Consider the following 144,179-nt stretch of genomic DNA (forward strand, 5'->3'; position numbering starts at 1 on the left):
TAATAGTGGAAACTAGTGGATTTATGATTAATTATGTCCACAATGCTATCTTGTATGTCTTTATGTTTGTGATGGGTCATATGTTCAAAATTCCAATAGGACATACAAATGATAATCGACAAGTGGAGCAACATTGCCCTTGTTAAAAATGGACATAAAAATAGACTTTTGGAGGTCCAAAAGCTTCTTAGTGGGGAGGAATGATCCAGGTGGATCCAAAAGGAAAAAAATTCAATAGTCTGATAATCCCTCAAATTTTGTATCACTACAAAGAGCTTAGAGAATAGAACCTGATGCAACTTGAACAGGTGAAAAAGGAGCTCATATGAAAAAGTTACACTCAGTCAAAGTTTATGTCAACATGCAGAGTAGAGGGTTAGATAAAGGGTGAAATCAAGCTATCTCAAAAGTGGTCAACAATAGATTTTAAAATAAAGAGCCTGATGAGAGCTTTCCAATGATGTTCATTTCATAAAAAAAAAGATCAAATGTGAAAGTTATAATAGTTTGAAGTTCAGATAAAAGTGTGGATTTTGATGATGTTAGCATCACATCATAAAATCTATCCATACATACATGCATGCATCTATACATGCATGGATGCATGCATGCATACATATTCATCCATACATATATCTATGTATGCATCCATACATACATATATCTATGTATACATTGCATACATACATAGATATATCTTTGCATGCATGTATACATAGATATATACATGTATGTATGCATGCATGCATGTATACATAGATATATGTATGTAGCATGCATCCATGCATAGATATATCTATGCATGCATGCATGCAATGTATACATAGATATATGTATGTATGTATGCATACATGCATGCATCGATATATCTATACATGCATGCATGTATACATGTTTTTATGCATGCATAGATATATGTAAGGATATATATGCATGCATCCATTCATACATACATATATCTTGCATGAATGTATGCACATATGGATGCATAAATACATACATACATGTATACATAGATGTATGCATACATGTATCTATGTACATGCATGCATATGTATGTATGTACATATATATATATATATATATATATATATATATATATATATATATATACACAAGCATGCATGCATAGATATATCTATGCATCCATGCGATACATGTATGTATGAATGTATGCATCCATCCATAAATCCATCCATATATCTATGCATGCATGCATGCATCCATACATTTATCCATCCATATATCTATGCATGCATGCATGCATATATCTATGTGTACATGCATGCATGCATAGATATATCTATGCATGCATACATGGATGCATAGATATATGTATGTATCCATCATGCATGCATGCATGGATATATGTATGAATATATGTATGGGTGCATGCATGCATGTATACATAGATATATGTATAGATATATGTATGGATGCATACATCCATACATACATGTATCACATGCACGCATACATGCATCCATCCATACATGCATCCATAAATGCATGCATCTATGTATACATGCATACATACATAGATGCATGGATGTATGTATGCATGCATACATACAAGATATATACATGTATACATGTATTTATGTATGCATGCATCAATGCACATACATGCATTCATCCATCCATGCATACATGCATGCATATGCATGGATGCATACATACATGCATGCATATGCATCTATGTATGCATGTATGCATTGATGAATGCATACATGCCTGCATGGATAGACGCTTGCATACATACAAGATATATACATGTATAAATGTATGTATGCATCCATGCATACATACATGCATGCATGGATAGATACATATATGTATGGATGGATGCATGCATACATGTATACATACATAGATACATGTATGTATCGATGCATGCATATGCATGGATGCATACATAGATTCATTCATCTATGTATGTATGCATGTATGCATTGATGCATGCATGATGCATGGATAGATGCATGCATACATGCATATGCATACATACAAGATATATTGATGGGGACACAACCCAAGCACAAAATGGAAAGAACAGAAAAGGGGAAATTATATTAATTGAGAAAATAAGCTAGTTCAAATTGTATAGAGAAAATAAACTTCAAAACATGCCCTAATGGCTTACAATAGCATAAATCTGGAGATAATTTCTCCTTTCAGTACCTCCTCTCAAACTCCGCTCTGAACTGCCTTTTATAATGCCAAAAATATCCTTAAATAGACCCCAGAGGGTTAAGGACTAGGAATAAATTCTAGAAAGTGCTAGTAGGCATCCACCAACCAAACAGAAGGCTCCAAAAACTACATTAGAAGTTGACGCAAATCTAGAAGAATCCAGAAACGGTAACCAAACTTTTGGGAGGCATAACTTTTGAACCATAGATCCGATTAACAAACCATTTACATTTTCAAAAAGCTCTCAAAGTGCTCTATAGCCCAATGGACGAGCTATGCTCATATCCACTTTTTGGCCCTTTTTGAGGTCATTTAATGCCCCTAACCTAACTTTGAAGCATTCTTAGGAGGTCTCCAAAACTCAAAAAACTGCAATAACTCTCAAACCATGGGACCTTTTGACCTGATTCTTTTTCTAGAATGCTCTAAATTACAATTACATTCATCTATCCAATTTACACCTTCTAGTTTACCAAAATGGTGGCCCAATTATATAATCCTATTTTTTTGGCATTTACACGAACACTGATAGTGGAACTGTGAGAGTTGGAACCTTTATTTGATCCAAATGGGTATCCAGAAATGAAAACAAATGAAACAAAAACTAAGTCTAAGTACATTTTTTTGGGTGACACAAGATGCCCAAGGTAGATTGAAAAGTGACCCTGTCACTTTATGAATGGTAGAGGAAATCACAAATGGGAAACCTCAGCTGCTAAAATTCAAGTTGAGTTCTCAATTGGCTATCCTTTCCATTTGACCAAATACTCTTCATACTATCTATTTTTGGTACTCCTTTTAACACGATGATCTAGAATGTCTTCTATCTCCTCCATCTTAGAAGCAGGAATTGGACATGGCTCTAACACTGGCTTGTCATCTGCACCATCATCATGATACTCTGTTAAGTCTGCAATGTTGAAAATAGGAGAAATATGAATACCATCTAGTAGCTCCACCTCATATGCATTTCTTGAGTCATGTTTCTTCAGAATTTTGCAGGGGCCAAATTTCTTCATTTTCAGCTTGTTGTAAGTACCGGCTGGAAATCTTTCATTTCGTAAGTGCACCATAACTAGATCCCCTATTTGGAATTCCTTATGTCTTTTCCTTGGATCAGCCCTAGCTTATACTCTTGGTTCATCTTAGTAATGTGTGCTTGAACCTCCTCATGTAGACGCTTGATATATTTAGCAAATTCCTTAGCTTCAACACTTGTCCTCTCCCCTTGTTCTATCTTCCTCAATTCTAGTGCAGTCCTTGGGCTACTTCCATATACAATTTGGAATGGTGATTTTCTAGTACTTCTATTTACAGAGCTATTTTCAAGTCTGTTCTTAACTTCTTCCATAATGTCCTCCAGAAATACCCCATGAATTTAGTATCTTTATCAGAAACTATTCTCCTTGGAAGACCATGTAGTCTTATGACCTCTTTGAAAAACAAGTTTGCAATATGTATAGAATCATGAGTCTTGTGGCATAGAATGAAATGTGCCATTTTGGAGAACCTATCAACCACCACAAATATTGAGTCATTACCCCTTTGTGTCCTTGGCAATCAAAGAACTAAATCCATACTTATGTCCTCCCATGGCTTTGATGGAATAGGCAATGGCTGATACAGTCTAGTATTGTGGCTAAATCCTTTGGCAACTTGACATACCTAGCAACTCTATACAAACTTCTTCACATCTTGTAAAATTTGAGGACAAAAATAATGTTCTCTATGAATGGAAATGGTCTTATCTCAACTAAAATGTCCTGCCATCCCTCCACTATGTTTCTCCTTAATCAAATTTTCCCTCATGGAACTCCTTGGAATGCACAATTGACTACCCTTGAACAACATGCCATCCTGAATAAAATAGTCTAACCACTTAGTTCTATCTACATCAACAGGCTGTTTACAAGCTTTCTAGGCTTCAGCAAAATCAGGATCCTCAGGGTACAAATTCTTGAGTTCATCAAACCCAACTACTTCAACCTACATTACTATAAGCAACAACTGCCTCCTACTTAGTGCATCTGCAACCCTGTTAGATTTTCCACTTCTATGCTTCAACACAAATGTATAGCTCTGCAAGAACTCTACCCACTTCATATGCTTCTGATTCAATTTACCTTGGCTATTTAGGTACTGTAATGCTTGATGATCAGTATACAAAACAAATTCCTTTGGCAATAAATAATGTCTCCATTTCTTTAAGGCCTGAACTATTACATAGAACTCTTGATCATAAAAAAAATACTCCTTTGCATCATTCAATTTTTAACTAAAATATGCAATAGGCTTACCTTCTTGGCTTAATACATCCCCAATAGTGCTGCCACTAGCATCACAATCCACCTAGAACACTTTTCTAAAATTTGGAAGTGCCAACATAGGATGTTCTGTCACCTTCTTCTTCAGTAGTTCAAAACTTCTTGCAGCTGCTGCAATCCATTTGAACTATTTTCTATCCCCTCTTATTGTATCAGTTAGGGGTGCACATAAGCCACTAAAATTCCCATTAATCTTATTGCAAAAACTAACTGGACGATGAAATGATCTTACCTCAGTAGTAGACGTTGGAGTAGGCCATTCCAAGATGGCTTTTACCTTCTCTAGATCCATTTTGAGACCTTTAGATGATATAACAAACCCCAAATAGACTAACTCCCTTTCTGCAAAGATACTCTTCTTCAAATTAATTAATAGTTTCTCTTCCCTTAGCCTTTCAAGGACACTATGAATATGCAATAAATGTTCTTCCAAAGTCTTTCTGAAAATTAAAATATCATCCAAATAAACAATAACAAATTTTCCCAAGAACTTCTTAAGTACCTCATTCATGAGCCGTATGAAGGTGCTTGGGGTGTTCATCAATCCAAAGGGCATGACTAACCACTCATAAAGACCCTCCTTGGTCTTGAAGGTTGTTTTCCACTCATCTCCTTCTCAAATCCATATCTGATTATAGCCACTCTTGAGATCTATCTTTGTGAAGTACTGAGCTCCACTCAAGCAGTCCATAAGATCATCCATTCTTGGCAAAGGAAATCAATACTTGATGGTTATCCTATTTATAGCTTGAGAGTCTGTACACATCCTCCACTCTCCATCCTTCTTTGGTGTGAGTATTGTAGGTACTGCACATGGACTTAGGCTCTCTCGAATCAAGCCCTTCCTCAATAGCTCCTGAACCTATCTATTTAGCTCCTCTGTTTTAGTAGGAGTCATCCTGTGAGTAGCCTTGTTAGGCAAACTAGCTCATGGAATCAAATCTATCTAATGACTGATTTGCCTTACTAGTGGCAATCCTTTTGGAACATTATCAAAGATAATATCTCCAAACTCACCTAGTAAATCTGAAACTTCAAGTGGTATTTCACTACTACCTTCTTTATCTTTCCTAAGAATCAAAGCATAGCACATACGCTGATGTTTCAGGCCATCTAAAAACTTTCTTCCATCAACAAGACAAATCCTAGCACTGCTACATACCTTTTCACCTTCTTTTTTCATGGGCTTTAGTTTGTGGTGAACTCCATCCTTTGTTAGAGAGTATTTGTTTGCATGACCATCATGTATTGCATGCCTATCAAACTGCCATGGTCTACCTAACAATAGATGGAAAACATCCATTGGAATAACATTACAAAGAACTTCATCATGGTAACCCCCAATTTTGAATTTTACTAAACATTGTTCACTTACCAGGACCTTATGATCATCTTTCACCCAAGAAATCTAATAGGGCTAGGGATGTCTCTCCCTCTTGAGTTTCAGCTTAGTGACCATCTCCTCTAATACCTAGCTATCTATGCTACAACCATCAATGATCATGTCACAAAATTTATCCTCACACTTGCATCTGGTACGGAACAAGCTCCTCCATTGTCCTAGTTCAATCTCACCACTTAGTAGGACCCTTTCATTCACCAAGGTCTCTCCTCTTTCAGCATCCTCTAAATGTGATTATTGTGCATCATCATCCACATTAGCAACCCTAGCTTGACCCTCAGCTCTCCTATCTGTCCTTCCTTGTCATTGAGGGAATTCAAAGGCATGATGACCTTCTTCATTACAATGGAAAAAAGTACCACAAAAGCCTCCTCTTCCTTGTCCACATCCTCTACCTCTTCCTCTTTGATTTCCAAAGTCTTGATCATAGGAGTGGTTAAAACCTTCATTCTTCTAGTTTCTGCTAGTACCCACACCTTCATTTTTCTTTTGGGTTTCATTTTGGCCTCCAGATGACCTACCACTACCCCTTCCTCCTTGACCATGCCCCCTTTGTCTTCCTTCAAACCTTTTATTCGGCTTCTCTTCAACTCATAGGGAAAACTTGTATGCCTCTTCAACGCTGGTCATTCTTACCAGACTTAGTTCCTCCTGGATGCTAGGTCATAACCCACTGATATAATGAGCAAACTTCTCCTTATTTGCTTCTACATATCCTTCTCTAATTAAGAGTCATTAGAACTCCTCTGTATATTCTTGGACTGATCTTCCTACTTGCTTTAACCCATGCATCTTCTTAAAACAATCAAGCTCGTAGTCCACAGGAATGAAATGCTTCTTCAATTTATCCACCATGCGATCCCATCTTGTGATCTTCTCCTTTCCTCTTCTATTTCTTTCCAATTGGACCTCTTGCCACTAGATTTTGGCACGACCTTTCAGTTTGGCTTTTAGAAAATTAACCCTATCTGGGTCCCTGATATCCTCATACTCAAAGTATTCTTCCAGTTCATTGATCCAATCGATCAACTCATTTGGTCTCAAATTTCCTAAAAATACACCCACTTCAATTGTAGCTCTTTTCCCAAACTTAGTAATGGCCCTAAAAAGCCTTTCCTCTACCTGATTTAGAACTTCCCTATTGAAATCCCCTTCTGGTCCAATTTTGTCTTCTTCATTGTCATCCTCACTTTCATCACCTGCGGCCACATTTGTTCCTCTATGGAGCTCCTCCTGTAATTATTGTACTTGCCTTTGGAGGGCTCTAACCTCCTAATGATTAATAGCTTTGGCCCTTTTGCCATGCTCTTTTCATGAAGGCATCTTCTAACTTGAACCCACAACCACACAGTCTTGGTGCAAACTGCCTCACAATCAGCACTCTGTCTACACACTCAGGAAAACTTGCTCTGATACCACTTGATGGGGACACAACCTGAGCATAAAATGGACACAATAGAAAAGGGGAAATTATATTAATTTTTAAAATAAACTTGTACAAATAGTATAGAGAAAATAAACTTCAAAACATACCCTAAGATCTTACAATAGCATAAATCTGGAGATAATTTCTCCTTTCAGTACCTCCTCTCAAACTCCACTCTAAACTGCCTTTTACAATGCCAGAAATGTCCTTAAATAGACCTCGGAGGGTTAAGGACTAGGAATACATTATAGAATGTGCTAGTAAGCATCCACCAACCAAATAGAAGGCTCCAAAAATTGTGTTAGAAGTTGACACAAATCTAGAATAATCCAGAAATGCTAACTGAACTTTTGGGAGGCATAAATTTTGAACCGTAGCTTCGATTGACGAACCATTTACATTTTCGAAAAGCTCTCAAAGTGCTCTATAGCCCAATGGATGAGTTATGCTTGTCCCCCATTTTTTGGCACTTTTTGAGGTCATTTAATGCCCCTAACCTAACTTTGAAGCATTCTTAGGGGGTCTCCAAAACTCAAAAAACTGTAATAACTCTCAAACCATGGGGCCTTTTGACCTGATTCTTTTTTTGGAATGCTCTAAATTATAATTACATTCATCTAGCCAATTTACACCTTCTAGTTTACCAAAATGGAGGCCCAATTACATACTCTTATTTTTTTGGCATTTACACGAACACTGATAGTGGAACTGTGAGAGTTGGAACCTTTATTTGACCCAAATGGGTATCCAAAAATGAAAATACATGAAACAAAAACTAAGTCTAAGTACATTTGTTTGGGTGACACAGGATTGCCCTTATACCTCTAGATGTTCCTGCATTGTATATACATGTATGCATGTATGTATGTATGCATGCATGGATAGATACATGTATGTATGGATGGATGCATGCATACATGTATAAATACATAAATACATGAATGTATGGATGCATGCACTCATGCATCCATTTATGTATACATGCATCCATGCATAGATATATCTATGTATGTATGCAATGTATAAATAGATATATATATGTGTGAATGCATGCATGCATGTATACATAGATATATGTATGCATGGATGCATGTATACATAGATATATATATGGATGTATGCCTGCATGCATATCTATGTATGTATGCATCCATATATATATATATATATATATATATATATATATATATATATGCATGCATGCATATATATACATATATATATACATCTATAGATGTATGTATGCATCCATGCATACATGCATGGATACATACATACATGTATCTATGTCATACATAGATGCATGCATGTATGTATGGATTGATGCATACATACATACATCCATGTATACATATATATATCTTGTATGGATGCATATACATACATACAAGATATATACATGCATGCATGCATACATACATGATATATACGTGGATGGATGCATACAAGATATATACATGGATGCATGCATACATACATGATATATACATGAATGGATGCATACAAGATATATACATGTATATGTGGATGTATTAATGCATGCATCCATCCATCCATACATGCATACATCTATGTATGACATAGATAATGCATCCATCTATGTATGCATGTATAGATGCATACATGTATGTATGCATGGATGCATACATACATACATCCATGTATAAATGTATATATCTTGTATGTATGCATCCATGCAAATGCATGCATGTATGTATGGATGGATGAATACATACATACATCCATGTATACATTTATGTATCTTGTATGTATGCATATGAAAACATACAAGATACATACATGTATACATGGATGTATGTATGTATGCATCCATCCATACAAACTATATGCATGGATGCATACATACAAGATATATACATGTATACATGGATGTTTGTATGTATGCATCCATGTATACATGCATGCATGGATGCATACATACATACATCCATGTATACATGTATATATCTTTTATGCATGCATCCATGCATGCATAGATGCATGCATGTATGCATGGATGCATGCATACATACATCCATGTATACATGTATATATCTTGTATGTATGCATCCATGCATCCATGCATGTAAGCATGCATACATCCATTCATGCATCTATTATGAAATAGATACATGTATGTATGTATGTATGCATGGATTGTAATGTCCCGTCTGGAGATCCTTGGAAACAAGGATGAAATACAAGTCAAGATTTTTTTTTTTTACAAGTATGAATGCACATGACAACATCATACAGAGATCACAACGATCGCAATGGAAGACTTCACCACATTCTCGGTAACGAACAAATTTCAAGAAGGTGTGTGACACTCTTCTACTATCGTATGACATTTCTCAAGTTGGCGTGCGATACTTTACAGTGTCGTACGACATAGTTTGCATGGGCATGCGATACATTTTTATGTCGCATAATGCTGACAAAATGTCACCCATAGAAACACAAAAAAACTCCCAAACGAAAAAAGGACCCAAAAAAGATCAAAGAACCTCCACACCAGGGAGTACCAGATTCACAAAGGCTCGAGGAATGAACACTAGAGTGCAAGAGCAACACAGAAAGAAGAACACCTATCCATCTAAACTACATCATCAAAGAACACATTGAAATAAACATCATAGTGAACTAAGCAACCAAACTAAGTGCACGGTACCTCCCAATTGTCAATAGCATCATAAGACCATCGTGGGTCCTAGCTAACCCCCGTGCGTAACATCCCAAGCCACTGACCAGATCATTGATACTGTCATAATAGGGATGTTTCTACTAAAAACATGCAATAATATAAACATAAGAAAATCTAACATGCTAGTAGTAAAGCATAAGATAATCCTATAGTAGATAACATCACCTATCACATGCTAAATAGCAATAAGAAATAGATATGCTAATACAACAATTAACATCATCTAATCATATGCTAAACATCATAATAAGGGAATGCATCAAATAAAATAACATCATCTAAACATGATATACAAGCATCCCAATGAAAGCATAAATCACAAGAAAGCATACTCTGAAACCCAAAGTACCAAGTGAAAACATCCAGCAACGATCACACTAGGACAAAAGACTATCTCTGTACACCGGTCCCTAGCAGTGGTGAAGGTAGCTATGCCTCCCAACCACATGGAACCCGTAGGTCCACACCTGTCATGCTGATGGAGATAATGATCCAACCATAAACACACATAAAGCACAACATCTAAGGCTAACACTCACACCAGACAGTATGATGGCTGCAACCAAGAACTTAAGACAATGCAAGGAGTAAAGGTCCTGGTCAGACACTCAAAAGGCTACTAAGTAGGGGCTGACATCATGGAGAGTTGTTTGGCATCGACAAGCCCAAGCTCAGATCATGTGTGGAAACACTCGCAAGGTACTTCCCTCTCGAGGTACTCCCTTGGAACCATCAAACAAAGTTTTATTATCTTAATTTTTATTGCCAGTCAAACATTTTCTTTAATTATCACTTATTCAAGTTCCTCTCAGCCATACCTATGGCATCATGATCACTGGGCTATGAGATAGAAGCCCCGTCCATATGCTACCCTACCCTACCCATGCTCATCCAATGACAAGTGCCCATGGGCATGCATACTCCCATCCCAACTCCAATGATCATAACTTCTGGCAAATCCATGGAAGATCGGGCCTCGCAAGTCACCCAAAAAATGTACACGCATGTACTGGTGTGTGGCGTACCACCATCATGAAGATAATAACCCAAGGACAAGAATGAGAACACAATGCCAAAAAAACACCCAATCGAAAGCAACATAGGAAGGATGGATTCTACACAAATCCCAAAGCCAATAAAACTATACATCATTAAATCAATCAATCAACCTCAATCCAAGAGTATGGATTCTACATGAATCCCAATTATGCAACAAGACCAAACATCATGAACTCACTCAACCGGCCTCAATCTGAGAGTATGGATTCTACACAAATATTAGCGTTCACAAAACAAAATCAAAGGTCCAGAAGAAAACATAACAGGCAACAAATCACTCAACTGAACACAAAGTCGAGAGTATGGGTGTGACACGCATCGCAATGCAAAAAAAGGTGCAAAAGTGGTCTGGCTGATATCCAAATAGATCATCCAAGTCTACAACCCACATTGTGCCAAGAAAACCTGAGAAAACAGGGCTGCATGTGAATCGAGGTAAAAACTCCAAATTTTAGAAAAAATTCAAAATTACAACCCATTTGACCTTTGGGTTCAAAAACCCTAAAAATCCAAAAATAAATAGAATCGGATACCATATGCAAAAACAGCCAACATAATGGCGTAAAATCCCAAACCCTCATCCCAAAAAAATAGGGAAATGTTCATACCCACCCTATAGTGCCTCTCCCATTTGACTTTTGTAAGTCATCTTGATGAATGCAACCTTGCTGATCTTTTGGTTGTGATAGGATCATGATTGTGACCCTGAGTGGTCTTCACCATTGAGGTGTTTGGATTTTTGTTTCTTTATCAGTTGCTTTGATTATGCTTTTGATTGATCTCTGAGATTATGATGTGATTTTTGGTTCACTGAGGTTTGTGCCAGTGGTTACCAGGATCGATGTGGTATTATGAGGTTTCTTCATGATTAACCTGAGATGTGTGCAGAGATTGCACTATCTTCTTTTACCATGCTACACTGGACTAGGTTCCTATAGCAGTGGTTAGTCATGTTTATAACTGTGTTTTCTTATGTGTTTTAAATGCCTTTTTAATGCAGAGTAATCAATCATTATTAAATGCTTAAGTAATTAGAATGGATTGTTCTTATTGGATTATTTGGTTATGTGTTGTGAACATTTACTTTTTTTTATTTTGATCTGAGAGATATCTGTTCTTATGTGATGTTTTACATTTGAGATTACCTAAGGGTCAAATGTTACTCTTTGATTCTAGTATCATAGATATGAGACTACTATGATGTTTAGGTAATCATATTGCATGATGATGCCATTTTGAGATGACAATGTTTTTTATGATGATATCTGGTTAGCTGGTATTTGGACATACCTTTGATTATGTTATGTGATGGATTTAATGCTATGGTTATTTACTTCATTCCTGTGTTGTTATGCTTTATGCGAATGTGAGTGATGTAAATATATTATTTTAATATAATTAATTAAATAGTTAAATTAGGTGATTTAATGCATTTATTGCTTCGGCTATGTTATTGTATGCAATTGCACTTGATTGTGTTTTTTAGCGTGCTGGATTTATATCCCTGGTAGTGGCACATGGAGTTAGTGATTCAACCATTCATATTTTACCAATGTCATCCTTATATGGTCGACGTATCCTTTATTAAAATGTTTAAATTAAACCTTTCAGTGATTATTAAATCTGAACTCATTTGCATTATGTGATTAGACCAGTAAGCGTGTCTGTGCATTTAGAGGTTCGCATTGTTGCGAAAGTTATTAAGGAGATTTATGTGTTTTTGGGTTTTCAAGCTTTTAAATTGATTTATTTTAATTTTTGGCAACTTCGCCATACATGAATTCTTAATTATAGGAATAGCCTTTTTTTGTTTGGGTGGATTTAGGGTTTAACTAGATTGGCTGGTAAAATGCTCTAATTGATTATTCACTTGAAAAGTGAATAAGTATTCAAAGAGGACTTTAATTCCTCACTTCTCACTTTCAAATTGGAAAGTTGGAGAGTAAAACCCAAAATCCTCTTCATGAGGATTTACTGTTTTGTTCGTTGTGGGAGCTATAAGCTTGGGATCATCACAAGGTTGAGCTCATTGGATCCAGCTCAAGGAAACCTTGGATTGCTGCAATTTTCAGCCACTTCTGCACGCATTTTATTTTCTAGTTCAGTTTTTCATTTTGCCCTTTTGGCTGTGAGGTAGGGCTTTCCTATTTTTTTGTTTCTACTCTATTTTTTCTTCTGTGTAGAATCCATACTCTCGGATTGAGGCCGATTGAGTGATTTAATGATGTATGGTTTTATTGGCTTTGGGATTCGTGTAGAATCCATCCTTCCTGTGTTGCTTTCAGTTGGGTGTTTTCTTGGCATTGTGTTCTCATTCTTGTCCTTGGGTTATGATCTTCATGATGATGGTACACCACACACCAGTACATGCATGTACATTTGTTGGGTGACTGGAAAGGCCCGATATTCTGTGGATTTTCTGAAATTTATAATCATTGTGGTTAGGATGGGAGTATGCATGCCAATGGGCACTTTTTGTAGGATGAGCATGGGTAGGGTAGGGTAGCATATGGAGGGAGCTTCTATCTCACAGCTCGACAATCATGGCATCATGGGTTGGTAGAGGAATTTTTATATAAGTGATAATTAAATAAAATGTGTGAATGATAATAAAACTTAAGATAATAAAAAGGTTTGGGGTTCTAGAGCCTTTTCGTTGAGGGATGTTGAATCTGCACAAGTCCTCGCTTGGGTTTTTTGATGCCAAGTGACTCTCCATGATGTTAGTCCCTACTTAGTAGCCTTTTGAGTGTCTGACCAGGACCTGTACTCCTTGCATTGTCTTAGGTTCTTGGTTGCAACCATCATACTGTCTAGTGTGAGTGTTAGCCTTGGATGTTACTTTGTGTGTTTGTAGTTGGATCATTATCTCCATCAGCATAGTGGGTGTGGACCTATGGGTGCCATGTGGTTGGGAGGTGTAGCTACCTTCACCACTGCTAGGGATTTGTGTATAGAGATCATCTTTTGGCCTAGTGCAACCATTTCTAGATGTCTTCACTTGGTACTTTGAGTTTTAGAGTATACTTTTTTGAGATTTATGCTTTTATTGGGATGCTTGTATATCATGTTTAGATGATGTTACTTTATTTGGCGCATTCCCTTATTATGATGTTTATCATAAGATTAGATGATGTGATTTGCTTTAGTAGTATATCTATTGCTTACAGTTGTTTAGCATGTGATAGGTGATGTTATCTACTATAGGATTATCTGTTATTGTGCATGTTTTAGTAGTGACATCCCTATTACAATAGTACCGATGATCTGGTTAGTGGCTTGGGATGTTATGCGCAGAAGATGGCTAGGATCCACGATGGTCTTATGATGCTATTGACAGATGGGAGGATTCACGTACTTAGTTTGGTTGTTTTGTTCTTGAGATTTATTTTTGTACATTGCGATGTTTCTTCTATTCTCTCCGATGTTTATTTCAGTACATTCTTTGTTGTTATGGTTTAGATGGATAGATGTTCTCCTTTTTGTGTTGTTCTTGCACTCGAGTGTTCATTCCTCGAGCCTTTGTGGATTCGGTACTCCCTAGTGTGGAGGTTCTTTTCTCTTTTTTTGGTCGCTTTTTTCTTCTAGGAGTGTTTTCATGTTTCTATGGGCGACATTTGTTCAGCATGGTGTGACACTTTAAAAAGTATCGCATGCCCAAGCAAACTATGTCATATGACATTGTAAATTATCGTACGCCTTCTTGAGAAATGTTGTACGACACTGGAAGAGTGTCAAATGCCTTCTTGAGAAATTTTGTACGACACTGAAAAGTGTCGCATGCCTTCTTGAGAAATGTCGTACAACATTGGAAGAGTGTCGCACGCCTTAAGGAGAAGTGTCACCCTCCCTTAGTAAAAAGTGTTGCATGGTTTTTGTGAAAAACTTGCACGTGCCACCAGAAAGAACTTTTTTTTGTGATCCGATCTTTTTGTGAGTTGTTTTGGATACCTTTTTGGGCATTCTTTGACCCTATGTTGTTGCATTTTGTATTCTGGCAGTTTTCATTTTATGTAGTTTTTCATGTTCTGTTGTTGTCTCTTGGGGTTTAAAATATATCGTTTAAGTATAAGTTGATTTATTATACTTAAGATATATTTTAATATATGCGATGAATCTTTTGAGATAGGTTTCAGACCTCTTGGAGATAAGTTATGGATTCTAGGAAATTTCAGGGCTTCAGAAATCTAGACTTAGCCAATTTTTAGGGCTTCAAGATTTCAAGCTTAGCCAAATTTTTAGGTTTTTGCATTTTACTCTAGCTTGGTGTTTTGTTGATAAGTCGTTGTTTCTTGTGCCCTCATCATGTGCATTTTTTTTGTTGGCTTTGTTTGTGTTTGTCAGTTTGGTAGTGGCATTTGGAGATTCGTTGGTTGCTGGGATTGTGGTGAAGTCTTCCATTGCGATTGTTGTGATCCCTGTATGATGTTGTCATGTGCATTCATACTTGCAAAAAAAAAATTCTTGGCTTGTATTTCATCCTTGTTTCCAAGGATCTCCTGGCGGGGCATTACATGCCCAACCGGGTATAACTAGCATACAGAAATGGAGGGGAACAATAGTTCTCAGCCTCCAAACAAATGGCTACCAAAAACAAAAGAAGAAACAAAGCAGCAAGAAGAAAACAGGAAAGCCCTACCTCACAACCAAAAGGGAAAAATGAGAATCTAAACCATAAAATAAATATCTCACAGAAGTAGCTGAAAATTGCAACAATCCAAGGTTTTCCCAAGCTGGATCTAATGAGCCCAACCTCATGATGATCCCATGCCCATAGCTCCCACAACAAACAAAACAATAAATCCTCATGAAGAGGATTTTGGGTTTTACTCTCCAACTTTCCAATTTGAAAGTGAGAAGTGAGGAATTAAATTATTCTTTGGATACTTATTCACTTTTTGAGTGAATAATCGATTAGGGCAAATAACTAGCCGACCTAGTTAAACCCTAAATTGACCCAGACAAAAATAGGCTATTCCTATAAATAGGAATTCATCTATGGCAAAGCAGCCAAAAATTAAAACAAATCAATTAAAAAGCTTGAAAATCCAAAAACACAAAAATCTCCTTAAAAAATTTTGCGACAATGCAAACCTCTAAATGCACAAACACCCTTACTGGTCTAATCACATAATGCAAGTGAGTTTGGATTTAATAACTGCCAAAAGGTTTAATTTTTAATTTTTAATAAAGGATACGTTGACCATATAAGGATGACATTGGTAAAATATGAAAGGCTAAATCACTAACTCCATGTGCCACTGCCAACGATATAAATCTTGCACACTAAACAACACGATCAAGTGCAATTACATATAATAACATAGCCAAAGCAATAAATGCATTAAATCACCTAATTTTAACCATTTATTTAATTATATTAAAATAATCTATTTACATCACTCATGTTTGCATAAAGCATAACAACGCAAGAATGAAGTAAATAACCATAGCATTAAATCCATCACATAACATAATCAGAGGTATGTCCAAATACCAAATATCATCATAAAACACACTGTCATCTCAAAATGGCATCATCATGCAATACAATTCACTGAATAGCATAGTAGTATAACAAAATAATCCCACATGAACAATCCATTCAGTTACTTACACATTTAATAATGATTGATTACTCTGCATTAAAAAGGAACTTAAAACACATAAGCAAACACAATCATAAACATGACTAACCACTACTACAGGAACCTAGTCTAGTGTAGCACAGTAATAGAACATAGTGCAATCTCTACACACATCTCAGGGTAATCACAAAACAACCTCATGATACCACATCGATCCTAGTAACCACTAGCACAAACCTTAGTGAACCATAAATCAAATCATAATCTCAAATATCAGTCAAAAACATAATCAAAGCAACTGATAAAGAAACATAAATCCAAAAACCTCAATGGTGTAGACCACTTAGGGTCACAATCATGATCCCATCACAACAAAAGATCAGCAAGGTTGTATCCATCAGGATGACTTATAGAAGTCAAACGAGAGAGGCACTACATCATCTCCCCCAAAGACTAGGCTTACTCCTGAAAGCCTGCAATCCATGAATAGAAACCAAACACACAAGGAGCAAAAATCCAAAGTGAGCAATAGGAATGACTCAACAACTCTCTACAAGTCAAACCCAAATCACTCCAACATTCTCAAACCATCATGTTAACCCCCAAATAGGTTAACCACGAGAGAATGGGTTTCACACAGACACAAGGTCCTCCAACAAGGAGCCTTCTATGTGCTACGAAGAACCCATCTAGCCATAGAGTCAACAGTACAAGGTAAGGAAAAACCCTCTCTACCTTATCAACAAGTGCCCAACTACAACATGCACCAACTACCAGACCACAAAAAATGTCAAAACAAGACACACTTCCAACAAGAGTTGGAATCTCGGGGAAAAGCCATCCCAAAATTCCCAAGAATACTATCATGTCACACATGATCATTCTGGAATCCATGTAAACTTACCCTTAGAACAAAGAGGGTGAAATTTTACCAACAAAAGGACACACTCCAAAAGACTACTCACCACCAAGCGTAGGAGAACAAGACCTCACCAAGGCACAAAAGCTCAACTACCACTAGAAACTTGCGTAACATAACCCAACTAGACAAGATATCACCTTTCCACAAGGTTGCATAGACTTTCGTCAGTGGACACAATCATCAAATGTCTGCATACCAACTCACAAGATGGTAACATGTGTCCAACAATACCATGTCCCTCTAGCACCATGCTAGGAAAACTACATCCAATCTATTGCTAAACTCAATCTCTAGCCTCAATCTCTAATTCTACAGAGTATTAGGACTAAGAGGGAGTCTCTCTCTCAAACTCTACACTAACAAGTCCATGATGCATTAGGAAACTCACAATTTCACCAACCATCAACATACTCACCTGAAAACACTAACTGAGCCAGTGGCATAGCCACACTAGCCTACTCTCACAGGAGAGAAAAGGATATAGAGGTGCGCCCAAGACAACGTCCAAGAAGGAGAATCTAAACTCATCAAAGAACTGAGTCACTCCAAAAGGACAAAGAAACATCAACCTTGAGCAAGGAACACTCACAAATGACACTACACCTCACAAGGGCAGTTTAGTGCAATAGGAAACACAAAAACCCAAGCACGAACCCCAACAAGTACCTAGTAGATTATGAGGACAAGATAACTCTTCCATTATGAATAACATGAAGAGTTAAACTTCTCCAATGGCCATAAATATGATATATCACAATTGAATTGGCCTCTACTTGAGAAGGTACTCAGAACAATGATCAACAACTCCAGAAGCCATAGCTTCATGTCTAGACTCAGATTGGCTCTATCAGAAAAGTGCCAGAAAGACAATGTCAAAAACTACAACAAGATGGAGCTTCGAGAGTCCTAAGACTCAAGATCTGAATCACCACAAAAAACAAAACCACAAAGGCAAAACAACAATCTTGGCCACCAAGACAAGTGATGGACAAAATGTCCAAATCCACACAAGAGCACACATACCCAAAACAACATAAGACATGGAATGAAAGGTAGTTCACACATTGAAACCATCATTACTCTTCTTTTATAATTTCATTAATTAAACATAATATAAGCACTAATGCACAATGAAACTGAAAGATTTTCAAGCAAGGGTCCAAGAGTCACCATAAAACAAGCACATACCTTTCAATTTCTTTAAGAATGCACTACGTTTACTTATCTTTTAAACCATTCAATAACAATAACAACTTTAAATCTAACAAAGACACACTAGCATGTTCTCCATGATATTATCCCTTGAATGTACTACCAGAGGTTCGAGATGAACATGATAGAGTTACAACACAGAATTGGGAAGTAGTAAAACACATCCACACTAGGGAGTACGTCCACACCAAGGAGTACCGGATCCACAAAGGCTTGAGGAATGAACACTCAAGTGCAAGAACAACATAGAAAGAAGAACAACTATCCATCTAAACTATAGCATCAAAGAACACACTAAAATAAACATCACAGTGAACTGAACAACCGAACTAAGTGTGTGGTTCCTCCCAACCGTCAATAGCATCATAAGACCATCGTGGGTCCTAGGCATCCCCTACGCATAACATCCCAAGCCACCAACCAGATCATCGGTACTATCATAATAGGGACAACGCTACTAAAAACATGCAACAATATAAGCATAAGGAAATCTAACATGCTAGTAGTAAAGCATAAGATAATCCTATAGTAGATAACATCACCTATCACACGCTAAATAACAATAAGCAATAGATATGCTAATACAACAATTCACAACATCTAATCATATGCTAAACATCATAATAAGGGAATGCATCAAATAAAATATCATCATCTAAACATGATATACAAGCATCCCAATGAAAGCATAAATCACAAGAAAGCATACTCCGAAACCTAAAGTACCAAGTGAAAACATCTAGCAACAATTGCACTAGGACAAAAGACCGTCTCTATACATCGATCGCTAGCAGTGGTGAACTTAGCTATGCCTCCCAACCATGTGGCAACCATAGGTCCACACCCACCATGCTGATGGAGTTAATGATCCAACCACAAACACACATAATGTACAACATCCAAGGCTAACACTCATGCCAAACAGTGTGATGGCTGCAACCAAGAACCTAAAACAATGCAAGGAGTAAAGGTCTTGGTTAGACACTCAAAAGGCTACTAAGTAGGAGATGACATCATGGAGAGTTTCTTGGTATCAACAAGCCCAAGCTAGGATTACGTGTGGAAACATTTGCAAGGTACTTCCCTCTTGAGGTACTCCCTTAGAACCATCACATGAAGTTTTATTATCTTAAGTTTTATTTCTAGTCACACATTTTTTTAAATTATCACTTATTCAAGGTCCTCTCAGCCATAACCATGGTGTCATGATTTCCAGGCTATGAGATAGAAGCCCCCTCCATATGCTACCCTACCTTACCCATGCTCATTCTATGACAAGTTCCTGTGGGCATACATACTCCCATCCCAACCCCAAAGATCATAACTTCTGAAAAATCCACGAAAGATCAAGCCTTGCAAGTCACCCAACAAATGTATGCACATGTATTGGTGTGTGGTGTACCACCATCATGAAGATCATAACCCAAGGATAGGAATGAGAATACAATGCCAAGAAAACACCCAACCGAAAGCAACATAGGAAGGATGGATTCTACACAAATCCCAAAGCTAATAATACCATACATCATTAAATCACTCAATCGGCCTCAATCTGAGAGTATGGATTCTACACAAATCCCAATGATGCAACAAGACCAAACATCATGAACTCATTCAACTGGCCTCAATCCGAGAGTATGGATTCTACATGAATCCTAGCATTCACGAAACAAAAGCAAAGATCCAAAAGAAAACATAACAGGTAATGGAACACAAAGTCAGGAGTATAGCTGCGACATACATCCCAATGCAACAAAAGGTGCAAAAGTGGTCTAACTGATATCCAAATGGATCATCCAAGTCCACGACCCACATTGTGCAAAAAAAACTTGAGAAAATAGGGTAGCACATGAAACGAGGTAAAAACTCCAAATTTTAGAAAAATTTCAAAATTAAAACCCATTCAACCTTTGGGTTCAAAAACCCTAAAAATCCAAAAGTAAATGGAATCAGACACTGTATGCTAAAATGGCCAGCATAACGACATAAAATCCCAAACCCTTATCCCAAAAAATAGGGAAATGTTCACACCCACCCAACTGGGTAGAACTAGCATATAGAAATGGAAGGGAAAACTAGTTCTTAGCCTCCAAACAAATGGCTACTAAAAACAAAAACAGAAACAGAGCAGAAACAATAAAATAGGAAAGCCCTACCTCATAGCCAAAAGGGAAAAACGGGAATCTAAACCATAAAATAAATATCTCATAGAAGTAGCTAAAAATCGTGGCAATCCAAGATTTTCTCGAGTTGGATCTAACGAGCCCAACCTCGCGATGATCCCACGCCCGTAGCTCCCACAACGAACAAAACAATAAATCCTCATGAAGAGGATTTTGGGTTTTACTCTCCAACTTTCCAATTTGAAAGTGAGAAGTGCGGAATTAAATTCCTCTTTGGATACTTATTCACTTTTTGAGTGAATAATCGATTAGGGCAAATAACCAGCCAACCTAGTTAAACCTCGAATCGACCCAAACAAAAATAGGTTATTCCTATAAATAGGAATTCATCTATGGAAAAGCTGCCAAAAATTTAAAAAAATCAATTAAAATGCATGAAAATCCAAAAACACAAAAATCTCCTTAATAACTTTCGCGAAAATGTGAACCTCTAAATGCACAAACACGCTTACTGGTCTAATCACATAATGCAAATGAGTTTGGATTTAATAATCACTGAAAAGTTTAATTTAAACCTTTTAATAAAGGATATGTCGACCATATAAGGACAACATTGGTAAAATATGAAAGGCTGAATCACTAACTCCATGTGCCATTGCCAGGGATATAAATGCTGCACACTAAAGAAGATGATCAAGTGCAATTGCATATAATAACATAGCCGAAGCAATAAATGCATTAAATCACCTAATTCTAACCATTTATTTAATTATATTAAAATAATCTATTTACATCACGTTCGCATAAAGCATAACAACATAGGAATGAAGTAAATAAATATAACATTAAATCCATCACTTAACATAATAAGACGTATGTCCAAATACCAGATATCATCATAAAACACACTGTCATCTCAAAATGGCATCATCATGCAATATGATTAACTGAATAGCATAGTAATATAACATCTATGATACCAAAAAACTAGGAATACTATCTGACCCTCAGGTCATCTCAAATGTAACATACATGAGTAACAAATATCTCTCTAATCAGAAATATAACAAGGTAAATGTCTGTAGCACATAACCAAATAATACCACATGAACAATCCATTCAGTTACTTATGCATTTAATAATGATTGATTACTCTACATTAAAAAGGCACTTAAAACACATAAGAAAAAATAGTCATAAACATGACTAACCACTGCTACAGGAACCTAGTCTAGTGTAGCATGGTAATAGAACATAGTGCAATCTCTACACACATCTCAGGGTAATCACAGAACAACCTCATGATACCACATCAATCCTGGTAACCAATGGCACAAACCTTAGTGAACCATAAATCACATCATAATCTCAAAGATTAGTCAAAAGCATAATCAAAGCAACTGATAAAGAAACATAAATCCAAACACCTCAATGGTGTAGACCACTTAGGGTCACAATCATGATCCCATCACAACAAAAGATCAGCAAGGTTGCATCCATCAGGATGACTTATAGAAGTCAAATGGGAGAGGCACTACATTATCTCCCACAAAGACTAGGCTTACTCCTGGAAGCCTGCAATCCATGAATAGAAACCAAACACACCAAGAACAAAAATCCAAAGTGAGCAATAGGAATGACTCAAAAACTCTCTACAAGTCAAACCCAAATCACTCCAACATTCTCAAACCATCATGTTAACCCCCAAATAGGTTAACAATGAGAGAATGGGTGTCACACAGACACAAGGTCCTCCAACAAGGAGATTTCTATATGCTACGAAGAACCCATCTAGCCATAGAGTCAACAATACAAGTTAAGGAAAAACCCCCTCTACCTCGTCAACAGGTGCCCAACTACAACATGCACCAACTACCAGACCAAAAACAAGGTCAAAACAAGACACACTTCCAACAAGAGTTGAAATCTCGTGCAAAAGCCATCCCAAAATTCCCAAGAATACTATCATGTCACACATGATCATTTTCTAATCCACGTAAACTCACCCTTAGAACAAAGAGGATGAAATTTTACCAACAAAAGGACACACTCCAAAAGATTGCTCACCACCAAGCGTAGGAGCACAACACCTCACCAAGGCACAAAAGCTCAACTACCACTAGAAACTAGGGTAACATAACCCAACTAGACAAGATATCACCTTTCCACGAGGTTGCACAGACTTTCGTCAGTGGACACAATCATCAAATGTTTGCATACCAACTCATGAGATGGTAACATGCGTCCAACGATACCATGTCCCTCTAGCACCATGCTAGGAAAACTAAACCCAATCTACTGCTAAACTTAATCTCTAGCCTCAAGTCAACAGTTAATGAGAAAAATTGACTGAGACAATCCACCTGAAGATATAAGCTTAGGGAGAAGGATACTACAGAGAATTAGGACTAAGAGGGAGTCTCTCTCTCAACCTCTACACTAACAAGTCCATGATTCATTAGGAAACTCATAATGTCACCAACCATCAACATACTCACCTAAAAACACTAATTGAGCTAGTGGCATAGCCACACTAGCCTACTCTCACAAGAGAGAAAAGGATACAGAGGTGCGCCCAAGACAACATCCAAGAAGGAGAATCTAAACTCATCAAAGAACTGAGTCACTCCCAAAAGATAAGGCAACATCAACCCTGAGCAAGGAATGCTCACAAACCACACTACACCTCACAAGACCATTTCAGTGCAAAAAGAAACACAAAAACCCAAGCACAAACCCCAACAAGTACCTAGTAGATTATGAAGACAAGATAACTCTTCCATTATGAATAACATGAAGAGTTAAACTTCTCCAATGGCCATAAATATGATATATCATGATTGAATTGGCCTCTACTCGAGAAGGTACTCAGAACAACAACTAGCAACTCTAGAAGCCATAGCTTCATGTCTAGACTCAGATTGGCTCCATAAGAAAAGTGCCAGAAAGACAACGACAAAAAATACAACAAGATGGAGCTTCGAGGGTCGTAAGACCCAAGATCTGAGTCACCACTCAAAACAAAACCACAAAGGCAAAACAACAGTCTTGGCCACCAAGACAAGTGAAGAACAAAATGTCCAAATCCACACAAGAGCACACATGCCCAAAACAAAATAAGACATGGAATGAAAGGTAGTTCACATGTTGAAACCATAATTACTCTTCTTTCATAATTTCATTAATTAAACATAATATATGCACTAATGCACGATGAAACTAAAATATTTTCAAGCAATGGTCCAAGAGTCACCATAAAACAAGCACATACCTTTCAATTTCTTTAAGAATACACTACGTTTACTCATCTTTTAAACCATTCAATAACAATAACAAATTTAAATCTAACAAAGACACACTAGCATGTTCTCCATGATATTATCCCTTCAACGTACTACTAGAGGTTCGAGATGAACATGATAGAGTCACAACACACAACTAGGCAGTAGTAAAACACATCCAGAATAGTCATCATGAACAAAATCAAAAGCCCAAATGGGGAAAATTATCAATTCCAACAGTAAGTACCAAAAAGAGCTCATTTCAACAATAAGTCAAATGTGACAATTGTCACAAAGAGAGCGATAGATAAAATTTGATGATTGCTCCAAGAGAGGAAATTACTAAAAACCACTGCTTGCCCAACAACATGAGGAAAATACCTCCAGCCAAATAAAATAAGGCATCAAACAAATCACATTATAGGTGATGACTGAGTATAGTCACACAAGAGGGATAAGTCACCACACAATGCTAAGGAATACATCATCCTAGCAATGTTAGCTAACACACTCACACACATCAAGCAGTATACCATCGGTAACCTCATGCATATGCAGACAACAATAATTTCCATGCAATGCAACATTTAGATATCCATCAAATTAATATAGTTTTACATAAGTTTAAGAAGCAATCAAATTGGGGACTTAAGTCATTAACCCAAGGATATAATGCAAACCTACTCTTTGCAATGATTCAAAATAAACACTCATTTTCAATGAAAGGAACCATTTTATCACCCTAAAGATCAAACATAGAACCACAAATAAGATTCATCTATATACTTGCAATAAGGAGAAAAATAGGGAAACAATGTACCTTACTCTACAAGGAGAAACAAAAAGTAGCACTCAAAGCCAACACATGGACACCAATCAGTGGTTCCATCCAAAAAGGGTCACACAAGCAACCAACCAAACAAGGCACAACAATTCCGCTCACAAAATCAAGAAGACTCACTTCCTTCTCTACATACTACTCTAGTCACATCTACTGGACAAGAAAATCCATCACAAGTAGATACCAAAGGAACAAAGATCATGATTTCTCACCAAGACACTCGCACTCAACCAATGCAACAATAGCTACAAGGGCAACATACACATAGAGATCCTAATGTTTGAACATGGGCCCTGATACTAGATTTAATGCCTCACCTAGAGATCCTTGGAAACAAGGATGAAATACAAGCCAAAAAATTTTTTTTGACAAGTATGAATGCAGATGACAACATCATACAGGGATCACAACGATTACAACGGAAGACTTCACCACAATCTAGCAACCAACAAATCTCCAAACATAACTACAAAACTGACACACACAAAAAAAGCCAACAATGACAATGCACATGATGAGGGCTCAAGAAATGAACACTCATAAAAAAAACACCAAGTTAGGGTAAATGTAGAATCATGAAATTTGACTAAGCCTAAAATCTTGAAGCCCTAAAACATTGGCTAAGTCTGGATTTTTGAAGCTCTAAAATTTCCTAGAATCCATAACTTATCTCTGAGAGGTTTGAAACCTATCTCAAAAGATTCGTCACATATATTAAAATATATCTTAAGTATAAGAAAAATTCTTATATATATAAGTTAAGATATATTGATCATCTAAAATTCTTATACTTAAACGATATATTTTAAACCCCCAAGAGCCTAAAACAGAAACACAAAAAATTGATTGAAGATCAGGCCTCACAAGCCACCCAACAAATGTATGCGCACATATTGGTGTGTGGCATAACACCATCACGAAGATCATAACCCAAGGACAGGAATGAGAACACAATGCCAAGAAAACACCCAACTGAAAGCAACATAGAAAGGATGGATTCTACACGAATCCCAAAGCCAATAAAACCATACATCATTAAATCACTCAATCGACCTCAATCCAAGAGTATGCATTCTACATGAATCTCAATGATGCAACAAGATCAAACATCATGAACTCACTCAACCGGCCTCAATCCGAGAGTATGGATTCTACACAAATCTTAGCATTCACGAAACAAAAAAAAGGTCCAAAAGAAAACATAACAGGTAACAAATAACTCAACTGAACTAAAAGTCAAGAGTATAGGTGTAACAAGCATCCCAATGTAAAAAAAGGTGCAAAAGTGGTCTAATTGATATCCAAATGGATCATCCAAGTCCACAACCCACACTGTGCTAAGAAAACCAGAGAAAACAAGGTGGCATGCGAAACGAGGTAAAAATTGCAAATTTTAAAAAAATTTCAAAATTAAAACCCATTTTATCTTTGGGTTCAAAAACCCTAAAAATTCAAAAATAAATGGAATCGGACATCATATGCAAAAACGGCCAGCATAATGGCATAAAATCCCAAACCTACATCCCAAAAAATAGGGAAATGTTCATACCCGCCCAACTGGGTAGAACTAGCATACAAAAATGGAGGGGAACACCAGTTCTCAACCTCCAAAAAAATGGCTACCAAAAATAGAACCAGAAACAAAGCAGAAACTATAAAACAGGAAAGCCCTACCTCACAGCCAAAAGGGAAAAATAGGAATCTGAACCATAAAATAAATATCTCGCAGAAGTAGCTAAAAATCATGACAATCCAAGGTTTTCCCGAGCTGGATCCAACGAGCCCAACCTCACAACAATCCCACGCCCGTAGCTCCCACAACGAACAAAATAGTAAATCCTCATGAAGAGGATTTTGGGTTTTACTCTCCAACTTTCCAATTTGAAAGTGAGAAGTGAGGAATTAAATTCCTCTTTGGATACTTATTCACTTTTTGAGTGAATAATCGATTAGGGCAAATAACCAGCCAACCTAGTTAAACCCCGAATCGACCCAAATGAAAATAGGCTATTCCTATAAATAGGAATTCATCTATGGAAAAGTTGCCAGAAACTAAAACAAATCAATTAAAAAGCCCGAAAATCCAAAAACACAAAAATCTCCTTAATAACTTTTGCAACAATGCGAACCTCTAAATGCACAGACACACTTACTGGTCTAATCACATAATGCAAATGAGTTCAGATTTAATAATCATCGAAATGTTTAATTTAAACATCTTAACAAAGGATACGTTGACCATATAATGATGACATTGGTAAAATATGAAAGGCTGAATCACTAACTTCATGTGCCACTGCTAGGGATATAAATCATGCACACTAAACAACACGATTAAGTACAATTGCATATAAGTTATACTCAAAGAAATAAATGCATTAAATCACCTAAGTTTAACCATTTATTTAATTATATTAAAATAATCTATTTACATCACTCACGTTCACATAAAGCATAACAACACAAGAATGAAGTAAATAACCATAGCATTAAATCCATCACATAACATAATCAGAGGTATGTCCAAATACCAAATATCATCATAAAACACACTGTCATCTCAAAATGGCATCATCATGCAATATGATTAACTGAGTAGCATAGTAGTATAACATCTATGATACTAAAAAATGAGTTATACTATCTGACCCTCAGGTCATCTCAAATGTAACATACATGAGTAAAAAATATCTCTCTAATCAGAAATATAACAAGGTAAATGTCTGCAACACATAACCAAATAATTCTACATGAACAATCCATTCACTTAGTTATGCATTTAATAATGATTGATTACTTTGCATTAAAAAGGCACTTAAAACACATAAGAAAACATAGTCATAAAGATGACTAACCACTGCTATAGGAACCTAGCCGAGTGTAGCATGGTAATAGAACATAGTGCAATCTCTGCACACATCGCAGGGTAATCACAGAACAACCCAAGCATGAACCCCAACAAGTACCTAGTAGACTATTAAGACAAGATAACTCTTCCATTATGAATAACATGAAGAGTTAAACTTTTTCAATGGCCATAAATATGATATATCATGATTGAATTGGCCTCTACTTGAGAAGGTACTCAAAACAATGATCAGAAACTCTAGAAGCCATAGCTTCATGTTTGGACTCAGATTGGCTCCATCAAAAAAGTGCCAAAAAGACAACGACAAAAACTACAACAAGATGGAGCTTCGAGAGTCATAAGTCCCAAGATCTGAGTCACCACTCAAAACAAAACCACAAAGACAAAACAACAGTCTTTGCCACCAAGACAAGTGATGGACAAAACATCCAAATCCACACAAGAGCACACATGCCCAAAACAACATAAGACATGGAATGAAAGGTAGTTCACACATTTAAACCATCATTACTCTTCTTTCATAATTTCATTAATTAAACATAATATAAGCACTAATGCATGATGAAACTAAAAGATTTTCAAGCAAGGGTCCAGGAGTCACCATAAAACAAGCACATACCTTTCAATTTCTTTAAGAATACACTATGTTTACTCATCTTTTAAACCATTCAATAACAATAACAAATTTAAATCTAACAAAGAAACACTAGCATGTTCTCCATGATATTATCCCTTGAACGTACTACCAGAGGTTTGAGATGAACATGATAGAGTCACAACACACAACTGGGTAGCAGTAAAACACATCCAGAATAGTCATCATGAACAAAATCAAAAGCCCAAATGGGGGAAATTATCAATTCCAATAGTAAGTACCAAAAAGAGCTCATTTCAAAAATAATTCAAATGTGACAACTATCACAAAGAGAGTGATAGAAAAATTTGATGACTGCTCCAAGAGAGAAAAATACTGAAAACCACTACTAGCCCAATAACATGAGGAAAATACCTAGAGCCAAATAAAATAAGGCATCAAAAAAATCACATTATAGGTGATGACTGAGTACAGTCACACAAGAGGGATAAGTCACCGCACAATGCTAAGGAATACATCATCCTAGCAATGTTAGAGAACACACTCACACACATCAAGCAATATACCATCAGTAACCTCATGCATATGCAGACAACAATAATTTCCATGCAATGCAACATTTAGATATTCATCAAATTAATACAGTTTTACATAAGCTTAAGAAGCAATCAAATTGGGGACTTAAGTCATTAACCCAAGGATATAATGCAAACCTACTCTTTGCAATGATTCACAATAAACACTCATTTTCAATGAAAGGAAAGATTTTATCACCCTAAAGATCAAACATAGAATCACAAATAAGATTCATCTATATACTTGCAATAAGGAGAAAAATAGGGAAACAATGCACCTTACTCTACAAGGAGAAACAAAAAGTAGCACTCAAAGCCAACACATGGACACCAATCAGTGGTTCCATCCAAAAAGGTCACACAAGCAACCAACCAAACAAGGCACAATAATTCCGCTCACAAAATCAGGAAGACTCACTTCCTTCTCCACATATTGCTCTAGTCACATCTACTAGACAAGAAAATCCATCACAAGTAGATACCAAAGCAACAAATATCACAAGTTCTCACCAAGACACTTGCACTCAACCAACGCAGCAATAACTACAAGGGCAACATACACACAGAGATCCCAATGTTTGAACATGGGCTCTGATACCAGATGTAATGCCCCGCCTAGAGATCCTTGGAAACAAGGATGAAATAAAAGCCAAGATTTATTTTTTTTACAAGTATGAATGCGCATGAAAACATCATACAGAGATCACAATGATCGCAATGGAAGACTTCACCACAATCTCGGCAACCAACGAATCTCTAAACTCCACTACCAAACTAACACACACAAACAAAGCCAACAATGACAACGCACATGATGAGGGATCAAGAAATGACCACTCATCAACAAAACACCAAGTTAGGGTAAATGTAGAATCCTAAAATTTGACTAAGCCTAAAATCTTGAAGCCCTAAAAAATTGGCTAAGTCTGGATTTCTGAAGCCCTAAAATTTTCTCAAATCCATAACTTATCTCTGAGAGTTCTGAAACCTATCTCAAAAGATTCGTCACATAAACAATATATTTTAAACGCCCAAGAGACTAAAACAAAAACACAAAAAATGGATTCAAGAGAAACCAACAAAATTCAAAATGCAACAACATGGAGTCGAAGAATGCCCAAAAGTGTATCCAAAACAACTCCCAGAAAGTTCGGATCATGAAGAAAACTCCCCACTGATGGCAAGCATAGATTTTTTACAAAAATTGTGTGACACTTTTTACTAAGGGAGGGAAAAAATTCTCCTTAAGGCATGCAACACTCTTCTAGTGTCGTATGACATTTCTCAAGAAGGCATGTGACACTTTTCAGCATCGTATGACATTTATCAAGAAGGCGTGTGACACTCTTCTAGTGTCGTACGACATTTCTCAAGAAGGTGTGTGATACTTTACAGTGTCATATGACATAGTCTGCATGGGCGTGTGATACATTTTTATGTCACACAATGCTAACAAAATGTCGCCCATAGAAACACGAAAACACTCCCAAAAGAAAAAATGACCAAAAAAGAGCAAAGAACCTCCACACCAGGGAGTACCAGATCCACAAAGGCTTGAGGAATGAACACTCGAGTGCAAGAAAAACACAAAAAGAAGAACACTTATCCGTCTAAACTATAGTAGCAAAGAACACATTGAAATAGACATCACAGTGAACTGAACAACCAAAATAAGTGTGCAGTTCCTCCAAACCGTCAATAGCATCATAAGACCATCGTGGGTCCTAGCCATCCCCCATGCGTAACATCCCAAGCCATCGACCAGATCGTCAATACTGTTGTAATAGGGATGTCACTACTAAAAACATGCAACAATATAAGCATAAGAAAATCTAACATGCTAGTAGTAAAGAATAAGATAATCCTATAGTAGATAACATCACCTATCACATGCTAAATAGCAATAAGCAATAGATATGCTAATACAACAATTCATAGCATCTAATCATATGCTAAACATCATAATAAGGGAATACATCAAATAAAATAACATCATCTAAACATGATATACAAGCATCAAAATGAAAGCATAAATCACAAGAAAATTTACTCTAGAACCCGAAGTACCAAGTGAAAACATCCAGCAATGGTCGCACTAGGACAAAAGACCATCTCTATTAACCGGTCCCTAGTAGTGGTGAAGGTAGCTATGCTTCCCAACCATGTGGCACCCATAGGTCTATGCCCACCCTGCTGATGGAGATAATGATCTAACCACAAACACACATAAAGCACAACATCCAAGGCTAACACTTACGCTAGACAGTATGATGGCTGCAACCAAGAACCTAAGACAACGCAAGGAGTAAAGGTCTTGGTCAAACACTCAAAAGGCTACCAAGTAGGGGCTAACATCATTGAGAGTCGCTTGGCACCAAAATGCCCAAGCTCGGATCACATGTGGAAACACTCGCAAGGTACTTCCCTCTTGAGGTACTCCCTTGGAACCATCACATGAAGTTTTAATATCTTAAGTTTTATTACCAGTCACACATTTTCTTTAATTATCACTTATTCAAGCTCCTCTCAGCTATACCAGTGGTGTCATGATCGCTAGGATGCAAGATAAAAGCCCCCTCCATATGCTACCCTACCCTACCCATGCTCATCCTATGACAAGTGCTCCTCGGCATGCATACTCCCATTCCAACCCCAATGATCATAACTTTTGGAAAATCCACAGAAGATCAGGCCTCGCAAGTCACCCAACAAATGTACATGCACATACTGGTGTGTGGTGTACCACCATCACAAAGATCATAAACCAAGGATAAGAATGAGAACACAATGCTAAGAAAACACCCAACCAAAAGCAACATAGGAAGGATGTATTCTACATGAATCCCAAAGCCAATAAAACCATACATCATTAAATCACTCAATCGGCCTCAATATGAGAGTATGGATTCTACATGAATTCTAATGATGCAACAAGACCAAACATCATGAACTCACTCAACCAGCCTCAATCCAAGAGTATGGATTGTACACGAATCCTAGCATTCACAAAACAAAAGCAAAGGTTGAAAAGAAAACATAACAGGTAACAAATCACTCAACCGAACACAAAGTTAGGAGTACGGGTGCGACATGCATCCCAATGCAACAAGTGGTGCAAAAGTGGTCTGACTGATATCAAAATGGATCATCCAAGTCCATGACCCACATTGTGCCAATAAAACTCAAGAAAATAGGGTGGCATGTGAAACGAGGTAAAAATCCCAAATTTTAGAAAAATTTTAAATTTAAAACCCATTTGACCTTTGTGACGATCCCACACCCATAGCTCCCACAACAAACAAAATAGTAAATCCTCATGAAGAGGATTTTGAGTTTTACCAGCCAACCTAGTTAAACCCCGAATCGACCCAAACGAAAATAGGCTATTCCTATAAATAGGAATTCATCTATGAAAAACCTGCCAAAAATTAAAACAAATCAATTAAAAAGCCCAAAAATCAAAAAACACAAAAATCTCCTTTATAACTTTTGCGACAATGCGAACCTCTAAATGCATAGACACGCTTACTGGTCTAATCACATAATGCAAATGAGTTCGGATTTAATAATCACTAAAATTTTTAATTTAAACATTTTAATAAAAGATACATCGACCATATAAGGATGACATTGGTAAAATATGAAAGGCTGAATCACTAATTTCATGTGCCACTACCAGGGATATAAATCCTGGACACTAAAAAACACGATCAAGTGCACTTGCATATAATAACATAGCCGAAGCAATAAATACATTAAATCACCTAATTTTAACCATTTATTTGATTATATTAAAATAATCTATTTAAATCACTCACGTTCACATAAAGCATAACAATGCAAGAATGAAGTAAATAATCATAGCATTAAATCCATCACATAACATAATCAGAGGTATGTCCAAATACCAGATATCATCATAAAACACACTGTCATCTCAAAATGGCATCATCATGCAATATGATTAAATAAATAGCATAGTAGTATAACATCTATGATACTGAAAAACCAGGTATACTATCTGACCCTCAGGTCATCTCAAATGTAACATACATGAGTAAAAAATATCTCTCTAATCAGAAATATAACAAAGTAAATGTCTGCAACACATAACCAAATAATCCCATATGAACAATCCATTCAATTACTTACGCATTTAATAATGATTGATTACTCTGCATTAAAAAGGCACTTAAAACACATTACAAAAAATAGTCATAAACATGACTAACCACTGCTACAGGAAACTAGTCCAATGTAGCATGGTAATAGAACATAGTGCAATCTCTGCACACATCTTAGGGTAATCATGGAACAACCTCATGATACCACATCGATCCTAGTAACGATTAGCACAAACTTCAGTGAACCAAAAATCACATCATAATCTCAAAGATCAGTCAAAAGCATAATCAAAGCAACTGATAAAGAAACATAAATCCAAACACCTCAATGGTGAAGACCACTCAAGGTCACAATCATGATCCCATCACAACAAAAGATCAACAAGGTTCCATCCATCAGAATGACTTACAAAAGTCAAATGGGAGAGGCACTACATGCATGCATACATGTATGTATGCATGTATACATAGATTCATGCATACATACATGGATACATTTATGCATACATACATAGATACCTATATGCATCTATGCATGCATGAATGCATCCATGCATGTATGCAATCCATACATGCATGCAGATATGTATGCATGCATGCATGCATATGCATACATACAAGATATATACATGTATAGATGTATGTATGCATCCATACATACATACATAGATGCATACATATATTGATCTATGTATACATGCATACATACATAGATACATGTATGCATCAATGCATACATTGATGCATACATACATGCATGCATCTATTGATGCATACAAGCATAGATGCATGCATCCATGTATGCATCCATAGATGCATGCATATATGTATGCATGCATAAATGCATATGCATACATAGAAGATATATACATGTATAGATGTATGTATGTATGCATGCATACATACATGCATCTATGTATCCATGCATACATGCAGGCATGCATATATGTATGAAATAGATACATCTATGTATGTATGTATGCATACATAGATACATGCATCTATGGATATACATGCATGCATCTATATATGACATAGATACATCTATTTATGTATGGATGGATGGATACATACATACATACACTGCATACATCCATACATGTATACATACATGTATGTATGTATGGATGCATGCATACATACATGCATGCATCTATTGATGCATAAATGCATAGATTCATGCATGCATGTATGCATCCATACGTGGATGCATGTATGGATGCATGCATACATGCATATGCATACATACAAAATATATATGTATGTATGCATACATATATACATGCATCTATGTATGCATACATACATGCATGCATGCATTTATTTATCCATGCATTGCATACATCCATACATGCATACATAGATACATGTAATATGGATGGATGCATGCATGCATGCATACATAGATATATGTATGGATATATGTATGCATGCATGCAAAATATATATATATGTATAGATGTATGTATGCATGTATGCACACATATATAAATGCATCTATGTATGCATAGATACATGCATGCATGCATTTATTTATCCATGCATACATACATAGATACATGTATGTATGGAAAATGCATGCATGCATACATAGATTCATACATTGCATACATCCATACATGCATACATAGATGCATGCATGTATGGATGGATGCATGCATGCATGCATCTATCCACACATACATGTATCTATCCATACATGCATAGATGCATGCATGTATGCGTGGATGCATACATACATACATACATGTATAGATGTATATATCTTTTATATATGCATATGCATGTATGCATGCATGCATCTATGCATACATGCATCGATGCATGGATGCATGTATGCATTCATGCATATGCATGCATGTATGTATGCATCCATGCATACATGGATGCATTGTTGCATAGATGCATGGATGCATGCATAGATGTATACATGGATGCATGCATAAATGCACACATGTATGTATGCATTGCATCCATGCATTCATCTATGCATACATGCATGGATGGATGCATGGATGTATGGATGCATGCATGCATGCATACATACATATATACAGGTATATATCTTGTATGTATGCATGCATCCATCCATGCATACATGCATACATGTATGCATGCATGGATGCATTCATACATAAATGTATACATGTATAGATCTTGTATGTATGCATATGCATGTATGCATGCATACATACACGCATGCATCTATGCATGGATGCTACATCCATGCATGCATCTATGTATATATGGATACATACATGTATACATGTATGCATGTATATAGATGCATACATATATATGTATGTATGCATGCATGCATCCATACATACATATATCTATGTATACATTGCATACATACATAGATATGCATGCATGCATACATATATATATATATATACATGCATGCATGCATGGATATATCTATGTATGTATGCAATGTATACAGAAATATATGTATGTATGGAGGTATGCATGCATGTATGTATGGATGCATGTATGCATGCATGCATGCATCCATCCATACATACATGTATCTATGTATACATACATATATCTATGTATGTATGTATCTATATATATGCATGCATACATATATATGTATCGATGCATCCATACAAGCATGCATCTATGCATCCATAGATGCATACATCCAGGCATGCATCTATGTATACATGCATGGATACATACATACATACATACATGTATGCATCTATATATCTTGTATGTATGCATGCATACATACATGCATGCATAGATGCATACATCCATGCAAGCATCTATGTATCCATGCACACATACATGCATACATGTATGGATGTATGTATATACATATTGCATACATAGCTATATGTATGTATGGATGCATGCATGCATGAATGCATGTATCTATGTATGTATACATGTATGTATCCATCCATCAATACATACATGTATCTATGTATACATACATATTGCATATGCAAGTATGCATGCATGCATACATAGATATATGCATGCATGCATGCATCTATGAATTTATACATGTATGTATGTATACATGCATACATACATACATCCATGTATCTATGTATGCATGCATGCATGCATCCTGTATGTATACATGTATGAATGCATCCATCCATACATACATACATAGATATATCTATGCATGCATGCACGCGCACACACACACACACACACACACACACATATATATGCATGCATACATGTATATACATACATACAAGATACATGAATGTATGCATGCATGCATGCATATACATAGAGACATGCATAGATAAATACATGTATGTATGCATGCATGGATATACATGGATACATGTGTGTATAGATGGATGCATGTATATACATGTATACATGTATGGATGCATGCATGCATATACATGGATACATGTGTGTATGGATGGATGCATGTACATGCATACATACATAGATAGATACATGTATGTATGCAGGAGCATCGAAAGGTATCAGGGCAATCCTGTGTCACCCAAAAAAAAGTACTTAGACTTAGTTTTTGTTTCATTTGTTTTCATTTTTGGATACCCATTTTGTTCAAATAAAGGTTCTAACTCTCATAGATCTACTATTAGTGTTCTAGGTTAGAGTATTTGAGCACCATAAGATACGTGAAAATACTTTAAAAGTAGTAGTATGTAATTGAGCCATCATTTTGATGAATTAGGAGATGTAAATTGGTCAGATGATTATAATTGTATGAATCTATGTAATTGCATGCATCTATGTATACATGCATATATATATATATATATATATATATATATATATATATATATATATATATATATATATATATATATATATATATATATATATATATATATATATATATATATATATATATATATATATATATATATATATATATGCATGCATACATCTATACATACATACATAGATACATGTATGCATGCATATACATAGAGACATGCATAGATAAATACATGTATGTATGCATGCATGGATATACATGGATACATGTGTGTATAGATGGATGCATGTATATACATGTATACATGTATGGATGCATGCATGCATATACATGGATACATGTGTGTATGGATGGATGCATGTACATGCATACATACATAGATAGATACATGTATGTATGCAGGAGCATTGAAAGGTATCAGGGCAATCCTATGTCACCCAAAAAAAAGTACTTAGACTTAGTTTTTGTTTCATTTGTTTTCATTTTTGGATACCCATTTTGTTCAAATAAAGGTTCTAACTCTCATAGATCTACTATTAGTGTTCTAGGTTAGAGTATTTGAGCACCATAAGATACGTGAAAATACTTTAAAAGTAGTAGTATGTAATTGAGCCATCATTTTGATGAATTAGGAGATGTAAATTGGTCAGATGATTATAATTGTATGAATCTATGTAATTGCATGCATCTATGTATACATGCATATATATATATATATATATATATATATATATATATATATATATATATATATATGCATGCATACATCTATACATACATACATAGATACATGTATGTATGGATGTATGCATGCATGCATGCATGTATACATAGATATATATATGTACATACATACATATGCATGCATGTACATAGATACATGCATGCATACATACATGTATACATGTATGTATGCATCCATACGTGCATTCATTCATGCTAGATATATGTATGTATGGATGGATGCATGCATACATGTATACATACATAGATACATGTATGTATGGATGGATGGATGCATGCATGCATCCATAAATATATCTATGCATGCATACATACATACATTGCATACATACATGCATACATACATGCATTGCATACATACATAGATGGATATATGTATGTATACATAGAAACATGTATGTATAGATGGATGCATGCATACATGCATACATACATATAAGATAGATGTATGTATGTATGGATGCATCCTTACATGTATACATACATAGATATATGTATGTATACATAGATACATGTATGTATCAATGATTGCATGCATGCATGCATACATGTATGTATGTATCTATGCATCCATACGTGCATACATACATGCAAGATATATGTATGTATGGATGGATCCATGCATGCATGCATCCATAGATATATACATACATATATCTATCTATTCATGCATGCATATATACATAGGAATGCATGCATACATACATATATCTATGTATACATTGCATACATACATAGATATGTATGTATGCATACATATATATCTATGCATGCATGCATACATTATATATACATACATACATACATGTATGTATGTATGTATGCATGCATGTATCTATGTATACATGCATACATACATAGATACTTGGATGTATGTATGCATGCATGCATCTACGTATATCTGCATACATACATGTATAGATGTATGCATGCATGCATACATACATACATTGCATACATACATAGATATATCTATACATGTATGCATGTATACATAGATATATATGTACATGCATACATATGCATGCATGCATATGCACACATACAAGATACATGCATATACATAGATACATGTATGTATGGATGGATGCATGGATATACATAGATACATTTATTTATGTATGGATGGATGCATGTACATGCATACATACATAGATAGGTACATGTATGTATGCATGCATGCATATCCATAGATACATGTATGTATGGATGGATGCATATACATGGATACAGGTATGTATGCATACATGCATATACATGGATGCATGTACATGCATACATACATAGATAGATACATGTATGTATACATCCATATATTAATGTATGTATGAATGGATGCATGCATGCATATACATAGATACATGTATGTATGTATGGATGCATGCATATGGATATATGTATGTATGAATGGATGCATGCATACAAGCATGCATATACATAGATACATGTATGTATGGATGGATGCATGCATACATACATGCATCCATCTATGTATACATTCGTACACACATAGATACATGCATGTATGGAAGCATGCATGCATATACATGGATACATATATAGATAGATACATGTATGTATGCATGCATGCATATACATGGATACATGTATGTATGGATGGATGCATGTACATGCATACATACATTGATAGATCCATGTATGTATGCATGCATACATGCATGCACATACATAGATACATGTATGTATGGATGGATACATGTATGTATGGATGGATGCATGTATACATACATATACATGCATACATACATGCATGCATCTATGTATACATGCATACATACATAGATGCATGCATGTATGGATACATGTATGTATGCATGCATGCATATACATGGATACATGTATGTATGGATGGATGCATGTACATGCATACATACATGCATGCATCTATGTATACATCCGTACATACATAGATACATGCATGTATGGACACATGTATATATGCATGCATGCATATACATGGATACATGTATGTATGGATGGATGCATGTACATGCATACATACATATATAGATCCATGTATGTATGAATGGGTGCATGTATGCATGCATGCATATACATAGATACATATATGGATGGATGGATACATGTATGTATGGATGGATGCATGCATACATACCTATAAATACATATTTACATGCATGCATTTATGTATATATGCATACATACATAGATACATGCATGGATGGATGTATGCATGCATGCATACATCCATACATACATGTATCTGTGCATACATGCATGCATGCATATATATGTTTGCAATGTATGTATGTATGCATGCATGCATGCATAGATATATCTATGCATGGATGTGATGTATGTATGTATGTATACATCATACATAAATGCATGTATGTATGCAAGCATGAATGCATAAATGCATAGATATGTATGCATGCATGCATACATAAATGCATGTATGTGATGCAGAAGCATCTAGAGGTATAAGGGCAATCCTGTGTCAACAAGAAAAAAAGGTACTTAGTTTCTGTTTCATGTGTTTTCATTTCTGGATATTCATTTGGGTCAAATAAAGATTCTAACTCTCATAGTTTCACTATCAGTATTCTAGGATAGAGTATTCGAACACTTTGGGATACATGTAAATGTCAAAAAAATAGGAGTATGTAGTTGAGCCATCATTTTGATGAACTAGAAGGTGTAAATTGGCTAGATGATTGTCCTTGTAATTTATAGCATTCTAGAAAAAGAATCAGGTCAAAAGGCCCCACGGTTTGAAAGTTATTGCAATTTTTTAATTTGTGGCGACATCCTAAGAATGCATTGAAGTTAGGGTAGGGGCATTACATGACCTCAAAAAGTATCAAAAAATGGGCAATGAGTGAGGCTAGTCCATAGGGCTATAGAGCACTTTGAGAGCTTTTCGAAAATGTAAATGGTTCATCAATCAAAGCTACGGTTCAAAAGTTATGCCTCCCGAAAGTTTGGTTACTATTTTTGGATTCTTCTAGATTTGTGTCGACTTCTAACGCAACTTCTAGAGCCTTCTATTTGGTCAGTAGATGCCAACTAGTACTTTCTAAAATGTACTCATAATCCTTAACCCTCCAGGGTCTATTTCAGAATATTTCTGGCATTGTAAAAGGCAGTTCGGAGTGGAGTTTGAGAGGACGTACTAAAAGTAGAAATTATCTCCAGATTATTACTATTGTAAGCCCTTAGGGCATGTTTTGAAGTCTATTTTCTTTGTACTAAATGTAATAGCATATTTACTCAGTTAATACAATTTTTCATTTCCTCTTGTGTCCATTCTATGCTTGGGTTGTATCCCCATCAAATGGTATTAGAGCTGGTGTTCCTGAGCATGTAGACAGAGCACTGACTGTGAGGCAATTTGCAACAGGACTGTGTGGTTTTGAGTTTGAGTTAAGAAGATGCCTCCATGAAGATAGCATTGTGGAAGTGTCAGAGGTATTAATCTTGAGGAGGTTAGAGCCCTCCAAAGGCAGCTACAAGAATTGCAGAAGGAGCTCTATAGAGGAACAAATGTTGTAGCAGGCGACGAAAGTGAGGATGACAATGAAGAAGAAGAAATTGGACTAGAAGGGGAATTTGCTGGGGAAGTTTTGAATTAGGCAGAGGAAAGACTTTTTAGGGCCATTACTAAGTTTGGAAAAAGACCTATAATTGATGTGGGTGTATTTTCAGGAAATCTGAAACTAGATGAGTTGATCGACTGGATCAATGAACTTAAAGAGTACTTTGAGTATGAAGATATTAGGGATGTAGATAGGGTTAAGTTTGCAAAGGCCAAACTGAAAGGCCATGCAAAAATCTAGTAGCAAGAGCTTCAATTGGAAATAAATAGAAGAGGAAAGCAAAAGATCACAAGGTGGGATCGCATGGTGGACAAATTGAAGAAGCAATTAATTCCTATTGATTATGAGCTTGATTTGTTTAAAAAGATGCATGGGTTAAAGCAAGCCAAAAAATTAGTCCAAGAATATACAAAGGAGTTTTACCAACTTCTGACTAGAGCAGGGCATGCAAAAGCAAATAAGGAGAAGGTTGCTCGTTATATCAATGGGTTGCACCCTAGCATCCAAGAGGAATTAAGTCTGGTAAGAATGACCAGCATTGAAGAGGCATACCAGTTTGACCTATGAGTTGAAGAGAAGCTAAATAAGAGGTTTGGAGGGAGACAAAGAGGGCACGGTCAAGGAGGAAGGGGTAGTGGTAGGTCGTCTGGAGGCTAAAATAAAACCCAAAAGAAAAATGAAGATGTGGGTACTAGCAGGAACCAGATGAACGAGGGTTTCAACTACTCCCATGATCAAGACTTTGGAAATCAGAGAGGAAGAGGTAGAGGACGTGGACAAGGAAGAGGAGGCTTCCATGGTACCTATTTCCATTGCAATGAAGAAGGTCATTGTGCCTTTGAATGCCCTCAACAACAAGAAATGATAGATAGGAGAGTTGTGGGTCAAGCTGGGGTTGCTCATGTGGATAAGGATGCACAATCATCACATTTAGAGGATGCAGAAAGAGGAGAGACTCTAGTGAATGAAAGGGTCCTACTAAGTGGTGAGATTGAACTAGGACAAATGAGGAGTTTTTTCCATACTAGATGCAAGTGTGAGGATAAATGTTGTGATGTGATCATTGATGGTGGTAGCACTGATAACTTGGTATTAGAAGAGATGGTCTCTAAGCTAAAGCTTAAGAGGGAGAAACACCCCCATCCCTATCGGGTTGCTTGGGTGAAAGATGATCATAAGGTCTTGGTAAGTGAACAATGTTTAGTGAAATTCAAAATTGGGAGTTACCATGATGAAGTTCTCTGTGATGTTATTCCAATGGATGTTTTCCATCTATTGTTGGGTAGACTGTGGTAGTTTGATAGGCATGTATTACATGATGGTCATGCAAACACATACTTTCTAACAAAGGATGGACTTTTCCACAAACTAAAGCCCATGAAAAAGGAAGGCAAAAAGGTATGTAGCAGTGCTAAGATTTGTCTTGTTGATAGAAGGAAGTTTTTAGATGGCATGAAACATCAGCGTATGTGCAATGTTGTATTTGCTATTCTTTGATTCCTAGGAAAGATAAAGAAGGTAGTAGTGAAATACCACTTGAAGTTTCAGATTTACTATGTGAGTTTGGAGATATCATCTCTGATAATATTCATGAAGGATTGTCACTGATAAGGCAAATCAATCATTAGATAGATTTAATCCCAAGAGCTAGTTTTCCTAACAAGGCTGCTCACAGGATGACTCCTATTGAAACTGAGGAGCTAAATAGATAGGTTCAGGAGCTATTGAGAAAGGGTTTGATTTGGGAGAGCCTGAGTCCATGTGCAATACCTACAGTACTAGCACCAAAGAAGGATGGAGAGTGGAGAATGTGTACAGATTCTCGAGCTATAAACAGGATAACCATCAAGTATCAGTTTCCTTTCCTAAGAATGGATGATCTTATAGATTGTTTAAGTGGAGCTCAGTACTTCACAAAGATAGATCTCAAAAGTAGCTATCACCAGATATGGATTTGAGAAGGAGATGAGTGGAAAATAGCCTTCAAGAGCAAGGAAGGTATTTATGAGTGGTTAGTCATGCCCTTTGGATTGACAAACGCCTCGATTACTTTCATGCAGCTTATGAACGAGGTACTTAAGAAGTTCTTGTGAAAAAAATTTATTGTCTATTTGGATGATATTTTAATTTTTAGCAAGACTTTGGAAGAAAATTTATTGCATATTCGTAGTTTTCTTGAAAGGTTAAGGGAGGAGAAACTATTGATTAATCTGAAGAAGTGTATCTTTGCAAAAAGGGAGTTAGTCTACTTGGGGTTTGTGATATCACCTAAACATCTCAAAATGGATCTAGAGAAGGTAAAAGCCATCTTGGAATGGCCTACTCCAAGGTCTACTACTGAGGTAAGATCATTCCATGGTTTGGTTAGTTTTTATAGAAAGTTCATTAAGAATTTTAGTGGCATATGTGCACCCCTGACTGACACAATAAGAGGGGATAGAAAAGAGTTCAAATGGATTGTGGCAGCTACGAGAAGTTTTGAGTTGTTGAAGAAGAAGGTAACAGAACAACCTGTGTTGGCACTTCTGAATTTGAGAAAGGTGTTCCAAGTGGATTGTGATGCTAGTGGCAGCACTATTGGGGATGTATTAAGCCAAGAAGGTAAGCCTATTGCATATTTTAGTTAAAAATTGAATGATGCAAAGGAGTATTTTTTTTATGATCAAGAGTTCTATGTAATAGTTCAGGCCTTAAAGAAATGGAGGCATTATTTATTGCCAAAGGAATTTGTTTTGTATACTGATCATCAAGCATTATAGTACCTAAATAGCCAAGGTAAATTGAATCAAAGGCATATGAAGTGGGTAGAGTTCTTGCAGAGCTATACATTTGTGTTGAAGCATAGAAGCGAAAAATCTAATAGGGTTATAGATGCACTAAGTAGGAGATAAATGTTTCTTATAGTAATGTAGGTTGAAGTAGTTGGATTTGATGAACTCAAGAATTTTTAGCTTGTTTCTGTAGACAGAACTATAACTGGTTAGACTATCTAATTTAGGATCGTATGTTATTCAAGGGCAGTCAATTATGCATTCGAAGGAGTTCCATGAGGGAAAATTTAATTAAGGAGAAACATAGAGGAGGGATGGCAAGACATTTTGGTCAAGATAAGACCATTGGCATTCTCAAAGAACATTATTTTTGGCCTCAAATGTCATAGGATGTGAAGAAGTTTGTACAGACTTGTCAAATTTGTCAAGTTGCCAAGGGGTTTAGTCACAATACTAGACTATATGATCCATTGCCTGTTCCATCAAAGCCATGGGAGGACATAATTATGGATTTTGTTCTTGGATTGCCAAGGAGACAAAAGGGTAATGACTTAGTATTTGTGGTGGTTGATAGGTTCTCCAAAATGGCACATTTCATTCCATGCCACAAAACTCATGATGTTGTCCATATTGCAGACTTGTTTTTCAGAGAGGTGGTAAGACTACATGGTCTTCCAAGGAGTATAGTTTCTGACAGAGATACTAAATTTGTAGGGTATTTCTAGAGAACATTATGGAAAAAGTTGAGAATAGACTTGAAATTCAGTTCCACACATCACCCATAGACTAACGGCAAAACAAAAGTGGTAAACAGAAGTCTGGGCAATTTGCTGAGATGTTTAGTTTGGGAGAAGCCCAAGGGATGGGATTTGATTCTACCACAAGTCGAGTTTGCTTACAATAACTCTGTAAATAGGAGTACTAGAAAATCACCATTCCAAATTGTATATGGAAGTAGCCCAAGGACTGCACCAAAATTGAGAAATATAGAACAAGGGGAGAGGACAAGTGCTAAAGTTGAAGAATTTGTTGAACATATCAAGCGTCTACATGAGGAGGTCTAGGCACACATTGTCAAGATGAATCAAGAATATAAAGCTAGGGCTGATCAAAAGAGAAGAGATAAGGAATTCCAATTAGGGGATCTAGTCATGGTACACTTTAGAAAAGAAAGATTTCTAGCTAGTACTTACAACAAGCTGAAAATGAAGAAATTTGGCCCTTGCAAAATTTTGAAGAAACATGACTCAGGAAATGTATATGAGGTTGAGTTTCCAGATGGTATTCACATTTCTCCTATTTTCAACATTGCAGACTTAACAGAGTATCGTGCTACTAGTGCAGATGAGGAGCTGATGTTAGAGCCATGTCCAATTCTTGCTTCTAATAAGGAGGAGATAGAAGACATTCTAGATCATCATGTGGGTAGGAGTACTAAACATAGGTAGTATGAAGAGTATTTGCTTTGAAGAAAGGGTAGGGGCATTACATGATCTCGAAAAGGGCTAAAAAATGGAGAACAAGAAAATCTGGTCCATAGGGCTATAGAGCGCTTCAAGGGCTTTCCAAAAATATAAATGGTTCATCAATCGGAGCTACAGTTCAAAAGTTATGCCTCCCAAAAGTTCGGTTAACATTTTTGGATTCTTCTAGATTTGTGTCCACTTCTAGCGCAGCTTCTAGAGTCTTCTATTTAGTCGGTGGATGCCAACTAGCATTTTCTAGAATGTAATCCTAATCCTTAACCCTCTGAGGTCTATTTAAAAACATTTTTGGCATTGTAAAAGGCAGTTCGGAGTGAAGTTTGAGGAGAGGTACTAAAAGGAGAAATTATCTCCAGATTATTACTGTCATAAGCCCTTAGAGCATGTTTTGAAGTCTATTTTCCCTGTACTAAATGTAATAGCATATTTACATAGTTAATACAATTTTTCCTTTCCTATTGTGTCCATTCTATGCTTAAGTTGTGTCCCCATCAGTATGCATGGATGGATGCATGCATATGGATTGCATGCATGTATGGATGGATGCATGCATACATACATATAAATGCATACATACATGTATATATCTATGCATGGATGCAGTGTATGTATGTATGCATACATCATACATAGAAGCATGTATGCATGCATGCATAGATATATCTATGCATGGATGCAATGTATGTATGGATGCATACATCATACATAGATACATCCATACATACATCTATCTATGTATATATATGCAATGTATATATTTATGCATGCATGCATACATAAAAGCATGCATGCATAGATATATCTATGCATGGATGCAATGTATGTGTGTATGCATGCATGCATGTCTAGATATATCTATGCATGGATGCAATGTATGTATGTATGTATGCATGCATATACATAGATACATTTATGTATGGATGGATGCATGCATACATACATACATACATGCATAGATCTATGCATGGATGCAATGTATGTATGGATGCATACGTCATACATAGATACATGTATGTATGTATGCATGCATGCATGCATCTATGTATACATGCATACATACATAGATACATGGATGTATGCATGCAATCATACATACATTCCATACATACATAGATATATCTATGCATGCATGCATGTATACATAGATATATATGTATATATGTATGTATGTATGTATACATGCATTCATACATGCATATGCATACATACAAGATACATGTATACACATAAATACATGTATGTATGCAGGCATGCATATACATGGATACATGTATGTATGGATGGATGCATGTACATGAATACATGCATATACATAGATAGATGCATGTATGTATGAATGGATGCATGCACATATATATATATATATATATATATATATATATATATATATATATATATATATATATATATATATATATATATATATATATATATCTATGTATACATACATATTGCATATATAGATATATGTATGTATGTATGTATGCATGCATGTATCTATGTATGTATGCATACATATATATTTTTGTATCCATACATACATACATATATACATACATAAATACATACATACATACATACATATATATATATATATATATATATATATATATATATATATATATACATGCATGCATCCATACATACATGTATCTGTGTATGTATGCATGCATGTATCTATGTATGTATACATGTATGCATGCATCCATCCATACATACATATATATCTATGTATGTACCTATGTATGTATACATGTATGCATGCATGCATCCATACATACCTGTATCTATGTATACATACATATTGCATACATAGATATATGTATGTATCTATGCATGCATGCATCCATAGATGCATGCATGCATGTATCTATGTATACATACATGTATCTATGTATAGAGGCATCCATATATATATATTGCACACATTGATATATGATGGGGATAGAACCCAAGCACAAAATGGACACAATAGGAAAAGGGAAATTGTATTAACTGTGAAAATAAGCTAGTACATTTAGTACAGAGAAAATAGATTTCAAAACATGTCCTATGGAGTTACAATAGCATAAATTTGGAGATAATTTCTCCTTGTAGCACCTCCTCTCAAACTCCACTCCGAACTATCTTTTACAATGCCAGAAATGTCGATAAATAGACCTCGGAGGGTTAAAGACTAGGAATACATTCTAGAAAGTGCTAGTTGGCATCCACCGACCAAATAGAAGGCTCTAGAAGCTATGTTTGAAGTTGACACAAATTTAGAAGAATCTAGAAATGGAACCCGATCTTTTAGGAGGCATAACTTTTGAACTGTAGCTCTGATTGATAAACCGTTTACATTTCTGAAGAGCTCTTGAAGCACTCTATAGCCTTATGGACAAGCTTCGCTCATCCTCCACTTTTTGGCCCTTTTTGAGGTCATTTAATGCTCCTATCCTAACTTTGAAGCATTCTTAGGAGGTCTCCAAAACTTGAAAAATTGCGATAACTTTCAAACCGTGGGCCCTTTTGACCTAATTCTTTTTCTAGAATGCTTTAAATTACAATTACATTCATCTAGCAAATTTACACCTCCTATTTCACCAAAATGATATCTCAATTACATACTCCTATTTTTTTGGCATTTACACGTATCCCAAGGTGTTCAAATACTCTATCCTAGAAAATTGATAGTGGAACTGTGAGAGTTGGAACCTTTATTTAACCCAAATGGGTATCCAAAAATGAAAATACATGAAACAAAAACTAAGTCTACATACATATTTTTTTTGGGTGACACAGGATTGCCCTTATACCTCTGGATGCTCCTACATCAAATACCCACGATAGATTAAAAAGTGACCCTGTCACTTTAAAAATGGTAGAGGAAATCCCAAATGGGAAACCTCAGCTACTAAAATCCAAGTTGAGTCCTCTATCAATCGTCCTTTCCACTTGACCAAATACTCTTCATACTACCTATTTCTAGTACTCCTACCCACACGATGATCTAGAATTTCTTCTATCTCCTCCTTCTTGGAAGCAGGAATTGGACATGGCTCTAACACCAGCTCCTCATCTACACCATCATCATGATACTCTGTTAAGTCTGCAATGTTGAAAATAGAAGAAATGTGAATATCATCTAGCAGCTCCACCTCATATGCATTTCTTGAGTCATGTTTCCTCAGAATTTTGTAAGGACCAAATTTCTTCATTTTCAGCTTGTTGTAAGTACTAGCTAGAAATATTTCTTTTCGTAAGTGTACCATGACTAGATCCCCTACTTGGAATTCCTTATGTCTTGTCCTTTGATCGGTCCTAGTTTTATGCTCTTGATTCATCTTGGTAATGTGTGCTTGAACCTCCTCATGTAGATGCTTGATATGTTCAACAAATTCATCAGTTTCAGCACTTGTCCTCTCCCCTTGTTCTATCTTCCTCAATTCTAGTGCAGTCCTTGGGCTACTTCCATATACAATTTGGAATGGTGATTTTTCAGTACTCCTATTTACAGAGTTATTATAAGAAAACTCTACTTGTGGTAGAATCAAATATCATCCCTTGGGCTTATCCCCAACTAAACATCTCAACAAATTGCCCAGACTTCTGTTTACCACTTCTATTTGGCCGTCAGTTTGTAGGTGATGTGTGGAACTAAATTTCAAATCTGTTCTCAACTTCTTCCACAATGTTCTCCAGAAATACCCCACAAATTTAGTATCTCTGTCAGAAACTATACTCCTTGGGAGACCATGTAGTCTCACCACCTCTCTGAAAAACAAATCTATAATATGGATAGCATCATGAGTCTTGTTGCATAGAATGAAATGTCCCATGGCTTTGATGGAATAGGCAATGGCTGATATAGTCTAATATTGTGACTAAATCCCTTGGAAACTTGATAAACCTAGCAACTCTGTACAAACTTTTTCACATCCTGTGAAATCTAAGGCCAACAATAATGTTCTTTAAGAATGGAAATGGTTTTATCTCAACCAAAATGTCTTGCCATCCCTCCAGTGTGTTTCTCCTTAATCAGATTTTCCCTCATGGAACTCCTTGGAATGCATAATTGATTGCCCTTGAATAGTATACCATCCTAAATCAGATAGTCTAACCACTTAGTTTTGTCTATAGCAAAAGGCTCTTTATAAGCTTTCCATGCTTCAGCAAAATTAGGATCATCAGGGTACAAATTCTTGAGTTCATCAAACTCAACTACTTCAACCTGCATTACTGTAAGCAACAACTGTCTCTTGCTTAGTGCATCTGCAACCCTATTAGATTTTCCACTTCTATTCGTCAAAACAAATGTATAGCTCTGCAAGAACTCTACCCACTTCATATGCCTTTGATTCAATTTACCTTGGCTATTTAGGTAGTATAATGCCTGGTGCTTAGTATACAAAACAAATTTCTTTAGCAATAAATAATGCCTCCATTTTTTTAAGGCCTGAACTATTGCATAGAACTATCTTCTTAACTCAAACCCACAACCACATAGTCCTGGTGCAAACTACCTCACAGTCAGCGCTCTGTCTACACACTCAGGAAAACCAGCTTTAACACCACTTGATGGGGACACAAGCCAAGCATAGAATGGACACAAAAAGAAAAGAGAAATTGTATTAACTATGAAAATAAGCTATTACATTTAGTAAAGAGAAAATAGACTTCAAAACATGCCCTATGGGCTTACAATAGCATAAATTTGGAGATAATTTCTCCTTGTAGTAACTCCTCTCAAACTCCACTCTGAACTATCTTTTACAATGCTAAAAATGTCCTTAAATAGACCTCAGAGGGTTAAGGACTAGGAATACATTCTAGAAAGTCCTAGTTGGCATCCAATGACCAAATAGAAGGCTCTAGAAGCTACGTTAGAAGTCGACATAAATCTAGAAGAATCCAGAAATGGTAACCGATATTTCAGAAGTCATAACTTTTGAGCCGTAGCTTCGATTGACAAACCGTTTACATTTTTGGAAAGCTCTCAAAGCGCTCTATAGCCCTATGGACCATCTTTGCTCATCCCCAAATTTTTTGGCCCTTTTTGAGTTTATTTAATGCCCCTATCCTGACTTTGAAGCATTCTTAGGAGGTCTCAAAAATTCAAAAAACTGCGATAACTTTCAAACCGTGGGGCCTTTTGACATGATTCTTCTTTTGGAATGCTCTAAATTACAATTACATTTATCTAGCCAATTTACACCACTTAGTTTACCAAAATGATGGCTCAATTACATACTCTTATTTTTTTGACATTTACACATATCCCAAGGTGTTCAAATACTCTATCTTAGAACACTGATAGTGGAACTATGAGAGTTGGAACCTTTATTTGACCCAAATAGGTATCCAAAAAAGAAAACACATAAAATAGAAACTAAGTCTAAGTACATTTTTTTTGGGTGACACAGGATTGCCCTTATACCTCTGGATGCTCCTGCATCAATATACGTATGTATCTATGCATGCATACATACATGCATGCATGCATGTATCTATGTATACATACATTTATCTATGTATCTATGCATACATACATACATACATACATATATATATATATATATATATATCTATGTATGCATGCATGCATGCATACATATATATATACATACATGTATCTATGTATGTATGCATACATATATATGCATGCACACACACACACACACACACACACACACACACACACACACACACACAGATATATATATATGCATGCATGCATACATACATGTATCTATGTATGCATACATCGATATATATATGTATCTATGCATGCATGCATCTATGTATACATGCATACATACATAGATACATGTATATCTATGAATGCATGCAATGTATATATAGATACATTTATGTATGGATGTATGCATAGATACATCCATACATACATGCATGCATGCATACATCATACATACACGTATCTATGTATACATACATATTGCATACATAGATAATGTATGGATGCATGCATGCATACATACATGGATCTATGTCATACATAGATGCATGCATGTATGCATGGATGCATAAATACATACATACATGTATACATGTATATATCTTGTATGTCTTCATATGCATGTATGCATGCATCCATACATGAATGCATCTATGGATGCATACATACATGCATGAATCTATGTGTGCATGCATGCATAGATGCATGCATGTAGGGATAGATGCATGCATACATGCATACATCCATACATATATCTATGTATACATGCATGCATTGATAGATATATTTATGTATGTATGCAATGTATACATAGATATATGTATGTATGGATGCATATGCATGCATGGATGCATACATCCATGGATACATAGATATATATGCATACATACATGTATACATGCATGTATGTATATAGATGCATGCATGCATCCATACATATATATATCTATGTATACATTGCATACATACATAGATATGCATACATACATACATACATACATACATATATATATATATATATATCTATGAATGCATGCATGCAAGCATGCATACATAGATATATGTATGAATATATGTGTGCATGCATGCATACAGACATGTATCTATATATACATACATTTACCTATGTATGTATACATGTATATATCTTGTATGTATGCATGCATCTATACATGCATGGATGCATACATCTGTCCATGCATCTATGTATACAAGCATGCATACATCCATCCATACATACATGTGTCTATCCATGCATGCATGCATGTATGCATGGATGGATACATACATACATACATGTATACATGTATATATCTTGCATGCATCCATATGCATACATACATGCATACATGTATATATCTTGTATGTATACATGCATGCATACATCCATCCATACATACATGTGTCTATCCATGCATGCATAGATGCATGCATGTATTTATGCATGGATGGATACATACACACATACATGTAGACATGTATATATCGTGCATGCATCCATATGCATACATACATGCATACATGTATATATCTTGTATATATGCATATGCATGTATGCATGCATGGATGCATACATCCGTGCATGCATCTATGTATACATGCATGCATGGATGGATGCATGGATGCATCCATGCATGCAAGCATCTACGCATACATGCATTCATACATCCATCCATACATACATGTGTATATCCATGCATGCATAGATGCATGCATGGATTCATACATGTATACATGTATATATCATGTGTATATGCATATGCATGTATGCATGCATACATGTATATATCTTGTATGTATGCATCTTGTATGTATGCATGCATCTATGTATACACACATACATACATGTATAAATGTATGTATGTATGTATATATATCCATGCATCCATATATATGTATGGATGCATACATCCATACATGCATTCATACATACATATATCTATGTATACATTGAATACATACATAGATATGCATGCATGCATACATACCCATATATATCTATGTATACATGCATGGATAGATATATGTATGTATGGATGTATCCATGCATGAATCCATCCATACATACATGTATCTATGTATACATACATATGGATGTATGTATTCATGCACGTGTACATACATAGATACATGTATACATAGATAGATACATGTATGTATACATAGATACATGTCTATATGGATGGATGCATTCATACATGTATAAATACATATTGCATACATACATATATACATATATCTATGTATACATTGCATACATACATATATATATCTATGCATGCATGTATATATATATATATATATATATATATATATATATATATATATATATATATATATATATATATATATATATATATATATATGGATGCATGCATGCATGCATATCTATGAATGTATGCAATGTATATAGAGATATATGTATGTATGGATGCATACATACATACATACATGTATATATCTTGTATGTATGCATATGCATGTATGCTTGCATACATACATGGATGCATACATCCATGCATGCATCTATGTATACATGCATACATACATGTATACATGTATGTATGTATGTATATAGATGCATGAATACATATATATGTATGGATATAGATATAGACATATATATGTATGTATGCATGCATGCATCCATACATACATATATATGTCTGGTGTATGTAATGTTCCACTTGGAGATCCTTGGAAACAAGGATTCAAATCAAGTCAAGATATTTTTTTTTTAACAAGTATGAATGCACATGACAACATCATACAGAGATCACAAAGATCACAATAAAAGACTTCACCACAATTCCAACAACCAACGAATCTTTGAATGCCAGTACCAAATCAGATGAGGGCTCAAAGAATGACTACTCATCAACAAAACACTAAGCTGGGGTAAAATGCAAAATCTTGAAATTTTGCTAAGCCTGAAATCCTGATGCACTTAAAATTGGCTAAGTCTAGATTTCTAAAGCCCTGAAATTTCTTAGAATCCTTAACTTGTCTTTGAGAGGTCTGAAACCTATCTCAAAAGATCTGTTGCATATATTAAAATATATCTTAACTATAAGGAATTAAATATATGTCAACTTATACTTAAATGATATATTTTAAACCCCAAGAGACTAAAACACAAACACAAAAATTGGATTCAAGAGAAGTCAACAAAATTGAAAATGCAACAAAATAGGGTCGAGGAAAGCCCAAAAGGGTACCCAAAACAACTCTCAAAAAGTTCAAATCATGAAGAAAAATGCTTGTTGTTCGGCCGTGTAGATTTTTAGAAAATTGTGTGATACTATAATGCAGCATAGAAAAGTGTCGCATGACATTTCTCAAGAAGGAGTGCGACACTTTCAGGGACTGGGCGATACTTTTCTTTAAGGCATGTGACACTTCAATAGTGTCATACCACACTTCTCTAAGAGGCGTGTGATACTAAAAAAGTGTCACGTGACTCTTCTCTAAAAGGCATGCGATATGTCGCATGACATTTCTCAAAAAAGCGTGTGATACTTTACAGTGTCGTACGATACAGTTTGTATGGGCGTGTGATACTTTTTAAATGTTGCCCATAAAAAACAAAGACACTTCCAAAACTCAAAAAGGGGAAAAATAGACCAAAGAACCTCCACACCAGGCAGAACTGGATCCACATCTTGAGGCATGAACACTTGAGTGAAAGAACAACACAGAACGAAGAACATCTATCCATCTAAACTGCAACAACAAAGAACATACTAAAATAAACATCATAATGAACTGAACAAACAAACTAAGTACGTGGTTCCTCCCAACTGTCAATAGCATCATAAGACCATTGTGGGTCCTAGCCATCCTCCGTGCATAACATCCCAAGCTACTGACCAAATTGTCAGTACTATCGTAATAGAGACATCACTATTAAAACATGCACAATATCAGCATAAGAAAATCTAACATGCTAGTGAAAATGCATAAGATAATCCTACAGTAGATAACATTGCCTATCACATGCTAAACAACAGTAAGCAACAGATATACTACTAAATCAAATAACATCATCTAATCATATGCTAAACATCATAACATGGGAATGCATCAAATAAAATAACATCATCTAAACATGATATCCAAGCATTCCAATGAAAGCATACTCCAAAAGTCAAAGTACTAAGTGAAGACATCCAACAATGGTCACACTAGGACAAAAGATCATCTCTGTACACTGGTCTCTAGTAGTGGTGAAGGTAGCTATGCCTCCCAACCATGTGAAACCTTTAGGTCCACACCCATCATGCTGATGGAGATAATGATCCAACCACAAACACACAAAAGAACATCCATGGCTAACACTCATTCTAGACAGTATGATGGCTACAACCAAGAACCTAAGACAATGCAAGGAGTATAGGTCTTGGTCAAACACTCAAAAATCTACTAAGTAGGGGCTGACATCACGGAGAGTCGCTTGGCATCAAAATTCCCAAGCTTGGATCGTGCAGATTCAGCATCCCTCAATGGAATGGCTCGACACAACATTTTATTATCTTAAATTTTATTACCAGTCACACATTTTCTTTAATTATCACTTATTTAAAACTTCATATCCTCCACTAACCCTCGGGGTAGAATGATCACTAGGCTACAAGATAGAAGCCCCCTCCATATGTTACCCTACCCTACCCATGCTCATCCTATAACAAGTTCCTGTGGGCATGCATACTCCCATCCCAACCCCAACGATCAAAACTTTCAGAAAATACATAGATGGTCGAGACCTGCAAGTCCTCCAACAAATGTACACACACATACTCTTGTGTGGTGCACCACCATCATGAAGATCATAACAGAAGGACAAGATGAGAACACAATGCAAAAAAAAACCAAACCGAAAGCAACTCAAGAGGATGGATTTTGCACAAATCCCAAAGCCAATAAAACCATACATCATAAAATCACTCAACCGGCCTCAATGTGAGAGTATGGATTCTACTTGAATCCCAATGATGCAACAAGACCAATGATGTAGGAGCATCCAAAGGTATAAGGGAAATCCTATGTCACCCAAAAAGAAATGTACTTAGACTTAGTTTTTGTTTCATGTGTTTTCATTTCTGGATACCCATTTGGGTCAAATAAAGGTTCCAACTCTCACAGTTCCACTATTAGTGTTCTAGGATAAAGTATTTGAACACCTTGGGATATGTGTAAATGTCAAAAAAATAGGAGTATGTAATTGAGCCATCATTTTGGTGAAGTAGGAGGTGTAAATTGGCCAAATGAATGTAATTGCAATTTAGAGCATTCCAGAAAAAGAATCAGATCAAAAGACCCCATGGTTTGAAAGTTAGCACAATTTTTCAATTTTTTGAGACCTCTTAAGAATGCTTCAAAGTCAGGTTAGGGGCATTAAATGACCTCAAAAAGGGCTAAAAAATGGGGATGAGTGAAGCTATCCATGAGGATATAGAGTACTTCAAGAGCTTTCCATAAATGTAAACTGTTCGTTAATCAGATCTACGATTCAAAAGTTATGCCTCCCGAAAGTTCGGTTACCATTTTTGGATTCTTCTAGATTTGCACCAACTTTTAACATGGCTTCTAGAGCCTTCTACTTGATTGGTGGATGCCTGCTAGAACTTTCTAGAATTCATTCCTAGTCCTTAACCCTCTGAGGTCTATTTAAGGACATTTCTAGCATTGTAAAAGGTAGTTCGGAGTAGAGTTTGAGAGGACATACTGAAAGGAGAAATTATCTCCAGATTTATGCTATTGTAAGCCCATAGGACATTTTTTGAAGTATTTTTTCTTTGTACTGGATGTATTAGCTTATTTACAAAGTTAATAAAATTTCTCTTTCCTATTGTGTCCATTCTGTGCTTGGGTGGTGTCCCCATCAAGTGGTATCGGAGCTGGTTTTCCTGAGTGTGTAGAAAGAGCGCTGACTATGAGGTAGTTTGCACTAAGACTGTGTGGTTGTGGTTTTGAGTTAAGAAGATGCCTCCATGAAGAGAGCATGGTGGAAGGGCCAAAGTTGTTAGTCCTAAGGAGGTTAGATCCCTCCAAAGGTAGGTACAAGCATTGCAGGAGGAGCTCCATAGAGGAACAAATGTTGCCGCAGGTGACGATAGTGAGGATGACAATAAAGAAGAAGAAATTGGATCAAAAAGGGAATTTGATGGGGAAGTTCTAAAGTAGAGAGGAAAGGCTTTTTAGGGCCATGACTAAGTTTGGGAAAAGACCTACAATTGATGTGGGTGTATTTTCAGGAAATCTGAAACTATATGAGTTGATCGATTGGATCAATGAACTGGAAGAATACTTTGAGTATGAGGATATCAGGGACCGAGATAGGGTTAAGTTTGCAAAGGCCAAACTGAAAGGACATGCCAAAATCTAGTGGCAAGAGGTTCAATTGGAAAGAAATAGAAGAGGAAAGGAGAATATCACAAGGTGGGATCACCTGGTGGACAAATTGATGAAGCAGTTCATTACTATGGATTACGATCTTGATTTGTTTAGGAAGATGCATGGGCTAAAGCAAGTAGGAAGATTAGTCCAAGAATATACAGAGGAGTTTTATCGACTTTTGATTAGAGCAGAGCATGCAGAAACAAATAAGGAAAAGGTTGCTCATTATATTAGTGGGTTGCAACCTAGCATCTAGGAGGGAGTAAGTCTGGTAAGAATGACCAGCATTGAAGAGGCATACCAGTTTGCCCTACGAGTCGAAGAGAAGCTGAATAAAAGTTTTGAAGGGAGAGAAAGAGGGCATGATCAAGGAGGAATGGGAAGCAATAGGTCATCTGGAGGCCGAAATGAAATCCAAAAGAAAAATTAAGATGTGGGTACTAGCAGGAACCAGAGGAATGAGGGTTTCAACTGCTCCCATGATTAAGACTTTGGAAATCAAAGAGGAAGAGGTCGAGGACATGGACAAGGAAGAGGAGGCTTCTATGGTACCTGTTTCCATTACAATGAAGAATGTCATTGTGCCTTTGAATGCCCTCAATGACAAGGAAGGACAGATAAGAGAGCTGAGGGTCAAGCTAGGGTTGCTCATGTGGATGAGGATGCACAGTCATCACATTGATGGTGGTAGCACTAACAAATTGGTGTCAGAGGAGATGGTCTCTAAGCTGAAGCTCAAGAGGGAGAAACACCTCCAGTCCTATCGAATTTCTTGCGTGAAAGATGATCATAAGGTCTTAGTAAGTGAATAATGTCTAGTGAAATTCAAAATTGGGAGTTACCATGATGAATTTCTCTGTGATGTTATTCAAATAGATGTTTGCCATCTATTATTGGGTAGACCATGGCAGTTTGATAGGCATGCAATACATGATGGTCATGCAAACACATACTCTCTAACAAAGGATGGAGTTCACCACAAACTGAAGCTCATGAAAAAGGAAGGTGAAAAGGTATGTAGCAGTGCTAGGATTTGTCTTCTTGATTGAAGAAAGTTTTTAGATGGAGTGAAACATCAGCGTATGTTCTATGCTTTGAATCCTAGGAAAGATAAAGAAGTTAGTAGTGAAATACCATTTGATGTTTTAGATTTACTAGGAGAGTTTGGAGATATTATAACTGATAACGTTCCAGAAGGATTGCCACCAGTAAGGAAAATCAATCATCAAATAGATCTAATTCAAGAGAATTTTGCCTAACAAAGCTACTCACAAGATGAATCCTATTGAAATAGAGGAGCTAAATAGACAGGTTCAGGAGTTATTGAGGAAGGGCTTGATTCAAGAGAGCCTTAGTCCATGTGTAGTACCTACAGTACTAGCACCAAAGAAGGATGGAGAGTGGAGGATGTGTAGAGACTATCAAACTATAAATAAGATAACCATAAAGTACTAGTTTCCTTTGCCAAGAATGGGTGATCTTATGGACTACTTGAGTGGAGCTTAATACTTCACAAAAATAGATCTCAAGAGTGGCTATCATCAGATATAGATACGAGAAGGAGATGAGTGGAAAACAACCTTCAAGACCAAGGAGGGTCTTTATGAGTGGTTAGTCATGCCCTTTGGATTGACGAATGCCCTAAGAACCTTCATGCGGCTTATGAATGAGGTACTTAAGAAGTTCTTGGGAAAATTTGTTATTGTCTATTTGGATGATATTTTAATTTTCAGCAAGACTTTGGAAGAACATTTATTGCATATTCGTAGTTTCCTTGAAAGGTTAAGGGAAGAGAAACTGTTAATTAATTGGAAGAAGTGTATCTTTGCAAAAAGGGAGTTAGTCTACTTGGGGTTTGTTATATCACCTGAAGGTCTCAAAATGGATCTAGAGAAGGTAAAATCCATCTTGGAATGGCCTACTCCAAGATTTTCTGTTGAGGTAAGATCATTTCATGGTCTAGTTAGTTTCTATAGAAAGTTTATTAAGAATTTCAGTGCCATATGTGCACCCCTAACTGACACAATAAGAGGGGATATAAAAGAGTTTATATGGATTGCAGCAGCTACGAGAAGTTTTGAAATGCTGAAGAAGAAGGTGACAAAACAACCTGTGTTGGCACTTCTAAATTTTAGAAAGGTTTTCCAAGTGGATTGTGATGCAAGTGACAACACGATTGGGGCTGTATTAAGCCAAGAAGGTAAGGCTATTGCATATTTTAGTGAAACATTGAATGATGCAAAGAAGAAGTATTCTATTTATGATCAAGAGTTTTATGCAATAGTTCAGGCCTTAAAGAAATGGAGGCATTATTTATTGCCAAAGGAACTTGTTTTGTATACTAATCATCAGGCATTACAGTACCTAAATAGCCAAGGTAAATTGAATAAAAGGCATATGAAATTGGTAGAGTTCTTGTAGAGCTATACATTTGTGTTGAAACATAGAAGTGAAAAATCTAATAGGGTTTTAGATGCACTAAGCAAGAGATAGTTGTTACTTACAGTAATGCATGTTGAAGTAGTTGGGTTTGATGAACTCAAGAATCTGTACCCTGATGATCCTGATTTTGTTGAAGCATGGAAAGCTTGTAAAAAGCCTGTTGCTGTAGATAGAACTAAGTGGTTAGATTATCTAATTTAGGATGGTATGTTATTCAAGGGCAGCCAATTGTGCATTCCAAGGAGTTCCATGAGGGAAAACTTGATTAAAGAGAAACATAGTGGAGGGATGGCAGGACATTTTGGTCAAGATAAGACCATTGCCATTCTTAGAGAACATTATTTTTGGCCTCAGATTTCACAAGATGTGAAGAAATTTGTACAGAGTTGCTAGGTTTGTCAAGTTGCCAAGGGATTTAGCCACAATACTGGACTATATTAGCCATTGCCTATTCCATCAAAGCCATGGGAGGACATAAGTATGGATTTTATTCTTAGAATGTTGAGGACACAAAGGGGTAATGACTCAGTATTTGTGGTGGTTGATAGGTTCTCCAAAATGGCACATTTTATTCCATGCCACAAAACTCATGATGTTGTCCATATTGCATACTTATTTTTCAAAGAGGTGGTAAGACTACATGGTCTTCCAAGGAGTATAGTTTCTGACAGAGATACTAAATATGTAGGGTATTTCTAGAGAACATTGTGGAAAAAGTTGAGAACAGACTTAAAATTTAGTTCCACACATCACCCATAGAATGACAGCCAAACAGAAGTGGTAAACAGAAGTCTGGGCAATTTGTTGAGATGTTTAGTTGGGGATAAGCCCAAGGTGTGGGATTTGATTCTACCACAAGCCGAGTTTTCTTAAAATAACTCTATAAATAGGAGTACTGGTAGATCACCATTTCAAATTGTATATGGAAGTAGCCCAAGGACTGCGCCAGAATTGAGGAAGATAGAGCAAAGGGAGAGGACAAGTGCTGAAGTTGAAGAATTTGCTAAACATATCAAGCATCTACATGAGGCGGTTCAAGCACACATTACCAAGATGAATCAAGAGTATAAAGCTAGGGCTGATCAAAGGAGAAGACATAAGGAATTTCAAGTCAAGGATCTAGTCATGGTATACTTAGGAAAAGAAATATTTCTAGCCAGCACTTACAACAAGCTAAAAATGAAAAAATTTGGTCCCTGCAAAATTTTGAAGAAACATGACTCAAGAAATGCATATGAGAAGGAGTTTCTAGATGGTATTCAAATTTCTCCTATTTTCAACATTGCAGACTTAACAAAGTATCATGATGATGGTGCAGATGAGGAACTGATGTTAGAGCCATGTCTAATTCTTGCTTCTAAGAAGGAGGAGATAGAAGACATTCTAGATCATCGTGTGGGTAGGAGTACCAAAAATAGGCAATATGAAGAGTATTTGGTCAAGTTGAAAGGAAGGCCGATAGAGGACTCAACTTGGATTTCAGTAGCTGAGATTTCCCATTTGGGATTTCCTCTACCATTCATAAAGTGACAGGGTCACTTTTCAATCTACCTTAGGTGTCTAATGCAGGAGCATCCAAAGGTATAAGGGCAATCCTGTGTCACCCAAAAAAAAATGCACTTAGACTTAGTTTCTACTTCATGTGTTTTCATTTCTGGATACCCATTTGGGTCAAATAAAGGATCCAACTCTCACAGTTCCACTATCAGTGTTCTAGGATAGAGTATTTGAACACCTTGGGATACATGTAAATACCAAAAAAATAGGAGTATATAATTGAGCCATTATTTTGGTGTACTTGGAGGTTTAAATTGGCCAAATTAATGTAATTGCAATTTAGAGCATTCTAGAAAAAGAATCAGGTCAAAAGGCCCCATAATTTAAAAGTTATCGCAATATTTCAATTTTTGGAGAACTCCTAAGAATGCTTCAAAGTCAGGTTAGGGGCATTAAATGACCTCAAAAAGGGCCAAAAAATGGGGGATGAGAAAAGCTAGTCCATAGGGCTATAGAGTACTTCGAGAACTTTCCAAAAATGTAAACGGTTCATCAATTGGAGCTACGGTTCAAAAGTTATGCCTCCTGAAAGTTCAGTTACCATTTTTGAATTCTTCTATATTTGGAATAACTTCTAACACAGCTTTTGGAGCCTTCTACTTGGTTAGTGGATGCCTACTAGCACTTTCTAGAATGTATTCCTAGTCCTTAATGCTTTGAGGTCTATTTAAGGACATTTCTGGCATTGTAAAAGATAATTCGAAGTGAAGTTTGAGAGGAGGTACTAAAAAGTGAAATTATCTCTAGATTTATGCTATTATAAGCCCATAGGGCATGTTTTGAAGTCTATTTTTTTTGTACTAGATGTATTATCTTATTTACAAAGTTAATATAATTTCCCTTTCCTGTTGTGTCCATTCTATGCTTGGATGGTGTCCCCATCAACCAAGGGTCGTGAACTCACTCCATCGGCCTCAATCTGAAAGTATAGATTTTACACGAATCCCAATGTCCATGAAACAAAAAAAAGGTCCAAAAGAAACCATAATAGGTATAAAATCACTCAATCGAACACAATGTCAGGAGTATGGATGCAACACGCATCCCAAGGAAACATAAAAGTGTAAAAGTGGTCTAACTGATATCCAAATGGATCATCAATGTCCACAACCTACATTGTGCCAAGAAAACTTGAGAAAATAGGGCGGCATGCAAAATAAGGTAAAAATTTCAAATTTTGGAAAATTTGCAAAATTAAAACCCATTTGGCCTTTGGGCACAAAAATCCCAAAAGTCCAAAAATAAATGGAATCAGACACCGTATACAAAAATAGCCAGCATAACGATGTAAAATCCCAAACTCTCATCTTAAAAATAGGGAAATATTCATACCTGTCCAACCAGGTAGAACTAACATAAAGAAATGGAGGGGAACACTAGTTCTCAGCCTCCACATAAACAACTACGAAAAATAGAAGCAGAAACAATAAAATGGGAAAGCCCTACCTCACAACCAAAAGGGAAAAATGGGAATCTGAACCATAAAATAAATATCCCACAGAAGTAGCTGAAAATTGCGATAATCCAAGGTTTTTTCGAGCTGGATCCAATGAGCCCAACCTCGCGACAATCCCATGCCCATAGCTCCCACAATGAAAAAAATAGTAAATCCTCATAAAGAAGATTTTGGGTTTTACTCTCCAACTCTCTAATTCAAAACTGAGAAGTGAGGAATTAAATTCCTCTTTGGATATTTATTCACTTTTTGAGTGAATAATCGATTAGGGAAAATAACTAGCGAACCTTTTTAAACTCTAAATCAACCCAAACGAAAATAAGCTATTCCTATAAATAGGAATTCATCTATGGAAAAGCTGCCAGAAATTAAAATAAATCAATTAAAAAGCCCAAAAACTCAAAAACACAGAAATCACCTTAATCACTTTCGTGACAATGCGAAACTCTAAATGCACAGACATGCTCACTGGTCTAATCACATAATGCAAATAGGTTTGGCTTTAATAATCACCAAAATTTTTAATTTAAACATTTAATAAAGGATACGTCGACCATATAAGAGTGATATTGGTAAAATATGAAAGGTTGAATTACTAACTCCATGTGCCACTGCCAGGGATATAAATCCTGCACACTAAACAACATGATCAAGTGCAATTGCATATAATAACATAGCCAAAGAAATAAATGCATTAAATCACCTAATTTAACAATTTATTTAATTATATTAAAATAATCTATTTACATCACTTACGTTTGCATAAAGCATAACAATGCAAGAATGAAGTAAATAACCATAACATTAAATCCATCACATAATATAATCAGAGGTATGTCCAAATACTAGATAACTAGATATCATCATAAAACACACTGTAATCTCAAAATGGCATCATCATTCAATATGATTAATTGAACAACATAGTAGTCTAATATCTATGATACTGAAATCAAGGTATAACATCTGACCCTTGGGTCATCTCAAATGTAAAGCATCACATGAGTAACAAATATCTCTCTAATAAGAAATATAAGAAGGTAAATGTCCACAACACATAACCAAATAATCCAACAAGAACAACCCATTTTAATTACTTAAGCATTCAATAATGATTGTTTATAGAATCAACAAAAAGACACTTAAACAAAAAGCAAACATAGTCATAAACATGACTAACCACTACTACAGGAACCTAGTCCAATGTAGTGTGGTAAAAATAACATAGTCCGATCTCTGCACACATCTCAAGCTAATCACAGAACAACATCATGATATCACAACAAAAGATCAACAAAGTTGCATCCATCAAGATGACTTATAGAAGTCAAATGGGAGAGGCACTACAATGTATACATACATACATATATCTATGTATGTATGCAGTAGTAGACCTTGGAGTAGGTCATTCTAAGATGGCTTTTACCTTCTCTAGATCCATTTTAAGACCTTTAGGTGATATAACAAACCCCAAGTAGACTAATTCCCTTTTTGCAAAGATACACTTCTTCAGATTAATCAACAGTTTCTCTTCCCTCAACCTCTCAAGAACACTAAGAATATGCAATAAATGTTCTTCCAAAGTCTTGCTGATAATTTTAATATCATCCAAATAGACAATAACAAATTTTCCCAAGAACTTCTTAAGTACCTCATTCATAAGCCGCATGAAGGTGCTTGGGGTATTCATCAATCCAGAGGGCATGACTAACCACTCATAAAGACCCTCCTTGGTCTTGAAGGCTATCTTCCACTCATCTCCTTCTCGTATCTATATCTGATGATAGCCACTCTTGAGATCTATCTTTGTTAAGTGCTGAGCTCCACTCAAGCAATCCATAAGATCATCGATTCTTGGCAAAGGAAACTGATACTTGATGGTTATCCTATTTATAGCTCAAGAGTTTGTACACATTCTCCACTCTCCATCCTTCTTTGGTGCTAGTACTGTAGGTACTGCACATGGACTTAGGCTCTCCCGAATCAAGCCCTTCCTCAATAGCTCCTAAACTTGTCTTTTTGGCTCCTTAGTTTTAGTAGGAGTCATCCTATGCGCAGCCTTGTTAAGAAAACTAGCTCCTAGGATTAAATCTATCTGATGACTGATTTGTCTTACTAGTGGCAGTCCTTCTAGAACATTATCATAGATAATATCTGAAAACTCACCTAGTAAATTTGAAACTTCAAGTGGCATTTCATTGCACATACACTAATGTTTCATGCCATCTAAAAACTTCCTTCCATCAACAAGACAAATCCTAGCACTGTTACATACCTTTTCGCCTTCCTTTTTCATGGGCTTCAATTTGTGGTGAACTCCATCCTTTGTTAGAGATTATGTGTTTGCATGACCATCATGTACTGCATGCCTATCAAACTACCATGGTCTACCCAACAATAGATGGCAAACATCCATTGGAATAACATCACAAAGAACTTCATCATGGTAATTCTCAATTTTGAATTTCAGTAAACATTGTTCACTTACCAGGACCTTATGATCATCTTTCACCAAAGAAATTTGATAGGGCTAGGGATGTGTCTCACTCTTGAGCTTCAACTTAGAGACCATCTCTTCTGATACCCAGTTATCAGCACTACAACCATCAATGATCACGTCACAACATTTATCTTCACACTTGCATTAAGTATGAAACAAACTCTTCCTTTGTCCTGGTTCAATCTCACCACTTAGTAGGACCCTTTCATTTACCAAGGTCTCTCCTCTTTTTGCATCCTCTGAATGTGATGATTGTGCATCCTCATCCACATGAGCAACCCCAGCTTGTCCCTCAGCTCTCCTATCTGTCCTTCCTTGTCATTGAGGGCATTCAAAATCACGATGACCTTCTTCATTAAAATGGAAATAGGTACCACAGAAACCTCCTCTTCCGTGTCCACGTCCTCTACCTCTTCCTCTCTAATTTCCAAAGTCTTGATCATTCTTCAACGCTAGTCATTCTTACCAAACTTAATTCCTCCTGGATGCTGGGTCGCAACCCATTGATATAACGAGCAACCTTCTCCTTATTTTCTTTTGCATGCCCTGCTCTAATAAAGAGTTGGTAAAACTCCACTGTATATTCTTGGACTGATCTTCCTACTTGCTTTAACCCATGCATCTTCTTAAACAAATCAAGCTCATAGCCCACAGGAATGAACTGTTTCTTCAATTCGTCCACCATGCAATCGCATCTTGTAATCTTCTCCTTTCCTCTTCTATCTCTTTCCAATTGAACCTCTTGCCAACAAATTTTGGCATGGCCTTTCAGTTTGGCCTTTGCAAACTTAACCCTATCTGAGTCTTTGATATCCTCATACTCAAAGTATTCTTCCATTTCATTGATCCAATTGATCAACTCATCTAGTTTCAGATTTCCTAAAAATACACCCACATCAATTGTAGGTCTTTTCCCAAACATAGTAATGGCCCTAAAAAGCCTTTCCTATGCTTGATTTAGATGTTCCCCTTCTAGTCCAATTTCTTCTTCTTCATTGTCATCCTCACTGTCATCACCTGCAGCGATATTTGTTCCTCTATGGAGCTCCTCTTGCAAAGCTTGCACCTGCCTTTGGAGGGCTCTAACCTCCTCAAGATTAATAGCTCTAGCCCTTCTGCCATGCTCTCTTCGTCGAGGCATCTTCTAACTCAAACCCACAACCACACAGTCTTGGTGCAAACTACCTCATAGTCGGTGCTCTTTGTACACACTCAGAAAAACTAACTCTGATACCACTTGATGGAGGTATGCTCTGCTACCACTAACAAAGGTATGGTTTGATGCCACTTGATGGGGACACAACCCACAAGTACAGAATGGACACAACAGGAAAGGGAAATTTTATTAACTATGAAAATAAACTAGTACATTCAGTACAGAGAAAAATAGACTTCAAAACATGCCCTAAGGGTTTCCAATAGCATAAATCTGGAGATAATTTCTCCTTTCAGTACCTCCTCTCAAACTCCACTCCAAACTGCCTTTTACAATGCTAGAAATGTCCTTAAATAGACCCTGAAGGGTTAAGGACTAGGAAAACATTCTAGAAATTACTAGTAGGCATCCACTGACCAAATAGAAGGATCCAAAAGCTACATTAGAAGTCATCACAAATCTAGAAGAATCCAAAAATGGTAATCGAACTTTCGGGAGACATAACTTTTGAACTGTAGCTCCAATTGACAAACTGTTTACATTTCTGGAAAGCTCTCAAAGTGCTCTATAGCCTTATGGACAAGCTTTTCTTGTGTCCCATTTTTTGTCCCTTTTCAAGGTCATTTAATTCCCCTACCCTAACTTTGAAGCTTTCTTATCAAGTCTCCAAAACCCAAAAAACTGCAATAACTTTCAAACTGTGGGTTCTTTTGACCTGATTCTTTTTTTAGAATACTCTAAATTACAACTAATTTCATCTGGAAAATTTACACCTACTAGTTTACCAAAATGATGTCCCAATTACATACTCCTATTTTTTTTTCATTTACATGTATCGCAAGGTGTTCAAATACTCTATCCTAGAACATTGATAGTGGAACTGTGAAAGTTGGAATCTTTATTTGACCCAAATGGGTGTCCAAAAATGAAAACACATGAAATAGAAACTAAGTCTAAGTACATTTTTTTGGGTGACATAGGATTTCCCTTATACCTTTGGATGCTCTTGCATCAAAAAGTTTCTCCATAATCAAATCTTTCTTCTTGAGCATAACCCTTGCATACCAGTCTTGAATTGTTTCTTGTTACCTCTCCATATTCATTTTTTTTTCCTAAAACCTTAGTGTTTCCCACTAACATTTTTGTCTTTAGATCTTTATCTTGGCAATAAATTCCAAGTATTGTTCTTCTCAATTTGGTCAATTTCCTTATTCATTGTTTAAAGAATCTTTTACTATCTTTCCCACTCAAATTCACAAAGTAAGAATGTGTCATCTTTGAGTCTTTTCCTTGTCATAACACTTGATTTAACATCACCAATGATTTGTCTAGGTTTGTGATGTCTTCTCACATATGTTTCTACCACAAGTAGTTCCCTTCTCGGTTCTTCTACAAGTTCATATAGAAAAATAATCTCAAGCTCATTTGATCTTTCTTGTTTAGGTTCCAATTCGTGTTATGCATCCTAGGCATTTTCTATCAAATGGTTAGTATTCCCTATCTGTGACTCAGCATCTTTACTTTATTGCTCAACACCCACTCCATATTGCTCAACAATTAGTATTTGCACTTCATCATTTCTTATTTGTTGGGAAATTTTATCTTGATTTTTTTGTTTATTTTGAGTGCTAGTGCTGATCTCATATTGGTTTTGACAATTGAGTGTCAACACACTTATGTCATTTACTTAGTTCATGCCAAACTAGTAATATATGCCAAGTATAATATGTAAATACAAGATTGTGTCAAGTTGAAATGAGTGTCAACTCACTCATGTGTCAAGTCACTCAAGTGCCGATCAGATAGACCATGCTGAGTGATTTAGGTGCTAAGTAAATAGCAGATGCCAAGTAGTTTAAGTGTCGAGTCAGAAATAGAATTATAGTATGTGCCGAGCATCAGTAACTTCAAGTGTCAAAAAACACAAATTGAACATATTTGTTTGTGATTGCACAAATAACTATGTAAACCATTTTTCATCTAACCAAAGGATAGAATATGATCCTTTGAAGATAAGGATGAATCTGTATATAGATTCCCTATGCAATTACATATAGCCAATCAAAAAATAGGAAGGATTAATTAGCAAAAAGGATGAATTTCAGTCATAGATTCATACTTAACTCTAAGTCTTCTAGTCTTCTTAAGGAGGATGAAACCTTAAACTTTATATGAGCATGTAAGGAATTATAGGAGAAATATAAAGAAGTTTGTATGTGAAAAATAGAGCGTTTGATGGAGACTTAGAAGTTAGAGAGAGTGAATTGAAAAATCCATTGGAGGAGAACAAATAACAAAGGAATACAACACTGATTACATCAGATTAGGAAGGATAAAGAAGGACACTATATGGATTTTATCTTTAATCAAGCTACCAAAGCTAATTACAAGATCCATGTTGAAACATCCTAATGGGTGATTTTAGTTAAATCTCCTAAATAGAGTAGTCATTACATACTATTGTAAATCTTTTAATAGGATGACATTCCAAGTGGATATTTTGAAGTCCGTTAGCCAGGAATACTTCTAACAAGGTGTTGAAATCCTCTAACAAGGTGGGAATTAACAGTCCTTGTAAGCCTTTAATAGGGCATGTCTTTCACAAGGTAGATCGTGATTCATGGTCAATCTAGTGTAACCTTAATTGTCTACACTTTATTACTACAATAGTGAAGAATTGTGGCTATCATCCCCACCCCAATTTTACCTTTTTTGGGAGGTTGTCTTGGTAATCATATTAGTTGTGAAATGTGTGATTGATTATATGTTTACATGATTTAGATGTATGTGTTTTACATGTTATTTCAATTATCTATTAAATGCATGAGATGGATAAGCGGTGAAAAGTTTTATGGGTTCATGTTTTGACTTCTAATTCACCCCCCACAAACCCACCCCCCGCCCCCCCCCCCCCCCCCCCCCCAATACATTCTAGAAATTACTAGTAGGCATCCACTGACCAAATAGAAGGATCCAAAAGCTACATTAGAAGTCATCACAAATCTAGAAGAATCCAAAAATGGTAATCAAACTTTCGGGAGACATAACTTTTGAACTGTAGCTCCGATTGACAAACCGTTTACATTTCTGGAAAGCTCTCAAAGTGCTCTATAGCCTTATGGACAAGCTTTGCTTGTATCCCATTTTTTGGCCCTTTTCAAGGTCATTTAATTCCCCTACCTTGACTTTGAAGCTTTCTTATCAGGTCTCCAAAACCCAAAAAACTGCAATAACTTTCAAACTGTGGGTTCTTTTGACCTGATTCTTTTTCTAGAATACTCTAAATTACAATTACTTTCATCTAGAAAATTTATGCCTCCTAGTTTACCAAAATGATGTCCCAATTACATACTCCCATTTTTTTGGCATTTACACGTATCCCAAGGTGTTAAAATACTCTATCCTAGAACACTGATAGTGGAACTGTGAGAGTTGGAATCTTTATTTGACCCAAATGTGTATCCAAAAATGAAAACACATGAAATAGAAACTAATTCTAAGTACATTTTTTTGCATGACACAGGATTGCCCTTATACCTCTGGATGCTCTTGCATCAAAAAGTTTCTCCATTATCAAATCTTTCTTCTTGAGCATAACCCTTGCATACCAGTCTTGCCTTGTTTCTTGTTACCTCTCCATTTTCATTATTTTTTCCTAAAACCTTAGTGTTTCCCACTAACATTTTTGTCTTTCGGTCTTGATCTTGGCACTAAATTCCAAATATTGTTCTTCTCAATTTGGTCAATTTCCTTATTCATTGTTTAAAGAATCTTTTACTATCTTGCCCACTCAAATTCACAAAGTAAGAATGTGTCATCTTTGAGTCTTTTCCTTGTCATAACACTTGATTTAACATCACCAATGATTTTTCTAGGTTTGTGATGATTTCTCACATATGTTTCTACCACAAGTAGTTCCCTTCTCAGTTCTTCTACAAGTTCATCTAGAAAAATAATCTCAAGCTCATTTGATCTTTCTTGTTTAGGTTCCAATTCGTGTTATGCATCCTGAGCATTTTCTATCAGATGGTTAGCATTCCCTATCTGTGACTCAGCATCTTTAGTTTATTGCTCAACACCCACTCTGTATTGCTCAAAAATTAGTATTTTCACTTCATCATTTCTTATTTGTTGGGAAATTGTATCTTGATTTTTTTGTTTATTTTGAGTGCTAGTGCTGATCTCAGATTTGTTTTGACAATTGAGTGTCAACACACTTATGTCATTTACTTAGTTCATGCCAAACTAGTAATATATGTCGAGTATAATATGTAAATACAAGATTGTGTCAAGTTGAAATGAGTGTCAACTCACTCATGTGTCAAGTCACTCAAGTGCCGAGCAGATAGACCATGTTGAGTGATTCAGGTGCTAAGTAAATAGTAGATGCCAACTAGTTTAAGTGTCGAGTCAGAAATAGAATTATAGTATGTGTCGAGCATCAGTAACTTCAAGTGTCAAGAAACACAAATTGAACATATTTGTTTGTGATTGCACAAATAACTATGTAAACCATTTTTCATCTAACCAAAGGATAGAATATGATCCTTTGAAGATAAGGATGAATCTGTATATAGATTCACTATGCAATTACATATAGCCAATCAAAAAATAGGAAGGATTAATTTCAGTCATAGATTCATACTTAACCCTAAGTCTTCTAGTCTTCTTAAGGAGGATGAAACCCTAAACTTTATATGAGCATGTAAGGAATTGAAGGAGAAATATAAAGAAGTTTGTATGTGAAAAATAGAGCGTTTCATGGAGACTTAGAAGTTATAGAGAGTGAATTGAAAAATCAATTGGAGGAGAACAAAGAACAAAGGAATAAAACACTTATTACATCAGATTAGGAAGGATCAAGAAGGACACTATATGGATTTTATCTTTAATCAAGCTACCAAAGCTAATTAAAAGATCCATGTTGAAACATCCTAATGGGTGATTTTAGTTAAATCTCCTAAATAGAGTAGTCATTACAGACTATTGTAAATCTTTTAATAGGATGACATTCCAAGTGGATATTCTGAAGTCCTTTAGCCAGGAATACTTCTAATAAGGTGTTGAAATCCTCTAACAAGGTGGGACTTAACATTCCTTGTAAGCCTTTAATAGGGCATGTCTTTCACAGGGTAGATCATGATTCATGGTCAACCTAGTGTAACCTTAATTGTCTACACTTTATTGCTACATATAGTGAAGAATTGTGGCTATCATCCCCACCCCAATTTTACCCTTTTTTGGAGGTTGTCTTGGTAATCATATTAGTTGTGAAATGTGTGATTGATGTTTACATGATTTAGATGTATGTGGTTTACATGTTATTTCAATTATCTATTGAATGCATGAGATGGATAAGCAGTGAAAAGTTTTATGGGTTCATGTTTTGACTTCTAATTCACCCCCCACAAACCTCGAACCCAAGCAAACCCACCCCCCCCCCCTCCCCCCGCCCCCCAACACCCCCCCTCTATGAAATTTATCTTTCCTATTTGTAATCCCAACAATTGGTACTAGAGCTAAGTTCTCAGAAGAAGAAGCTTCGCAGCTTAAAGAAAAGATCTTGAAATGGAAGTCTACAAGTTTAGAAAGACCATCAAGAACCAAGAGATTGAGATACATCTCATACTACATCAACTAAATAAAGCCAGAGATGCTTTGAATTGTTCCTGAAAGAGAAGGAAAGAGATTGCTATAGTAGAAAATGATACACAATACAAAGAGATCAACACCACAAAGCTATTTACAGATGGTAACTCTAGTGAATTTGATGTAGCAATTGTAGATCTAATGGAAAAGAATAGAGCACAAGCTAAAAAAATCATAAATCTCAAGTTGGAGTAATAATCACAAGCTATACTGCTATGTGAAGTGATTGGACAAAAGAAGAAAGCTATAGAAGATAAGGCCATGATTGATGAAGACAAAATAATTTTGGCAAATAGATTGGAAGAAAATCCAATAGAACTATCTAGGATATCAAACATGCAATTGGATACCTTAATCCAAATGATGAATGCTCATCATGAGTTGAATGTCAAGGACATTGAGATAACTACATTGAAGTTGCAGAATGAACAACTGCAAAATGATCTAATAAGAGAAAAAGAATTTATTGAAAGGTTCAACAAGCCAAATGAAGCCATCAAGTACTTTGAGAAACTAATAAAATCCCCTAGATCTAGTATAGATACATCAAGATTGGGCTACACAAGCACTAAAGAAGGAGAATCATTCAAAGCTATTGAGAAAAGGAACAACAAAGGTAAGAACTCCAAACCTACTTGTCATCATTTTGGTAAGAAAGGACATACTGCCAATGTGTGCATGAGCAAGAATACAAATTAGAATGCTAAGCCTAAGAACATGACTCATTGTCATAAGTGTAACAAATAAGGTCATCAGGGACATAAATGTAGAACTAGAACCATGCATGCACCAAAATTTGAAGGATGCTGCTATAATTGTCAGAAGAATGGGCATAGAGCCTTTAGTTGCACATCCAAGTCCACCTGATCATCAAGCAAGACAACAAAGGTAAGAAGCCATGAAAAATCTTATGATTGGGATTACAATACAAGATATAGCTATCACTATTACCAAAAATATGGACATGTACCTAAAAACTACATTAGGACTCACTTCAATGGTGACTGGTTTTCCAACACGAGATCGACCAAAGACCCTATGAAGGGACTCAAAAGAAGTAATTGAGAAGAACACATTAGCTAAATGGAACAAGAGAGGAATGCCAATTTATACCATCATTGATCATCTACTTGAGTTTGTTGTTAGGGTTATTTTTCACAAATTTTATTAGTCAAGCAAGTTAAATAATGTACAATGCATTGCAGTTGATGTTGGCTATAAAATTGTCAAGAAAGATCATACTTATGATCTTGCAAAACTTTAATTGCAATAGATAAATGATAACCTAGGTGCCATTAGAAAGATAAAAAGTGTATAGTGTAAATTTTGATCAATACTTGTATGCATATTTTTCTATGTACAGAATGAATTCCCATCTTTTAGAAAAATAGGCTAGAAGACCAATAGATTAGTAGTTGTACAGATCAATGAATATATTGAGAAGATGGGTGAGAACTTTGAAATAGTTATGAAAAGCTATTTTGAAGACTTTGAGAAGTCTATGAAGTAGAGTTTGAGGATACCTATCTCCTTAGTTGAACAATACTACAATGACATATGTTTTCTTGTAGATATTGATTACACATACGTACAAGTAGTAGTTCCTAGGGTAAGATGGTTAAGACCTCTAGGATATGAGATAAATGTTGATGAAGCCTTAGCTACCATCACTACCCTCCTAGTAGAGGATATTGATAAAGGTGCCAAGATATTTGGTTATTATGATGTTATGAAATCCAAATTTGAAATTGAATTGAAGACTACTTCTACACTAAAGAAGAAAGATAAGTTGATAAAGAAGCTCAAGGCTAAATTTGTTGAGAGTGTAGAAGAGGAAGAAGAAGATGATGAAGAAGAAGAAGGGGAAGAGAAAGAACAAGCCCAAGAACCTCTTTCCTTGATCCAAGGCATGGGTGAGGATATTGAAGAAGAAGGTGTTGAGGAAGTAGAGGAAGCACCAGAAAAGGTAGAACCAAAGAAAAGAAAGGCCAAAGCACAACCTGTAGTAAAGAAAAAGGCTAAAAGAATTGTTAAGCCAAGCCAAGAAAATATTACAACACCAACAACTAGGAAAAACACAAGGGCCACTACACACAATTCCAAAGAGAAAGCCAAAGAAAAGGCCAGGGCTACAAAACAAGAAGGGCTAGAGCAGAAGACGCAAAGGAGAAAATACATTGCATAGCAAGAGACTGATGATGAAAGAACAAAATTTGAAGATACAAGCCAGTTTAGAGTGGTAAGTCATCCACAAAAATATAATCTTGAGAATCTCTATGAAAATGTTAGAAACAATGCAAATTTGATAGATTTGCAAAATATTGATTTTGGGAAAGTTGGTAGAGAAGAAAAAAATTTGATTGAGGAATTAATATATGCAATGATGTCAAAATTCAAGAACACTCCACTTGAATTGGATAATACAATGCCTAAGGATCTATATACAACTATTGAAAATAAGTGACATTATTGTTTAAACCTAGAGAAACAAATTAGAGAATCCACACTAGCCCAAGTGATGCCAGATTTGACAAAAGGACAAATTGTTAAAGAAAATAAGCAATATGGTGGATGTTTTGCACCAAAATATAGGGCATTTAGAATCCTTCAAAACAATTTTGAAGATGTTGTCAAGAAATCCACTCAAATGTGGAAATTGATCTATGGGTTGACAACTGTCAAAGAAGGAGAAGAAGATTCCTTTGAGGGAAGAAATAATGATGATGAAAAAAATGATAAGGAAGAAGAAGATATAGAAAAGGATACTACTATAGAGGAGACATAAAAGGAAAAAGATAACATGGCTATAGCCGAAGAGTAGCAAGAAGAAAAGAGTGTGCAAGACATACAAATTCCTAGCATAAGACCTCCACATGACACAAGCAAACCTGTAGAAACTATAAATGTTAAGGATTTTCCTAATAATTCAGCTCAAAACATCAATCCTTTAACTCCAGAAGATCTCAAGAAGATTCTTGACCAATCCACACTACAAGCTAGATTGTGTGAAAATACAGTATTGGTTAGTGTTGATGAACTTCAAAAGGTAGTAGCTGACATTACAAGGGATAAGGTGAATATAAAAGAACCACCTTCTACCATCCCTTTAGCTACTAGTGCTCAACCTTTAATAAAAACATCAGTAGACATATCGACAAAGGTTGACACAAATGTGAAATTTGATTTGGTTAAATAGCAACAGGCTGTAAGAGAAGAGGAAAAGGAAACCACAATAGAGCAAATAGGACAGAAAGACACATCTGTACCTACAACAAAAACTGTGATGTCCCCACTCTAATATATAAATTAAATAATAAATAAGTATTATATATAAAGTTATATTAATAAAAATATTAAAGTAATAATATTTTAAATGTAATATTATGTAATAATATCCTCACATTATAATAACAATATGGAATTATGAAATTAATTAAATAATAAGCTAATATAATTATAAATAAATAATTATATTTTAATTATTAAGATATGATTTAATATCGAAACACTATTAATATAAAGTATTATAATATAGTAATATAATTTATTTAGTTGATATATTATTAAAATAATATATGTTACAATATAATTATTATTAATATAATATATCTTATGATATTAATCAAGCTTATTAATATAAGTATATAATTAATATAAATATATAATTATATTATTATTACTAATATAATATAATTAATATTATAAAAAGACATGACTCCTAGAAATGAAAACTATATATACATTGAGAAATATAATATTGAGGGGGATATGATAAGGAGAAATATAAAGAGAAATAAAAAGGAATCATTCATAATCTACGAGGAAAAGGAGAAAATATATACACAATAAGGTTATAAACCCTAATGTCCCAAAAGGGGACATTACAAAAACCCAAGGTGAAACTCAAATCATTATAATTGTAAGAATTTGTCTTAGGAAAAATTCACCCAAGATCGAAGAACTCGAACACAAGCACAACTATAGACCAAAAAAGAGTATGATCAATATATCAAAGTATGTCCTCATTCATTACTTTGTATTGTATGTACAAACACACTAGGAGTGCCTATATATAAAGGCCTCTCAAGAAGCACCTAGAATGTCTCCAGAAAGAGCTAGGAGACAAGATAAACATGACAACTAAGCACACATCTTATCCATCATTCTAGATGAGAGGATAAGAATGACAAGGTGTAGCTCAAGTGGAGATGTTGTAGACACCATGTGCTTAATTAGTGTGCTAACTCGTATGTTGTCAAGATGACAACTCACAAGAGTGCACATACTCTTAGGTGACTAATAAATAAATATTAAAGTAATGCATTAACCTAAGTAAATTTAAGTAAGTGTAAATAGTGAATAATTATTTACACCAACACCCCCCTTTAAGTGAAACTTAGGGGAATGCACTTAAGCTCATGAAAACTAGGATGAAATGAAAAATGGGTCCTGGCTACTAGGACATGTTAGGTACCCATGTACATAATAAAAATAAAGTCCCTCATAAAGTGAACAAAGAGGGAAAATATCATGGGTAAAACCCTCCACCAAAAAGAGAGATGAAGAGACAAGATGCATGGATGGATGGAGTAATCAAGAACCACACCCCACCCCCCTACAACATACATCTAGTATATACAAGAGAGAAATGGGAGAAGGACAAAACCATTTAAGAGGAAAAACTCCCCCCCCCCCCCACCCCCCATAAAGGAGAAGAAGAAGGAGAAAAGGTAGTCTTGCCCCTAAAGGTAGTTTGTTGATTAGTGAGAAATGGTCCAATGTAGAAGCTAATCCATGACTGTTGAATGATGTTCCTCCCTTTTGGAAGAAACAATAGTAGAGGTACTGGTGAGACACTTCCCCTTTGTATAGAAAGAATCTCAATGATGTAAGGTGTCTCTGAAACCTATTCAAGTTTCCCTATGTCGATATTAATGATGGTTCCTTTCAAACCTATTGAGAAGAAGTGTCGATCTAGCAAGGAGTGATGCAAAACCTATTTCAAGTAACCATCTATCTCCTCAACTAACAAAGAGACCATCGACAATTGTTGTACATAATTATCCACAATCACATTAGCCTTTAAATATGGATCATGTAGAGAATGGACATGAGGCTCAAAGTGAGCCCTCACAACAATTGTAGAAGGATCATCATCATCAAAGAGAAGATGAAAATCATCAAGGTTGTCTCCCAAATCTATGGTGTGTGACTCCATGAAGATACCTATAATGTCTGCCAAGAAGTCATCAACTAAAGCTGGAGCTGGAAGACAACATGTGCCCTACTATACTGGACCTTTCACTATGGAAATATAAGCATGTGGACTATATTGATGCCATGACCTTTTGCTACAGCTATTGATAGAACCCCACATATCTGAATGTGTTGAAGCACTATCATTGGTGTCACAATTAGTTTCCACAGTGTATGAAGTGTGGAGAGGATTAGATGATAAGTTGGGTGAACTTTCCTCAAAGTGAACATCCTTCTCCACAAAAATCTCAGAGTCTCAAGATCCATAAATCTGTAAGCCTTAACACCACCTATCCTAAGTGCTAGTGCCTTGCATCCCTTGGAAGATAGGTTTGCCCATGCTGGACAACTAAAGACTTTGAAGTGACTCACAACTACTTTTCTACTGCACCATGCCTCAAAAGGGATCTTCCCATCTAGGGCATTATGAGGAGACCTACTAAGTATGTGAGTGGCACTGCTAATGGCTTCAACTTCAAGTGTTGAATCAAGAGACTTGGCTTTAATCATGCAACTTTCCATGGACTTAAGAATTCTAATCCTCATGGCTGCAATATTTGTCTTGTGTGGACTGAATGCTGGTGGATTTTGAAGATCAATTCCCTCAAGTTTGGAAAAGTCCTTAAGTCTTCTATCCACATATCTGCTTCCATTGTCCATTTGTAGAATCTTGATGGCTTTCCTAGATTTTTGTTAAACATGAATCTTAAAGGCTTGAACCTTATCAAACACTTCATTCTTTTGATGAAGGAAATAGACCCATGTGAACCATGAAAAGTCATCAAAAAAAGTAAGGATGTAGTAGCCTTGGCTAACTAAAGTCACTACAAAGGGTCCTATTAATACCATGTGATCTAACTGGAGAACAATTGGTGCTCTAGAAGACTTCCTTTTATCATACTTCTCCTCAAGATGCATATCCACTACACATGAAGAACACTCACCCTTAGAAAAGGTGATGTTAGGTAGACCTTTGACCATGTGTTTTGAGAAAAGCTACTAAAGATAGTAGAAGGCAAGATGATCAAACTGCTCATGCCATATTTTGATTTGTGAATTAGATTGAGTCAACAAGGCATGTGAAGGAGACTTAGGCACAAAGTGAGAGAAGGAATAAAGCCTTTTTCCATGATTGACTTTCTCTACTACCAATGAATCATCTATAAGACTTTGCACGATCACTAAATCTAGAAGGAACTCAACTTTATGACCATCTCCAAGGTGAGTGATTTGGTAAACTAAGAGGAGATTGGAGCTAAGGTTTGGAACATAGAGAACATCCCTAAATTCCCCATTTTCCATTTCCACATGTCCTTTCCCTTCAACTTCCATTTTTGTATCATTTCCCATGAAGATGTGTGGTACTTGTGACTGCTTCAATAAAGAAAAGCCTCCCTTTGAAGAACCCATATGATAGGAGGCACCTAAGTCTTGTATCCATTCTAAAAAAGAACTTGTGTTTGCCATAAGTGCTTTCCCTTTTCCCTTTGAAGTGGTTGGAGTTGAATCCTTGGAAGTACTTGGCACTTTAATTTTGTTCTTCTTGAGTAGGTTTTCCAACTCATTATGTAGTGCCTCTCCCATTTGACTTTTGTAAGTCGTCCTGATGGATGCAACCTTGCTGATCTTTTGTTGTGATGGGATCATGATTGTGACCCTGAGTGGTCTACACCATTGAGGTGTTTGGATTTATCTTTGTGTATCAGTTGCTTTGATTATGCTTTTGACTAATCTTTGAGATTATGATGTGATTTTTGGTTCACTCAGGTTTGTGCCAGTGGTTACCAAGATCGATGTGGTATCATGAGGTTGTTCCGTGATTACCCTGAGATGTGTGCAGAGATTGCACTATGTACTTTTTACCATGCTACATAGGACTAGGTTCCTGTAGCAGTGGTTAGTCATGTTTATGACTAAGTTTGCTTATGTGTTTTAAATTCCTTTTAATGTAGAGTAATCAATCATTATTAAATGCTTAAGTAATTAGAATGGATTATTCTTATTGGATTCTTTGCTTATGTGCTACAGACATTTACCTTGTTTTATTTTGATCTGAGAGATATCTGTTCTCATGTTATGTTTACATTTGAGATGACCTGAGGGTCAAATGTTACTCTTTGATTCCAGTATCATAGAAATTAGACTACTATGTTGTTCAGTTAATCATATTGCATGATGATGCTATTTTGAGATGACAGTGTGTTTTGTGATGTTATCTGGTTATTTGGTATTTGGACATACCTCTGATTTTGTTATGTGATGGATTTAATGCTATGGTTATTCACTTCATTCCTGCGTTGCTATGCCTTTTGCGAATGTGAGTGATGTAAATAGATTGTTTTAATATAATTAAATAAATGGTTAAATTAGGTGATTTAACGCATTATTGCTTCGGCTATGTTATTATATGCAATTGCACTTGATCGTGTTGTTTAGTGTGCAAGATTATATCGCTGGCAGTGGCACATGGAGTTAGTGATTCAACCTTTCATATTTTACCAGTGTTGTCCTTGTATGGTCGATGTATCCTTTATTAAAATGTTTAATTTAAACCTTTCGGTGATTATTAAATCTGAACTCATTTGCATTATGTGATTAGACCAGTAAGTGTGTCTGTGCATTTAGAGGTTCGCATTTTCGCAAAAATTTATTAAGGAGGTTTATGTGTTTTTGGATTTTCGAGCTTTTTAAATTAATTTATTTTAATTTCTGGCAGCTTTGCCATAGATGAATTCCTATTTAAAGGAATAGCCTGTTTTCATTTGGGTCAATTTGGGGTTTAATTGGATTGGCTAGTTAAATGCCCTAATCGATTATTCACCCAAAAAGTGAATAAATATCCAAAAAGGAATTTAATTCCTCACTTCTCACTTTTGAATTGGAAAGTTGGAGAGTAAAACCCAAAATCCTCTTCATGAGGATTTACTGTTTTGTTCGTTGTGGGAGCTACAGGCGTGGGATCGTCGCAAGTTTGGGCTCGTTGGATCTAGCTCGGAGAAACCTTGGATTGTCGTGATTTTAAGCTACTTCTGCGAGATATTTATTTTATGGTTCAGATTCCTATTTTGCCCTTTTGGCTGTGAGGTAGGGCTTTCCCGTTTTATTGGTTCTGCTCCATTTCTACTTCTATTTTTGGTAGCCGTTTGTTTGGAGGCTGAGAACTAGTGTTCCCCTCCGTTTCTGTATGCTAGTTCTACCCGGTTGGGCGAGTATGAATGTTTCTCTATTTTTTGAGATGAGGGTTTGGGATTTTACGCCGTTATGTTGGCCATTTTTGCATACGGTGTCTGATTTCATTTATTTTTGGATTTTTGGGGTTTTTGAACCCAAAGGCCAAATGGGTTTTAATTTTGAAGTTTTCCAAATTTTTGGGGTTTTTACTTCATTTTGCGTGCTGCCCTGTTTTCTTGAGTTTTCTTGGCACAATGTGGGTTGTGGACCTTGATGATCCATTTGGATATCAGTCAGACCACTTTAGCACTTTTATGTTGCATTGGGATTCGTGTTGCATTCGTACTCCTGACGTTGTTTTCGGTTGAGTGATTTTATATTTGTTATGTTTTTGTTGGACCTTTGCTTTTGTTTCGTGAACGCTAGGATTCGTGTAGAATCCATACTCTCAGATTGAGGCTGATTGAGTGAGTTCATGATGTTTGATCTTGTTACATCATTGGGATTCCTGTAGAATCCATACTCTCGGATTGAGGCCGATTGAGTGAGTTCATGATGTTTGGTCTTGTTACATCATTGAGATTTCTGTAGAATCCATACTCTCGGATTGAGACCGGTTGAGTGATTTTATGATGTACAGTTTTATTGGCTTTGGGATTCATGTAGAATCCATCCTTCCCGTGTTGCTTTTAGTTGGGTGTTTTCTTTGCATTGTGTTCTCATTCCTATCCTTGTGTTATGATCTTCATGATGGTGGTGCGCCACACATGAGTATGTGTGCATACGTTTGTCGAGGGACTTGCGAGTCTCAACCTTCCATGTCTTTTCTGGAAGTTTTGATCATTGGGGTTGGGTTGGGAATTTGCATGCCTACGGGCACTCATCATTGGTGTTGTTTCTTGTTCCCTCATCATGTGTGTTTTCCTTGTTGGCTTTGGTTGTGTGTGTCAGTTTGGTAGTGGCGTTTGGAGATTCGTTGGTTGCCAGGATTGTGTTGAAGTCTTTCGTTGCGATCTTTGTGATCCCTGTATGATGTTGTCATGTGCATTCATACTTGTAAAAAAAAAATATCTTGGCTTGATTTGAATCCTTGATTCCAAGGATCTCCGAGCGGGGCATTACACATTGATTCTTTTAGTCTTGCAATGATGCTCATCATGGTTTGACTTTTTTCAATATGTACAAAAAGGTTTGTAGTTCTTTTCATTACTTCCCTTCTTATTGGAAGAATAATTGTCTTGCTATGAGGAGGATTGCTATGTCTCATATTGTGATTTCTACTTCCACTACTTCTTCTTGCTGTAGTTAGAACTTTTCCCTCCTTGACTTGATTGGTGCTCATCACTAGTGACAAATGCTTTGGTCTTTGATGTCAACCTGTAAGTATTATAACTCAAAACAAAGGAAGCATACTTTGAAGGTAGCCTCTTTAGGATGTGATGAATCAACTTGTCATCCTTCATGCAATTTCCACAATCTTTAAGTAGTGTCCTATACTCATTGGCTTTTTTTTTGTAATCATGAATTGTATCAAAGTTCTTTGGATCTAAGAAAAGTAGATCATCCTCAATCTAAAATCCCTTTTTTTGTCATCCACCTTACCATACAATGATTCAAGTTTGTCCCATGTAGGTTTGGATTCCATGAAACTAGCAATGTGGAAGAAGAGATCTCTATCTACACAACTCCTGATAATTCCTAATGCTTGATTGTCTATAATTTTTCAATCAATGAGTTCTTTAGCATCAGTTGGTTTTAGAATTGTACCATCAACATAAAGATTTAGACCTTTTTCCATTAAACTACTCCATACAATATATTTCCATGTAGAAGAATTGTGTAAAGTTAGAAGAGGACATTTAGGTGAACCCATGATGAAGAAAAGTAAAAGAGCACAAGAGAGAGATACAATACACAATACACCCCCCCCCCCCTTTTCACTCAATCAAAAGACACACACCCCCCCCCCGGCAAAAAAAAAAAAAAGATGCTTTTGGCACTTTATATGTAGTGCGCGTAGAATAGGCCTATTGTCAAAATGAACAAAGTGGATTCGTAATTTTTCTTTTTCTACAACTACCTTTTGAGCCCCAAATCTATCACTAAGCACTGTAGCTCAGATGTACAACAATTCTAAAAAGTAATCAAAGTAATACAATGCAGAAAAAGACCTAGTTCTAAAAGTGAGATTTTTGTCCAAACAACCCTAGAATCTAACTACAAATCTAGAAAGTAGATGAAAAATAATGCACTTTCAAAAATATGGAACCTATTTTTGTGTCCAGATGAGCCCGTATGGAGCATTTGAAGTTGCAATATGTAGGATTGAATAGGTACAGTCACCAAAAAATGTAATTTCTAACAAATCCTTTCACCAAAACTAGAAAAGAACACCACCACTAAAATTCTTAGGAAATTCTACCCAAATTCAAAAAAAAAATTACACCTAATTTGGAATCTAGATTTATGAGTTATGGGCTCTCAAAGTCAGAATGCCAAATTAAAAAACAATTTGGAAAGGGATCTGGAAGGAAAATTGTGTGCTTAAATTTGATGGTCAAATGGCCTTTGTAGTGGTTATAAAATGCCTAGTTTTGATGGTCAAATGGTCATCAAATTTAACTTCATGTCTGGCTGACATCAGCAAAAAAAGTCCCCTAGGATGACGTGGTGTACGGTCGTATTGCTGGATGACATCACCTATATGGAATAGTATAGAAAAGTGTGACATGGCTCCTTATTGGCAGTCCTTGTGGTAGTCTACAAGTCTATCTAGCCAATGGTATGGTTGGCTGAGTTGTCAGTCCACCATGGCAGACAAGTGTCCAACCTGATGTGGGTGGGTCTATTTATATGGCAAGTGAGCTACATTTTTTAGGTCACAGGTGGTAATTTGGATTACTACATGGTGAGGCTAGGAAATGCCATGTGGCAAATAGTCAATAGTGCCCAAAATCCTCATGTGGTTGCTAGGTTTCTGAAAACCAATGTCGAAAGTGTATTTTTGAGGGTTGAGAAAGGAGAATGGTTGGGAAAATTTGATGGTAGTCTTCAACTTGGTAGGGGCTAGAGCCTTAACAACTACACTAGAAACATTAAACAAATGACTAAAAAATGTAGTGTTCATGACACTAGATTACAATAGATGTGCCACACAAAGAAAATGTTGCTAGGAGGGAAATCCATTCATGGGGGCTAAAAGTTGAAACAGTTGTTGTCAAAATGGAAAAAATGTTGCGAAGAGTTGTTACTTGTTGTTGGAAAAGGAGTAAGTAGGCCCTACTTAATAAAAACCAATAAGGTAAAAAATTTATCCCACATCGATGGGGATTTAGGAATGCAAAGGGTTTAAAAACCCATTCCCATAGTAGTAAAATAACAAGCTGCCAGATGTGGAAAAAGCTTCCCAAACTTTGTAGCTTGGTCAACTCACTAGAGTTGTGTGTGGATTTGGCTAGTTTGATTATGGAAGGTGGAATAGCCAAAATTTGTAGTCCAATCTAGATTTGGTTTAGTTTGTTTTTTGAAGGGAATATTCTATGAAATAGGAGGAATATTCCACACGTGTGTAGGGCTGGGAAATGACTAGCTAGTTTTGCACAAAAAATTTGTCTACAAAGCTGCCTAACCTTAAAAAAATTCAAAAAAAAATCCAAAAAAAAATGCAGAGACAAATAAATTATAGATCTGAAAAATAATTAATTAGATCTGCAAAATGACCATACCTAAATTGTAAATCAGAGCCTCTAGGTCCTAATTTGCAAAATAAATTTTCCTCACAATTGAATTTAGCCTAGGGTAGCTGAATTTATAGCCAATCTTCACAAAATTAACATTTTGTATGCAATGGCAATGTCCGTTCTGGCTTTAGATACTCCCAATTTCTGTAGTATTCCAAATTCAGGTTAAGGTGTTGAAGCAACAATGGTCTCAAATGACTATGTGAAGAGGGATTCTCCAAGATCTGATACCATGTAAGAATTTGGTATAGCTCTAATACTATCTAAGAATTTTTCTTAGGGAAAATTCACCCAAGATCAAAGAACTTGAACACAAGCACAACTGTAAACCAAAAAGGAGTATGGTCAATATATCAGAGTATGTCCTCATTCATTGCTCTGTATTGTATGTATAAACACGCTAGGAGTACCTATATATAAAGGACTCTCAAGAAGCACCTACAATGTCGCTAGAAAGAGCTAGGAGACAAGATAAACATGACAACTAAGAACATGTCTTATCCATCATTCTAGATGAGAGGATAAGAATGACAAGGTGTATCTCAAGTGGAGATGTTGTAGACACCATGTGCATAAAAGAGTTGTGAACTCTTGTGTTTTCAAGATGACAACTCACAAGAGTGCACATACTCCTAGCTGACTAATAAATAAATATTAAAGTAAGACATTCACCTAAGTAAAATTAAGTAAGTGTAAATAGTGAATAATTATTTACACCAACAATAATTGATCATAGAATATTTGAAGAAAGTAAGGACATACCAAAGGAGAAGGAATAAAAGGCCGCCCAAGCATTGGTAAGATTACCAACATCTGGCACTCCTAAAAAAGTCCTTCAAGAGCCAAATACTAAAGCTATACCATTGTAGATCTCAGCACTGGGCTCAAGTTCCTTCAAAGTTGCTAAGGTAGTTCACTATGGAGATGTAACTCTAGATGAAGAAATAGTGATACCTAAGTATGATTATGCAACCATAACATTAGAATAGATAGGCATTATGCAACAAGCCTTAGTAAAGAAGAAAAATCAAGAAATGCTGAGAAAGGAGTATAGACAGAGGCAAGCATTAAAAGAAATCAAAGACATTTTCTTAGATGCATTCATCTTGAAAACACTTTCTCTATGGAACTAGTGAACAATGAAGATTAGGACACCAATGCAAAAATTTTGGAATGGTCTGAAAGGAAATTTCAAGAAAAAGTGAATGAAAAGATATCTAGTTACATAGCATTGATGCAAGTGTAATTGGCTACAAAAATTGAGAAAGCAAATAAGGTACTTGAGAACATTTTCTCATTGTACACCAAACTGTGTGATCCCACACTCTTCACTCAAGAAACAAACCATAAAATTTTTAGTCTGGAGATAATTTTAAAAGTCTTAGGTATGCAACTACCTTAGAACCCAACTCAGACTGAGAAGTATTTTAACTCATTGCTTCAATCAAAAAGTCAATTAGCTATGTTAATAGCAAAAGAGGCTAATATAAGAGCCAAGTTGATTAATATTGAAGTCTTCCTTACCCCCCATATGGAGATACTCCATAAAGAACTAGGATATGCAAAAAAATTGTTGAAGAAACATCTTAATCTTTCTATGTTAGATGGACTAGTTCACCTTGCAACAGAGCTGGCAATCAAAATAAAGTCAATACATTTTGCATGTGACAATTGGGATATTGTTCTAAAAAAATCATGGAGGTCCAAATTTTTTTTGACAAATACACCATAAGTGTATAGACCCTTTGACATAAGTGTCAAAAAGGGTGAGATAAAAAAGCAAAGGGGGAGATAAAAGAAAAGAGAAGGGGGGAGATACCAGTGAATGAAAAGGGGGCAATGAAAAAGGGGGGGAAACTAAACCAAAGGGGGAGAAAATAAGAAGAAGCAAGAAGAGAGAAATGAAAGGGGAAGCTAAATTAGTTTTTGACCCAAATGATATATATTTTGAAGAAAATAGATATAGAGACAAATGCAGAGCAAAGCATATATCAGATGATAGAGCATCAGATGAAAATACATTGAAGAGAAAGAGTATTAGCAAGGGACATATCTACTCATAATGGAGAATAGATTTTTGATGTAGATTAGGAACATTAACTCAGAGGGGGTTACAAAATTTTGAGGTATATAGTCTATTACAAAATTTTGAAATTTTCAAGTTTTGTATATAAGAAGAGTTGTGAATATGTTATACTCAAGAATATTAGATAGTTATGTACAGTCAAGTGTTTTTGATAGTCATGAATATATTATACTCGAGAATATTAGATAGTTATGTACTGTCAAGTATTTTTGACACTCGTGTCAAAGGGGGAGATTTTTGATCTCAGATTGGTTTTGACAATTGTGTGTCAACACACTTAAGTCATTTACTTAGTTCATGCCGAACTAGTAATACATGTGATGCTCTTTCTGGACATCCTTGGAACAAGGATGAAATACAAGTCAAGATTATCATTTTTTACAAGTATGAATGCACATGTCAACATCATATAGGGATCACTATGATTGCAATAAAAGACTTAACCTCCATCCTAGCAACTAGCAGACCTCCTGACACCACTACCAAACTAACACAACACTACAAGAACAAAAACACTAGAAACTAACAATAGAAAAAGAAATCTCCAAACTACCCAACATAGGTAAATTGGGTCAACACCATGGGTATTAGAAACTCAGAAAACTGAAGGAGACATGTCTTGTTTCTTGCCTTCTACCAGGGTTTCATGCAAAGAAGTGCATCGTGGCACATGAAGAAACACATTTTCATGCAAGAAAGTGCATTTTTACATGAGGAAGTGTTGGCTGTACCAAAAAAACACCTTAGGATTCAGCTAGGGTTTGGTGAAAGAAAGTACCAAGCTATGCCAAGAAAACCAACACACTACGTGAAGACTTCCACCCTCGCATGAGAAAGTACAATCTCAGATGAGATCTTAAATCAACACACAAACACAAAACACAACAAAAAGCTAAGGAAATAAGGTAACGTCATTCCTCCACACTAGGGAGTATTGGATCCATATTTCAAGGAGAAAACAATTGACAAGCACTGAAAGAAAAACAATTAGAATCTAACCATCTAATCATACAATGAAGGAAAAGAACAGAAGGAACATCATAGCAAACTAAAAGCAATATCGCACTTGGAAAAAAGACTATCTCTATACACTAGTCCCTAGCAGTGGTATGGGTAGCTATGCCTTCCAACCACATGGAACCCATAGGTCCACTCCCACCATGTTGATGGAGATAATGATCCAACTAAAAACACACAAGAACAACATCCATGGCTAACACTCAAACTAGATAGTATGATAGTTGTAACCAAGAACCTAAGACAATGCAAGGAGTATAGGTCATAGTTAGACACTCAAAAGGCTACTAAGTAGGGACTAACATCATGGAGAGTCACTTGTCATCAAAAACCCTAAGCTCAGATCATGCAGATTCAACATCCCTCAATAGAATGGCTTGGCACAAGCATTTTATTATCTTTAGTTTTATTACCACCCAATATTTTCTTTAGTTATAAATTAATTAAAAACTTCTTCAATCAAATGGAAAATGGACACCAAAATGCATGATAGAAGTCCCCTCCATATGCTACCCTACCCTACCCATGCTTAACCTATGAAAAGTGCTTGTGGGCATGCATATTCCCAACCCAACCCCAATGATCATAACTTTTGAAAGTACCATAGAAGATTCGGCCTCACAAGTCACCTAAAATATGTACACACACGTACTCATGTATGGTACACAACCATTATAAAGATCATAACAAAAGGACTAGATGAGAACATAATACAAAAGATCACTCAACTGAAAACAACTTGGAAGGATGAATTCTACACGAATCTCAAAGACATAAAACGATACATCATGAAATAACTCCACCAGCCTCAATTTGAGAGTATGGATTCTACACAAATTCCAATGATGCAACAAGACCAAACATCATGAACTCAATAAACTAGCCTCAATCCAAGAGTATGGATTCTACATGAATCCTAGTGTCCACAAAACAACAAGAAAATAGGGTGGCATGCAAAACGAGGTAAAAACCCCAAATTTTGAAAAAACTTTGAAATTAAAACCCATTTGGCTTTTGGGTAAAAAAAAATTGAAAAATCCAAAAATAATTAAGTTTGGACATTGTATGCAAAAATGGCCAGCATAATGGTGTAAAACGCCAAACTCTCATCTTGAAAAATAAAGAAATGTTCGTACCTGCCCAACCAGGTAGAACTAGTGTACAAAAATGGAGGGAAACACTAGTTCTCAGCCTCCTAACAAACAACTACCAAAAACAAATGCTAAAAGGGAGCAGAAACAAAAAAAAATGGCAAAGCCCTAACTCATAGCCAAAAGAGGCAAAATGGTAATCTAAACTAGAAAATAAAAAGATCGTAGAAGTGGCTAAAAATTGTGGTAATCCAAGGCCTCCCCAAACTAGATCCAACAAGCTCAACCTCGCAATGATCCCATGCTCGCAGCTACTATAATGAACAAAATAGTAAATCCTCATGAAGATGATTTTGGGTTTTACTCTCCAACTTTTTAATTTGAAGGTGAGAAGTGAGGAATTAAATTTCTTTTTTAATACTTATTCACTTTTCGAGTGAATAATCAATTAGGGCAATTAACCAGCCAATTTAGTGAAACCCCAAATTGACCCAAACAAAAATAGGTTATTCCTCATAATGAGAATTCATTTAAGGAAAATCTACTAGAAATTAATTCCGAGAAGATTTAAAGCCTGAAAACCCAAAAACATAGAAAATCACTTAACACTTTCACAACAGAGTGACCTCTAAATACACATACATGCTCACAGGTCTAATCACATAATTCAAATGAGCTCAAATTTAATAATCACCAAAAGGATTAACTAAACAATTAAAATAAGGATATGTCAACCATACAAGGATGACATTGGTAAAATATGAATAGCTAAATCACTAACTCCATGTGCCACTACCAGGGATATAAATCCTGCATGCTAAACAACACAATCAAGTGCAATTCCATATAATAATATAGCCAAAGAAATAAATGCATTAAATCACCTAATTTAACTATTTATTTAATTATATCAAAATACTCTATTTACATCACTCACATTTGCATAAAGGATAACAATGTAGGAATGAAGTAAATAACCATAGCATTAAATCCATCACATAGCATAATCAGGGATATGTCCAAATATCGGATAACCATATATCATCATAAAAAACACTGTCATCTCAAAATGGCATCATCATGCAGTATGATCAACTGAACAACATAGTACTCTAATATCTATGATACTAAAATCAAGGTATAACATTTGACCCTTAGGTCATCTCAAAACTAAAACATAACATAAGTAGCAAATATCTCTTGGATCCAAAACATAACAAGGTAAATATCCTCAACACAAAACCAAATAATCCAACATGTACAATCCATTTATGATTATTTAACCATTAAATAATGGTTGCTAACATAACATAAAAAGGCACATAAAATACATTAGCAACCATAGTCATAAACATGACTAACCACTGCTATAGGAACCTAGTCCAATTTAGCATGGTAAAAGTGCACAGTGCAATCTCTGCACACATCTCAAGGTAATCACAGAATAACCTCATGATACCACATTGATCCTAGTAACCACTAGCACAAACCTTAGTGGACCATAAATCATCATAATCTCAAAAATCAGTCAAAGCATAAACAAAGCAATTGATATAGAAACATGACTCCAATCACCTCAATGGTGTAGACCACTCATGGTACCAATCACAATCCCATATCAAGGAGAGATCAACAAGGTTGCATCCATCAGGATGACTTACAAAATTCAAATGGGAAAGACACTACATCATCCCCCCCAAAGACTAGGCTTACTCTTGGAAGTCTGCAATCCAAGAATAAAAACCAAAACACACCAAGAGAAAAATCAAAATTGAGCAATAGGAATGACTCAAGAAGCTCTCCACAAGTCAAAACCAAATCACTCCAACATTCTTAAAGCATCACATCAACCCCAAACATGTCAATCACAAGAGAATGGGTGTCACACTTACATAAGGTCCTCCAACAAGGAACTTCCTAAATGCTAGGAAAAAATCCATCTAGCCATAAAGTCAACAATATAAAAGAAGGAAAAAGTCACTCTACCTCATCCATAGGTGCCCAACTAAACATGTGCCTACCACATAGCCACAAAACAAGGTCAAAAACACTGCACACTTGCAACAAGAGTTGGAATCATGAGCAAATAACCATCCCAAAATTCCCAAGAACACAATCATGTCACACATGAGCATTCTTGAAACCACATAAACTCATCCTTTGAACAAAGTGGATGAGAATTTACTAAAAAAATTGCACACCCCAAAAGACTACTCACTACCACTAACCACCAAGTGTAGGAGCACAATGCCTCTCCAAAGTACAAAAGCTCAACTATCACCAAGAACTAGGGTTACACAACCCAATCAGACAAGATATCACCTTTCCAAAAACTTGCAAAGACTTTCATCAGTGGACACAATCATGTAACATTTGCATACCAATTCATAAGATGGTAACATGTGTCCAATGATACCATGTACCTCTAGCACCATGTTGGGAATACCAGACCCAACCTACCACTAAACTCAATCTCTAGCATCAAGTCAATGGTCTAAGAGAGAACTTGACTGAGACAACCCTCTTGAAGAAACAAGCTTAGGGAGGAAGAAATTGCATAGTATTAGGATTGAGAGGGAGTCTCTCTCAACCTTTGCACTAAATCAACCCAAGGTGCATTAGGGAACTCACAATCCCACCAACCATCAACATACTCATTTGAAAACACTAACTAAGCTAGTGGCATAACCACACTAGCCTAATTTCTCAAGAGAGAAAAGAATGTGGAGATGTACCAAAGTCAAAGTCCAAAAAGTAGAATCTAGACTCATCAAAGAACTAAGTCACTCCCAAATGACAAGGCAACATCAACCTTGAGCAAGGAATGCTCACAAACACACAAACCCAAGCACAAATTCAAACAAGTACCTAGTAAATTATCAAGATTTGTTAACACCTCCCTAAGAATAATCATGAAGGGTTAAACTTCTCCAATAGCCATAAATGTGACATGTCGCGATTGAATTGGCTTCTACTCAATAAAGAGTACTCGAAATAGTGATCTGCACCTTTAGAAGTGCAAAAGAATTGCTTGATGTTCCACATGCAAAATTTTGCATTAGCACAATCTCATGCGAAGTTTCTCATCAAACCAAGTGAGAAAGTGCAATGAACCAGGTGAGAAAGTGCATGACCACTAGATTCTCGCATGAAATTTCAAAACAACACAAAACTACCTACACTTTTGAGGCCATAACTTTCACATTCAGACTCTGATTGGCTCCATTTAAAAAGTTTTGGAAAGATATCAACAAGGCCTACAACATGATGAAGCTTAGAGAGTTCTAAGACCTAGGAGGTTTAATCACCACTCCAGACAAAACATCATAGGAAAAATCAATAGTCTCAGTTACCAAAACAAATGACAGACAAAACATCCAAAACCACTCAAGAACACACATGCCCAACACAACATAAGGCATGGAATGAAAGGTAGTTCACACACTAAAAGAATCATTACTTATCTTTCATAATTTCATTAGTTAAACATAACATGAGCACTAATACACAAAGAACTTAAAGGTTTTCAAAGCAAGGGTTCAAGAGTCACTTACCCTAAAACAAGTACATATCTTTTAAATTTCTTTCAATAATAACATTATGTTTACTCATAATTTAAACCATCCAATTACATAAGAAATTTTACATCTATGACAACCACACTAGTATATTCTCTATGATATTATCCCTTATACATACTACCAGAGGTTCAAGATGAACATGGTAGAGTCATAATACACAATTGGGCATCAATTAGAAACACATTCAGAATAGTCATCATTAACCAAAAAAAAAAGTCCAAATGGGGAATTGTCAATTCCAATAGTAAATAAAAAAGGATATTAGTTCAACAATAAGTTGAATGTGACAACTATCACAAATAGAGCAATAGAGAAAATTTGATGACTACTCCAAGAGAGAAAAATACTGAAAACCAATGCTAGCCCAACAACATGAGGAAAATACCTCCATCCAAATAGAATAAGGCATCAAAAAAATCACATCACATGTGACAACTAAGAACAGTCACACAAGAGGGATAAATCACCAAACAATTCTAAGGAATACATCATCCTAGCAATGTTAGAGAACACACTCAAACACACAAAGTAGTATACCATCAGTAACGTCATGCATATGCATACAATAATACTTTCCATGAAATGCAACATTTAGATATCCATCACTTTTAATACAAATTTCCACAATGCTCAAGAAGTAATTAAATTGGGGACTTAAGTCATTAACCCAAGTATATAATACAAAACCTACTTCTTTGCAATGATTCATAATAAACACTTATTTCTCAAAGAAAAGAACCATTTCATTAGTATAACAACATAATACAGAGTCACAAATAAGAATCCTTTATTTACTTACAAGAAGGCGAAAATAGAGAAACAATGCACCTTACTCCAAAAGGAGAAATAGAAGACGGACTTTAAGCCATCACATGGACACCAATTAGTGGTTCCATTGAATACGATCACACAAGAAGCAAACAAAACAAGGTACATCAATTCCATCTACAGAACCAGGAAGACTCACTTCCTTCTCTTCACATTGATCTAGTCACATCTCTTGGACAAGCAAGTCCATCACAAGTAGATACTAAAGCAACAAAGATCATGAGCTCTTTACCAAGACACTTGCACTTACACAATGCAACATCAATTATATGGGAAACATATATGCTGAGATCCCAATGTTTGAACATGGGCTCTGATATGAGAAGTAATGCTCTGCATGGAGATCCTTGGAACAAGGATGAAATACAAGCCAATATTTTTTTTTTTTTAACAAGTATGAATGTACATGTCAACATCATATAGGGATCACTAAGATTAGAATGGAAGACTTAATCACCATCCTAGCAACCAACGAACCTCCTGATGCCACTACCAAACAAGCACAACACTACAAGAACCAAAACACAAGAAACTAACAACAGAACAAGGAATCTCCAAACTTCACAACCAAGGTAAATTAGGTCAACCCCATGGGTATTAGAAACTCTAAAAATTGAAGGAGACCCCTCCTGTTTCTCATACGAGAACATACCTCTAACAAGGTTTCACATGAAGAAGTGCATTGTGGCGTGTGAAGAAATCCATTTCCATGTGAGAAAGTGCATTTTCATGTGAGGAAGTGTTGGTTGTACCACCAAAACACCTCAGGACTAGCATAGGGTTTCACATGAGAAAGTACTGAGTTGCGTTAAGACTTGTATCCTCGCACAAGAAAGTGCAATCTTGCTTGATATCTTAAATCGACAAACAAACATGAAACATAAAAAAAAGCTAAGAAAACAAGGTAACAACATTCCTCCACACTGGGGAGTACTGGGTCCATATTTCAAGGAGAAAACACTCGACAAGCACTGAAAGACAAACAACTAGAATCTAACCATCTAATCATACAATGAAGGAAAAAAATAGAAGGAACATCACAACGAACTAAAAGTAATATCACAATTAAATAGAATTAACATCACAATGAGCAATACAAAAAAACTAAGTATGCAATTCCTCCTAACCATCAATAGCATCATAAGATCATCATGGATCATAGCCATCCCTCATGCATAACATCTCAAGCCACTAACTAGATCATTGGTACTATCATAATAGGGACATCACTACTAAAACATGGTATAATAAAAGAATAGGGAAATCTAACATAATAGTAATAAAGCATAAGATAATCCTACAAAGTAGACAACATCACCTATCACATGCTAACATCATACGAATAGGAAATATAACATGCTAAACCAATAAGCAATAGATAATGCAATAAAGTAATTCACATCATCTAGTCATATGCTAAACATCATAATATGGAAATGCATCAAATAAACTAACATCATCTAAACATGATATATAAGCATTCCAATGAAAGAATAAATCAAAAGAAAGCATAGTCTAGAACCCAAAGTACCAAGTGAAAACATCCAGCAATGGTTACACTAGGACAAAAGACCATCTTTATACATCAGTCCCTAGTAGTGGTGTGGGTAGCTATGCCTCCCAACCACATGGTACCCATAGGTCTACTCCCATTGTGCTGAAGGAGATAAAGGTCCAACCACAAACACACAAGAACAACATCCATGGCTAACACTCACACCAGACTGTACGATGGCTATAAACAAGAAATTAAGACAATGCAAGGAGTATAGGTCCTAGTTAGACACTCAAAAGGCTACTAAGTAGGGGTTGGCATCATGGAGAGTTGCTTGGCATAAAAAAGTTCTAACTCAAATTGTGTAGATTCAGCATCCCTCGGTGGAATGGCTCGACACAAGCATTTTATTATCTTTAGTTTTATTACCACCCAATATTTTATTTAGTTATCACTTAATTAAAAACTTATTCAGTCAAATGGGAAATGGACACTAGAATGCACAAAAAAAGCCCCCTCCATATGCTACCCTAACCTACCTATGCTCATCCTATGACAAGTTCTTGTGGACATGCATATTCCCAACCCAACCCTAATGATCATAACTTCTAGAAGTACCATAGAAGATTAGGCCTCACAAGTCATCCAAAAAATGTATGTGCACTACTCATGTGTGGCACACCACCATCATGAAAATCATAACACAAGGATTGGATGAGAACACAATATAAAAGATCACTCAACTAAAAACAACTCGAGAGGATGGATTCTACATGAATCTCAAAGACAATAAAACCATGCATCATGAAATCACTTGATCGGCCTCAACTCGAGAGTATGAATTCTACACAAATCCCAATGATGCAACAAGACCAAAAATCATGAACTCACTCAACTAGTCTCAATCTGAGAGTATGGATTCTACATGAATCCTAGTGTCCACGAAACAATAACAAGGGTCCAAAAGAAACCATAACACCAAGTACAAAATCACTTAACCAAACACAAAGTCAAAAGTATAGATGTGACATATATCCCAATGCAAACAAAAAGTGCAACGATGGTATGACTAATATCCAAATGGATAATCTAGGTCCACGACCCAACACATGCTAAGAAAACCCAAGAAAATAGGGTGGCACACAAAACAAGGTTAAAATCCAAAATTTTGGAAATTTTTTTAAAATAAAACCCATTTGGCCTTCGGGTACAAAAACCCCAAAAATCTAAAAATAATTAAGAGAGCATATGCAAAATTGGCTAGCATAACAACACAAAACCCCAAACCCTCATCTCAAAAAATAGAGAAATGTTTGTACCCACCCAACTAGGTAGAACTAGCATACAAAAATAGTGGGGAACACTAGTTCTCAGTGTCTTAACAAATGGCTACCAAAAAAAAAAGCTTAAACAGAGCAAAAATAATAAAATGGGAGAGCCCTACCTCACAGCCAAAAGGGGCAAAACAAGAATCTCAACCAGAAAATAAAAAGCTCACAGAAGTGGCTAAAAATTGTGGCAATCCAAGGTCTCCCCAAGCTAGATCGAACGAGCTCAACCTTCTGACAATCCCACACCCATAGCTCCCACAATGAAAAAAAAGTAAATTCTCATGAAGAGGATTTTGGGTTTTACTCTCCAACTTTTTAATTTGAAAGTGAGAAGTGAGGAATTATATTCCTTTTTCAATACATGTTTACTTTTTGAGTGAATAATTGATTAGGGAAATTAACCAACCAATTTATTTAAATCCCAAATTGACCCAAAAAAAAATAGGTTATTCCTAATAACAAGAATTGACCTAAGGCAAAACTGCTAGGAATTAAATTCGAGAAGATTTAAAGCCCAAAAACCAAAAAACACAAAAAATCACTTAACACTTTCGCAACAGAGCGAACCTCTAAATGCACAGACATGCTCATTGGTCTAATCAAATAATGAAAATGAGTTCAGATTTAATAATCACTAAAATGATTAATTAAATAATTAAAATAAGTATACGTCGACCATATAGGGACGACATTGGTAAAATATGAATAACTGAATCACTAACTCCTTGTGCCACTACCAAAGATATAAATCCTACACACTAAACAACATAATCAAGTACAATTGCATATAATAACATAGCCAAAGAAATAAATGCATTAAATCACCTAATTTAACTATTTATTTAATTATATCAAAGTACTCTATTTATATCACTCACATTCACATAAAGCATAACGATGTAGGAATGAAGTAAATAACCATAGCATTAAATCCATCACATAACATAACCACAGATATGTCCAAATGCTAGATAACCATATATCAGCATAAAACACACTTTCATCTCAATATGATCAATTGAATGACATAGTAGTCTAATATCTATGATACTAAAATCAAGGTATAACATCCAACCCTCAAGTCATCTCAAAAGTAAAACATAACATAAGTAACAAATATCTCTCAGATAAAAAACATAAGAAGGTAAATATCCTCAACACAAATCCAAAGAATCCAACATGGAAAATCCATTTCTAATTATTTAAGCATTTAATAATGGTTGCTAACACAACATAAAAAGACACATAAAATACATAAGAAACCATAGTCATAAACATGACTGACCAATGATACAAGAACCTAGTCTAGTGTAGCATCGTAAAAGTACATAGTACAATCTTTGGACACATCTCAGTGTAATCATGGAACAACCTCATGATACCACATCAATCTTGGTAACCACTACCACAAACCTCAGTGAACCATAAATCACATCATAATATCAAAAATTAGTCTAAGCATAAACAAAGCAACTGATACAGAAACATAACTCCAATAATCTCAATGGTGTAGACCATTCATGGTCTCAATCATGATCCCATCTCAAGGAGAAATCAAAAAGGTTGCATCCATCGAGATGAATTACAAAAGTCAAATGGGAGAGGCACTATAATACATGTCGAGTTGAAATGAGTGTCAATTCACTCATGTGCCGAGTCACTCAAGTGTTGAGCAGATAGACCATGTTGAGTGATTCAAGTGCCAAGTAAATAGTAGATGTAGAGCAGTTCAAGTGACGAGTGAAAAATAGAATTATAGTATGTGCCAAGCATCAGTAACTTCAAGTGTCAAGCAACACAAATTGGACATATTTGTTTGTGATTGCACAAATAACTATTTAAACCATTGTTCAGCTGACCAAAGGATAGAATACAATCTTTTGAAGATAAGGATGAATCTGTATGCAAACTCCCTATGCAATTACATGCAGCCAATTAGAAAATAGGAAGGATTAAGTGGCAAAAAGGATAAATCTTAGTCATAGATTCATACTTAACCCTAAGTCTTCTAGTCTTCTTAAGGAGGACAAAACCCTAAACTTTATATGAGCATGTAAGGAATTGAAGGAGAAATATAGAGAAGTTTTCATGTAAAAAATAGAGCATTTCATGGAGACTTAGAAGTTATAGAGAGTGAATTGTAGAATCAGTTGGAGGAGAACAAAAAATAGAGGAATACAAAAATTGTTACATCAGATCAGGAAGAATCAAGAAGGATACTATACATATTTGATCTTTAATTAGGCTACCAGAGGTAATCACAAGATCTATGTTGAAACATCATAATAATTGATTTTAGTTAAATCTCCTAGGTGGAGTAGTCCTTACAAACTATTTTAAATCCTTTAATAGGGTGACATTCTAAGTGGATGTTATGAAGTCCTTTAGCCAGGCACACTTTTAATAGGGTGTTGAAATCCTCTAACAAGGTGGGACTTAACAATCCTTGTAAGCCTTTAATAGGGCATTCCTTTCACAAGGCAAATCATGATGCATGGTCAATCCATTGTAACCTTAATTGGCTACAATTTATTGCTGCAGTAGTGAAGAATTGTGGCTCTCATCCCCACCCTAGTTTGACCTTCTCTTTGGAGGGTTTCTAGGTAATCATATAAGGTGTCAAATGTGTGATTTCTTATATGTTTATATGATTTAGATGTATGTGGTTTACATGTTATTTCAATTTATCTATTGAATGTATGAGATAGATGAGTGGTGAAAAGTTTTATGGGTTCATGTTTTTACTTTTGATTCACACCCTCCCCCCCTCTCAGAAGTTTACCTTTCCTACTCGTAATTCCAATAGCTAGGAGAATCATCATCCACATAGATGAATGTACTATAATCTTTAATTTCTTCATTACATGAAATTCACTTCTTTCTATAAACTTGTGAACTTTCAAATTTGCACTTTCCACAACTTTGTTAGTGTTAAAATTTAACTATTTATTTATCTTTTCTTTTGGTAGAATATCCTAGGAATATGCCTTCATCACTCTTTGCATCAATTTTTCCATTCTTGTTATCTTTCAGTATAGAACATCTATTTCCAAATGTTTTAAAATATTTCACATTAGGAGAATATACATACCATGGTTCAAAAGGTGTAGCATTTGTACCTTTCTTTACTTGTACTCTATTTAGAGTATAGACAACAGTATTAATAGCTTCTCTCCAGTACTTCTTTAATACACTCTTATAAATCATTAATGTTCTTGCATAGTCTATTATTGATCTATTTCTCCTTTCAACTATCCCATTTTGAGGAGGGGTTGTTAGTGCTGACATCTATCTTTTAATTCCTCTATCAATGCAAAATATATTGAACTCATTTGAAATGAATTCACCACCTCTATCAGATCTCAAGAATTTTAGATTCTTCCCTATTTCTTTTTCAACTCTAGCTAAATACCACTTGAATAGCTTGAAAGCATTAGATTGAGTATCTCAGTTCTTAGATTGCAGAAACTCTAATCATATAAATAAGGAGTAGAGTCATCAATACCTTTCTTATTAATGTTTCATCTTTTATTTCTCCATTTGCACAATAAATAGCATTAACAATGTGTTTGACTCTTGTGTGATATTGCACTACGTTCTCACCTTCCATCATTCTCCTATCATCAAATTTTCATCCCAGGATTTCAAACTTGGCTCTTAAGACATTGTCATCATCTCCATATATGGTTTTCAATTTATCCCACATTTTATCTGCACTATCAAAATCCTTTAAGTCATCAAAGTCAACATAGCTTAGGGCTAAGGAAATCTCCAAAATTGCTTGATTCTATTCATGCTTCTACTTTAATTGATCAAGTGTCAGATGAGTAGTGGTCACCTTTACATACTTATTGTCTACAAAGTTGATAGTAGAATCACTAATACTCGATATGTGCAACCTCATTAAGGATTGTCATGTGGGAAAGTTCTCCTTTTTTAGCTTGGATAAATCTCTCTTATGAGTCATTATATTTAGCTTTAAGTACTTTCAAAATTTTCTTCATAATCACTACACTCTTATACCAACTATTAGAAATGTTTTGAATAGATGAGGTGGGGGTAGGGTTGGGGGGGTGAATCAGTTACTCAAGGTCCTTAAGTACCACTTGAACAATTAAACAAAAACACTCATTATTATGCTTATCCTATTGTTGCTCAGTCTCTATTGCAAAAATATTGTCTTAAACATAACATGCTTTCCTTAGTGAAAAAATCATCAAATGTAAAAATGTAAAGCATGCAACACAAATTTGATACTAAGATTTTACGTGGAAACCCAATTTGGGAAAAACCACCAGCAACATGTAACCATTTTTTCACTCTTTCAAAGTGAGCCCTATTAGGAGCCAACACTATTAAAGGTTTATAAAACACACTATTACATGTGACTTTGTTAAGGATTTAATCACCCTATTAGGAGTGGCCTTATCAGAGGACTTTGGTCATTCCATTTAGAATGTCACCCTATTAAAGGATTTACATAGATTGTTAAATCTTTAAATGACTATTAGGTCAACCTATGTTAAAAGGATTTTAGTAAAAATTTTTTACAATGATTAGAAAGAAAATAGTAGGTTATTATATGTATGATTACAACTCACTTTGCAAATTTAGATCTCTATTCAGTTCAAGTGTTGACTCACTGATAAACTCTTTGTCATCATCTTTGTTCTCAATTCACTTGGAAACCCTTAAAGAAATCTATCCACTCTTCTCAAAAAAACTTAAACCTTCTACTTAGATTCACTTATCAACATTAACATCATCTAAGTAAGCAATCTCCTTTAGCTTTGCATTCACTCACTTGTGTGTTTTTGATCCACCATTGTCTATATGCCTCCCTTACATCTACTTGTACTCACACTCTTTCATTTTTTTAGCTTTCTCCCTCTTTAAATAGGCAATTATTGCTTTATCATTTTTAATCATCACTATAGATCTTAGGGGTTACAATCAAGTTTGATGTGGTTTGTTTTATCTTTCTATCTTCTTGATTATCCTTAGAAACTTCTCTAAAATTAGTATATCAGGTCTTTATCTATTCCTCTTCTTGAATTTAATGATCTGACTCATCAATCTTATCTTCAACATGATTTACATCTACCAAGCAATCAACTAATTCAACTAAATCTCATGATTTCCTCAAATTCACTCTCATATTGTTACTCAGCAATCTCTAAATTTTTGCACTCAGTCATCACTAATTTACTTGGTCATTGTAAATCTTTTGGCTTGGTATCAACTATCTTGCTTGATATCAACCATCTTGCTCATTCAATACTAATAGTTAGTCAACACTAGATTTTCTCAACACTAATTGTAGCTCAATTATGACTAGCATCACTTGGCATTCCTTATTCTTTTACTCTATTGCTTGGCTTGGCTTAACATTCTTGAAATAAACAATTACTTTTCTTTATCAAAGTCCATCTAATCGAATGTCCATTGTAACTTCCTTTTAATAACTCAACCTTTTCTTTAGATGTTATTGTTATGAGCAATTTATTGAGTCCTCTTCATCAATTAAATAGATACAATATTTAGATTAGGTGGCAATATCGCTTATCAATAGGTTTGACATCCATGACAAAAAAACAATTGCTCCAATTGTAAGTTTCTAACAAGGGTTAGGAATTCCATAATGTATGATGAGATTTTAGATTCTTGTAGTGGTATTGGGTTGTAAGTGATTATGGATTGTAATAAATGGATAATAATAATATTAGAGTTGTTGTTGGTGGATGTAGCCTAGGGATTGGGTGAACCACATTAAATGTTTGTGTCTTATGTTCTCTTCTGTACGATTTATTATTTTTTGAGATTGGTTATATTTGCATGTAATTGTTCTTTCTATCCATGGTAGATCCTAACAACATACGTTAGTCACTTCTTATATCAAACTTACCAATGCCATCATCTCTCTTGATATAACATTTTCTTCCAAAAATTTTGAAAATATTTCACTAATAGTGTTTGTCTAAACTAAATTTCATAAGGTGTCTTATTTGTATGTTCTATGATTGGCACTATGTTCATTGTATTTTCAAACTAACTACCAATGTTCCCCTTCAAGATTTGTGGCATGGCTTAACTACCTCTTATGTTTTATAAGTCTAGTGGTTGTTTTGAGCATTAATAGGTCAATCTTTTGTTGCAACATAAATTCTAGCTTATAACAAGTGGTATTAGAGCTTGATCATAGGTTTGAATCTCCTCAAGTAATGCTAAAGGGAGATTTTTGGACTAATCGCCAATGTTCCCCTTTGACATTCATGACATAGCTTAACCACTTGCTATGTTTTGTAAGTCTAGTGGTTGTATCAAGCATTAACATGTTGATCTTTTAGTGCATCATCAACTCTAGCTTGTAACATGTATATACTACTATATTAATTTCTTCTCTCCAAAATATCTTTGATACATATTTCTCAAACATCATAGCTCTTTTTTTTTCTATCATAGACCTATTTCTTCTCTTAGTAATTCCATTTTACTCAGGAGTCTTAGGATCTGATCATTTACTCTTGATACCATTTACTTCACAAAATGTGTTAAACTCATTTGAGCTAAATTCTCCACCTATATCAAATCTTAAACATTTAATCTTAAATCTAAACTCATTCTTAACTCTACTCTTAAAGAACTTAAACTTTTGAAATTCTTCAAAATTTTCTCTAAGGAAAGCTACCCACACCATCCTAGTAATTCACCAACATTAATCATGAAGTATCTTTCACCATAGAATTCTCTTGTCTTAGTGGGACCATTCAAATTTGTACGAACAATCTCTAATATTGCTATTGTAGTGAATGTCTTTCTAGGAAAGGAACTCTTGTTCATCTTTGTCATTAATAATGAATGTCTTTCCTATGAACTATAACTGACATCCCTTATCAGTAAACTATCCAACACTCAATAGATTAAGTTTTAATACATCAACAAAGTAAACATCATCAATGTTAGTTTTCCCATCAAGAGTAATAGATCACATTCCCTTGATATGACAAGCCACATTATTACCAACTCTAGCAATTCCTCCATCATGGCTCTTGAACTAACAAATTTATGATCCAATCATTTTTCTTCTCAACTTGTAACACTAGGGATTTCTCTTTTCTAAATTCTTTTAAATATTTTCTTATTTTATAGCAACAAATCCTAACTCATCATCACTTTCACTTCAAACTCTTTGATTAGAGTCGTCATCTTCATTTGAATATAAACATTCTCTAGGAATTTTATACTTGAAATTCTTTTTGTACTCTTTCACTCTTTTAGGACATTTAGAAGAATAATGACCAAATTCATCACAAGTCCAACATTTAAATATTTTCCTTCTATCTGGTTCTTTCCTCACAAGCAAAGTAACTCATTCTTTAATCCTTCTATCTTCCTCAGATTTGGATCTACTACTACTAGCATAATCTCCGCTGGTGCTTTGCACATCATGAAAAGGAAGGGCATACACTTAATGCACTAAAAGTAGTTTCTACTCTAGCAAAATCTCTAGACTATTTACACCTTATTTCTACTACTTCCAAAAGAGTTCCTTTGTTAAATTTATTAGTACAAGGTATCACTTGCTCAATCATCTACATTGTCTCCTTGAATGGTGGTGTCAAGGTTTTCAAGATCTTCCATATAATCTCATCTTCATCTTTAGTTCTATTATAGGACTTGATTCCTGCAAAATTTAATAATATTCTAACAATATAACTTCTTACATATTCATCTTCCATCATTTTAGTCTATTGAAAAAAATCCAATTTTGCGATCTGATTCTCTTTGTAGGCTTACCACCTTCAAAAGTAGATTCCAATTCTTTCCAAATTCCACGATATGTTTCTAAGGATTTTAGCTGATTGTATTCATTTTTAGGTAGAGCTGACAAAAGTGTTTATCTAGCAAGAATGTTACACATGAATTGATCCCTTTTAGCTTCACTATATTCTTCAAGTTTTCTTTCTTCCACAATTTTCTTTCTATTCTTTGTCATCAACCAATATCTTGGACCCATGCACAATAAATGTGTCTTCATATTCTCTTTTCATCTGTCATAGTTAACTTCATCAAACTTAGGAATTTCTTTTGTTGAAATGACATAACATTGATCTCCTTAAGTTGTCAAGATTTTTCTTCAAGGACTTGAGGATCTAATACCAATTGTCATAGAGTAAAGTCCATCAAGATAACTAAGAGGGGAAAGGGAGGGGGAGAGGGGTGAATTAGTTATCTCATCAATACAAATTTTATCAAACTTATTAAACCTTAAACATGTGATCAATAAAATTAGAAACTATAAGAAGATACACATACACATCCACAATAACACCAAACAGGTTGACTAGGGAACCCTTAATCAGAGGGAAAATCCCAGTGGGGATGGTACCCGCAAAATAATGTACTAATATATAAGTTCCTTGTAAGAGGATGGACTCTATTAGGAGCCAATGAGATACATTCAGTACATATCAATCCCTATTAGGGAACCCATTATCAAAATAGCTTCAAGGGAAAGACTACCAAACTCACTATCCAACTAGTCTTTTTATTATTGATTTTAGAATAATAGAAATGCAATTTATCCCTAGCAACTCAAACTCTTTCTATTTCATCTTACTATGCCAATACCATACCAAATACCTTTCAAATCTCAATACAAGATCTTTAACTTTACATCTCAATAATCCCTTTGATCACTTGCTAGAATTATATTCATAAATTGACTTCAATATATACTTCATCACAAGGAAAATAACTTTAATTTAAACCATATCCTCAAATTAATTAATTGAGTTGGCCTTGAGGCTTTTCTAATTAATTATAATAGGACCTTATTAAGATAACATAACTCATTGCATCTTTTCACAATTACAAAGTTTCATTGGCTCACTATCTTCACAACTTTTTACATGTGTGACCTTAGACCTCACACACTTGCTGACATCATCATTAGGTTATCTATTGTCATTGTCTAACATTTCCCATCATGATTCTATCTCTATTAAGAGATATAATCCAAACATTGGAAAACACTTCTCGGGTACTCTATCTACACACTACCTTATGTAAATAAAAAATAACTTTCACATAGTTTTGAATTCCTATATGTGCACTTATCCACATCATCCATATACACTATAGAACATATCATCAACTCTGATTGAGCTCATCACCAATACTCTATTTGTATGACCTCATTCTTTGTCTGTCACTATGAGGGTCTTAATAGATATAATATGATGTTGACATCAATGAAAAATACAGCCATAAATGCAACATGTCAATCTTCCAAATGTTACATAAATTCTTAGGATACTTCCCCAAATGAATATCATCAATATTCATGCTAACAACAGCAGGTGATTGCTAATAATGTTTATGATATTTTATGGTATTGAACATGTTTGAAGGGACTATAGGATAATTGAACATAAGTGATTAACACACCCTCTTAGTTATCTAACATGAATACCTCTTTCCTTGATGGATGACTCCACTATATCCAATAAAGGAAAACACTAGATCTAGAGAAGGAATATACACACAATTGTTGGAATTCCTTAGAATAACTAGTGGGTATGAATCAGTTATCCAAGGTCCAAATATACAAATAAAACTTTTTTAGTACTTCAAATATTCATTTGCATAAAACCATATCATGTATACATCCATTAGAACATCTAGTACCTTAACTTAGTAGGTCACTATCCTAGGTCAAAATAACTTTGCAGTAATGTAAGCACGAAATACCACAAACTCATTCACACAATTTGACACAAGGATTTTACATGGAAACCTAATCTGGGAAAAACCACTAGTAATATGCTACCAATTTTCACTCTTCTAAAGTGATGCCTTGTTGAAGGCTAACCATACTAAAGGTTACAAAACACATTGTTAAATGTGACCTAGTTAAATGATTGCAATCATCCTATTAGGAGTGAGCCTTGTTAGAGTAATTTAGAACATTCTATTATAATGTCACCCAGTTCAAGGATTTATAAATGACTACTAGGTCAACCTTAATCCAAATGATTTATCCAGACTGATATAGTTGTTAGAAAGTAATAGTAGGACTTGATCTAATAATAAAACATAACTCACTTGCAAATTATAGATCTTTGGTTCAATTCTCCATTTTGCTTAGCATTTATATTCTTCATCTCTGACAACTTGTTTACCCTTCAACATTCATCCTCTTAAGCCTTCTTTCATTGTATGTCAATTGTAGACTCTTCTACTTTGCCACCATATGAAGCAAAACCCTAGACTCCTTGTCTTGCTTAGTTTCTCACACATGAAAATAGTTGCTTCTGGCCTTGTATCCTCTTATAAAGAAAATTTAGGTCTTTTGTTGCTTAACCACAATTGTCCATTTTAGGGTTAGATAATATTTAATGAATCTACCCACCTTTCCATTTTAGTCCCTTCTAAAAAATTCTTCTACAATCCTCTTTGAATTCACCTCAAAATTATTTATCTTGACTTTTGTGCCGCCAACTCATCATACTTATCTTCCACACACTTAACACAATTCAAGAAATCAAATTAGTCAACTCAAATTTTTCAAATCTTTGATTTAACATATTTCATTATCAGTCAGCATCCACATAGTTCACTCAGCAATAACAGTCTTCTTGTGCTCAGCCAACACTAGGTTTCTCAGAATCTACTAAGTCTTCCTCGCTTGGTCATCAATTTTATTTCCATAACACTTGACACATACTAAATTTAACTAATGCTCAACACCTGTTGTATTTTTTGACACTCAACACTTACTAAATTATGCTCGGCCTGAACTAAGTTTTCTCAGCTTACACTATTTTCTTAGTTAGGATTGGTAGACACTTTTTATGAAAACTCTTCTTCTTGGCTTAGCCAAAGTAACCATTTACTTTAGCCTTAAGTAGATCAATAATACATCATATCATCCATGTCTTATTTGGTCTTAGTGCTCCTTTTATACACCAAATAACTCAACCTTTCTCTAGGTACTCTTGTTAATCTTATCTTTTCAAATCCTCTTCATCAATCAAACAAATGATAGCATTAAAACTAAATCTAATTATCTTAACATGAAGTAGCAAGTTTGATATCATTGACAAAATAATGATTGTTTCATGATAGGTTCCATTCTTCAAATAATCTCTTATCAACAATCTCCCTATTTGGTGTTGATGACAAGACAATCCCAAAAGCAACACCAAAAAGACACTTAATACATTTGAAACTCTCCCTCTATCAATATTTGTCCTTCCTCTATATAGGGAAATGTAATATTTTTCAATCTCCTTCAATGTATATTGTCCCTTTGACTTCTATGTTATATCTCCCTCTTTAGGTTATCTCTCCCTCTTTGACAACAATGAAAAAGACTTGTCATCGCAATGTGCAAATATAATCAATTCAGGTTCTCCCTCTATCACCTTGTTTGTGAGTGTAAATCTTCTATTTCAACTCCTCCATTACTTTAGTTAACTCCTAAAGTTAGATCCACTACATCAAATTTTTAAATCTGACATTCAACTTAGTTGATGTAGGGTACTATTCTTTCTTCTTTAGTGGTTTGGATAGGGGTATCACCCTAATTTACCTCTAAGATATTCATGTGCATCCTTAGGTAAAGCTTTTGTGAATATATTAGCTATTTTTTCCTTTATATTCACATATTCCATTCTCATTTCTTTGTCTTGAAGCAACTCTCTCAAGTAATAATACTTCATTACAATGTTCTTTGACTTTGTATGCATCACAAGGTTCTTAGATATGTTTATAGCACTTGTATTGTTACAATAGAGTATCACAGGTTTAGTAATTTGCTCCTTCATTTCTTTGAGTAATTGTTTGGTCCATACCACATTTGTACAATTCATTGTGACAACCACATATTCAGCTTTAGTAGTAGATTGTGATATACAACTTTGTTTCTTATTGGTACATGAGGCTAATATTTTTCCTAATAAAAATGCTCTACCACTTATACTTCTTTTGTCATCAATATTTCTAGCCCAATTAGTATCTATATAGGCTCTTAATTCAAACTTATCATTCTTCTTGTAGTATAGACCATAGTCTTTTGTTCCTTTTAGGTATCTCATTATCCTTTTAATAGCCATCAAATTGTTCTCCTTAAGATTTGCAGAGAATCTTGAAACAATCTCAATAGCTAATGCAATGTCAGGTTTTCTATGAACTACATATTGTAATTTACCAATCATAGACCTATACAATGTTTGATTTACTTTGGTAGAATCATCTATTTTGGATAGTTTGTATCCTATCACCATAGGAGTACTAACTAGTTTTGAGTCCTCCATACTATAAAATTTCTATATTTCCTTCACATACTTGGACTGAGTGGTGTAAATACCATGTTTCATCTAATATACTTGCAATCCAACAAAGAACTTTATCACTCCAAACATAGACATTTCAAACTCTTTCTTTATTTCATTTGCAAATGTCTTACACAATGCATTTTTTCCTCCAAATATGATATCATCAACAAATATTTTAGCTAGTAAAATCCCTTCACCTCCTTCTATCTTCAAGTATACATTGTTGTTATCATAGGTTTTCTCAAAACCAATCTTTACAAGATAGTTGTGAAGCCTCTCATACCATGCTCTTAGAGCTTTCTTCAAACCATATAAATCTTTGTACAATCTACATACCATGTTCTTGCTGTTTGGATCAAAAAATCATTTTGGTTGTTCAATGTAAACCTCATCTTCTAGTATATCATTTAGAAATTATGATTTCACATCCATTTGATAAACTTTAAATCCTTTTTATGCAAAGTAAGGAAGAATATTTATTACTCCTACCAATCTTACAACTGGGGTAAATGTCTCTCCATATTCAATTTAATCTTCTTATGCATACCCCTCGCAAACTAATCTTGCCTTATTCCTTGTGACTTCACCATTCTCATCCAATTTTTTTATGTACACCCACTTGATTCCAATAAAATTCTTATTCTCTAGTCTGGGTACTAGATTCCATTTTTTTTCTTCTCAATCTAATCAATCTCTTCTTTCATGGCTTTACTTAGGTCTTCTTTCTCTAATGCATCCTTCACTCACTTAGGCTTATGCATTCTTAAAAAAAATGTATCACTTCTTAGCCTATTCGTTATCATTGATCTGGGTTCTTTGTCTCTAATAATTTTTCCAGTAGGGTGATGTCTTTTGACATACTTTGACAATCTTGGTCATGCTCTTCTTTCTACAATGGGTCTATCAACTTCAGAGTCATTATGCACTTCTCTATCAAGTAACTTGGCTGGTATAGGAGCACCCTCAAAAAATGAAGTTTCTTAATACACTTCAAGGAACTCTTCAAGGTCCTAAAACCTTTAGGATAGGTTAGGAATAGTGGTTGTATATTTGGACCCACTTGTAAGGCCTAGTTCCAAGTTTGGTACAAATATAAGCCCTTGGTAAACTATTATGAAAGGTGTCTAATAGCCCAAAATCTTAGGATAGATTGTTATTTTCATCTATTAACATGTTTTGGTCCTTTTTGGATCACTTTGATAGGTTTGAAACCAAGTTTGGTTATTAGTTACAAAGTTGCATAATCAGTTGCATTGTTGCTAAAAAGTTGTCAAGCAACTTTTAAACAACATTTTGCAAATATTGTAAAATCATTTCCAAATGGCCAAATTAGTTTAAAAAATTTTTGTGACCATTGTAAATTCCTAAATATCCCTCATAGGTGGGTGGTAGGATCATTGAGATGTGATTTTTCTTTTCAATCAATAAAACACAATGTTTTCCCTGCAAAATTGATGTTCAAACATCATGTAAGGATAGATTGATCTAAGAGGGTGACACATCTGGATTCTCTAGTGATTCACCTTTCTAATGCATTTTTTTGGAAGACTTGAATCAACTTACAATTTGAAATATTGGAATTTCCCTAACTGCTACTCTAGATTTTGTTGTAACCTAGGATAGTGCATACTCCAAGAGAGGTACACTGACACCCCCCTCTCCACCATTATGTGAGGTGGCAACCAAGTTTCAAGGGGGGAAAAAAAGACTTTAAAAAACAACTAAATCTCCTAAGCATGGTCTGCAAAAAACAATGGAGGGGATAGGGGGTGACATCATCCTATGTGATGACCAAAGACTTTGAAAAACACTTTCCAATAATTTTTTTTTTTAAAATTCATTCCAAGAGCAATGCCCAAGGGGAGATGGTGACACATTTAAGTCATAAAGTTTATTAGGTAAGTTTAGGATATTTAGTTTTATATATATATATATATATATATATATATATATATATATATTTAATGGTTATTTTATTATTGTTTTTTCATTTTAAAAATAATTTTTTTAAAAAAAGAAAAAAGGATATTTAAGGAATCATTTTGATTCTTTGTTACCAAAGGCCATTTAATTAGTTTCTCCCATACAAATTCAAGAGCCTATTTGTCTCTAGGATATAAATTTTTTTTGTCAAATTCTTTTCTAAGTGTGGATTTAAAAAGTAATGTAATTTTTTTTTCAAGGTGTTTTTTTTTTTGGATGGATTTAAAACAAAGATTTAATCATTGTGACACAATAATACAAGATTAATTGATATCTTAAACAACTTGAATTGAACTAGCAACCATAACCATTTTTCTTTCCTTAACATAGTTTTTTTATATTTAACATATAAGGAACTTGAAAATTTTGCTTAATTAAACCATCATCCTATCATCTTATTTTTGATGTGCATCTATCTAACTAAAAATTATGATTAAATCACATGATAAACAAATATACTCAATCACCATTTTTATTGGCAAACCTAATTCAAAGGCTTAGCCGGGAAAGAACTAGGAAGAAAACTCAACATTGTTTCTATTAAAAAAAAGTTTGAAATACAAATTACATAGGATTTCAATCTTGAATTACAACAATTTAATTGAATTTCCTTCATGACCCTCATCAAGGGTTCCATAACAATTTCTGCAACACATTTCTAAGAATCGTGGAGAGAATAGAATCTGATCAAGTGACAACAAGCATGACCAAGAGACAAGAAAACATGCATATTCATACAAGGTTCACATAATAGGATTCATAATTAATCAAAAATAGGGAAAGGTGGATTCTTCTAATAGGAGAAGTTAGGCACAACACCAAAATAGATGCCCAGTCGAGGCTATAAACCAAGAACTTTTGTTCTTCCATTTTAACATGCCAAACTCATACAAGTTTTGTGCTGATAGGTAGGGGTCCATAAAACCCTACCCTCTCTCCCTCTTCTCATCCTAAGAAGAGACTCTACACTGGTTGGAGTCCAACTAAAAAGACCTTTCCCAAAATTGGTCACTTCTGCCCTATCCAAGGGTGAGTAATACCAAAACACCCATGCAAGATAATCTCAAAATTTAAACACAAACATGAAAGGAAAATATTCAAGAACATGGTTTTCAATCCTTCCCAACATACCCACATACATACAAGCATCCAAACAACAACAAGGTAGAATAAGCATGAACCAAGCATGAAAATCTAAACAAGGGAGATGAAGAACTCCTACCTTCACAAAGAGATAATGAAAATTGAACAAATTTGAGTAGAGCTTTTCCCTTCCTTGCTTCAATCTTCCAAGACTCCTCTATAAATGTAGAGATTGGGTAACAACCTAAACTACTCCAAGAAGGGCTTCTAAATAAGCCTCAAACTCACCCACCAAAAGGAGCAATAACTTCTCCCACCCAACTATAAATCTAGAAGTTCCTAACTCCTATAGTTAATCACTAGGTGGAGGTGAGGTGATGCAACTTATGGTAGCCATAGTCAATTTTCGCACAAAAGTAAAAAGAGACTTTTTGAGTGATCTCAAAAGTCAATAAAAGGGGCTTAGGGGTTGGAAAAGACCTCCAACCCATACCCATACCCCTTGGGTATAAATATTTCATGTTTTAAAGCCTTAGGAATAGTTTTGGAACCAAACAAAAGTTAGGAAATAATTTAGGACCATCTAACAACTCTAACAATGTAGATTAAGCACTAATCCAAATTAGGGATGACTAAACTCGATTAAGAACCAAATTAGCAAAAAGATACAAACTTAATCTGAATTAGGTCCAAAGGTTATACAACTAACCCTAATAGGCATGCTGAAGATCACAAAAAATTCATGAGTGTCAAGCGACACTAAAAGAACATAGTTATGAACATTAAAATTTACTGATCATAGAAAGATACATACATACATCTCACAATAAATTTGATTACGAACAACAAGGTTTTGATAGTTAGCATATAGGGATCAGTTCTATTCCTTTGGTGGGTTTCTCATCTAAAATATCTTGCAAACTAATTGCACACATTAGTTGTCTCGTAAAATCACATGTACATATGTATTTACCTATTAGAAATTCACATAGATTAAAACATACATCAATAAATTAGTCAAGGTTTTCTCTCATTTCTTAACCATTAAAATCTCTTAAATAAAAGTATCAATCCTACATTTACTGATTTCATCAACATACATATACATAGAACATTAAATGACAAACATCAAATATCTGAAAGTAACATCACACAGCATAAAATAATATAATATGTTCTAAGCATCAGATAATGTCTTGACATCTTGAGTCGTGATATCAAAATAATAGTAATGTATCACTATGCTACAATGGGTTGGGGCGAGGCCTCACATCCTCCCCCACTAGACATGAACTTCTTCCTGGAGTTCATCAAAAAGCTAAGGGTAGTGAGATCGCATCTGTTTTGCATCCTCTCGTGAAGCTATGACCTCATCGTAACAATCCCACTAGACCCTAACCTGGTCCAGCTCTCGACCTCGAAGTGCTAGGGTCTGTCGAGCAATAATATAGATAGGCTCTAGTGCTAGCTATCTATCTAACTCCACCTGTAAAGAATCCCAATCTATAATATGGGACTCATCATAAATGTATCCTCTAAGTACTAAAATGTAAAACACATCGTGGATGTGTGATAGGCTAGGTGGAAAAGCTAAATGGTATGCAACAGGTCCTATCCTCTCTAGGATCTTAAATGGCCCAACAAACCAAGGTGGCAACTTAGAGCCCTTTCCAAATCAAATCAGACTCTTGTGCGGTCACACCCTCAAGAACACTCTATCACCAACCTGATACTCTCGATCTGTCCTCTTCGCATCAGCATACTTCTTTTGCCTATCCTATGCCTCTCTTAGGTGTTGTCTAATTAGGGTCACCTAATACTCCATCTCATTTACTAATTGGGGACCAATAGATACTTGATCCTTGATCCTATCCCAACTCAAGGGCATCCTACATGGTCTTTTGTACAAGGCCTCATAAGGTGGCATACCTATGGAGGAATGGTGCCCATTGTTATAGGCAAACTTGACAAGATGTAAGTATTCCTCCCATTTGACCTAATGGTCTATCACGTACATATGTAGCATATCCTCCAAAACCTTATTCACTAGCTCAGTCTAACCATCTATTTGAGGATGGTATGCTATACTAAAATTGAGCCTAGTGCCCAAAGCTTCCTGCAACTCTCTCTAGAATGAAGAAGTGAACAAAGAGTCTCTATTGGAGATGATCTTACAGGGAACACCATGAAGTTTAACAATGTCCTACAAGAACACCTGAGCTATGTCTCATGCTATAAATTTAATATGCATAGGTGAGAAATGGGAAACTTTGGTCAAGATGTCAACTATCACCAAAATGGCATCATGGCGGTGAGATGACATAGGAAGACAAACAATGAAATCCATAGATATAGTATCCCATTTCCACTCTGTAATCTTATGTGGTTGAAGAAGCCCACCAGGATGAAGGTGCTCCACCTTCACCCTTTGGCACTAAAGGCATCTCACAACTATGCTATCAATCTACACTCTCATGCTTGGCTAATGATACAATTGCCTCAAATCTGCACGCAACTTCTTAACACTGGGGTGCGCTGCATAAGGTGCTCTGTGAGCCTCAAGTACAATGAGCTCGCACAAACCCCCAATGGAAGGTACATACATATGTCCCCTATGATGCAAAAGTTCGTCGGACTCCAAGGAATACTCTAAAAACTTCCCTTCCACGGGTCTTTGAGAATGTAGTAATTGACTCACTTCTGCATAAAGTTCATCGACTGGTAAGTTCTGTAAGATCCAATCTCTCAAGTCAGTGCAAGTAGTCATAGATGAAAGTTCATGGAACCTTCTACTTAAGGCATATGCAACCACATTCTCCTTTCCCTTGATGTAATGAACATCAAAATTGTACTCACACAAAAAATCCATCCACCTTCTTTGCCTAGCATTAAGGTTCGGTTGTGAAAATATGTACTGCAAACTCTGGTGATCAGAATGAAGCTCAAATCTATGACCCAGAAGGAAGTGTCACCATCTCACCAAGGCATGAACCACTACCATAGGTTCTAGGTTGTGAGTAGGATAATTGAGTTCATGAGTCTTCAACTTCCTAGACTCAAAAGAAATAGGTTGTCCATCATGCATAAGGACTGCACCTATACCAGCTAAAGATGCATCGGTGCACACCACAAAATTTGCAATAGGATCTGGTACTACAAGAATCAGTGCACTCATGAGGGCTCTCTCAAGCTCTTAAAAAGCTCTACCACACTTCTCTGTCCACTCATACTTCTTCCCCTTTTTCTAAAGAGATGTGATGGGGTGTGCCAATCTAGAAAATCCTAAAATGAAATGTCAGTAATATCCTGCTAGCCCCATAAAGCTCCTCACTTTAGTAACACTGGTGGGTGTTGGCCAATCCATGATGGCCCTAATCTTTGATGGGTCTACTAAGACTTCATCATCTGATATGATATAACCCAAATAATTTATCTCAGGTCTGAAGAATGCACACTTCGGCAAGCTACCAAACAATTGATTCTCTCTCATCTTCTGCAATACCTGCCTCAAGTGCTCTTCATACTCTTTCTCATGATGAGAATAAATCAGAATTTCATCAATGAAAACAAACACAAAATTATCCAAAAAGGTATGGAATACTCCATTCATGAGGCTCATGAATATAGCTGGAGCATTTGTGAGGCCAAAGGGTACCACAGTGAACTCATAGTGGCCATACCTAGTACAAAAAGCTATCTTAGGGATATCACTATCCATAATCGTCAATTGATGATAACCTGACTTTAGATCAATCTTTGAAAATACTTAGGCACCCTGCAACTAATCAAAGAGATCATCGATTCTAGAAAGAGGATATCAATTCTTGATGGTCACTTTGTTCAATTGCCGATAATCAATACACAACCTAAGTGATTCATCCTTTTTCTTGATGAAGATCACTGGTGCACCCCAAGGTGACACACTAGGTCAAATATGCCCCTTCTCTAAGAGTTCCTCCAACTGAGCCTTTAGGTTACTGAGCTCATGAGTAGTCATCCTGTATGGTGCTCTCAAAACTAGCTTAGCTCCAGGCACAAGGTCTATGTGAAAATTCACTGCTCGAGGTGGAGGCATAATAGGAAGCTCTGAAGGAAACACATCTACAAACTCCTACAAGATTGGAAAATCATCGAGGGATGGCTCCCCCTCTGAATCTTCCTCTTTGTCACTAATGGTGATAGTGAATAACTGACAACCCTTTTGAATGCACCGCCTAAGCTACATAGCGGAAATCATATGAAGGGATACAAGTCTCTTCACTCCAAAGATCTCCCTAGAGATACCATCATCATCCACACATTCCATCCTCTTCTGTCGAAAATCTATCTTAGCATTGTGGGCATAAAGCCAATCCATGCCAAGAACAACATAATAAGAACCTAGAGGGGTAATGCATAGATTAGTCCTAGTGAACATGTCTCCAATCTGCATCTGACAACTCTACACCATGGAACTAACCGACACTCTAGCCCCTGAGGCTAACTCTACTTCCCAACTAACATCCTATCTAACTATCACTAGCCCATAATGCTCTACCACATATGGAGATATAAAAGAGTTAGTAGCTCTGGAATCAAATAAAACAGCAACCATATGGCCCTGTATAATACTTGTACCCTCGATAACTATGGCCCAATGCTCAGCTTGGCAATTATCAACCATTGCAAAAACTCTATGGGATCTACCCATGTCACAAACTGTCGGCTCTAAAAAAGCTCTACTCTGACCACTAGATGCCTGTCCCTACAGACAATCCCTAGCTATATGACCCATGCCACCACAAGTGTAGCGTGGTCCTCAAGTATAAGATCATGCACCTTGTGATCCAAATTTTTGTGGGCTTCCTAACCTATTGGATCCATTGTAACCACCCCTAGAAGACTACTAAGTCTTCACTAATTGTGACTATGGGGCCTATACATTTAGATCTTGCTTGGGACCTTTTGATTGCCACTGCTTGGGCTTGGAGCCTTGATAACCCTGAGAAGGTTTCTGCTACTACTACTGTGGTTTTGGCTACTGAGACTGTTGGCCCTTAGAGGACCCTGATGTATAGTTCTAATTCCCTTTTCAAGGGGGTTTTTGCTAGGAAGAGTTTCAATTTTGAGACCGATCCCATGACTCCTGCCTACCTCGAGTATCCTTAGCCACTAGTGCTATCTCCACTACCTATCTGAAGGTGGTAGGGAAGGCCATCTGAACTGGGCCCTGAAGTGAGAAATTCAAACCCATAATAAAGCGATTCACCCATAGTTTCTCATCCTTCATGTATTCCACATAAGGAAGGAGCTCGAGAAACATGCTCTCATACTGAGCCACTATAAGACCTCTCTGATAAATAGAATGAAACTCCTCTATCTATTTCTATCAAAAATGCTCTGACAAGTACCTCTCTTAGAATCTTTCTAGGAATGACTCCCATGTGAGGGTGTCCATCCTCACTCCACATATGATCTCCTCCTGAGGTCACCAATTGGAGGCATCCCCTCTCAACTGATGAACTACTAGGTGTGCCTTTAGATTACTTGCATAGGGTCATAATCCAAAGCACTGATGTAGGCTCTACAACCATGCCTCTACTACTATTCCCTCAGTGGAAACCATATACAATGGTGGCCCAACTCAGATCAATTCCCTGATGTCATCTCCTATATGTCTTAGAGGTCTATCAAGTGGGGGTCCTCTCTGGTTTATTGACTCTTTCTCATGCTCACCCTGACCCTCAATCTATCTTGATGAGGGATTCCTAGTCCTCTCTCTAATTCTAGGTCTGCCTCCTCTGGGTCCCTCTACTTCCACTACTAGAATCTTCTAAACTGGCTAAACTACAGGAACTACTCTCTACTGGACTACACTGATCAAAGTTTGACGTGTATCTATAATGTCCTATTTTGAGTTTTGTGGTGGTGGAGGTGAAGGTGGTGGTCCATCCTCCTATCCTACTCTACCACCCCTAGCCCTACGACCTTTGCCTCATCGATTGCTTTGAGTAAAAAGAGGCATCTTCACAAATAAAAGTTTGAGTTAAGTTTAGGAAGCACAATGGTTTAAGGTTCCTAGTATTGAAACATGGGCTCTGATACGAAAATGTCATGCACAAACTATGAGGCAAAAACACAAAAATATTTTTTCTTTTAAAAAAAAAATTAATAATCAGAATGCTCTAAGTTTGATAAGTTTGTGATCATAGTTTAAGTAAGGTTCTCTAAATCTCATCTTAAGTTACATATCTTGTGAAGGAATACATCGTTAAAATTTGATGCTCTCGTTATTAGATTTATAGCGATCATTAAACACGTTATTTCAATAACTTCTCAATGAGATAGGAAGATTATTTAAATAAATTTTTTAAATGAGTTTGGTTTTAAAATTAATTGAAATATCTAATCAAGGACTAGTTAAAAGAATTAATACATCTACTCATACATATATATATATATATATATATACTTTATTTAGCTTTTCTTAAATTTCAATTTTAATTAAAAACCCATAATTTTATTAAGAGTTAAACATTTATTCAATGGATCAAAATGGTGAGTGATGGGAGAGCTCGAAGGAGATGTTGGTGGTGGGTGTCTACAGTTTTTTGCAGAGCTAGGGAAGCCATGCCCTAGCTTCTCTCTGCTAGCTCTGGAATGGTGAAGGTCAGCATGCATGCGGGCGTTCTTTGTGCTGGTGTGCAGGATGTCTGCTCCTATCACCTATGGGTTTGGGCTTTGTGTTGGGCTTGACTCTCTCCTACTATGTGGTGAGTATTAGCTCATGGCAGTGGGGGATTGAGGGGCATTCACCCCTTCTTTTCCTTGGTTGGTGTGCTAGGCCCAGCCTTGGGTGAATGGGGGATCTAGGGGTCACCTTTCCTCAGCCTTCGGGTGTAGATATAGTGATGGGAGAACTTGGTCCAAGGATGCATGATAGTAGCAAATATAAGAAGGGTAAATCCCAATTGAATGATGGAGAGTCCTCCTCTAATGGAATGCTTCGACTTCAAAAAATAAATGGGTGTCTACAGAAAGCTGAGGTTCATCCTATTCTTGTAATTCAACTTGAACAAGTTGTGGAGGATGTTGAGTACTAGAATAATCATGCTCTCATATGCAAATTTTTGGGCCTTCACCTTTCATTACCGGTGCTAGATTCTTGGGCCCACTGGGTGTGGAGTCCAGAAGGAGATATGGAGATCCTGGTAGCAGCTAATAACTACTTTATGGTTATATTCTCTTGATGTTAGATAGGAATATGGTATTTGAAGGTGGCCCTTATTTTTTTAACTAGGTGGGGCTATTTATCAAGCCATGGCACTTGGGCTTTAATTCTACAGAGGAGATGCCCTCTTGGGTGCCAGTTTGGGTTCGCCTGCCAAGACTTCCATTGGAATTTTGGAGGGAGGATATTCTTCACTCAATTTTGATGCTTCTTGAAAAACTTGTCGAATCTTCTACATAGATGCAAGATCGAAGGGTAATCTCTTTTGCTCATATGTGTGTTGAAGTTGATTTGAATAATCCATTGCCAGATTCTATAGAGATTTGTATGGGTGTTGTTTCCTAGATCCAACAGTTGGATTACGAAACTCTCCCATTCAGATGAAGAATCTGCCATGTGTATGGACACCTACTATCCTGATGCCCTAGATATAATTAAGAATCCTTCCCTAGATGCTCCTATCCCTCCTAGGGAGGACAAAGGAAAGGCTAAAGCTTCTAATGGACCTATTGATAGTGAGAGATTTACTCAAGTTAAATCTCATAATAAGGGCAAAGGAAAGAGGAGAACCTGGATAAAAAGGCAGACCAATGACACTTTTAATAGGTTTGATTCTCTTGAGAACATGGACCAAGAGGAAGGTATCCCATTTGAGCTCTCCCAAGATGTCTTCATTCAGTAAGAGAATCTCGAGGGAGATAAGCAAAGAGAGGATCAATCTCTTGGTACAGGGCATCTATAGGCTAAGCAGTTAGTTACTGTTGGATCTCCTCTTGTTCAGAATATTGGGGATCTTTGTGGAAATCAAGGTCCACAGGGACCAACAGGGGTGTCCAATGTACCTCATAAGCCTAAAGGGGCATCTGATTTGGCTAAGAAGGCTTCTCTTGCTTTAGGGATTCAACAGAAGCCCTTCAAAAAGGGGCCTTTAGATAAACCAATAAAAAGTGGTAGGAAGACTGATTAGGAGAAAGTGAAGATAATGGGTGAAAATTTGGTGGAGTCTGGGTCGGTACGTCCCATTGATGCTCATTTCTCCTAGCCCCATAAATGATTTTTTTATCTTGGAATGTAAGGGGGTTGAACAGCATCCCCAGAAAAAAGGTTGTTTGCAGATTAATTGAGTCTCAGTCTCTTGATATGGTTTTCATTTAGGAAACTAAGCTTTCTTTGGATGCTTTGGCTAAGTGTGCTACATATATTTGTCCTTGTGGCTCTTGGCAGGGGGTGGGTGCCTTGAATAGTTCTAGAGGAGTGGCTTGCTTTTGGGACCCTAGGAAAGTTTCCCCTCTTTGGTGGTTCTCCAGTAGGTCATCCATTTCATTGATAGCCACTAGTGAGAATGGTGAAAGATGCTTCATATCCAGCATTTATGCTCCTACAAACTTTGCAAGTAAAGTTTAGGTATGGACCCATATTGGATTCATCTGGTCCTTGGAACCCTTTCTTCCATGGATAATAGTAGGAGATTTCAATGCTATCTTTAGCCTGGAGGAAAAAAGGGGTGGGTTAGCAAAGCTGGATCAATCATCTAATCTACTCAAAGTTATGATTAGCTTATTACATCTCATTGATGTGAACCCAAATAATGGATTTTTCACTTGGAATAATCAGAGATACAGTGGCGAGGCTATCTCGAAAAGGCTTGATAGATTTTTGGTTTCAGGTTACTGGATGGACAATAGGTGGGTTACCAAAACTAAATTTCTGGATTGGAGGGGATTGAATCACTGGCCTATTAAGCTTTCCATCACTTCACACAAGATCATCAGGAATCTCTCTTTCAAATTCTAGTTGATGTGGTTATGTGACTCATCTTTACCTGATCTAATGGCCACCTAGTGGTATGAGGGTATGCTTGATCATGGTACGACTATGTATACTTTTAGTAAGAGGCTTCAACATGTGAAGTTTAGGCTTAAGAGATGGAATAAACATTGCTTTGGCCACCTAAAAGATCAAAAGACTGCTGCTCAAACCAAGCTTGATAATATTACTCGACAAATTTGGGACCATGGGTTGAGCTTTGAGCTGAGTGGAGCTGAGACTTTAGCCCTTAAGGAGCTGGAAGAATGGGAGCTTCGAGAGGAAATTTTCTAGAAAAAAAAATCTCACATCAATTGGCTTCAGAAAGGGGATAGGAACACTGCTTTCTTCCATAGCTCTATCAAGGGACAATGTCATGGGAATTCTCTTTCCTCTTTTGTTTTACCAGATGGAACTCAGATCTATTCTTGTGAAGCTATCTCTAGGGAAGTAGTTAATTATTTCTCTAATCTCTTTTCTAGAGAGGACTCTGGAGTTGGGCATGAGGAGCATGACATTTTGGATTGCATCCCTCATCTTGTCTCTGTAGAAATGGATGAAGCCCTATTAGACCTTATCTCGCTTCTAGAACTAGAGAAGATTGTGTTTAATATGAAGAAGGGTAAGGTCCCTAGTCTAGATGGGATCCCAATTGAATTTTTCCAAGAATTCTGGGAGATAATAAAGTTTGATCTTCTAGATGTGATCCAGGAATCACACAGGAATAAATAGATGTTGAAGTCTTTGAACTCAACCTTCTTGGCCCTCATACCTAAGAAGGAAGGGGCTAACAGGTTGGATCAATTCGGGCCCATAGCCTTGTGTAATGTGGTCTTTAAGATCATCACCAAGCTGATTGCAGAGAGGCTCAAACCTTTCCTCGGTTCTTTAATCTCTATGGAACATGGTGGCTTTGTGGAGGGAAGACAAATTTTGGATGGAGTTGTGATAGCATCTGAGGCTATCCACTCTATGGTAAACTCTAAGGAGAAAGCTATGTTTATAAAACTCGACATGGCCAAGGCCTATGATCGAGTGAGTTTGGATTTCCTTCATAAAATTCTTTTGAAGTTTGGATTTTCTATGGAATGGGTTGATTGGGTTCTTAGCTATGTGTCCTCAACCTCCTTCTCTGTTCTCATTAATGGAGAACCTTCTGAGCTCTTTAGTGCCTCTTGAGGACTCTGGCAAGGCAACCCTTTATCTCCTTACTTATTTATTATCATGGCAGAAGGACTTAGCAAATTTTTAAAAGCTCAGGTTCGACAGGGGTTTATCCAAGGGTGGAGTTGGAGTAATAACCTTCCTTCTTATTCCCACCTTCAATTTGTGGATGATACTCGATTGTTGGGAAGGGCTAGAATCAGCAAGGTAGTTAATATCAAGAAAGCTCTAGATATCTATTTGAAAGCCTCAGGTCAAAAAATTAATGATAATAAGTCTTCTATCTATTTCTTCAACACTCCTAGGCTCGTCTAGAACAGGATTGCTAGAATTTTGAGGTTCCAGATTAGCTCTCTCCCCTTAATGTATCTTAGGGTTCCTCTATCCTTGGGTGCTCAATAGAGAGATTATTGGTAGGAGATTTTGCATAAATTCAGAAGTAAGGTTAGTCATTGGACTTATAGATGGTTATCTTCTGCTGGGAGAGTGGTTTTTCTTAAATCTATGGTGCAGTCTCTTCCCGTCTATAGGTGTGGTGTCTAGATTCCCCCTTCTAGTTTTGTTAATGATTTTGATGCTTTATCTTGTCAATTCCTTTGGTTTGGCAATTTTCTTTCCTCGAAGTGGAGTCTTGTTAAGTGGGAGACTATGTGTAGGCCAAAGCAGGTAGGTGGCCTTGGGCTTCAATCGATGCACCTTGTTGTCACTGCACTGGCTAGAAAATTATACTGGTATTGGTGTAACAGTCAAGATCAAGAGTGGGCCAAGATTATCACCCACAAGTACTTTCTTGGTGCAGATTTCTCTGAGGTGCCTCATCTTCCTTTGGTGGGTAAAGGCTCCTATATTTAGAATACTCTCAAGAGGGGAGCAAAAATTATAAAGGAGGGGCTCTTTTGGATTTGTAACAAAGGCTCAGAAACTCTTTTTTGGTAGGACTCATGGGATGGCAATCCTCCTATTCTTTCTAGTTATTCCCAACTTATCCCCCTCTCCTAATCCTTTTGTAATGATGGTTGGATTAAGGTGGAGCACTTTAAGATTGTTAAGAGTGTGGGACAAGTTGAGATTACCTGCTGGAAGGATCCCCAGGAGTGGCCGATGGATGGATCTATTGAAGACTGGGCTCTCCTCTCTAGTGTTCTGGAGGGTAGAGTGTGTAGCTCTCTCAATGGGAGGGACATTTTCACTTGGGGTCCAAGTCCAAAAGGTAAATTCACAGTGGCTCAAGGCTTTGCAGTTCTTGATAGGAACCTTCACGGGCAGGCGGAAGTGAACTAGTGGAAGAAAGCTTGGAACAGCTTTTCGTGGCCCAAGTGTAACTTCTTTATATGGGTGTTGGCTCAGAAGAAATGCCTTACTTGGGAGAATCTCTACAAAAGAGGTTTTCAAGGTCCCTCGATCTGTGTTCTTTGTCAGTATAACTAGGAGTGTGTCTCACACTTGTTTTTTCTCTGCCTCTTCTCAAGAGAGATATGGCATAGATGGTGGGAGGCTTGGGGTCATGGTTGCTTTCATGCCAATTCTCTTATCAAATTTTGGGAAAGCTTGGGTAGACCTCCTGTGAGGACCTCTTTCTTATAGGTTGCATGGTTGGTTGGCCCAATCTTCATTCTCTGGAACCTTTGGCTGGAGCAGAATCGCAGGATTTTTTGTGATACCAAATTTAGCAGTACCCATTTGTGGAAGTTGATTCTTAATAGGATTCAGGAGATGTTATATGCTAAGTGTGATATGTCTACTAATATTGATCCTAGGGATCAAGTTATTGTGAAGAATTTGAACCTGTAGGATAGCAAGCAGGGAGGTAGTCCCAGCAACAGACCGAGTCAGCACAAGCGGTAGGTGTGTAGAGATGGGAGGTGGTCCCCTCCTCCGACTAGGTTCCTAAAGATCAATACGGATGGGTCTTCTTAGGGGAATCCTGGGCATGCTGGTATTGGAGCTATTGGTAGAAGCGATGATGGAGATGTAGTTTTTCTGCTCTTTATTTACAAGGGTGAGCATTCTAATAATGTGATGGAGGCCCTTTCCATTAAGGTTGCTATTGAGAGTGGATGCTCATTAGGGTGGTGGAATTTCATCTGGGAGTGTGACTCAAAAATTTTGGTGGATATGTTGAACAACCAGAGGCTGGATAATGTTAGTTGGCAACTTACCTCTTTAGCCAGACAAATTCTTGGCCTTTGTAGGCTGGTGGACTCTATCTCCTTTTGTCATATTCCTCGTGAGTGGAACAGGGTGGCCAATTGTCTGGCTAAGTGGACTTCAGAAAATGTGGGTGAGTGGAATATTAATGGTAGGGATGAGTTACCTGCTCAGTACTGTGAGATTATTGATCAGTTGCTCCTGGAGGACAGGAGTTTGTAGTGTTGTTTTGGTCCATTGGCTCTGACTTTGCTCTTGGCTTTTGATTGAATAAATTTTTACTCCTTTGGAGAAAAAAAAAAAAGAAGAATTAAACATTTATGAAGATATTAACAATATAAATTACACTTAAATTTGACTAGGTGATAAGAAAATCAATTTAACATCTCCTGTTTGTCCAACAAATACTCACGTGATAAAACAACATACTTGTTCACAATAAGTTTACTAAAACTTTAAAAGTATAAAATTTCTACTAAATATATTAAAATTTAAAATGAATAACTTAAAACAAATAACAAAACATGTATTAAAACATTCCAAATTAATTAAACCGCTAAATTAATTTTAAAACTAAATTAACTACATCCAACATAGTTTAACCTTTAAATTCAAAACTAAATAATATTCAAAAATAAATTAACATTGATAATACAACTACCTAAATTTACATTAACATTTTTAAACAAATAACCATTAAACAACATAAAGAAAGACTAACATAAAACTTTAATAAATTAAACTAACTTAAATTAACTAACATGCTAAAATAAACTACTTACAATTTTTAATAAATTAAACTAAGTAACAAAATAAATTAAATAAACAAAACTAACATATTAACTAAACCTAACATCATACTAACCTACTTACTAACACACACCCAAAAACTAACTTGCCTATACTAACATATACTTTCCCCACCCACACTTACTCCCCTACTCCGAATGTCAAATTGACCCCCCCTTACCCATGTACAATCCAAATCTGTGCTTCCCAAGCGTTGCACTTGGGATAGCGCATAGTCCAAGAGATGTACATGTAGGTAATAATACATGTATACATACATAGATACATGTATGTATACATACATGCATGCATGCATGCATCCATACATACATATTGCATACATAGATATATGTATGTATGGATGCATGCATGCATGCATGCATCCATACATACATGCATCTATGTATACATACATGTATGCATACATCCATACATGTATGTATGGATGTATGTATGCATGCATACATGTATCTATGTCATACATAGATGCATACATGTATGTAAGCATCCATGCATGCATCTACATGAGTCCATCCATACATAAATGTATCTATGTATACATAAATATTGCATACATAGATATATGTATGGATGCATGCATGCATCCATCCATACATGCATACATGTATCTATGTATGCATGCATGCATACATACATACATACATGCATCTATGTCATACATAGATGCACGCATGTATGTATGCATGGATGCATACATACATACATACTTGTATACATGTATATATCTTTCATACATGCATATGCATGTATACATGCATACATGTATGAATCTATGCATACATACATGCATCTATATATGTATACATGTATACATACATATATATGTATGGATGCATCCATGTATACATGCATACATACATGTATCTATGTATACATACATATTGCATACATAGATATATGTATGTATGTATGCATGCATGCATGCATGCATCCATAGATACATGTATGATTGCATGCATGCATATATCTATCTATGTATGCAAGCATGTATCTATGTATGTATACATGTATGAATGCATGCATCCATACATACATGTATTATGCATACATACATACATACATGTATATATGTATGCATCCATGCATGCATAGATGCATGCATGTATGTATCCATGCATGCATAGATATATGTATGTATACATATTGCATATATAGATATATGTATGTATGTATGTATGCATGCATGCATGCATAGATATTTGTATGGATGTATGCATGCATGCATGCATCTATGTATGTATGCATACATCCATCCATACATATTGCATACATAGATATATGTATGTATCTATGCATGCATGCATGCATACATAGATACATGCATGCATCTATGTATACATACATGTATCTATGTATGGATGCATGCATGTATCTACGTATGTATACATGCATGCATGCATCCATCCATACATACATGTATCATGCATACATACATACATACATGTATCTATGTATGCATACATGCATGCATAGATATAAGTATGTATACATAATGCATACATAGATATATGTATGTATGTTTGCATGCATGCATGCATATATCTATGTATGTATAGATGTATGCATGTATCCATCCATACATACATGTATCTATGTATACATACATATTGCATACATAGATATATGTATGTATGTATGCATGCATACATACATACAAGAATACATACATACATAGATACATACATGTATCTATGTATGTATGCATGGATAAATATATGCATGCATGTATGGATGCATCCATGCATGCATACATCTATCTATCTATGTATACATGTATGTATGCATGCATCATGCATACATATATGCATACATGTATCTATGCATGCATCCATGCATGCATAGATGCATATATGTATGCATCACTGCATGCATAGATATATGTATGGATACATGCATCCATGCATGCATGTATCTACGTATGTATGCATGTATGTATCTATGTAGGTATACATGTATGCATGCATCCATCCATACATACATGTATCTATGTATACAAACCTATTGCATACATAGATATATGTATGTATGTATGCATGCATGCACGAATCCATGCATGCATAGATATATGTATGGGTGCATGCATGTATCTATGTATGTATACATGTATGCATGCATCCATCCATACATACATGTATCTATGTATACATACCTATTGCATAGATAGATATATGTATGTATGTATGCATGCAAGCATGCATCCATGCATGCATAGATATATGTATGGGTGCACGCATGTATCTATGTATGTATACATCTATGTATGTATGCATGCATGCATAGATACATGCATGCATCTATGTATACATACATGTATCTATACATGTATGCATGAATACATAGATGCATGCATGTATGGATGGATGGATGCAAGCATACATGTATACATACATAGATACATGCATGCATACATACATAGATACATGTGTGGATGGATGCATGCACACACATATACATACATAGATACATGCATGCATACATACATAGATGCATGCATGTATGGATGCATCCATCCATACATGTATCTATGTATGTATGCATGCATGTATCTATGTATGTATATGTGTGTGCATGCATCCATCCACACATGTATCTATGTATGTATGCATGCATGTATCTATATATGTATACATGTATGCTTGCATCCATCCATACATACATACATACATACATGTATACATGCATGCATGCATACATAGATATATGCATGTATGTATGCATCCATCCATACATACATGTATACATGTATATATCTATATATATACATATATAGGTATGTATGTATGCATACATATATATATATATATATATATAAGCATCCATACATGAGTACATACATATATCTATGCATGCATGCATGTGTGTGTGTGAATACATATATACATACATACATGTATGTATGTATGTCTTTATGTGTATGTATGCATACATATATATACATACATTCATATATATATACATACTTACATACATATACGTATGTATGATGCATGAATACATACATCTATATATACATGCATGCATGCATCATACATATGTATATGTGTGTATGAATGCATGCATGCATACAGATATGCATGTATACATAGATATATGTATATGTGCATACATATATATACATACATACATATATATATATATATATATATACATACATACATATTGCATGCATGCATCCATACATATATGCATGTATACATAGATATATGTATGTATGGATGCATGCATGCATGCATGCATACATACATATATGCATGTATACATAGATATATGTATGTATATATATCTATGTATACATGTATACGTACATATATCTATGTATGCATGCATACATACATAGATACATGTATGTATGTATATCTATGTAGACATGCATGCATGCATGCATGCGTGTATACATAGATATATATATATATATGCTTGAATGCATGCATATGCGTACATACATATATATGTATGCATACATCCATACATACATGTATCATGCATACATATATATGTATGTATGTATGGATGCATACATGCATGCATACGTGTATTGCATGCATACATACATATATATGTATGCATACATGCATATGGATGCATGATACATGTATATATATATATATATGCATATATTTATATCTATCCATATATACATACATATCCATATCTATCCATATGCATATATCCATAAATACATATATATCTATGTATGCATGCATGCATCCATACGTAGATATATCTATGCATGAATGCATCCATACATACATTTACCTATGTATGATGCATGCATGCATGCATAGACATAGGTAGATGTATGTATGGATGCATGCATGCATAGACATAGGTAGATGCATCCATACATGCATTATACATAGATACATGTATATATGGATGCATATATGCAGGCATGCATAGATATATATATATACACATACATTCATACATGCATGCATATATCTATATCTATGCATATATACATACATATCCATATCTATCCATATGCATATGTCCATACATACATATATATCTATGCATGCATGCATCCATGCATCATACATAGATACATGTATGCATGCATGGATATATTTATAGATGCATGCATGCATCTATACATACATACATGTATCTATGTATACATGCATGTATCTATCTATGTATACATGTATGCATGCATCCATCCATACATACATATATCTTGCATGTATGTGTGCACGTATGGATGTATACATACATGCATGCATGTATCCATGTATGTATGTATATATATATATATGCAAGAATACATATATATGTATGTATGTAATGGAGATACAACCCAAGAACAGAATGGACACAACAGAAAAAAGGAAATTGTATTAACTGAGAAAATAAGCTAGTACAAATAGTACAGAGAAAATAAACTTCGAAACATGCCCTAAGGGCTTACAATAGCAGAAATCTGGGGATAATTTCTCCTTTTAGTACCTCCTCTCAAACTCCACTCTAAACTGCCTTTTACAATGCCATAAATCTCTTTAAATAGACCCTGGAGGGTTAAGGACTAGGAGTACATTCTAGAAAGTGCTAGTAGGCATCCACTGACCAAATAGAAGGTTTCACAAGCTACGTTAGAAGTTAGTGCAAATCTAGAAGAATCTAGAAATGGTAACCAAACTTTCAGGAGGCATAACTTTTGAACCATAGCTCCAATTAATAAATCGTTTACATTTTTGGAAAGCTCTCGAAGCGCTCTATAGCCCTATGGACCAGCTACACTTGTCCCCCATTTTTCAGCCTTTTTTGAGGTCATTTAATGCCCCTAACCTGACTTTGAAGCATTCTTAAGAGGTCTCAAAAACTTGAAAAATTGCAATAACTTTCAAACCGTGGGGCCTTTTGACCTAATTCTTTTTTTGGAATGCTCTAAATCACAATTACATTTATCTAGCCAATTCACACCTTCTAGGTCACCAAAATGATGGCCAAATTGGATGCTCCTATTTTTTCAAGATTTTCTAGCACACTCTGGATGCTCCTACATCAGACACCCAGGGTAGATTGAAAAGTGACCTTGTCACTTTATGAATGGTAGAGGAAATCCCAAATGGGAAACCTCAGCTACTGAAAACCAAGTTGAGTCCTCGATCAGTCATCCTTTCCATTTCACTAGATACTCTTCATAGTACCTATTTCTGGTACTCATACCTACACAATGATCTAGAATGTCTTCTATCTCCTCCTTCTTAGAAGCAGGAATCGGACATGGCTCTAACACCAGCTCCTCATCTGCACCATCATCATGATACTCTGTTAAATTTTCAATGTTGAAAATGGGAGAAATGTGAATACCATTTGGCAGCTCCACTTCATATGCATTTCCTGAGTCATGTTTCTTCATAATTTTGCAGGGGCCAAATTTCTTCATTTTCAGCTTGTTGTAAGTACTGGCTGAAAATCTTTCTTTTCGTAAGTGCACCATGACTAGATCCCCTACTTGGAATTCGTTATGTCTTCTCCTTTGATCAGCCCTAGCTTTATACTCTTGATTCATCTTGGTAATGTGTGCTTGAACCTCCTCATGTAGATGCTTGATATGTTCAACAAATTCCTCAGCTTCAGCACTTGTCCTCTCCCCTTGTTCTATCTTCCTCAATTCTGGTGTAGTCCTTGGGCTATTCCTATATACAATTTGGAATAGTGATTTTCTAGTACTCCTATTTATAGAGTTATTATAAGAAAACTCTGCTTGTGGTAGAATCAAATCCCATCCCTTGGGCTTATCCCCAACTAAACATCTTAGCAAATTGTCCAGACTTTTTTTTACCACTTATGTTTGGCCGTCAGTGTGTGGGTGATGCATGTAACTGAATTTCAAGTTTGTTCTCAACTTTTTCCACAATGTCCTCTAGAAATAACCCACAAATTTAGTATCTCTGTCAGAAACTATACTCCTTGGAAAACCACATAGTCTTACCACCTCTTTGAAAAATAAGTCTGCAATATGGATATCATCATGAGTTTTGTGGCATGGAATGAAATGTGCCATTTTGGAGAACCTATCAACCACCATGAATACAGAGTCATTACCCCTTTGTGTCCTTGGCAATCCAAGAACAAAATCCATACTTATGTCCTCCCATGGCCTTGATGGAACAGGCAATGGCTGATATAGGCCAGTATTGTGACTAAACCCCTTGGCAACTTGACAAACCTAGCAACTCTGTACAAACTTCTTCACATCCCATGAAATTTGAGGCCAAAAATAATGTTCTCTAAGAATGGCAATGGTCGTATCTTGACCAAAATGTCCTGCCATCCCTCCACTGTGTTTCTCCTTAATCAGATTTTCCCTCATGGAACTCCTTGGAATGCACAATTGACTACCCTTGAACAACATGCCATCCTGAATCAAATAGTCTAACCACTTAGTTCTATCTACAGCAACAGGTTCTTTACAAGCTTTCCATGCTTCAGCAAAATCAGGATCCTTGGAGTACAAATTTTTGAGTTCATCAAACCTAACTACTTCAACCTACATTACTGTAAGCAACAACTGTGTCCTACATAGTGCATCTGCAACCCTGTTAGATTTTTCACTTCTATGCCTCAACACAAATGTATAACTCTGTAAGAACTCTACCTACTTCATATGCCTCTGATTCAATTTACCTTGGCTATTTAGGTACTGTAATGCCTGATGATCAGTATAAAAAACAAATTCCTTTGGCAATAAATAATGCCTCCATTTCTTTAAGGCCTGAACTATTGCATAGAACTCTTGATCATAAACAGAATACTTCTTTTTTGCATCATTCAATTTTTCACTAAAATATGCAATAGGCTTACCTTCCTGGCTTAATACAGCCCCAATAGCACTGCCACTAGCATCACAATCCACCTGCAATACTTTTCTAAAATCTGGAAGTGCCAACACAGGTTGTTCTGTCACCTTCTTCTTCAGCAATTAAAAACTTCTTGTAGCTGCTGCAGTCCATTTGAACTCTTTTCTATCCCCTCTTATTGTATCAGTTAGGGGTGCACATATGCCACTGAAATTCCTAATAAACTTCCTGTGAAAACTAACCAGACCATGAAATTATCTTACCTCAGTAGCAGACCTTGGAGTAGGCCATTCCAAGATGGCTTTTACCATCTTCAGATCCATTTTGAGACCTTCAAGTGATATAACAAACCCCAAATAGACTAACTCCCTTTTTGCAAAGTTACACTTCTTCAGATTAATTAACAGTTTTTCTTCCCTTAGCCTTCCAAGGACACTATGAATATGCAATAAATGTTCTTCCAAAGTCTTGCTGAAAATTAAAATATCATCCAAATAAACAATAAAAAAATTTTCCAAGAACTTCTTTAGTACCTCATTCATGAGCCGCATGAAGGTGCTTGCGGTGTTCGTCAATCCAAAGGGCATGACTAACCACTCATAAAGACCCTCCTTGGTCTTGCAGGCTATTTTCCACTCATCTCCTTCTTGAATCTGTATTTGACGATAGCAACTCTTCAGATCTATCTTTGTGAAGTACTCAGTTCCACTCAAGTGGTCCATAAGATCATCCATCCTTGGCAAAGGAAACTTGTACTTGATGGTTATCCTATTTATAGCTCAAGAATCTGTACACATCCTCCACTTTGCATCCTTCTTTGGTGCAAGTACTCCAGGTACTGCACATGGACTCAAGCTCTCTCGAATCAAGCCCTTCCTCAACAACTCCTGAATCTATCTATTTAGATCCTCTATTTTAGTAGGAGTCATCCTGTGAGCAGCCTTGTTAGGCAAACTAGCTCCTAGAATTAGATCTATCTGATGATTGATTTGCCTTACTGGTGGAAATCCATCTGAAACATTATTAGAGATAATATCTCCAAACTCCCCTAGTAAATCTAAAACTTCAAGTGGTATTTCACTACTACCTTCTTTATTTTTCCTCGAAATCAAAGCATAGCACATATGCTGATGTTTCATGCATCTAAAAACTTTATTTCATCAACAAGAAAAATCCTAGCACTACTACATACATTTTCCCCTTCCTTTTTCATGGGCTTCAATTTGTGGCAAACTCCATCCTTTGTCAAAGAGTATGTGTTTGCATGTCCATCATGTATTTCATGTCTATCAAACTGCCATGGTCTACCTAACAATAGATGGCAAACATCCATCGAAATAACATCACAGAGAACTTCATCATGGTAACTCCCAATTTTGAATTTTACTAAACATTGTTCACTTACCAGGACCTTATGATCATCTTTTACCCAAGCAATCCGATAGGGCTGGGGACGTTTCTCCCTCTTGAGCTTTAGCTTAGAGACCATCTCTTCTGATACCAAGTTATCATTGCTACCACCATCAATGATCACATCACAACATTTATGCTCACACTTGCATCTGGTACAAAACAAACTCCTCTGTTGTCCTGGTTCAATCTCACCACTTAGTAGGACTCTTTCATTTACCAAGGTCTCTCCTCTTTCTGCATCATCTAAATGTGATGATTGTGCATCCTCATCCACATGAGCAACCCTATCTTGGCCCTCAGCTCTCCTATCTGTCCCTTCTTGTTGTTGAGGGCATTCAAAGGCACGATGACCTTCTTCGTTGCAATGGAAATAGGTACCATAGAAGCCTCCTCTTCCTTGTCCATGTCCTGTACCTCTTCCTCTCTGATTTCCAAAGTCTTGATCATGGGAGTGATTGAAACCCTCATTCCTCTGGTTCCTGCTAGTACCCACATCTTCATTTTTCTTTTGGGTTTCATTGTGGCCTCCAGCTGATCTACCACTTCCCCTTCCTCCTTGACCACACCCTCTTTGTCTTCCTTCAAACCTTTTATTCAGCTCCTCTTCAACTTGTAGGGAAAACTGGCATGCCTCTTCAACACTGGTCATTCTTACCAGACTTAATTCCTCCTGGATGCTAGGTCGCAACCCACTGATATAACGAGCAACCTTCTCCTTATTTGCTTTTGCATGTCCCGCTCTAATCAAGAGTTGGTAGAATTCCTCTATATATTCTTGGACAGATCTTCCTACTTGCTTTAACCCATGCATCTTCTTAAACAAATCAAGCTTATAGTCCACAGGAATGAATTGCTTCTTTAATTTGTCCACCATGCGATCCCATCTTGTGATCTTCTCCTTTCCTCTTCTGTTTCTTTCTAGTTGAACCTGTTGCCACCAAATTTTGGCATGGCCTTTTAGTTTGGCCTTGGAAAACTTAACCCTATCTAGGTCCCTGATATCCTCATACTCAAAGTATTCTTCCAGTTCATTGATCCAATCGATCAACTCATCTGGTTTCAGATTTCCTGAAAATACACCCACTTTAATTGTGGGTCTTTTCTCAAACTTATTAATGACCCTAAAAAGCCTTTCCTCTACATGATTTAGAACTTCCTCATCAAATTCCCCTTCTGGTTCCATTACTTCTTCTTCATTGTCATCCTTACTGTCATCACCTGCAGCAACATTTGCTCCTCTACGAAGCTCCTCTTGCAATGCCTACACCTGCCTTTGGAGGGCTCTAACCTCCTTAGGATTAATAGCTCTGGCCCTTCCACCATGCTCTCTTTGTAGAGGCATCTTCTAACTTGATCCCACAACCACACAGTCCTGGTGCAAACTGCCTCACAGTCGGTGTGTTGTCTACACACTTAGGAAAACCTGCTCTGATACCACTTGATGGGGACACAACCCAAGAATAGAATGGACACAACAGAAAAAGGGAAATTGTATTAACTGAGAAAATAAGCTAGTACAAATAGTACAGAGAAAATAAACTTCAAAACATTCCCTAAGGGCTTACAATAGCATAAATCTGGAGATAATTTCTCCTTTCAGTACCTCCTCTCAAACTCCACTCCGAACTGCCTTTTACAATGCCATAAATCTCCTTAAATAGACCCCAGAGGATTAAGGACTAGGAGTACATTCTAGAAAGTGCTAGTAGGCATCCACTGACCAAATAGAAGGTTCCACAAGCTGCATTAGAAGTCGGTGCAAATCTAGAAGAATCCAAAAATGGTAACCAAACTTCTAGGAGGCATAACTTTTGAATCGTAGCTCCGATTGACGAACTGTTTACATTTTCAAAAAGCTCTCAAAGTGCTCTATAGCCCTATGGACCAGCTACTCTTATCCCCCATTTTTCAGCCCTTTTGAGGTCATTTAATGCCCCTAACCTAACTTTGAAGCATTCTTAGGAGGTTTCCAAAAATTGAAAAACTACAATAACTTTCAAACCATGGGGCCTTTTGACCTGATTCTTTTTCTAGAATGCTCTAAATCACAATTATATTCATCTAGCCAATTCAAACCTTCTAGGTCACCAAAATGATGGCCAATAAATAGAATACTTCTTCTTTGTATCATTTAATTTTTCACTAAAATATGCAATAGGCTTACCTTCTTGGCTTAATATAGCCTTAATAGCACTGCCACTAGCATCACAATCCACCTGGAACACCTTTCTAAAATATGGAAGTGCCAACATAGGTTGTTCTATCACCTTCTTCTTTAGCCTTTCAAAACTTCTCGTAGCTGCTGCAGTCCATTTGAACTCTTTTCTATCCCCTCTTATTGTGTCAGTTAGGGGTGCACATATGCCACTGAAATTCTTAATAAACTTCCTGTAAAAACTAACCAGACCATGAAGTTATCTTACCTCAGTAGTAGACCTTGGAGTAGGCCATTCCAAGATGGATTTTACCTTCTTTGGATCCATTTTAAGAACTTCAGGCGATATAACAAACCCCAAGTAGACTAACTCCCTTTTAGCAAAGATACACTTCTTCAAATTAATTAACAGTTTCTCTTCCCTCAACCTCTCAAGAATACTAGGAATATGCAATAAATGTTCTTCCAAAGTCTTGCTAAAAATTAAAATATCATCCAAATAAACAATAACAAATTTTCCCAAGAACTTCTTAAGTACCCCATTCATGAGCCACATGAAGGTGCTTGGGGCGTTCGTCAATCCAAAGGGCATGACTAACCACTCATAACAACCCTCCTTGGTCTTGAAGGCTATTTTCCACTCATCTCCTTCTCGTATTTGTATCTGATGATAGCCACTCTTGAGATCTATCTTTGTGAGGTACTGAGCTCCACTCAAGCAGTCCATAAGATCATCCATTCTTGGCAAAGGAAACTGATACTTGATAGTTATCCTATTTATAGCTTGAGAGTCTGTACAAATCCTCCACTCTCTATCCTTCTTTGGTGCGAGTACTGCAGGTACTACACATGGACTTAGGCTCTCTTGAATCAAGCCCTTCCTCAATAGCTTCTGAACCTATCTATTTAGCTCCTCTATTTCAGTAGGAGTCATCTTGTGAGTAGTCTTATTAGGCAAACTAGCTCCTGGAATCAAATCTATCTGATGATTGATTTTCCTTACTGGTGACAATCCTTCTAGAACATTATCAGAGATAATATCTCCAAAATCACCTAGTAAATCTGAAACTTTGAGTGGTATTTCACTACTACCTTCTTTATCTTTCCTAGGAATCAAAGCATAGCACATACACTGATGTTTCACTCCATCTAAAAAATTTCTTCCATCAGCAAGACAAATCCTAGCACTGCTACATACCTTTTCAGCTTCCTTTTTCATGGGCTTTAGTTTGTGGCAAACTCCATCCTTTGTTAGAGAGTATGTGTTTGCATGAACATCATATACTCCATGCCTATCAAACTGCCACGGTCTACCCAACAATAGATGCCAAACATCTATTGGAATAACATCATAGAGAACTTCATCATGGTAACTCCCAATTTTGAATTTCACTAGACATTGTTCACTTACCAGGACCTTATGATCATCTTTCACCCAAGCAATTCGATAGGGCTGGGGGTGTTTCTCCCTCTTGAGCTTCAACTTAGAGACCATCTCCTCTGACACCAAGTTGTTAGTGCTACCACCATCAATGATCACATCACAACATTTTTCCTCAAATTTGCACCTGGTATGGAATAAACTCCTGCTTTGTCTTGGTTCAATCTCACCACTTATTAGGGCCCTCTCATTCACTAAAGTCTCTCCTCTTTCTGCATCCTCTGAATGTGATGACTATGCATCCTCATTCACATGAGCAACCCTAGCTTGACCCTTAGCTCTCCTATCTATCCTTCCTTGTCATTGAGGGCATTCAAAGTGATGTAGACTAGCTCTACTACCACTAACAAAGGTATGCTCTGATACCACTAATGATGGGCCACACCACCCATAACAACTCACAACCAAAAATCACAACAAGATGGAGACAAATAGATGACAAAAATTGCTTCATAAAGCATCCATTAATACTTTAAATTCATTACAATATTCTCCAAATGAAATTACTCCTAATTCTTACAATATAAAAGAGATTTCTCACTAAGAGCTTCTACAAGAAATTACATCCGAAGAGCTTCACTACAAGAACTTACACTTGAAGAGCTTCTATTTCTTGAACTTAATTACAAATGATAATAGGCCTTTCTTAAATAGGAACTTCTAACCCAAGACATTACAAACACAACCAATGTGGGATAAAAGGTAAATACAACTACCTTGAAATAAATATTAAATTCCCACCCAAATACAACTAAGCACCCAACAAATATTAAATACATGATTTATCCAAAACCTTCTAGAATTTCCACTTACACACCTCGATTAATGGAATGACAACTATTTTTCTTATTTTTCTATTTACACCACCTATGCACCTTGAAAATAGAAATTCCTCTTTTCTCCTTTTTCCCTTATTTTATTTTTAAATTATTTTTCCTTCTCTTTTCGTCACTTTCTCTCTCCTCCACAAAATTTTTTTTTAAAATTGATTTATTTATTTATTTTTATTTTTAAAATTTCCTTCTCTTTTTTTTTTTTTTTTTTTAAATTTAATTTTCTCATGCAAGATGCTCCTGCATCAGACTCCCTTGGTAGATAGAAAAGTGTGTTCCACACTTTGATGCCAAAAGAAAGATATAGAACCATCTTCATCTTCACCTCAAGCTTACACCTTCATAGGGACAAGAAAACCAACATGCAAATCTCCCACATTTTTTTTTTGCTGATGCATGATGCTCCTGCATCCGACTCCCATGGTAGGAAAAATTTTGTGAATATGGATTCACAAAATGAAGTAGCCATTGTTGACTTTTTTTTTTTTCTCTTCCTCCAACACATAGCCGGAACAAGTATCTAGTGCCGATATATTTCCTTCTTTCTTCTTTTCCAACACCTAGCTGGAACAAGTGTTTGCTGTTGAAATCTCTCATCTGCAATGAACTCCATCCAAGTACAAATCTCATCCTCATTCAATCTTGTTGAATTAATCACACCTGTAATAAACCCAGCAACGCCATACCAATCTTCCTTTGCATACCACACATGAATAACAAGAACCTCATGAAAACCATCATCAATATCTTTTAAACTCATCTCAAATTCAGCATCATATAATTCATAGAAATTTACCTCTTTGACATAGTCATCTTTTCTTGCCTCTTTCATGTCGTCAACAATGCATGTAACTACTCCACTTGCTTGATCTCCAATGAAGGCACTATACTTTTCCTCCATTGCCGCAATCTTCAAATCATCTTGATCTATTTTGGGTTCATAAATCTCGTCATCTTCATGCTCTTCCTCTTCTCTTTCATCTTCTTCCACTTTAGGTTTGCAAATAATTTCCTCTACATCCTCTTGCTCTTCCACTAGATCATCTTCCTTTTCTACATCCAAATAATTATCAATGTCTCTTTTCTAGTAATGTGCTCTTCGTTTCTGCAATTTTGCTTCTAATCCATTCACTTGCTTTTGCAAATCAACTAGCAATGCCTCTTGATTTCTTGCCCTAATTTTTTGAAGTCAAGGAATCCTTAGAATCCATCCAATCACAAAAGTCATCTTCTTCTTTCTCTTCTCCATAATCAAGTCTTTAGAAGAAAAATCTAATGTAACACAAGAACCTTGTGCAAACTACCTCGCAGTCGGCGATCTATCTACACAATCAAGAACTTCTTGACAAACTTCAACCAACTCAATGTCCTAGTGCAAACTGCCTCACATTCAGTGATCTATCTGCATGCTCAGGAACTCTCGCTCTGATACCACTAATGACGGGCCACACCACCCATACCAACTCACAAACAAAAATGCAATAATATGGAGATAGAGAGATGACAAAAATGCTTCATAAAGCATCCATTAATACTTGAAATCCATTAGAAGAGATTACATTTGAAGAGATTACAATGCAAGAACTTCTATTTCTCAAACTTTCTTACAAGATATTACATACAAAGAGATGCATCAAAAAGGCACGATGACCTTCTTCATTGCAATAGAAATAGGTACCATGGAAGCCTCCTCTTCCTTGTCCACGTCATCTACCTCTTCCTCTATGATTTTCAAAGTCTTGATCACGGGAGCGATTGAAACCCTCATTCCTTTGGTTTCTGCTAGTACCCACATCTTCATTTTCCTTTTGGATTTCATTTCGGCCTCCAAATGACCTACCGCTTCCCCTTCCTCCTTGACCATGCCCTCTTTGTCTCCCTTCAAACCTTTTATTGAGCTTTTCTTTGACTCGTAGGGAAAACTAGTATGCCTCTTCAATGCTGGTCATTCTTACTAGACTTAATTCCTCCTGGATGCTAGGTTGCAACCCACTAATATAATGAGCAACCTTCTCCTTATTTGCTTCTGCATGCCCTTCTCTAATAAAAAGTCAATAAAACTCTTTTGTATTCTTGGACTAATCTTCCTACTTGCTTTAGCTCATGCATCTTCATAAAAAAATCAAGTTCGTAGTCCACATGAATGAACTGCTTCTTCAATTTGTCCACCATGCGATCACACCTTGTGATCTTCTCCTTTCCTCTTCTATTTATTTTTAATTGAACCCCTTGGCACTAGATTTTGGCATGGCCTTTCAGTTTGGCCTTTGCAAACTTAACCCTATCTGGGTCCTTGATATCCTCATACTCAAAGTATTCTTCCAATTCATTGATCCAGTCAATCAACTCATCTGGTTTCAGATTTCCTGAAAATACACCCAAATCAATTGTAGCTCTTTTTCCAAACTTAGTAATGGCCCTAAAAAGCCTTTCCTTTTCTTGATTTAGAACTTCCTTGTCAAATTCCCCTTCTGGTCTAATTTCTTCTTCTTCATTGTCATCCTCACTATCGTCACCTGCGGCAACATTTGTTCCTCTACGAAGCTCCTCCTGCAATGCTTGTACCTGCCTTTGGAGGGCTCTAACCTCCTTAGGATTAACAAATCTACCCCTTTCACCATGCTCTCTTCATGGAAGAATCTTCTTAAATCAAACCCACAACCACACAGTCTTGGTCCAAACTACCTCACAGTCGGTGCTCTGTCTACACACTCAGGAAAATCAGCTCTGATACCACTTGATGGAGACACCACCCAAGCACAGAATGGACATAACAAGAAAGGAAAATTTTATTAACTTTTTAAATAAGCTAATACTTCTAGTACCGAGATAATAGACTTCAAAACATGCCCTATGGGCTTACAATAGCATAAATCTAGAGATAATTTCTCTTTTCAGTACCTCCTCTCAAACTCCACTCCAAACTGCCTTTTACAATGCTAGAAATGTCTTTAAATAGACCCCAAAGGGTTGGGGACTAGGAATGCATTTTAGAAAGTGCTATTAGGTATCCACCAACCAAGTAGAAGGCTCTAGAAGCCATGATAGAAGTTGGTGCAAATTTAGAAGAATCCAAAAATGGTAACCAAACTTTCAGGAGGCATAACTTTTGATACATAGCTCCGATTGACAAACCGTTTACATTTCCAGAAAGCTCTCAAAGTTCTCTATAACCCTATGGATAGGCTTTGTGTGACCCCATTATTTGGCCCTTTTTGAGGTCATTTAATGCCCCTAAGCTAACTTTGAAGCATTCTTAGCAGGTCTCCAAAAATTGAAAAACTGCAATAACTTTCAAACCGTGGGGCCTTTTGACCTGATTCTTTTTTTGGAATGCTCTAAATTACAATTACATTCATCCAGCCAATTTACACCTTCTAGTTAACCAAAATAATGGCTCAATTACATACTCTTATTTTTTTTGACATTTACACATATCCCAAGGTATTCAAATACTCTATCCTAGAACACTAATAGTGAAACTATGAGAGTTAGAACTTTTATTTGACCCAAATGGGTAGCCAAAAATGAAAACACATAAAACAGAAACTAAGTCTAAGTACATTTTTTTGGGTGACACAGGATTGCCTTTATACCTCTAGATGCTCCTGCATCACATACATAGATACATGTATGCATGCATCCATGCATGCATGCATATATATATCTATGCATGAATGCATCCACAGATACATGTATCTATGAATGCATATGCATACATACATATATACATAGATACATGTATGTATACATAGATACATATATGTATGGATGGATGCATGCATGCATAGATACATGTATGGATATATGTATAGAATGCATCCATCCATACATACATGTATCTATGTATGCATACATATTGCATACATAGATATATGTATGTATCGATGCATGTATGCGTACATAGATATATGTATGGATGCATGCATGCATGCATGTATGTATACATACATGTATCTATGTATGGATACATGTATGCATACATAGATACTTGTATGTATATGTAGATACATGCATGCACGCATAGATATATGTATAGATATATGTATTGATGCATGCATGCATGCATGTATACATACATACATGTACCTATGTATGTATAAATGTATGTATCCATATATATGGATTTATACATGTATACATACATAGATACATGTATGTATACATAGATAAATGCATGCATGCATAGATATATGTACGGATATATATATGGATGCATGCATGCATGCATGCATGTATGTATACATGTATGCATACATATATATATGGATATACATAAATATATATAGATATACATAAATATATATACATGCAATATATGTATGTATGTATGTATCTAAATATATATATATATTAATATCTATATGATCATGCATGTATCAATATATGTATTTATGTATATCTATATATGTATGCATGTATGTATCTATATATATTTATCTATAGATATATGTATTTATGTATATCTATATATATTTATGTATACATATATATCTATAGATATATTTATCTATAAATATATGTATTTATGTATATCTATAAATATATTTATGTATACATATATATCTATGTATATATATTTATATATATTTATCTATAAATATATGTATTTATGTATATCTATATATATTTATGTATGCATGAAATAAATATATATATATATACATACATATATCTATAGATACATAGATATTTAGATACATACATACATACATATATTGCATAGATATATAGATACATACATACATACATACATACATGGATCTAAATACATGATCTAAATATCTACAAAAAATATCTATGTATGTATGCATGTATGTATCTATATATATTTAGATCATGCATGTATCAATATATGTATTTATGTATATCTATATATATTTATGTATATCTATATATATTTATATATATCTATAGATCATGCATGTATACATATATATTAATATCTATATGTATACATGCATGTATACATATTTACATACATCTATATATATTTAGATCATGCATGTATCAATATATGTATACATATCTATAGATATATTTAGATCATGCATAGATATATAGATGTATGTATGTATGGATGCATGCATGCATGCATGTATGTATTTATTTAAATATGCATGCATTTATATATTGCATACATAGATATATATATATGTACATACATACATATGCATGCATGTACATAGATACATGCATGCATACATACATGTATACATGTATGTATGCATTCATACGTGCATACATTCATGCTAGATATATGTATGTATGTATGGATGCATGCATACATGTATGTATGTATGCATCCATACGTGCATACATACATGCAAGATATATGTATGTATGGATGGATGCATGCATATACATACATATGCATCCATGTACATAGATATATCTATGCATGCAATCATGTATACATATATATATATATATATATATATATATATATATATATATATGCATGCATCCATACGTGTACACATACATGCATGTATCTATGTATGCATGGATGGATACATACATGCATGCATGTATTTATGGATGTATCCATGCATGCATATATACATGCATTGCATACATACATAGATGGATATATGTATGTATACATAGATACATGTATGTTTGGATGGATGCATGCATATGTGCATACATACATGTAAGATAGATGTATGTATGCATGGATGCATGCTTACATGTATACATATGTAGATATATGTAGGTATACATAGATACATGTATGTATCGATGAATGCATGCATGCATGCATACATACATGTATACATGTATGTATGTATCTATGCATCCATACGTGCATACATACATGCAAGATATATGTATGTATGGATCGATGCATGCATGCATGCATCCATAGATATATAGATACATATATCTATGTATGCATGCATGCATACATACATATATCTATGTATACATTGCATACATACATAGATATATCTATGCATGCATGCATACATAGATATTTATATATATGTATCCATGCATGCATACATACATATACATACATACATGTACGCATGCATACATATATATATGTATGTATGCATGCATGCATTATATATACATACATACATGTATGTATGTATGTATGTATGCATTTAGTGCCTCTCCCGTTTGACTTCTATAAGGCATCCTGATGGATGCAACTTTGATGATCTTTTGTTGTGATGGGATCATGATTGTGACTCTGAGTGGTCTAAGCTGTCGAGGTGTTCAGATTTATGTTTCTGTATTAGTTGCTTTGATTATGCTTTTGATTGATCTTTGAGATTATGATGTGATTTTTGGTTCACTGAGGTTTGTGCTAGTGGTTTCCAAGATCGATGTGGTATTATGAGGTTGTTCTGTGATTACCTTGAGATGTGTGGAGATATTGCACTATGTACTTTTTACCATGCTACATTGGACTAGGTTCTTGTAGCAGTGGTTAGTCTTGTTTGTGACTGTGGTTGCTTATGTGTTTTAAGTTCTTTTTTAATGCAATGTAATCAATCATTATTAAATGGTTAAGTAATTAAATGAGTTTCTCTTGTTAGATTCTTTGGTTATGTGTTGCGGATGTTTACCTTGTTATATTTCTGATTAGAGAGATATTTGTTACTCATGTGATGCTTTACATTTGAGATGACTCGAGGGTCAGATGTTACTCTTTGATTTCAGTATCATAGATTTTAGACTACTATGTTATTTAGTTAATCATATTGCATGGTGATGCCATTTTGAGATGATAGTGTGTTTTATGATGATATTTAGTTATCTGGTTTTAGGACATACCTCTAATTAGGTTATGTGATGGATTTAACGCTATGGTTATTTACTTCATTCCTACGTTGTTATGCTTTATTTGAATGTGAGTGATGTAAATAGATTATTTTAATATAATTAAATAAATGTTTAAATTAGGAAATTTAATGCATTTATTGCTTTGGCTATATTATTATATGCAATTGCACTTGATTGTGTTGTTTAGTGTTTAGGATTTATATCCTTCGCAGTGGCACATGGAGTTAGTGATTCAACTATTCATTTTTTACCAATGTCGTCCTTATATGGTTGACATATCCTTTATTAAAAGGTTTAAATTAGACCTTTCGGTGATCATTAAATCCAAACTCATTTGCATTATGTGATTAGACCAGTAAGCATGTCTGTGCATCTAGAGGTTCGCATTGTCACGAAATTTATTAAGGAGATTTATGTGTTTTTG

This window comes from Cupressus sempervirens, chromosome 6 (genome assembly GCF_028749045.1).
Source record: "Cupressus sempervirens isolate cs-2001-9-10 chromosome 6, ASM2874904v1, whole genome shotgun sequence".
In the NCBI taxonomy this organism is placed as follows: Eukaryota; Viridiplantae; Streptophyta; class Pinopsida; order Cupressales; family Cupressaceae; genus Cupressus; species Cupressus sempervirens.